The 144,179-nt window shown below is 42.3% G+C and overlaps 1 protein-coding gene across 4 annotated transcripts; it reads left to right on the top strand.

Moving 5' to 3' along the window:
• Positions 1 to 28,633: 28,633 nt before the first annotated feature.
• Positions 28,634 to 134,407, top strand: ACTN2 (actinin alpha 2). 4 transcript variants are annotated; one of them, XM_034949515.3, is made up of 21 exons: positions 28,634 to 29,020; positions 88,757 to 88,871; positions 89,793 to 89,912; positions 91,007 to 91,093; positions 96,848 to 96,935; positions 98,588 to 98,666; positions 102,143 to 102,224; positions 106,535 to 106,620; positions 108,022 to 108,114; positions 110,200 to 110,430; positions 113,798 to 113,945; positions 115,524 to 115,674; positions 118,544 to 118,652; positions 120,001 to 120,141; positions 122,331 to 122,513; positions 124,792 to 124,926; positions 125,863 to 126,042; positions 127,406 to 127,552; positions 129,625 to 129,690; positions 130,916 to 131,074; positions 132,326 to 134,407. In XM_034949515.3, exons 1-21 carry the CDS (start codon positions 28,895 to 28,897, stop codon positions 132,482 to 132,484), a joined length of 2,685 nt encoding a protein of 894 aa, XP_034805406.1. In that variant the 5' UTR covers positions 28,634 to 28,894; the 3' UTR covers positions 132,485 to 134,407. The 4 variants fall into 4 exon arrangements, with proteins under 4 accessions (XP_034805406.1, XP_034805403.1, XP_063452554.1 ...); XM_034949512.3 differs by lacking the exon at positions 106,535 to 106,620 and adding an exon at positions 105,333 to 105,418; XM_063596484.1 differs by lacking the exons at positions 28,634 to 29,020; positions 88,757 to 88,871; positions 89,793 to 89,912; ... (2 more) ...; positions 98,588 to 98,666; positions 106,535 to 106,620 and having other exon boundaries at positions 102,148 to 102,224.
• Positions 134,408 to 144,179: the final 9,772 nt, after the last annotated feature.

Here is a 144,179-nt window from a genome sequence, read left to right as displayed (position 1 = left end):
CTTACTCCACAGCCATACCAGGGTAAACAAGCAATCAGTATTAGTTCTTGACACTGATTTGTAGCTGCTACTCCCCAAGGAGGTGGTAGCCAATAGACAGATGTTCCTAACATCTCTCTCACCTTGGACCCCACAGGCAGGGTAAGTTGTGCTGGCATGACTCCAGGGAACACCATTCACTTCAGGGGCATCAGAAATGTATATGGAGGCTGGGCATGGTGGCTCATGCTTGTAATCCCAGCACTTTGGGAGGCCAAGGCAGGAGGATCTCTTGAACCCAGGAGCTTGAGACAAGCCATGGTGACATAGTGAGACTTCTCTATGAAAAAAAAAAAAAAAGCCAACAACAAAAAGAAATTTATGTGGAGATGATGACAATTTTCTGGCTTATGGCTTCAAAGTGTCCTGAGGAAGGGGATCTCATTTGTAATTTGCACAAAGTCTCCTTTTATGCAAACAGTGGGGCTGGGGGGATATGACCCTTGAGAGGAAAGAGGGCTGCATTTTTTGGTGTTTTTAGAGTGGTATTAGCTAACTAGTTCCCTTCATCTCCAGTCTGCTAACATCAGCATCATTCCACGCGATCCTTACTACGACTGGCATCCTAAACACTAGTGGAATCACGCCATCCTTAGTAAGTACGTCCTTGTGAGCCCTAGCTACCATTTCCAGACCAAGAGACTCTTTCTTGGTCAATGCGATAAAATCTTAATTTTGGCAATGGCTCTTTCAGTCTCCCATTCCTTATGTCCTCTTGGCAAAGCTTGTCTACCCCAGGGAAGCAAAATAAATGGATTTTAGCTTTGTAATTCCCTGTGCTGTTGACACTGACAACTACAGGACTATATAAAACCCAAGTGCTATTATCAGCTCTGACCAAAAGGAAAACAAGTCCAAGAGGTGTGCCAGGGTAGGAATTCCCATCCTAAAAAAAGATACGGATGTCTTCATTTCGCTGGTGAGCAGCCTTAGCCTTGACTATGTGCAGTCAGCTTGGCCGTGTAGTTGGAGTCTTGCTTGGGTGTGCTTTCAGGTTAGGCACCTAAAATATCTCTCCTTTTTTTTTTTTTTTTTTTTTTTGAGATGGAGCCTTGCTTGGTCTCCCAGGCTGGAGTGCAGTGGTGCGATCTTGGCACAATGCAACCTCCACCTTTCAGGTTCAAGCAATTCTCCTGCCTCAGCCTCCCAAGTAGCTGGGATTACAGGTGCCTGTCACCATGCCCAGATGATTTTTGTATTTTCAGTAGAGACAGGGTTTCACCATGTTGACCAGGCTGGTCTCCAACTCCCTACTTTCAGTGATCTGCCCATCTCGGTCTCCCAAAGTGTTGGGATTACAGATGTGAGCCACCGTGCCCAGCCTCTCCTCTTAAGGGTAAGATTATGTAGCAGCCCAGTCTGAGAGACAGGCCAGGCAGACAATTCTGTACACACTATAATTCAAAGGGTGAAGTCCTCCACCCTCAAAAAATCATGTATATTTATACAACAAGATTGCTTTCTCCCTGGAGGTATTCTTCTTTTGAAAGGCAGGTGTTCCTGTTAGCAATCCTGGAGAGGCTCATGCCTGTGTTCCCAGCACTTTGGGAAGCCAGGGTGGGAGGATTGCTTGAGGGCAGAAGTTCAAGACCAGGCTGGGCAACATAGCAAGATCCTGTCTCAACAAAAAATTAAAAAATTAGCCAGGCATGGTGGTGCACACTTACAGCCCTGCCTACTAGAGAGGCTGAGGTGGGAGGATCAGTTGAGCCTAGGAGTTCAAGGTTATAGTGAGCTCTGATTACACCACTCATACTTCAGCCTGGGTGACATCAGACACAAAATCAGCCGGCACCTTGATCTTGGACTGCCCAGTCTCCACAACTGTGAGAAATACGTTTCTGTTGTTTAAGCAATCCAGACTATGGTGATTTGTTAAAGCTGACTAAGACAGTATTTGCTATCAAGAAGGGGGGTGCTCCTATACCAATTCCTAGAAATGTAAAAGTGGCTTTGGAACTTTGAAAGAAGGCAAGAGATGGAGGAGAGGTTCTCAGAGAGGACAGATGAGACCAGATCTCACTCTGCCCTGTATCGGCCTAGGGTTTGGCCACATGGGCACACCAGCCTCTTCTGGGTAGATTAGCAGACGGGCAAGATGCAGGTAACCAAAAGAACAATTTCTACATAAATCTGTTTCTTTGGGTATAGAAGTAGCTTGAAGGTTTTTAGGAGTTTTTCAGGTGCCTTTCTAAAATGACCTTTGTGCATTTGAAAAACCAAAACCATGAATGGAATCCGCTACATAATTTAGGGGGTCCAGTGCAAAATGAAAATGTGGGGGTATCTTGTTCAAACATTAAGAATTTCAGGTTGTTGGTAACAGCCAAGCACTAAATCAAGCACAGGACCCTTGAGGGTGAGGTCTGAGACTGTAGGACTACGCAGGCTGTGCACCCATGAAACAGCCGTGAATAAGGTTTGTTCACTCTCTCTCTTTTGGCCAGAGTTTTCTTTTCTTTTCCTTTTCTTTTCTTTTTTTTTTTTTTTTTTTGAGGCAGGGTCTCAATATGTTGCCCAGGCTGGAGTGCAGTGGTATGATCTCAGCTCACTGCAACCTCCACCTCCTGGGCTCAAGCCATCCTCCCACCTCAGCCTTCCAAGTAGCTGGGACTACACCTGTGCACCACCACACCAGGCTATTTTTTTTCTATTTTTTGTGGAGACTGGGTTTCACCAGGTTGCCTAGGCTCTCTCGAACTCCTGAGCTCCGCCTTGGCCTCCCAAGTGTTGGGATTATAGGCGTGACCCAACACACCTGGCCATGGCAAGAGTTTTCTTACCTGCCATAAATTAGTGGTTCTTAGGCTGTGGTCCCCTGGAGAGGACCATCAGCAACGTCTGAGAACTTGTTAGAAATGCCAAACCTTGAGCCCCAATCTGTGTTTTAATGAGATCACCTCCAGGTGATTCTGTCTCATGGCCAAGTTTGAGAGCCGCTAACACAGGCAATGACTAGAATGATAGATTTTGGAATAGAAGCGATCTTTGGGATCATGTGGGCTACCCACATGAGGATTTCCTTATTATGAGGAAATTAGGGCAGGGTGAGGCAGAGTGAGGTCTACAATTTATGTTTAGCTCCCTATTCCTCCACTGAATATATAGCACCAAATGATCTATTTCACTAGTTAATTACTCATAGTCAGCTTACCGGTAAAGACAGCTCATATCCCAATTTTAAAGATGAGGAAATCAAAACGCCATAAGTGTTCAATGAGTCGACAAGTGGAGCTGAGGTTAAAACCCAGAGCTCCCAAATCCCCTGTCTGTGGCCCTCTCCCCAGCCTTCAGGTAATATAATACAGCCAGCAGGTGGGCTAAGCCACTTTCCACTCTGCAATAGCATCAGAACCCAAGAGGAACCAGCACAGCCCGATCATCCCAGGAAATGTGCAGTTCAAAGTGCCTCCACCATGTGGTACAATGACAAGGATTTCGGGGGTGTTCTGTTGCTTTTGGGAAGTTAGTATTCATGAGACACATTATATGGACACGTGGATCTCAGCACCCCCACAAACTGACGTCGTGGAGTTTACCATTCTAAGTCTAAGTGGGGCCACCATGAGGGTGGCATGTAGCCCAAACCCTCTGCACTCGCAGGTTCTTTGGGAGGCCTGTAATTCACTATTCTGTATTCTCAGGTCTGCCTCTTGCATTCCTGTCATTAAGTCACTTTGAAAGCCTTGGCCCCGGCTTATCATTTTTTCCATTCTTAGGCCAAGGCTATTTGTAGTTTCTCCACCTGTCACCCTATGTGTTAGGCTGCAAAGGCCAAGTGCAGTTTCATTAATAGCATAATACAAGCTCAAGCTTATTTAGAACACTGTGCTTTCTTTGAATGTTCCATTTTCGGGACCCTTTATGAGTCTTCACAGCTTTTTAGCTGTGAGATTTCACTTGGGTTGGGTAATACATATTGAGATAGATATTTAGTAAATGAGTTCCTTTTCAGGCCTGAGTTATTGCCATTAGTAAAGAAGGAATTTTTAATAACTTACTAATTTCATAATATGTTCATGATTAAAGAAGTTTCTGCATGTGTCCAAGCAATACAGATGCTATAAATGGATTGCTATAGAAGAAATACCCATGGAAAAGAAATAGGAAAACATAGTGGGATAGAAAACAAGGTGATTGGGTGGGCACGGTGGCTCATGCTCTAATCCCAGCACTTTGGGAGGCCGAGGCAGGTGGATCACCTGAGGTCAGGAGTTCAAGACCAGCCTGGCCAACATGGTGAAACCTCATCTTTACTAAAAATACAAAAAGTTAGCCAGGTGTGGTGGCACACACCTGTAATCCCAGCTACTTGGGAGACTGAGGTAGGAGAATCCCTTGAACCTGGGAGGCAGAGGTTGCAGTGAGCCGAGATTGCGCCACTGCACTCCAGCCTGGGCAACAAAGCGAGACTCCATCTCAAAAAATAAAATAAAAATAAAAAAAAAGAAAAGAAAAGAACATAAGAGGATAGCCTAATTTTCAGAGTGCAATTTATAGTGCAAAATAGAAAATATCACAATATTGTGATCTTTTAATTCGTTAGTTAAATTGGGGAATTATGGAGAGTATTGGCCACAAAAGAAAATGGAACGTACCACAGGCCTAATGTAAAACACAAAACTATATAACTCGTAGAAGATAACATGGGAAAAGAGCTAGGTGACCTTGGGATTGGTGTTCACTTCCTAAATACAACACCAAAAGTACAATCCATGAAAGAAAAAAATAATTTTGGACCTCATTACAATTTAAAACATTTGTTCTTCAAAAGACACTGTTAAGAGAATGAAAAGATGAACCCATAGACTCGAAGAGAATATTTGCAAAATGTGTATCTCATAAAGATTGGCATCCAAAATATACAAAGAATTCTTCAACAATGAGAAAACAAACAACTCAATTAAAAAATGAGCAAAAGAGCTGAACAGACACCTCAAGAAAGAAGATGATTGGTGGTAAATATGCATATGAAAAGAGGCTCATTAAATGTCATTAAAGATTGAACATTTAAACAATGAGATACCACTACCCAGTTACTAGAGTGGCTGAAATCCAAGACACTGACAGCACCAAATGCTGGTGAGGATGAGGAGCAACAGGAACTCTTGTTTATTGCTAGTGGGAGTACAAAATGGTCCAGCCACTTTGGAAGACAGTTTGGCGGTTTTTTAAAAACTACACATCATTTTCCACGATTCAGCAATAGTGCTCCTTAGTATTGACCCAAATGAGCTTAAAACTTACGTACTTAGGAAAACCGGTCCATGAATGTTTATAACAACTTTATTCATAGTTGCCAAAACTTGGGGTCAATTAAGATGTCGCTTACTGAAGTAAGTGAAAGGATAAACAAATTGTGGTACATCTGGAAAATGAAATACATTATTATTTAGCACAAAAAAGGAACGAGTTATCAAGCCATGAAAAGACATGGCAGAAACCTGAATGTATATTACTAAGCGAAAGAAGCCCATCTGCAAAGGCTACATACTATGTAATTCTGATTATACAAGTTCTAGAAAAGCTAAAACTATGGAGGCAGTAAAAAGATCCACTATTGCCAGGGGGTTGTGGGAAGGGAGAAATGATAGGGAGTGCACAGGGAATTTTAGAGCATTGAAACTATTCAGTATGATACTATAATGGTGAATACTTGTCATTATGCATTTTCCAAAACCAGCTGGGCACAGTGGCTCACGCTTGTAATCCTAGCACTTTGGGAGGCCAAGGCGGGTGGATCACTTGAGGTCAGGAGTTTGAGACCAGCCTGGCCAACATGGTGAAAGCCCGTCTCTACTAAAAATACAAAAATTAGCCGGACGTGGTAGTGTGCGCCTGTAGTCCCAGCTGCTCCGGACGCTGAGGCAGGAGAATTGCTTGAATCTGGGAGGTGAAGGTTGCAGTGAGCCGAGATTGTGCTGTTGCACTCCAGCCTGGGGGACAGAGTGAGACTCTGTCTCCAAAAAAAAAAAAAAGAAACCACACAACATGAAGAGTGAACCCTAATGTAAATTATGGACTTTAGTTAGCAATAATATGTCAAGAATGGCTCATCAATTGTAATAAATGTCCTGCTTGGGTAGGGGATGTTGATAATAGAGGAAACTGTTGGGGAGGATGTAGGTGAGATTGTGTATAGGAGCTCTCTGTACTTTCTGTTCAATTTTTCTATAAATCTAAAACTGCTCAAAAATAAGCATGAAATTTAAAAATTATGTAAAATTATACTCTTTTTTTTGACACAGAGTCTTGCTCTGTCACTCAGGCTGGAGTGCAGTGGCACAATCTCGGCTCACTGCAACCTCCACCTCCCAGTTTCAAGTGATTCTCTTTCCTCAGCCACCCGAGTAGCTGGAATTACAGGCACACGCCACCACACTCAGCTAATTTTTTTTTTTTTTTTTTTAGTGGAGTTGGAGTTTCACCATGTTGGCCAGGCTGGTCTCAAACTCCTGACCTCAGGTGATCCACCTGCCTCGGCTTCCCAAAATGCTGGAATTACAGGCGTGAGCCACCACCATGGCCTAAAATTGTACTTTCAAAATTTTTACATACAATATAGTTATGTGTGTGCATTCTTTAAGTTCTCCAAAAATAACTGTAGGATACTTTGAGGGGGCCCGAGACCCTGCTATTATGCACATGAGGCCTACTGAGCCAGTCAGTGTTCAGTTAAGAATGAAATCCTGTTTAATGGGTGCAGAGTTTCAGTTTGGGAAAATGAAAACTTCCAGAGAAGTATAATGATAATGGTTATACAACAATGTAAACGTACTTAATGCCACAGAACTGCGCACACCTAAAAATGGTTAAAATGATAAACTTTATGTTAGGTGTATTTTGCCACAATAATTTTTTTAAAAAGGGCCCGGCACAGTGGCTCATGCCTGCAATCCCAACACTTTGGGAGGCCAAGGCAGGAGAACTTGAGCCTAAAATTTCGAGATTAGTTTGGGCAACATGGTGAAACCCTGTCTCTACAAAAAAAACCAAACATTAGCTGGGCATGGTGGCGCACACCTGTAGTCCCAGGTACTTGGGAGGCTGAGGTGGGAGGATCGCTTGAGCCTGGGAGGTTGAGGCTGATCACGCCACTGTACTCCAGCCTGGGCAATAGAGCAAGACCCTGTCTCAAAGAACAAATAAGTAAAATGAATGAAATCCTGCAGAAATGCTAACTGCTAATCACCTAGTGCTACCACAGTGTTCATTTCAAATAAAAGCAATAAAGCAGGCGTCTGGAGAAGAAAAACTGGATTAATATTTCTGGGACTTTCCCATCTATAAAAATGATCTCCAAGCTCTAAGATATTAAGCTTCCATAATTCTGTGACTTGATTTCACAGGAATGTTTGCAAAATGGGGAAGTTGGATGGCTCATGAAGCAAAAATGAAAGGAAAGGTTTCAGTTTCCATTCTATCATTTCAAATCAGTCTCAGCTATATTTCTGCATGGTCCTACCATCTGGAAAGAGGCTTCTAGGAAACCAGGCACAATTGTAAAGGGGTGAGTTTGCCTCTCTTGCTATTTGTGGTATTTTCCACGCTTCCTGAGTAGGCAGAACTTCTCGGCATCTCATACCTCCCCACCCTCTTCCTCTGGTACCCTCAGCAGATGCCCTTTCCTCCCTGGTGGCTCTAAAAGCCATCGAACATGAGTGTCTCATCTCCCTGAGACCAAACTCCCAAGCATCCTTGCACACATCTCCATCCTCCCTCCTCCCTCAGTGAGCCCCTGTCTGTCCCCTTCTCGTGCTCTCTGATCCCATTCCTTTCTTCCTTTCATAGAGACCTTGATCCATATCTCCCATTTCTCCCTCAGATCATTACTTCCTCCTTCTTTTCTGGATTCTTTCCCTCAACATTCACATTTGCTCTAATATGCTCCAATTTTCTGTTTTCCTCACTTCTTTCTTGTCTTTTTATAGATAAAGGAAGTATTTTTTTCCTCAATCCAATTTTTCCCCACTTCTACTTTGAAAGCCATAAATTCTATTTCTATTTTTTTGGTAGTTAACATGGGAATTTTAACATGACATTTAAGATATCAACTTCTAAAGTCATAGACATCTTTATCCTCCTCCAGGACAATACGAGGACCTAAAGACCACTGCAACACTGAGCACCCGTTCCTGACTTATGCTATTATTGTCATGCATTTTCTGATTGTTCTTGATGGTACAATTTTTTTTTTAGAGAGACAAAGTCTTACTCTGCCACCCAGGCTGGAATGCAGTGGCATGATCATAGCCCATTGCAGCTTTGAACTTCTGGGTGCAAGTGATCCTCTTTACTTAGCCTCCTGCGTAGCTAGGACTACAGATACATGCCACCAAACCTGGCTGATTCTTAAAAAGTTTTTGTACAGATGGGGTCTCACTATGTTGCACAGGCTGGTCTTGAACTCCTGGCCTCAAGCAGTCCTCCCTTCTTGACCTCCCAGTTTTGGGATTGCAGGTGTGAGCCACCATACCTGGCCTAGATTTTTGTACATCAATCTTGCATCTTGAAACTTTATAAGAGTCATTTATTAGTTTTAGTTGCTTTTTTGTTGTTTCCATCAGATTCTCTACACAATCAAGTCATTTTTATATAAGGACACTTTTACTTCTTCCTTTCCAATGTGGATGACTTTTCACTTATTTTTCTTGCCTTTTTACACTGGATACTTCCTCCAGTACAATGTTGAATAGAACTGATAACCATGAAATCCTTGTTTTTTTCTGATCTTAGTTAACAGAAGGATTCAATATGTCACCAATGAGTATGATGTTTTCTGTTTTATTCTCTAGCAGGTTGAAGAAGTTCCTCTATATTCCTAGCTCACGAAGACTTTATTTTTATTTTTTATCAGGAATGGATTTTGGATTGTCTTTTCTACAACTATCAAGATAATTATACGGTTTTTCTTTTTTCTTTTTTTTTTTTTGTGATGGAGTCTCACTATTGTCACCCAGGCTGGAGTGGCATGTTCTCGGCTCACTACAACCTCTGCATCCTGGGTTCAAGCAATTCTCTTGCCTTAGCCTCCCAAGTAGCTGGGATTACAGGCACCCGCCGCCATGCTTGGCTAATTTTTGTATTTTTAGTAGAGATGAGTTTTCACCATGTTGGCCAGGCTGGTCTCAAACTTCCAACCTCAAGTGATCTGCCCGCCTCGGCCTCCCAAAGTGCTGGGATTACAGGCGTGAGCCACCACGCCCGGCCTATGGTTGTTCTTTATTAGCTTTTTGATATGGTGAATTACATGATTGTTTTAGAACATCAAGCCAGCCTTTTATACTTGAATAAACCCCACTTGGTCATGATGTATTCTTCTTTTTGCTCAACATCAAATTTTGAGCAATTTGATGTTGTTTTCTTCATGTTTCTTCTGCTTCATCTTCACAGAATGTATTCACTCTATGGGTCTTTATATTACTGTATTTGATTTACACAATTTATTTTAGAATATTTTGCATCTAAGTTCATAAAAGATATTTTCTTATAGTTTTTGTTCTTGTAATGACTTTGTCTGATTTTGGTATGAGTTATGCTGGCGCTACCGGATGAATTAAGAAGGATTCTTTCTTCTACAACTTCTGGAAGTTTATATAGAAATGATGTCAGCCGGGCATGGTGGCTCACGCCTGTAATCCCAACACTTTGGGAGGCTGAGGCGGGTGGATCACCTGAGGTTGGGAGTTCGAGACCAGCCTGATCAACATAGAGAAACCCCATCTCTACTAAAAATACAAAATTATCTGGGCGTGGTGGCACATGCCTGTAATCCCAGCTACTCGGGAGGCTGAGGCAGGAAAATTGCTTGAACCCGGGAGCTGGAGGTTGCAGTGAGCCGAGATCACGCCATTGCACTCCAATTTCGATGGGGCATCATTTTCCTTCAACTTGAAGGATGTTAACATTTCTTTCTAGTGATAAGTTCTTTCACTTTTGTATGTCTGAAAAAGTATTTACCTTTATTTTGAGAGACACTTTCACTGGGTATAGGATTCCTGGTTTACAATGTTCTTTCAGTACTTTTAAGATGTTATTTCACTGCCTTTTGGCTTGCATTGTTTCTGATGAGAACTCTGTTATAATTCTTATCTGTTCATAACCTGTCTTTCTTCTCTGTGTATAACACATCTTTTTTCCCCCGGCTACTTTTTTTTTCTTTTGGAGACAAAGTCTCACTTTGCCACCCAGGCTGGAGTGCAATGGTGCGGTCTCAGCTCACTGCAATCTCTGCCTCCTGGGTTCAAGCGATTCTCATGCCTCATCCTCCTGAGTAGCTGGGATTACAGGCACGAGCCACCCCGCCCAGCTAATTTTTGTGTTTTTAGTAGAGACGGGGTTTCACCATGTTGGCCAGGCTGGCCTTGAACTCCTGACCTCAAGTGATCCACCCACCTCGGCCTCCCAAAGTGCTGGGATTACAGGCGTGAGCCACCATGCCCAGCCTCCCCCAGCTATTCTTAAGATTTTTTTTCTTTGTCCCAAATTTTGAGCAATTTGATGTTGTTTTCTTCATGTTTCTTCTGCTTCATCTTCACAGAATATATTCACTCCATGGGTCTTCATTAAATTGGGGGAAATTTCAGTCACTATTTCTTCAAATGTTTTTCCTGTGCTCTCCTCTAACTCTTCTTTCTCCAGGATTCCAGTTACTTGGTCTATTAGGCTGCTTACTGTTCCACCCTCACTGATGTTCTGTTTCTGTTTTTTAATTCTCTTTTCTCTCTTTTTAAAATTTTTAATAATTTCTCTTGGCCGGGCGTGGTGGCTCAAGCCTGTAATCCCAGCACTTTGGGAGGTTGAGGCGGGCGGATCACAAGGTCAGGAGATCGAGGCCATCCTGGCTAATACGGTAAAACCCCGTCTCTACTAAAAATACAAAAAATTAGCCGGGCGTGGTGGCGGGCGCCTGTGGCCCCAGCTACTCGGGAGGCTGAGGCAGGAGAATGGCGGGAACCCGGGAGGCGGAGCTTGCAGTGAGCCGAGATCGCGCCACTGCACTCCAGCCTGGGCCACAGAGCAAGACTCCATCTTAAAAAAAAAAATTTTAATAACTTCTCTTGCTAAGTATTCAAATTCACTAATCTTTCTGATGACTATTTAAAGCTAAACTGTTCGCTTGAGATTTTTGGAAGTATGATTTTGGACTGTAAGGCCAAACAAACGTGAGGGCCAGCTTACTGTTATAAATTCTTAGAGGAGGAATTTTTTCCCTTTCGCTCAGTATCATGATTTAAGATGAAGCCTTCTTTCTCCCTTCCTTCCTTTCTTTCTTTCCTTCTTTCCTTCCTTCCTTCCTCCTTTCCTTTCCCTTTTTCTCTCTCTCTTTCTTTCTTTCCTTCTTTCTTTCTTTCTTTTCTGAGACGGAGCCTTGCTCTGTCACCCAGGCTGGAGTGCAGTGGTGCGATCTCAGCTCACTGCAATCTCTGCCTCCCAGGTTCAAGCAATTCTCCTGCCTCAGCCTCCTGAGTAGCTGGGATTACAGGCACACGCCACCAAGCCTGACGAATTTTTGTATTTTTAGTAGGATGGGGTTTCACCATATTGGCCAGGCTGGTCTCGAACTCCTGACCTCAGGTGATCCACCCACCTCGGCCTCCCAAAGTGCTGGGATTACAGGTGTGAGCCACCACACCTGGCCGAGTCTTTTTATTTATTTATTGTATTGAACTTTACGAAATCTCGGCTCCCACTAGAAAAGTTTTAACATTGCTCAGGTGACAGAATGAATGAGGGAGGATAGAAGAGAACTTCCCATTATTTCATAGACCTCAGTATGAAGGCAATTACCTCTCTCTATAAACAAAATCCATCCTATCAACTTCTCAAAGGCATTTTGTTCTATTATTGGTAGAGTCGGGACTATTCCCTTTCTTAAAAGTTGCTTCTCTATGGTATTAAAGATTTACAATGTTATTTTGCATTCATTATTTTATTTGTTCTTCGTAATACCCCTGGTGAAGTATGCAAGGCAAGAATTATTCACATTTTACAGCTGGGGAAGCTGAAGCTTGAAGAATAATTTGTCTAGCATCATGCTGGTAATAAGTGATAATGCCAGATCTTGAATATAAATTCTGAAGTCCTGCCTATGTGAGACGTGAGTTTGATCCTTATGGTTAATAGTTTGCTTATATATGCCTCCAATGTATATTTTTAAGCTTAAACACATTAACTGGTTAATTAAAGGTGTTATGATCGATACTACAACACAGACTGTTTAAACACGGTGCTTCTCAAACTTTAATGTACATACAAGCCAGTGATGATCTTGTTAAAATGCAGGTTCTGATTTGCGAGGTCTCGAGGCTCTGCTGTGTAAAGCTCCCAGGCGAGGCTGCACGTCTGCAGACAGAAGCATTTGAAATTGCAAGGATTTAGCAGATTTTTGCCAAATAAACAATGACTTATAATGTGAGGGGGAGTGAAGTGTGATTTAAAATGTCCTGGACTAGGGATCAGGTTATGTTGGCTCTAATCTTAAGAAAACACTTGCAGATGCTAGAACTTGGAGTGACGTTAGCGGTTTTCTAACCCAAGTTTTTCATTGTCTACATGTATAGAAATCAAGCTCGGTTGGACGTGGTGGCTCATGCCAGTAATCCCAGCACTTTGGGAGGCCAAGGGGGGTTGATTACCTGAGGTCAGGAGTTTGAGACCAGCCTGGCCAACATGGCAAAACCCCCATCTCCACTAAAAATACAAAATATTAGCTGGGTGTGGTGGCGGGCACCTGTAATTCCAGCTACTCAAGAGGCTGAGGCAGGAGAATCACTTGAACCTGGGGGGCAGAGGTTGTAGTGAGCCAGGATCATGCCATTGTACTCCAGCCTGGGCAACAAGAGTGAAATTCCGCCTCAAAAAAAAGGAAATCAAGCTCAGAGTGATAAGGAAAGCTGCCTGGAGTCACATAATTAGGGAACTGGAACCTGGGTCCACCTGGCTCTAATATCAGTTCTTTTTCACGAAGCACACTGCCTCTCTAGACAGTAGTGATAATTAGAGCTGGGGCAGACTCCTTAGTCTGTTAGCTTCAATATCCTTTCTTTAAAATGAGAGGCCTGGATATGAACACTAAGATTCCCCTATCACTAATACTCGCTAATAGTTAATCTCCCTTATTTCTCACATTGGAGAAGAGTAGAGGGAGAAAAAATGAGTCGTCTGCTGCTGTAGAACTTTAGACCAAAGACAATTAACCCAAGCACAAAGTAGTGTTTAAAATAAAATGTCAAGTGCAGATGTACCCTGTCCATAGTTAGAAGAGAGTCCTCTGGTTCTCGGACCCTATCAAGTGAGAAAATTGTATTGCCTTTTGCCTCATAACACTTGTATTATTTTCAGGTAAGGTGCCTTAAGGACTAAATTACCGGGGGAGACTTGGAACTTGGCTTACTTTCTGTGACTAAGAGACAACAAAACTCATCATCGAATCCCTTTATCATTGCCAAGTCTTGCAGAAGGAACCTTTAATAACCCTTCACTGGTGGGCTTCCTACACTTCCTCCACCACCTGACTTTTTTCTGTCTAGATCTTCAGGGTCCATTATGAAGCACTGGAAAAGAGACACTCAGTGTAATTGATCTTTGAAAGATGTGCTTGGAGATTTCTCTTGGATAAAGAAAATAAAAGTTTCTAACAATTTTATGATTTTTCAGATAGCAAGTGTATTTGTATGAATGTTCAGACAAAGATAATGAAAGCACATTACTCAATATAATGTACAAAATTAAGAAAAAGAAGATTAAAATAGAATGGCAAAATTTCAGGCTTTCTGCCAAAATGAAACAAACTAGCCTTTTGATGCATTCGGTAGATCCATACATCCTGATTACAATTTGAATAAACAATGGCTATTTCTTCTTTCTAGAAATGGGATCTTGCTAACTTGCCCAGGCTGGACTCAAACCTGGCCATAATAACCATTTTTAAATCTCCATTTAAATCTTGATGAAGGTTTGTCCTACCAATAGGCTTTGTCCCAAGCATAGAACCTTATCTATATAACATATCTTTATACCTATATAACCATATCTATATAACATACCTGAGTAGCAGATTCTCAAAAGGCAATTTCATCTATGCCAGGGCTGATGCCCTCCAAATCTCTCCTCCAACCAAATCACTCTCCTTGCCCTAGATCCACAAGTTGGGTCTGACCATTGAACGTGTCCCCAAACTGAATTCACCATCTTCCCTATGACTTCTGCATACTCCTATACCTGTTCCTTTCTCTCTATTGTCTCAAGGAGTGGTACATCCACCCACTGGCCAAGTCAGGAACCTAAGAGGAAACCTGGATTCCTTTCTCTATCTTCCTCTGCCTCCATCAAATCAATTAAAATATTATCTTTTGGCTGGGTGTAGTGGCTAACTTTTGTAATTCCAGCACTTTGGGAAGCCAAGGCAGGAGGATCGCTTGAGTCCAGGAGTTGGGGACCAGCCTGGGCAACATAATGAAACCCCGTCTTTACAAAAAAATAAAAAAATTAACCAAGTGTGGTGGTGCACACCTGTGGTCCCAGCTACTTGGGAGACTGAGGTGGGAAGACAGCTTGAGCCCGGGAGTTCGAGCCTGCAGTGAGCTATGATCATACCACTGCACTCCAGCCTGGCGACAGGGCAAGACTCCATCTCAAAAATAATAATAATAATAAAACAAAAAATACAATAAAACATCCCCTTCTTTCACCTTCCAGATGTCTTTCATGCCCATTTCCTTGACTCCATCCCCACTGCCATTGTTCCAGCTCCCTCTTATCCTCTGCCACTGGAATGATCTTTCTAACACGGTAATCCAACCGTGTGCACCTGAGCAAATTCTCCAGTAGCTCCTCCTGACATATAGAACCAATTTTTATGGTGCAGTGTGGCATATAAGGCCCCTCCTCATGGTTTGCACCAGCCCACATGCCCATGTGTCCAGTTTTATTTCCTGCCATGCCCCATTGTGCCACCTTTCAGGCTCAGGGCTGTAAAGGGGCTCCATGCCTTTGCATGTGTTGTTCTTTCTTTCTAAACACTAACCCCCGTTTACTAACCTGGGAAACTTCTGCTTGTCTTTCACATCTCAGCTAAAATCCCACTTCCTCTGCAAAGCCTGTCTTGCCCCATCGAGTCAGACCTCATTCCAATCTTCCTATACAACCTCACATTTGCACACACTCCCGTTAATGCTCTTAAATGATTGCACTAGAGCTCTTCGTGTGTGATTCTCTCCTCATTAGCTCATGAGCTTCTTGAAGGTGAGAACACTTTACTTTCTTCTTGGTATCACCAGCACCTACCATGGTGCTTAGCACTTAGAATAAGCATAAAAAATATTTGCTGAATAGAGACATGAATGAATGATATTGATATATATCACTCATCACTCCTTTTTGACCTGCCTTATCCAAATTGCTTGGCTGAGCCAGAACTGATTAGGAGAAAATTCTAAAAATTCCACTTTTGTTACATGGGAATATTCCTAAATTGGAGTGGCCCAGGGAGGTGGGTCATTCGAAAACGAAAGTTGAAACTACTTTCCCCCAAGCTCGTGTTTGGAAAATTCTTTTGCCTTGTGTTTCCTTATGGTCTCTGGAGAGAATCATTAGACTAAATACAAGAGTTGCATCAGAGGAGATTTGAATACCTTGGATCAGAATCAACCAGCTAAAATGAGATAGACTGAGAATACTGCTTTGAGAAACAGTGTTATAGTGACTCAGAAGTCTGATATCAGATAGATCTATGTTTGAATCCTGACTGCAACATTTACTAGTTGTAGGCTGATTTACTTATTGATGGCACAGTGATTTTTTTTTTAATGGCCTACTATGTTGCAGGCATAGTTCCAGATTCTGGGGACAGTGAGAGCTAACATTAGTGAAGCATTTAGCACACACTTGGCAAATATCGTGCTCTTAACGTGTGGTAGATATTATTATTAGTAAATCCATACTAGTCCAGACATCCAAAATTCAGACAGTGATGCTCCAAGAAACCATAAATATACCAGTGGCATTAAAGATGTTCTTAAGGAATTATTCGAGCCACCACCTGAGTTCCAGTCAAAATTAAAGTCTTTGCCCACCTCTCTCACTTCCTCATTGTCTTCTAGCACTGTGCCCTGGTCTTCATCGTCTAACATCCTACATCCTAAAAACATCCTACATCCTAAAAACATCCTACATCCTAAAAACATCCTACATCCTAAAAACAGTGCATATATCCTTCCATTTTTCAAAAGTCCGAATTACATCTCCCTACTCAGAACCCAAACTCAGATTCATCAAGTCTGTCTCAGACATTGCCTGAATCAAACAATTGGCCCAGATGGATATTCATGAATGGGTGAACTTAACCCCTATATGCCCTCCAACTTCCCAATCCCCACTGGAAAGTAAGAGTGTGCTCCTGGGGCTATCTTAGCTTGAGTGGATCCTGAAGGGCATGTCTGGCAGGGAGAGGGCTGCTGCCCTAGAGATTCAAGTTTATCAAAATGGAACGGAAGTAAAGTCAGGTGGGAGACATGGTTAGAAAATGAGAGAATAACTGAGGTTGACATTAGGAGATAGAGTAAAAAACCAAGGAATGCAGGAACCAGGGAAATGGGACTAGAACCTGGGTGGACTGAGCAAATGGGAGGAGACTTCTGGGAATGCCTGGGGTTCCCAGGCATTCAGGGTTGCTGCTGCCCAAGTGTTTACTGGGCTGTGATACACAGGTAACCTGTAGAATCATCTATACCCTAAATGAAGAACTTAGCCATCTAAACAGCTCTCCAGCTAGTGGAATGTTTGGAACACAATTTTTGAGCTAATAAACTTCTGATACTCCTTGCCATCTGAAATTTCAAAAGGACCTATCTCCTTCCCCCTCTCTTTCCCTCCTTGCTGTCCCTTCACCCCCATCTCTCCCAAATACATGCAAAGGTGGACGGTAAAAAAAAGTTCAGGCTGGGTGCGGTGGCTCATATCTGTAATCCCAGCATTTTGGGAGGCCGAGGTGGGTGGATCACTTGAGGTCAGGAGTTCAAGACCAGCCTGGCCAACAGGGTGAAACACCATCTCTACTAAAAATAGAAAAAATTAGCTGAGCGTGGTGGTGCGCACCTGTAATCCCAGCCACTTGGGAGGCTGAGGCACAAGAATCACTTGAACCTGGGAGGCGGACGTTGCAGTGAGCTAAGATTGTGCCACTGAACTCCAGCCTGGGCAACAGAGTGAGATTCTGTTGCAAAAAAAAAAAAAAAAAATTAATCAACCTTACTGAGACAACACTGCATTTAGGAATGAGGATCTCCATGCAGGGATATAGAAAGATATCCAAGATGCAGAGTTACATTAAAAAAGGAAGCTGTACCACAGTTTGTATAGTTTAATCCTGTTTAAGTTTTAAAAAAATAATAGTTATGAGTTAATATGCATAGAAAAATTCTGAAAGGATCACAAGACTCTGTTAACATTGGTGGTTTGTATGGTTAGGAAAAAGCATTACGTTTATAAAGGCACACTTATAAAAAACAAATGGTTAAGCACTATTGAACAGCCGCATTTGCATTAGATCAAGCACTATTGAACAGCCACATTTGCATACCACCCACCTGTACTTTTTTCACTTTTTAAAGGGGCTCTGCACTTCGTGGTAACTCAAGAGAACTGTAAACATCATCAATAGGAAAGAGAATGTGGGTTGATGCAGAATCAGTGCTGAAAATGCCAAGGATGTCTTGTTGTGTTGTCTGTTCTTAACAATAAGTAACAATTATTGGATTGAATTTTATCTTTTGTTATTTTACCTATACTGCCTTCTGACTCTGTGAAAAAGACCTAGGTGTCTTAACTTGACGGCAAGTTCAATAGAAGCTTCTGTAGGCGGACAAAAAAATCAAATGCAAAGTTAAATTGCACTACTAGATGTGATGTTCAGTTGTTGATAATGAGTGTTCTTTGAGCTGGCAAGAACGCAGCTAGTAATAAAGGCTACCATTTATTATAAATGTAACATGTACTCATTGTAAAAAGAAAAACAAATAGTACAAAATTGTATGAAATAAACACAGTTCAGTTCCCCCATCTTTCCACCCCTACCTATTCCCCACAGTTCTCTGATAGGAACAGTTTGGGATGTTTTCTTCCAGATGCAAATATTTCATCTTACAATTCGCTTTTCATTTCTAAATCACAAACATCAAAATTGAGAGATGTTTCATAATCATTAATCAGTCCCCTACACATGGACATTTGTCTGGATCTGTACGGTAGATTCAAAAAGCAGAATTTCTGAGTCAAATGGTACAATTACAATTTTTGATTAGTTACAAATCCTTTCCAAATAGGTTGCATCGAAATCACCTTTTAGAAACAGTATATATACATGCAGAAGTTTGTCCAGAAAAAAATTAAGAAGGCAATATGACATAGCTGTGGGATATGTAGCTTTTGTAATAATTAATAATTCTTAATAGATGCTATTATGGTGAAGAACCCTCCCACCTCGGCCCCTGAGTCAGTAGGACCACAGGTGCTTAGACATCTTCTCTGGAGCAACTAATAGGTAGAAGTCACATCACTTCTTCCAAAACTAAGATGAATTCGGGGAACCATAGATTGTTCAATTTGGTGAACTTTAAGAAAAAAGGATATGAAATTATGACTCCTAAATTACAAGCTGTTTGACCTTGGACATATTATATAACATCTCCCACCCTCAGTTCTCTAATTTGTTTGTTTGCTTGTTTTTGGAGACAGTCTCACGCTGTTACCCAGGCTGGAGTACAGTGGCATCATTGTGGCCTCGACTTTACGGGCTCAAGCAACCCTCCCACCTCAGCCCCTGAGTCAGGAGGACCACAGGTGCGTGCCACTATGCCCAGCTAATTTTTTTTAAAAAATTCTTTTTGTAGTGATGGGGGTCTCACTGTTTGCCAAAGCTGTTCTCGAACTCCTGGCCTCAAGTAATTCTCCCGCTTCAGCCTCTGAACACACTAGGATTACAGGTGTGGGCCATAGCATCAGGCCTCCTCATTTGTAAAATGGGAATCTTTGTTTCTTCCTCCTAGGCAGCTGTGCAGATTACTGAGATGATTTATGATGACCACAATGTTTCCCACACAGAGAGCTCTTAATAGATGCTACTATGGTGAAGAACCTGGAGAACAAGTATCGTGAGATAATACCAAAGAACTTGTGTGTACTGTTGATTGTCTTAAAATGTTTGAATCAGATTAGACATCTTCTCTGGAGCTCCAGAAGAAAGGTGGAGCTACTAATGGGTAGAAGTTACATCACTTCTTCCAAAACTAAGATGAATTCAGGGGACCATAGATTGTTCAATTTGGTGAACTTTAAGAACAAAGGATACGAAATTATGAATCCTAAACTTGATACTGAGTCATGAAGGGGCCATGCAAGTGAGGGTCTCTAAAGTTTAAGCTTCAGTAAATCCACCTTCAGATGAGTCACTGTGAGTGAGTGAACTTCCTAGGACTGAAAAATTACATTCTGGGTCACAGCAGCTATGCCAGAGGTCTAGAAATAATGCAAGTAAGCAAGTTATTTATTTTTTTAAATTTTTTTTTATTTTTTTTGGTCTTTAACAGTGTTCTTTAGTTGATTCCTGTACTGGGTGGGAATTCAGACTAGATAACATTTACTAGCTCTTAAATGTCTCTGTCTCCTGAATCTGAAAGTTGTTGGTATACATCAAAATACCCTAAATCTATGTATCCTGAAGGAGAAGAAAGAATGGGTAATTTACAACATGAGTTATTCTTCCTTAAATAATTAATAGTACCTAAAATTAAAGTTTCTTTTAGGAACAAGGACTGCACGATGATGTGGTACAGTGCAGAACTGGAAAGAAGACTGAGAGGGTCTCAGGCAAGAGGAGAGGGGGGCTTGAAGATTAATACCATGGAAGAAGGAAGGCAGCGGGGAGGCAGACAAGCAAGGTTTGAGTATCCCTGGCAGGGAGTGGGATTCTTATGCATGTCAAGGACATTTCAGAGATTCCGATTCTGATTCTTGGGTCCTGGAATTTTCCATTACCTTGAGGTGAAGAAATGGCTGGGTGAGAGTTTGGGCAGTTGACCTGAAACAAAGGCCTGAAGAGGAACCTGTGGAAATGGAATTGTGACCTCTAACTGTGGCTCTGTCACTAACTAGTAGATCTCAACTAAGTCCCATAATCCCTTAGCAGTGGTTAGCAACAGTCCTGGGGTCAAGTTCTAGGTTTTACCAACTATGAGTTGTATGAGCTTGGGCAAATTACTTAATCTCTGTAAACCACAGTTTCCTCATGTGTAATGGGGGATGGTTATACTTGCTTCAGACATAAACTTGCTGTGAGATTTAATTAGCTAGCATTCAAAGCATTCCCAGAGTGCCTTGCAGAAAGTGTCCAATAAATGTTAGCTATATTTGTTAGTTTTTTTTTAAAAAAAATGGACATCTATATGCACTTTAAAAAATTTTTTTTGGTACCAGGTGTAATGAAAATTCAAACTGTACAAAGTCAGGTCCTTGCTTTCCAGGAGTGTATAATCTATGGGAAATAATATATAATTATTTATGATTCAAGGCAGTATTTGTTAGTTACACATAACTGGTATTCGAAAGGTTTTTGAAATACAGAGGTGAGTCGCTTCTGGCTAAAATTATCAGGAGGTGTTTTAGAGAAGGCGTTTCTGATGGGCCTCCAAAGACAGGCAGAGTTTTAAAAATTAAAATTTGTGAGATATACTGAAAGAATCACGATCCAGTCCAAATTGTTAGGGCAACAGAGAAACACACAGTTCATTTTTAAACAGCTTTGTTGAGATATAGTTGGCATAAAATGAACTGTGCATATTTAAAATGTACAATATGATATGTACATATATCCCTGCAAAACCATCACTGCAATCAAGATAATGAACATATCACCCAAAAGTTTTCTTATGCCACTTTGAAATCCTTCCTTCCCACCCACACCCAGGCCTTCCCAATTTGCAGGCAACCACCAGTCTGTGCTCTGTCAGTGTAAATTTGCTTGCATTTTCTGGAATTTTATGTAAGTGTAATCATAAGGTATGAACTTTTTTATGTGTGCCTTATTACACTCCACATAATGATGTTGAGATAGTTCATTGCTTTTTATTGTTGAATAGTACTCTATTCATGAATTTACAGTTGTTCTTCCGTTGATGGAGATTCAGACTGTTTCCAGTTTTTGGTTATTGCAAATAAAGCTGCTATGAACATTGATGTCCAAATGTTGGTATGGACACACACTTTCTTTTCTCCTGGATAAATACCTCAAGTGGAATGGCTAAATCACATAGCATGTGTCTAACTGTTTAAGAAACTGTCAAACTGTTTTCCTAAGTAGTTCCACCATTTTGTATTCCCACCGACAATGTGTGGGAATTCCAGTTTCTCCATAACCTTCCCAACACTTGATATGTTCAGACTTTTAGAGTTTAGATATTTTTATTGGTGGGTAGTTGTAGCTCATTGTGGTTTTAATTTGCATTTTTCTAATGACTAATAATGTTGACCATCGTTTCATATGCTTATTTTCCATTAGTGTATGCTCTGATCTATCTTTCAAAGTCTTTTGCCAACCTTTTATTGGGATTGATTATTTTCTTACTGTTGAATTTAGAGAGTTCTTTATGTATTTTGGATATAAGTCCATTGTTGGATATGTGATTTGAAAATATTTTTATTCTTTTTACACATTACTGTGTTCAATTTGCTAATATTTTGTTGTGGGTTTTTGCATCTGTGTTAATGAGGAAAATTGGTATGTTTTCTTTCTTTCTTTCTTTCTTTTTTGCATTATCTTTGTCTGGTTTTGGTGCCAATGTAATGCTGGCCTCCTGAAATGAGCTGGGAAGTGTTCCTTCTATTTCTGTTTTCTGGAAGAGATTGTGCAGGGCTAGAGTTATTTCTTTCAATGTTTGGTAGATTTTGCCACTGAAGCCATCTGAACCTGGAGATTTCTTAGTACAATTGAATTTTGTACATCTATCTTATATTCAACCTACAGCTTTGATAAACCAACTTATTAGTTCTAGTAGCTTTTTTGAAGTTTCCATCATATTTTCTACATAGATGATTATGTCTATAAATAAACACATTTTTACTTCTTCTTTTTCAATCTGGCTATTTACTTGCCTTGCCTTTTTCTTTCCATTTCTTTTTCAATACCAGTACAATGTTGAATAGAAGTTGTGAGAGCAGACATATGGTTTTGCTCCTGATTGTAGGAGAAAAGCATTCAGATTTTCAACACTAAGAATGGTGTTGGTTGAAGGTTTTCTCACAGATACCCTTTAACAGGCTCCCTTCTATTCTAGTTTGCTGAGAATTTTATCTGTAATGGATGTTGGATTTTGTTAAATGCTTTTTTGTATCTATTGAGATGATCATATGGCATTACTCTTTTAGTCCACTAATATGATAAATGAATTGATTTTTGAATATTAAGCCAATCCTGCATTTCTGGAATAAACCCATTTGATCACCATGAAACCAATTTATTAAAATTTTGTTAAGAATTTTTGCAACTATTTTCATGAAGGATATTGATCTGTAGTTTGTGTTGTCAAAGGGAGCTGTCCATTTCATCTGAGTTGTTGAACTGATTGTCATACAGTATAGGTATGAAAGTATAGTATAGATATAAAAGAATAATATGTGAATATTAAAATATTCACATATTAAGTATATCCTTAATAGTAATATTCACAGATTATTATTTTAATGTCTATAGAAACTGCAGTAATGTCACCTCTTTCATTTCTGATATATATAATTGGTGTCTTCTTTCTTTTTTCAGTGTGGCTTGAAGCATATCAATTTTATTGGTTTCCTCAAAAAACCAGCTTTGAGCTTATTGATTTTCTCTCCTGGGTTGATGAATGTCAATGATTTCTACTTTGATCTTTATTATGCCTTTTCTTTTGCATACTTTACTTTGCCCCTTTTTTCTAGTTTCTTAAGGTGGAAGCTGAGGTCATTGATATAAAATCCTTCTTTTCTAATATAGGCATTTAGTGCTATAAATTTCCTCTTAAGTCCTGCTTTAGTGATATCCTGCAAATTCTTTAATTTTCATGTAGTTAAAAATCACTTTCTAAAATTCTTTAAAATTTTTTTCTTTGATCCATGGGTTAACTAAAAATGTGTTATTGAATTTCAGGTATCCAAGGAATTTTCAGAGATCTTTCTGTTACTGACTACTAACTTAATTCCATTGTTATCTGAGAACACTCACTTTATGATTGAATTTTTTAAATTTATTGAGAGTTGTTTTACAGCCCTGAAAATGACCTGTCTTGATTTTCATGTGGGTTCCCCATAACCTCCAAGTCCCATTGAGGTGACAGCGAAGGGCTCATAATGAAAGCCTGCACACACAGTGAGTCTCGTTATGGGAGAGGAACACTGAGCTTGTGCCGCAGGAACTTTTATAGCAACCAAAAGCAAGACATTTTTGCTTGGGAGTAGATCTTACTGCATTTGTCAAGGCTGCACATTGCAAACACAACCCTGAGGAATAGGCGGGGTAAAGAGCTGTCAGGGTCCTATCATTTCTGGCAGACCAGCAAGAATGTGCAGGCATATTCAGGACAGATGGTGAATTGTTCTTTCAGCAAACTCACTGAAGCTCTTTTCATTCTTTTGGATTATTTTTTCTTTCTGTGTTTCATTTTGGGTTGTTTCTATTGCTATGCTTTCAAAGTTCACTAATCTCTTCTCCACTGTCTAATCTTCCCTTAATGCCATTCAGTGTATTCTACTTCTCAGACATTTTAGTTTTCATCTCTGGAAGTTTTATTTGAGTCTTTTAAAACGTATCTTTCATATCTGTATTTAAGTTTTTGAACATACAGAATACAGTCATAGAAACTGTTTTAATGTCCTTATCTGCTAACGTTAACATCTGTCAGTCCTAAGTCAGCTTCAATTGATTTATATTCTCATTATTATGGGTGTGTTTTCCTGTCTCTTGGTATGCCTGGTAATCTTTTAACTTTAATTTTTTTATTTTTGGAGACAGAGTCTCACTGTATCACCCAGGCTGGAGTGCAGTGGCGTGATCTTAGCTCACTGTAGCCTCTGCCTCGTGGGTTCAAGTGATTCTCCTGCCTCATCCTCCCAAGTAGCTGGGATTACAGGCACTCACCAGCACACCCGGCTAATTTTTGTATTTTTGTAGAGATGGGGTTTCACCTTGTTGGTCAGGCTGGTCTCAAACTCCTGACCTCAGGTGATCCACCCGCCTCGGCCCCCCAGAATGCTGGGATTACAGGTGTGAGCTACCACGCCCCGCCATGCCTGGTAATCTTGTATTGAATGTCAGGTTTTGTGATGTTTTACCTTGTTGGGTGCTGGATATTTTTGTATGCCTATAAATATTCTTGAGCTTTGTTTTGTGATGCAGTTACTTGGAAATGGTTTTAATCTTTTTGGGTCTTGTTTTTATGATTTGGTTAACCAGCTTAGAGCAGTGCTCTATTTAGGACTAATCATTCTGCACTGCTGAGGCAAGACCTTCCTAAGTATTCTACTCAGTGCTCTGTGAATGATCAGTTTTTTCCAGTCCTGCGGGTGGAAGGCAGTGGTTGTTTCAGGAAGAATTATCCCAGTTCCCCATACTCCACCTTCGCCACAAGTGGAAGTCCCCTTACTAATTTCTTGACTTTGTCTGTTACTTCTTCAAGTACTTTTTTTTTTTTTTCCTGTTCTCCCACTTCAGAGACTCCAGTTACTTGGATACTAAGCTGCATGAAGGCTTCTCACAGCTCACAGATCCTCTGGTCATTTCTTATTTATTTATTTTTTTTGAGACGGAGTCTCACTTTGTTGCCCAGATTGCAGTGCAGTGGTGCGATCTCGGCTCACTGCAACCTCCACCTCCCGGTTCAAGCGATTCTCCTGCCTCAGCCTCCCGAGTAGCTGGGATTACAGGTGCCCACCACCGTGCCCGGCTATTTTTGTATTTTTAGTAGAGATGGGGTTTCACCCTGTTGGCCAGGCTGGTCTTGAACTCCTGCCTTCAGGTGATCCGCCCACCTTGGCCTCTCAAAGTGCTGGGATTACAGGCGTGAGCCACTGCGCCTGGCCGTGCTCATTTCTTAAACCTGTTTTCTCTCTGTGTGTTTCATACTGGATTTTTTTCTACTGCTATGCCTTCAAGTTCACTCATCTTTTCTAATGCAGCGTCTATAGGCAAACGCGTTTAGTGTATTTTAAAATTTCAGATGTAGTTTTCATCTCTAGATATTAAATTTTTCATATCTCCTCTGTCTCTACTTGTCAGGTTCAATCTTTCCTCTAGCTTCTTAAATATATGGAATATAGCAATAATCACTCTTTTAATGTTCCTTTCTACTAATTCTATCATCTGTGTCAATTCTAGGTCAGTTTTGATTGATGGATTGTTCTCATTATGGATCATATGTGCCTGCTTCTTTGCACACCTGTGAAAAATTTGGTAATATTTCACAGGTGGCAGAAATTGCAAATTTTACCTTTTGGTAAAATTTGAGTGTTGAATGTTTTCATATTCCTATAGATATGTTTGAGCTTTGATCTGGGACATGGTTAAGTTACTTGGAAATTACGATTTTCAGGTCATGCTTTTCAGGTTTTGCAGGCAGCACCTGCAAATTAGCTCATCAGGAGCTAATTTCCCTCCAGGTTGGAGTACTCTGATGCTTTGTGGATTATAAGGTTTTCCACCCTGGCTGATGGAAACAGGAACTGTTCCTGGCCCTTTATGAATTTAAGAATCATTCCTTCTATTCCTTTCGGGACCTTCTTTCCTTGGCCTCAGGCAGTTTCCTCTCATGTATTCACTGATCAGGTTCCAGGGAACAGCAAATCTCCAGGATTCTCTCTCTTTGCAGCTCCATTTTCTGCTGTAATTGGCCTTGCAAATTCTAATGTTTGGTCTCTCTGAACTCTCAGTTTATGGAGATCAGTAAGCTGTGCCTGGGTACCTCTTTATTGCATTGCATCTTGAAAATTTTCTCCAGACTGTAAGCTGGGGCAATTGCAGTACTCACATCATTTATTTTCTGCCTCTGAGGGTTCATTGTCCCTCTTTGCCTGATGACTAATGTCTTGAAAACCATTGTTTTATGTGTTTTTTTCCCCAGGCTTTAGTTGTTTCAGGCAGGATGGTAAATCTGGCGCTGTTTTTTCCATCTCATGAAGTCCCCACATTAATTTTTGAAAACTAAGTTGAACGATGTAGCACTTTTTGTAATTGTACATCCAATTTCTTTTCTTTTCTTTCTTTTATTTTTGAGACGGAATTTTGCTCTTGTCGCCCAGGCTGGAGTGCAGTGGCGCAATTTCTGCTCACTGCAACCTCCACCTCCTGGGTTCAAGCGATTCTCCTGCCTCAGCCTCCTGAGTAGCTGGGATTACAGGTGCATGCCACCACAGCCAGCTAATTTTTAAAAAAATTTTTTTTTAGTAGAGATGGGGTTTCATCATGTTGGCCAGGCTGGTCTTGAACTCCCAACCTCAGGTGATCTACCCACCTCGGCCTCCCAAAGTGTTGGGATTACAGGCGTGAGCCACTGTGCCCGGCCCAGTTTCTAATAGGTAAAATTTATTGATCCACTTGTTTCAAGAGTATGATTTTAATCCAAAATATAAACTCTAAATTTTAAATTTAAATCCAAGTAAATTAGCTCAGTCACTATTTCCAGGGATACTACTTCTCTCAACAAATGTTTGAGCACCACTGTGCGGTGGACATGCCTGTAGTTGCTGGGTTCTACAACTGTGGACGAGACAAAATCCCTGCGTTTGAGGAATTTACATCCTAGTGAGAATGTTTTTGAAAATGTTAATGTGGCGGGGCGTGGTGGCTCACACCTGTAATCCCCACTTTTGAAGGCTGAGGCAGGTGGATCACCTGAGGTTGGGAGTTCGAGACCAGCTTGACCAACATGGAGAAACCCCGTCTCTACTAAAAATACAAAATTAGCTGGGTGTGGTGGCACATGCCTGTAATCCCAGCTACTCGGGAGGCTGAGGCAGGAGAATCGCTTGAACTGGAGAGGCGGAGGTTGCGGTGAGCCGAGATCGCGCTCTTGCACTCCAGCTTGGGCAACAAGAGCAAATCTCCATCTCAAAACAAAACAAAACAAAACAAAACAAAACAAAACAAAGTTAATGCAATCTGTTTGCTAATTGTTAGTCTTTCTGCATAAAGCCCCAAACAGTAACGGTGAGTGATGTAAAAATTCTAAGGAACAATGATAAATCCAGACAAACTCAACTTGAAACATGTCCACAAATTAGTAGCCCTGAATCACAGAAAATTCTGTAGCATCTGTGGGCAACGTTTACTCAACTGAGATATAAACTGAATTGCAGGCAGGCATCCCATCAGCTCGTCTGGTGCCTAAGGCAACCTCTGGTTTACAGTAGTTGCTTAATACATATTTGATTTAAAAATTTCAGCCTACTTGTCCCAAGGGTCCTCATTTTGCTTCCTGCGGCAGCATAACTGATAGGGAACAGCTAGCCAGCACTAGGGGGATGAAAAGGCGTTAAGTGCAACCCACAGGGCGACATGGAAATATAACACGAAGCTGGCCGCTTGCCCTTCATTGTCAGCTCTCTTAAATTTATGCCCGGCAGGTGAGAGCTGATACTTCCTGCCTTTGGTTTGGTTCCTAACATTTTAATAGGATGGATCCAAATCCTGTGCCTTGATTTCCCCAGGTGAGGGTGGGGAGGAGAGAAAGAAGAGGGGGTTCTGTAGCTTTTAAACTTTACTCCTTAGCGGGCTGTATGTATGTATGTGTGTGTGTGTGAGAGGGAGGAAGAGAAACAGAGAGAGAGAAGAGAGAGACAGAGATGAGAGAGGTATGAGAGACACAGGAGAGAGAGACAGATGAGAGAGAAAGAGAGACACGACAGAGAGAGAGACGAGAGAGAGAGAGACACGGGAGAGAGAGACAGAGGAGAGGAGAGAAGAGGAGAGGAGAGAGACACGAGAGACAGATGAGAGACAGTGAGACACGAGAGAGACAGAGATGAGAGGAGAGAGAGACACGTGAGAGAGACACAGGAGAGACAGAGATGAGAGAGAGATATGAGAGAGATCTATGAGAGAGAGACACTGGAGAAAGAGGGACAGAGATGAGAGAGAGACAGACGAGAGAGAGACACAAGAGAGAGGGACAGATGAGCGGAGAGAAAGAGAGGCACGAGAGAGAGAGAGGAGAGAGAGGGGAGAGAGGTCTCCAATGAATATGTGGGAATATATGGAAAACGCGAATATCCAAATGATATTTGGAAAACTTGGCTGTGTTGGGGTGGTCAGGGACCCAGCCTCTTAGGTGTCCCTCCCCTGGCTCGCGATCACCCACCCGGGACACCGACGGACCCCGCGCCGCTAACCAGCCGCTCTCAGAGCGTGGGTGGCAGGCGTGGTTCTGCTGGGGGCCGGCCGCTCCCCTCACGTTCCCGGAGGCCTCGGCGGAAGGCGTGCAGGCGGCCTCTGGGCGGCGGCTGCAGGGGAGACCGTGGAGGGGCCCGGCGCCCTTGTCCGCCCGCACGTGCTCGGGGCGGGGCGGGCTGGGGCCCGACGGGCGGGGCCGGGGGCGGTGGCGGCGGGGGCGCGGCCGGGCGGCCACGTGACGGGCGGCGCGGCTATTAAGCCGCGCGGCAGCTGCTCGCAGCCGGAGCTGGTGCTTCGCCCGAGACCCAGCGCCCAGGCGTGTCGCCCCGAGAGGAGCCGCGCGAAGGTCACCCCGCGCCCGCCACCCGCCGCCTCCGTGGGTCCGTTTGCCAGTCAGCCCGTGCGTCCGAGCCCCTCGCGCCCCGCCGCAGCCCCGGCCAACCGAGCGCCATGAACCAGATAGAGCCCGGCGTGCAGTACAACTACGTGTACGACGAGGATGAGTACATGATCCAGGAGGAGGAGTGGGACCGCGACCTGCTCCTGGACCCAGCCTGGGAGAAGCAGCAGAGGAAGGTCAGCAGGGGCCCGCGGGCCGCCCGCGCGTGGTGGGGCCGGGTCCCCCGCGGGGCTCCCGTGCGCGTGGCCGCGTGGCCTGGCGACTGGCGAGAGGGCGCTTTGTGGAGGTGCTGTGCTGTCCTGTGCCCTCGCAGCCCCGGGGGCCCCTTAGGAAAGAGGACACGTCCGGGGACAGGCAGGACACTGGGCGTCGTGTGTGTGCGCGCGCGCGCGCGTTAGCAGCATCGGAGTTACAGATGTGGTTCTGTTCCTCACACCAACCCGCGTTAGACCAGGATCTGAAGGGGTCTCTGGTCTGCTCCTGACCCCTTGAGTCTGTGACCTTGGCCCCCGAGTTATACTCTCCTGGCCCGTTTGTGTCCATTTACCCCAGCCTCTCTCTTCCCCATTGAAAGAAGCAAAAGAACATCAGCTTCATTGCAATTTCCACCGGGCTGCCCCTAGAGTCATGGAAAGTCATTTATTCAATCTTTTGGGTTCCTTGGAGAGGGATGTTGTATGAACACTAGACATTTACCGATAGTGACAATTATTTCACACTCTATTTATAGTTCATTGAGGTAAGCACACAGGGACGAAGGAGTCAGCCAGCTTCTAAAAGCTCCCTCCCCATTTTGATTGGCGTTCTCTGGGGGCCCAGTGGAACATTCCACTATTTCAAGGTTTCCTCTTGATCCTCTTGGCTGGAATAAATAGGGAATGCTCACCAGGAGGCTTAATCCCGCCTCTTACTTGACTAGGCAGGGAGCCTGGTTGGGTCAGGCATGACAACAGAGACCTGCCAACCCAACCTTAAGATAACGGGGTTATGGCAAAAGCCAAACGCTCTGAACTTTTTTCCGCCTATTTTTCTGGGCGTGGGGCAAGATAGATTTCCCTTCTAAGGACCTGCTTTAAGTGGATAGCCTGTGGTGACCATAGTGTGTATGGGAATCTCTGTATAATTGGTACTGTAGCTGATTGTGCGATAGTATTTGGTGAATAGGGGTATGATGGTGGAGAACACACATCCCAAACTCCTCTCGCAGCAAACAGCGTTAGCTGGAAGGAGAGATGATTATCAAATAACCAAGCACTATTTTTATATCAGGATGTCTCTTGTCTACCCTCTCTCCTAAAATACCATTTACTATTATTATTTTAAAGCTCTAATTTAGCGACATTTCAGTCTCTCCCCGAGTTTCTTAAGGCTTTTACCATCCCTACCTTTCTTAGAAAATGGGAGTAATAAATAGAAAAAAACAAAACTTCAAGCCGTCTACTATTGTTTAAAGGACTGATTGTAAAGGAAGTACGAGGCATGAGGATTACTAATGTGTCATCTGGACCAGCTGATGCATCATCCATCAGCACGAAGTTAAAAAGTGACTTTAATTTTTAGCAGTGAGTGTTTTTTTAAAAGAATTTCCCCAAATTTTGATTACTGCACTTTTCATGGATTAAAAAAAAAGATAACTCCCGGGTCTTTGTTTTAAAAATTGCTTTCTTATGAGGAATTGTAAAATAGCTAAGGAATTGGACAGGTAGTCTGCCCATCATTTTTGAAAGTGATAGTCTAATCACAGTGCTTTCTGTTGCCTTTTTTTTTTTAAGTACAGTACAGTAGCAGGATAGAGGTAATGACAGTTTCCAGAGGCCACATTGACATCCCTTCTGCCATATTTAATCTTTTAACATATTTGCAGTATTTTTGGATATATGGCTTCGAATTCTTTTAGGTTTGGAATTCCTATGTTGACTGTATTATTATAATTGCATAGCACTTGAAGTAAAGTTGATTATTTAAAAATAACATACTTCCTGATCCCAGTCCAAAATAATGTTAGAAAGTTTAACGTGAGAATTTTTTTTTAAGATAGTTTGAATGTTGTACATGCTTGGGGGGCAAAAACTACATTAGGAGAGATCTAGAAGATTCTCTATTTCTACTTTTGGTATAGACCCTGCTCAAGTCAGTAAAATAATATTGAACTGTGAGCTCAGTGTGGCCAGAGCGGTGGCCTCTATTTATGTCCCATGAGACAAACTGCTGGAACCGGACAAGGGTAAAATGCCATTGTTTCTATTGTGGGCTGCCTTCTCCACACTTGCCATTTCAGTGATATGCTGGGTATGAGATCTGTCAACAGATGCTGGTAGCACATGATGACGTCCGTGGCGTTATAATGGATGTGATGCCTAATTATATCTACAGTTCAGAGAGTCTCATGGGCTATGGTAATCCTTGCTCTGTGGTGTGGAAGGAAAGCCTTGCTGTAGAAGGACTTTATAAAAGTGTAATGTGTTTTATAAGAGAAGGGACTGCAGAAGATAGTGGGTTTGGCATGAGTGCGAATAGGCGTTTCAACGTGTCTACCTTCTCTTTCAAGAGTGTGTTAGGAAGAGTGTGTTACACACAAGAGTGTGTTACACACAAGAGTGTGTTAATAGGGTTAGGAATATTTATATTTTCTATAAAGAAGTATTTTAATTCATGCAACTCAAGGGTAGAAGAAAAATGCCTGCAGTAGTACAGATGTGAGATATATATATATCTATACACACATACGTATATTTTGTATATATATATATATAATATGTAATGTTTAGAGACAGGATTTTGCTCTGTTGCCCAGGCTGGAGTACAGTGGCATGATAATAGCTCACTGCAGCCTTGACCTCCTGGGCTCAAGTGACCTCCATGACGTCGAGGCATGCACCACCACACATGGCTAATTTTTTTATTTTAAAAACTTTTTTTGTAGAGACAGGGTCTCACTGTGTTGCCCAGGCTGGTCTTGAACTCCTGGCCATTCTCCCACCTTGGCTTCCTAAAGTGCTGATACTAAGGATATGAGCCACGATGCTCAGCCCCAGATACAATATTTTAAAACACTAAAATGCTGAGGCACACTCTTGGAGTTGGAATGTTTTACCATATAGAACACAGTTTAGGGATATCAATTTCTAAGTAAATTGGGACCTCTTCAGTGGACTGTTGAAACTTTTAGAGTGTTGGTGTCTAGAAGTAAACATCTCCTGGAACCAAGGAACACATAGAGCTTGTACCTCAACTGAAGCCTAATTGGGAGGTGACTTGTCAGAGCAGCAATGCTGAATATGTTTGCTATCTTCACAAGCTCAGGACGCTGTCCTTAACTGTACTGGGAGGCTAGAGCAGACCTTTTAAGGAAACGAAATATGTGGCGATACGTAAAGGGTCCTTATGTCCATAATCAGTCCATGGCTTGATGATCGATAAACTTTTCTAAGTGTTCTGATTGTTTTTAATAGTCCCTAAAGAAATTCAGATTCTTCTGTACTCTTCACAGTTGAGATGGCTGGATTCACCTTGGAGCACCTCCTGTCAGTCTGGCATTTAGGCGAATGTGTTGCCATGTTGGGTCAGGCAGCCTGGCAGGATGCGTGTACACAGGCAGCCGCCCACAGGGTCCGGATTAAATAGAGAGCCTGGGAGCCTTCGAGTTGCCCCTGCCCTTGTTCTGTGGGCAGCAGCTGCTGATTTAGAGCACAAGGTGAAGGCTCTTCCTGCCTAATGACACATACTCTTGCATGAATTTTTCCTAGGAGAAAAGGCACTAATTGTTTGTACCAACGATTAACAGAAAGCTCGTGACATTTCTCAGATTCATGAGACCCAGATGAGTCGAAGCTCTGCCTGGTACCCGACTACAGTTGAATCACTAAATGTTTCAAGTCTCAATTTCTTCACCTAGAAAATGAAGATAAATACCTGTCTTTCTTAACTCACAGGGTTTTTTGTCTGGATCAAATGGTTAAACTGTTTTATGGTGAAGGGGCTTTATACATTGTAAAGTGATCTGTAAATGTTCAAATATTATTATCCTTGTGCGCCGAATATTTGTTAATCAGCACTGCGCTTAGACTTGTGAGGGACTTGTGAGCATGAGATTTGGCCCTTGGTGACCTTGATGTACTTTGAAAATTGTGGGGAAATACACATATCAGAAAATGTATCATTTTAATCATAAGTGTACAATTCAGTGGCGTTACGTCTATTCCCATTATTGTACAACCATCACCACTATGTGTCTCCAGAACTTTTCCATCATCTCACATTGAAACTCTGTACCCATTAAAAACTAACTTCCCATTCCCCCCTCCTCGGGTGTACTTTTTTTTTTTTTTTGAGATGGAGTCTTGCTGTGTCGCCCAGGCTGGAGTGCAGTGGTGTGATCTCAGCTCACTGCAATCTCCGTCTCCCGGGTTCAAGCAATTCTCCTGCCTCAGCCTTACAGTAGCTGGAATTACAGGTGCTGGGTAGCTAGGATTACAGCTGGCTAATTTTTGTATTTTTAGTAGAGACGGGATTTCACCGTGTTAGCCAGGATGGTCTCCCATCTCCTGACCTTGTGATCTGCCCACCTCGGCCTCCCAAAGTGCTGGGATTACAGGCATGAGCCACTGCACCCAGCCTGGCGTACTTTTAAAGATAGGATTTATACACTGGAACACTTGGAACATAAGAAATTGTTTAATAATAAGTGCATATTTAACAAGAAATTGTTTAATAATAAGTGCAAGAATAAAAGTTAGCCGGGTGCAGTGGCTCATGCCTGTAATCCCAGCACTTTGAGAGGCCAAGGTAGGAAGATTGCTTGAGCCCAGGAGTTTGAGACCGGCCTGGGCAACACAGCAAGACCCCGTCTTTGCAAAAAAAATTAAAAATTTAGCCAGGTGTGGTGGTGCACAGCTGTAATCCTACCTACTTGGGAGGGTGAGGCCAGAGGATCATTTGAGCCCAGGAGTTTGAGGTTGCCGTGAGCTGTGATCGTGCCGCTGCACTCCAGCCTGGGCAACAGAGCAAGACCCCATCTCAAAAAATAAAAAAAAAATAAGTGTAATATAATAAGTGTTTACCTTTGACACTATGAAAGCCCTCTTACATCCCTTCACTCACCCTTTCATCAAGAGATGGGAGAAGTTCAAAGGTAAGAGTATAGAAGGAGAAAGTAACCAAGGCGGCCAGACCAGGACTCAGGTCTCCCAAAGCCTAGCTCTGTATCGGATATGTCTGTGGCTCATGGTGTGTTTGTGTACGTGTGATAGGGAGATAATACCTGATGCTAAAGATGCATATTCAAACTTAGAAAGTTGGAGCCACGAAAAAGGGCCAGGTTATAGAGGGCCTGGGATGCTAAGGTGAGTGCAGACTTTATTCTCCAAGACACGCAGAGCTCCAGAGGTTTTTTGAGCTGGGAAGACCCATGCTTACAGAACTAGTATTGTTGGCGGGATAAATCTGAGTGGACAAGGGCTTGAGGCTGGGGGACCCAGGCAAAAGCCCATTATGGGACCATCCAGATAAAGTGGTGAGGATTAGAACAAGGGGGCTGTTAGAAGCAGTGGTGAGGAAGGCATCAATTTGAGAGTGATCAGGAGGGATTATACGAAGTATTAAATAACCACATGTTGTTCCACAGCAGGCTGTGGTATAAATCCAATTAAGTAGATATGATCCTCCCCATTAGAGCTCCTGGGCTTTAATGTCAAGACAGTGGTATTGACAAGCAACAACCAAACTAATGAGGAGAGTCTCTTTATCCACTGGGAGATTGTGTCTGGATAAGAAGTTAAGTATTTACAGGATGTGTCATTATTCCGTGCAGGGAAAGGAGCCACCGTGCTGAGGTGGCAAATCCGGTGTCCATATGGCCATTGCTGGGAGGGAGAGGTGGAATTGTAGATAGTCTCTGAGAGCCAGAGAAAGTTCTTAATGGGCAGAAGTGTCAAAGAAGAGGTTAAAGACAGAGTCTTGTGTGGGCACTAAGAAACCTCTGCACCCAGAGGGACTGTAATAAATATACATGTGGTTTGCTACGGAGAATCACAGGTGCAGGAGTTCTGAGGCACAAAAAACACTCTTTGCCTTTACAGCCTATTTGGGACACCGTGATGTGTCCCGGGGTTGCCCTAGGCCTTCAGCCACATTCACCAGGTAAGAAACTTAAGCCCATTATAAGATTTTCCAGGAGTGTGGGAGGAGGAATATAACTCTTAGCGGGGAAACTTAATTAACGCAGCCTCAGAAAACTGTCAGAAAGCACCGCAGTCGGTTGCTGCAGCTGGGAGACACCTACAGAAAAGGCGCAGTTCTGGAGTGGGTGAGGGTGCTACCATGATGAGCAGAGGAGTTCACACGGAATGCGTTGGAGGACAGTCAGAATCCTACCGCCGTTTCCCTGGGAACGGCACTAAGTCTTCCAGAAAGAACAGAAAGCAGAGATTGGGGGAGAAGCTTGCAAACTACTATGCTAGACAAATTTCAAAGGAAGGAAAACCTTAAGTGCAAGAATTTGGCCTTTCTGAAGAAGACTGAGGAAAATTTTTGGTACAAACATCTGCACACATGCACACACACACACACACAGTTTTCTAGATTGGAAACTAGAAGGTGTTTTTACCTGCAACCCTGGTGAGGAGCAAAATATAAATGGAACACAAGCATGATGGTTCATTCTTTCATTCATTTGGCAAACATTTTTGTAGTCCTAGGGACCAGCAGAGAGAGTTGATGACACCACCATGGCCCTTAAGGAGCTTACAGCCTAGTTCAAGAGACAGGAGTGGTCTGTGAGAAGCACAGAGGAGGGGCATCCGCTTCAGCCAGGCTGGTGTAAGGGAGGTGTTTTCAAAGCCAAAGGTGTTTCAAACCCTCCTGCTTGGTTCCCCTTCATGGTGAATGGAAATGTCTTTCTCCCAGGCGCCCAAGCCAGAAACCCGAGTGTTACCCTTGCCCCCTCCTCCTCTCCCACACCACGGCTGTTGGGTCACCACCTCCCGTGGAGTCCTCTGGACCCTGCCTCTTCCCCTCCCTGTGTGCTCCAAGGCCTTCAGGCTTTCCACCTTCCCTGCGGAGATGAGGGTGGTGGCCTCCCTTTTTGTCACCCTTCCGAGGGTCATGCTCGTCTGCTGGCTTTTCTCCAAGCTGCCACCAAAAATGATCTTAATAAGACACAAGCCTGGTCGTGATATTTTCCTGATTCAAGTGTCTCTGTGGTTCTTGGTTGCCTTCAGGAGAGAGAGTTCAAGCCTCTTACAGTGGTTGGTGAGGCCAGGCCTGAACTAGCCCCATCGTCTGTTCATTCACCACCCCAGTATCCCTGCTGCAGGTTTTTAAAGATCTCATGTCCCTGATTGCCTGTCACTGTGTCTGACTCGAGCCCTTGTCTCTTCCATAGACCCTCCCTCCTCCACCCATCTTAGTAGTACTTCCTTCTGCAGCTGCTTCACTGAGAGGCCTGCCTTCTAGAGCAGGGGTCACCTGATGCTCTGTCTCCCCAACAAGGGCTATGAGCAGTAGCTCTTCTCTGTAGGTCCCTGTGCCTCATTGGACTCACACAGAGTCTGCACTGACATTTTTTTTTTTCTTTTCTTTTCTTTTTTTTTTTTTTGAGACGGAGTTTCACTGTCGTTGCCCAGGCTGGAGTGCAATGGCACAATCTCGGCGGCTAACCACAACCTCCGCCTCCCGGGTTCAAGTGATTCTCTTGCCTCAGCCTCCTGAGTAGCTGGGATTACAGGCATTTGCCACCACGCCCGGCTAATTTTTTTATTTTTAGTAGAGACGGGGTTTCTCCATGTTGATCAGGCTGGTCTTGAACTCCAGACTTCAAGTGATCCACCCGCCTCGACCTCACAAAGTGCTGGGATTACAGGTGTGAGCCACCATGCCTGGCCTGCACTGACGTTTATTGAATGAAGAAATTATGAATCATTTCTAAGAAACGTTTAGTACAATTACTTTTTAAATTAAAAAAACTTTCATTTTAACAATTAAAATCTTTTTTGACAGTCTTTATGACTTTTTGAGCTCTGAATGTGTTAACTCCCAACTCGTACTCATTTAATGCTTTTTAAAAATGTTCTCTTGAAGTATTTTCTCAGGTCCCCAAAAAGAGTTCCCTGACTTGATTTTTATTGTAAGTCTGAGCTGTCAAGGCCGGGTGTGGTGGCTCATGCCCATATTCCCAGCCCTTTGGGAGGCTGAGGCAAGGCTGTCTCTTGAGGCTAGGAGTTAGAGAGTGGCCTGGGCAACATAGAGAGACCTTGTCTCTACAAAAAAAATTTAAAAATTAGCCGGTATGGCGGCGTGTGCTTGTAGTTTTAGCTACTTGGGAGGCTGAAGTGAGAGGATTGCTTGAGCTCAGAAGTTTGAGGCTGCAGTGAGCTATGATGGCACCACTGCACTCCCGCTCTGGGTGACAGAGTGAGAAATAAGCTTTTCGTTAAAAAATGTTCAGGCTGGGCACAGTGTCTCATGCCTGTAATCCCAGCCCTTTGGGAGGCTGAGGCAGGTGAATCACATGAGGCCAGGAGTTTGAGACCAGCCTGGCCAACACGGCGAAACCCAGTCTCTACTAAAAATACAAAAAAAAAAAAAAAAAAAAATTAGCTGGGTATGGTGATGCCTGCCCATAATCCCAGCCACTTGGGAGGCTGAGGCATGAAAATCACTTGAACTTGGGAGGCGGCGGCTGCAGTGAGCCAAGATCATGCCACTGCACCCCAGCCTGGGAGACAGAGTGAGACTGTCTCAAAAAAAAAAAAAAAAAAGTTAAGAGATGTGCTGTGTCTGAAAAAAAAAAAAAGAACATCAATAATTGGAATTTAGAGCTTTTAGAATTGAAAAAATAATTATACAGATTTATGTATATCATAATAAAATTTGTCACCATATTTATGAGAAGAAGTTCTGGTAACCTGAATTTGATTTGAAATGAGTTCCCCCCCCCCCAGATTGAAAACCTTCACCCACTTAATAAAGAAAATTCCAAGTTCATTTATGATTCAGAGACGGATAAATTTAAATTTGTTTTTGTATAGAAAACATGGGGAAATTTTTTTGAAGATGCAGTGTGCTTCACAGTGCTGGAATTGGAAAATGGAGACAAGATTGCAAGTGATTCTGTGGTCGTGGGAAAGAACTGGCATATGCAGTCTTCATACATGCCAAGCCCTACACCAAGAAGTTGGCATAACTTTGATTTGTCTTATTTGTTTTTGCTAGGGGGTAAATGTGTTGGTCATAGTCTTTAGAAATTATTATACACTGAAAACAGATTCTTATTAGTATCCATTACAACCTTTTCATAAAAAGCCATGCTATCTTAGAAAAGACATATATTTTATTAGTGAATGTGAGAACCAAATGTACAAATAGGTGAATATGAGATTGTTTTGGGGCCAGGCGCAGAGGCTTAAGCCTGTAATCCCAGCACTTTGGGAGGCCGAGGCAGGCGGATCACATCAGGTCAGGAGTTCGAGACCAGCCTGGCCAACATGGTGAAACCCCATCTCTATTAAAAATCCAAAAATTAGCCAGGTGTGGTGGTGTGTGCCTGTAATCCCAGCTACTCGGGAGGCTGAGGCAGGAGACTCATTGGAATTGGAGTGAGTGAGCTGCACTCACAGCTGGAGCGCAGTGAGATCATGTCACTGCACTCCAGCTTGGGTGACAGAAGAAGACTCTGTCTCAAAAAAAAAAAAAAAAAAGATTGTTTTGGGGGAATGGGAGCAGTATTTAATATGAAGCTATGATTGAGTTTTGCAAAGGTAGTTATAATTGAGATTGCAAAGACAAACCAAGAAATCCTGTCTTCTAAAGTCATGTGGAGTCTTCAAGTTATTTTGTTATAGTCAAACAAGATGTGAAGATGACAATTACTTTTAGAAGGTAGGTAATCTCATTGCTGTTTATGAGGATTTTAAGATAATTTATATGTAAGATAGGATGATATGAAATACTTGATGCTGACCATTTTGACCTCCAAAAATTACAGTCTCTTTATTTCAACCCAAACAACTTTACTGCTGTTGTCCCACTATTTTTTTTTTTTTTTTTTTTTTTTTGAGATGGAGTCTTGCTCTGTTGCCAGGCTGGAGTGCAGTGGCGCGATCTCGGCTCACTGAGACCTCCGCCTCCCGGGTTCAAGCGATTCTCCTACCTCAGCCTCCTGAGTAGCTGAGACTACAGGCGTGTGCCACCACGCCCAGCTAATTTTTGTATTTCTAGTAGAGATGGGGTTTCACCATGTTAGCCAGGATGGTCTCGATCTCGACCTCGTGATCCGTCCATCTTGGCCTCCCAAAGTGCTGGGATTACAGGCATGAGCCACCGTGCCCGGCCATTGTTGTCCCACTATATTTGATGCCCTTGACCAATACCACAAAATAGCCAGGCTGTAAAACTGAATTCTAATCATTTCTAGCCTTATCTCTAATGTCTTTGGTATTCATTTGTAAAAGTAAAGGGGCTCTTGAGTTTTGTAGAAGTTAAAAATGTGGGATTTGAAGCCAGGTACAGCAACCTGGTGAAACCCTATCTCTACAAAAATACATAAGTCAGCCAGGTGTGTTGGTGTGTGCCTGTATGCCCAGCTACTCAGGAGGCTGAGGCAGGAGGATGGCTTGAGCTGGGGAGGTTGAGGCTGCAGTGAGCCATGATTACATCATTGTATTCCAGCCTGGGCAACAGAGCAAGACCCTGTCTCAAAAAAAAATACGGGGAATTTGGATTGAGGGCTTGATATCCAATGAATAAAAGAGAAAAGTCAAGGCTGGAGATTTAGGTACGGAAGTTATCTACATATGCAATGGCTGCAACTCTGAGGGGGTAGGTGGAAGAGGATCTACCTAGAAGGCACTAAAGTGAGCTAAGAATAGAGGACTCCTAGAGGAAGCAGTGTTGGGAACTGAACGTGGAAGTCTTGCTTTTCTGGATGAAAACATCATGTATTAGACAACTTGGAACCACCTGAACTGTCAAGATGTCTTTGATTTTCTTTCTGGAGAAATCTCACCTTAGTATTCTATTGGAACTTTGCCAGTTGGCTTGAATCTGGCATTGAAGTTGGTTTAGTTACTGGAACAGAAACCAGAGCTTTGGTGCTGTGGAATGCAATATCTTTTAGCTCATGAAACAAGTTCTTTTTTTTTTTTTTTTTTTTTTGGAGACAGAGTCTTTTACTCTGTCACCCAGGCTAGAGTGCAATGGCACGATCTTGGCTCAGTGCAACTTTTGCCTCCCAGGTTCAAGCCTCCTGCCTCAGCCTCCTGAACAGCTGGGATTACAGGCACCTGCCATCATGCCTGGCTAATTTTTGTATTTTTTTTTTTTTTTTTTAGCAGAGACAAGGTTTTACCATGTTCATCAGGCTGGTCTTGAGTTCCTGACCTCAGGTAATCCACCTGCCGTGGCCTCCCAAAGTGCTGGGATTACAGGCGTGAGCCACCGCACCCGACCCAGACAAGTTATATTTTCAAAGGAAGCAAAAAACTATGAATTTACTTACGGTGGTGTGCTCAAGTCTGTGACATAAAATTCTTCTGCACTCAGAATGGTCAATGATAGGCTTTGCTAAAGAAGGCTTTATTGAACATTTGTAAGATGCCTAAAAAAAAAAAAAACATGATGTAGAATTAAACTCCAAGATAGGACTTCCTTTTTCAGTTGTATCATTTATAGAATTAAGGAAATGAATTATTGTTCTCATTTAGATGTTTTGTTTTAAGGTTTTAAAACATATTATAGATGTTTTGGGTGTCAGAAAGAACAGTCATGAAAATCGTAAAAGCCATATAGAAAACCGTAATCCACTTAGAGATTATGTGTAGAGGGCAATATTTTTCTGTTTTGAAACAAACACATTTTTGAGGGGAGGCAGGTATTCAGGTGATCAGATTAGAAAAATACAAACCGTGTGTTTTGTGTTTTATAGACTGTAATATTTCCATTCTGTTATTGTAATTTTATGAAATATGAGGTGGCTGATTATTTTATTGCATATCTGGTCTTTCATGTTAGAATTTGGAGCAGAGGATGTTGTAATTTTTTTCAGTCTAACACTAAAGCCAAAAAATATTCCAATCAGACAGTAAAAGTGATAATATGTGGATTTTTACCAGTGAATTAAAAAATGAGAGATTTTCACATATTATTCCTAGTATCCCAAATGATTTGCTGAAGAAGACAGAGAAACAACTATTATTGAGAAATTCCAGGCACTGTTTTAACCTTATGTATGATTTTACTGGATCTTCACAACCATCTTGAAAGGTGAATATTATCTTCATTATTTTAGCTAGGCTCAAGTTAAGTGAGTTGCCCAGCAGTGTTTGAGGGTGGGGAAGTGGTAGCCGGAAAATGCACACAGAATTTTGTCTAATGTATGTAGAAATAGTTCTCTCCTATCATTGAAATTTTATAAATATGGAGATACTAATTATTTTATTGCATATTTTTGGTCTGAAAGTGGTAGAGCTGGATTTCAGATCCAGGCTGCTTAACTGTAAGGGTCTTGATTTTTATCACTAAACTTTATCTGTTTTTGTTGCTTTCTGCTCGGATTTGTAACCAACCCAGAGCAGAAGCCTGGGATTCAGTATTTCTGATTTTCCACTTACAAACCTCCTACCTTTGTGGAAGGGCATATGTGTGTGTGTGAATTTTTTAATTTCTAAACTGGTACAACTGGGAATGTCTGATAACAGTGAGAAAACGGAATTTTGAGGCATGGTCCATATTGTCATTCCAAGATTTTCCCCCAGTCAAGCTTTAGGAGTTGCATTGTGCAACAGAAATACCAAAGTAGGAGGGAAGGGGCCACAGGAGAAATCAGCTAAACTTCTCGAGAGTTTTAGGGGCCGTCCCATGAAGGGCACATTATCAGAGTGAATGCTAGTATGTCTGACGCACTTCCAAAAGAAGCCAGGATGCCTGAGACACTGAGTCAACTCCCTTTTGGAACTAGAAAATGAGACTTTCAGAAGCAGGAGCATAGATTAGAGTTATCCTACGGGTGCCGTGTCTTTACAGGAATGCCCTCTCAGATCAGAGCTCCACAGGGACTGAGCCTAGCATCTTTTGAAATGGCAGTACTGAGAACTCACTTTGCAATTTAAAAAAATCCTGTTTATTTAAAGTTTTATTATGGGAAATTTTAAACATACCCCAAAGCAGAGAGAATATAATGAATCTCTCCGTATCCAGTAGGCCAAGGAAAAACCAAGCTTCATGAATAGGTGATGACTAAAAGGAAAATAAGTTTGAATGGTTAATAAAAACTTTGCTATGAAAGAAACTGGCATGAAGTAAAACTGTGAAGTAGGCTAATGAGTACTGCTTGTTGCTTTACCCTGTTTCAAAATCCTCTTTCCCAAGGCCCCCTACTTCCCACAGCTGCCTCTGGCCGCCTAGGCCTGCTTCACCTGTACACCACCCCCAGACCCCACATTCTCCTTATGATTTTTCATGCACTTACTGTCATCATTTTCTATGCCTAAAAATGAAAGATTCCCAAGACCTGCCTTTCTAGGGATCACTGATATTTTTATTTTATTATTTTATTTTATTTATCTTATTTTTGAGACAGAGTCTCTCTCTATAGCCCAGACTGGAGTGCAGTGGCACCATCTCGGCTCACTGCAACTTCTGCCTCCCGGGTTCAAGCCATTCTCCTGCCTCAGCCTCCCGAGTAGCTGGGATTACAGGCATGCACCACCACATCCAGCTAATTGTCACTGATATTTTTAGAGGTGACTTTTCTGAGACAATAACCCTGTTGTCTAATTCCAGTGAATTTCAGGCTCAGCGGAAGATGGGGAGGCCTGTATATGTGGGTGGCTTACCACAGTGCCCAGGTATGAAGTCAGTACTGGTAGTACATTTACTGTGTGTGAGGCACACCCCTCTCCTCATACTGCACCCTGATCTTATAAACTGACCCTCATCCCTATCAGGTTTATTGAGATGAGTCCTCTCTTAGCTCCACTGACCATTGCTGTTACTGCTTTGAGTGATAAGCCTGACTTTGAGACAGGAGGTGGGAACAATGTCTGAGGATGCTGAATTTGATACTTCTGCATCTGTATTTCCTCCGCCACCCCCGGAGTACAGCCAGAGGAAGGAGCAGAACAGACATTGAAAAGGTTCTTCGGGAAAGGTTATTTTTAGGGGCCGTCTTGCCAAGGCTGCTTCCGGGGAATGTATTTAGACACAGCAGGCCCCTGCCCTGTTAAAGATGTGAATTCCCACATATCTGGGAATGTTCTGGGTAGCCTCAGAAAAATGCTGGGGGGCCTTTCATTTTAACCCTGAAAGATGAGAGATGGTGTGAGGAGCAACACAGTAGCCGGTGACCTTGGGCAAGTCACTTCGTCTCTCAGGGCCTCTGTTCCTTATGAAATGAACTGACTCCAAGGTGGCTGGAGTAATTTCAGAGGTAGGGTGACCCTATCTCCAGGTTTGTCCGGGACAATCCCAGTTTGTGGCTTTTGTCCCAGAGGAATTATAAATAGCACCTCCTTTGACTCTCAGAAGTGGCCCAGTTTAGACTACAAACTTTGGTCTCCCTGTTCTGAGGACATACACAGGCAGCCTCATGGAAGGTTAAACTCATATTGACACCCAAGTGATTTTTTTTTTCCCCAAGTAATTTGTACATAGGGTAGTAATGCCTTTTCTGAAAGTGCTGGCCTATTTCTGGAACTTTAAAAATGTAAACATTGGTGAAGTGAGATTTTTAATACTTTGAGATATATGTATATATATCTCATATATAGTCTAGTAATTCTGAATCTTTTAATTCATAAATCTTTCAGAAGACCAAGCTTTGTAGAACACCGTGAGAGTGAGCCCTATGACTGGAGGGCTGTGGGGCCACCAGCCCGGCTGAGTCCTCCTGCGGGCCAGGTTGCCCTCTGAAACGGGGTTCACTGTTATACTTTTGGTTTTGTTTTATATGCTATGTATATGGTTTTATAAATGTCATATATACTTACACTTTAGACAGTTTGATGTTAATATGGGCCAGGCATTAGTGACACTTATTTTACACATCTGCAAAAGGAAGAGTTAAACCTTATTTAAAGATCTGGACCAGTTACCAAAGTCCTGTCTGTAGATTTGCTCTTTTGACAGTATGTCTTTTCTGAAAATTATAAGAATTTATTTCTATGTTCAGGCACTTGAAAATCTAGCAGTGAAATGGTGACAAATGTATTTACTGTGTGATAAATCATGTTGAATAGAACATGTTCCCTCATTTCTATAATGAGACACAGGTAGGGCTGTCACCATGGAGGCCTTTAAGAACTTGGTAGGGAAGCAGGAAAAATCATGTCAGAAATGCCTGATGTGTGACGGTGAGTTCTATTGCTGTAACTGGTATCTGCGTAACTGGATATTAAGGACTCTAAAGGATTTCTATTCTGCAGTCCTAGGATAGGGCAGTCTGTACCCTTTCCAGTAGGATTTTAAAATGTGATATCAAAACAGGGATTTGAATGTGAAGCTGTAAAAAAGTCTTGAAGTAGCGCTTCATTGAGCAAAATTAACTTCAGAACTCTAGGATTGCTGGATTGGATCCAAGTTAAGTCGTTTTTTTCCCCCTCCATTAGGAATATGGACGATTAATGAAGTAAAGCTAGCCGACATCATTACAGACAACTAGGGAAGGGCAAAGAAAATAACTTAGAAATCTAGGCTAATGAATGTTTATGCGCTCCTGAATTATTGTTTAAAGATATGTATTTAAATAATTGCGTAAGAAATACCTGTTTATTGTAGAATATTTAGGAAATATTACATTTTAAAATTAGAAGTTTTTAAATATTAAAAAAGTCACAACCTGGAGAAAACAAGTGTGTACATTTTGCCGAGTGCCTACTAGCTCACTTTATGCTATAGTCTAGAAGCGTCTATTTATGTATTTTATACTCTAATATGCTATGGTCTGAAATGGCTCCGGATGTAAAGACTTTATTACCCATTTTCCTGAATACCAGTCAGCAGGAGCCCTGGGGAAGAACTCTCGGTGGAGGAAATCCCAGCTTGATTCCCTCCGGTGTGGAGTTGGCAGGAACATTGGAAATGCCCAGCTTCTCTGTTTTTATTGCATATGTTAATCAGAGTTTTCCCCATATGTAGGGGAAAGCTATAGCTGTACCTGACTGTGGGCTGTTCCTTACTTAGAATTGTTCTCTGGTCTGGGACAGCAATGCAGAGAATATGGTGTATTACAGAGAGCTGTTTCATTCTAAATGAATGCTTGCATCTCTGTGTGTAGGCAGCCATTTATTTGGGTCCCTGAAAATAGTAGCAGTATGGTGAACTTAAATTAAAGAATATTTATTTTGCTGTCTGTGTAGTACAAGCTGCTTCCCCAGTTGCCGGATGGGTTGAGAGGAGAATCATCAGTGTGCTTTTCTTTTAGCTTGAATTCATCCCTAAGAAGAGAATGAGGAAAGTACAATAAATGCTGCTGCTGCTGCCTAAAACTGAGCAACAGTTGGGTCTGCCCTGTCACAGAGCCACATCTTGCACGTAATTACCCAGGCTCCAAGGGAACAAGTTATTTTGAGAAGCATAGCTCAGGATCAATCAGATGTAAGGCTGTTTGTTGGGAGCCTTAATATGGTTACTTACCAGAAAGTCCTCAAAGGAATTCTCCACGTAGTTTGTGCCAGCCTGGGGGAGGCAGGTGTGACCCCACACAACATTCAGCTAGTGGCTAAGTCAGGCTCCTGGCTTAGAAAATCTTGAAGCTCAGATGACCAGGCACCAATAGCTTTCGTGGGTTCCTTTGGGCCTACTACCTTTTTTTTTTTTTTTTTTTTTTTTTTTTTTGCCTTTTGGAGCAAACGTGTCTTAGACTTTGATTCTAAAGATAATTTGATTTGGTTAGTTTAACATATGCTTCTAGCCCTAAAATAGTTTGGGAAGAATCTTCATATTTCTAGTCTTAACTCTTGAATTTAACAGTTAAAAGGTGGGGGGAGGGTTTCATCAGGATCATTTGCTAACCCTCATTTAGGAGAGATAATGCTCTATCTTTTTTTTTTTTTAATAATTAAAATCTTCTTTCAAGAATTTTAAAACGCCCTTGGAATTAATGTAGAGCTAGATTGAATTGCAAACTAGCTTCAGGAATCCACAGCTCCGAATGTTTGGTGACCTTGTTATGTTGCTTCACTCTAATTTGAGGATTAAAGACAGGTAGAGATAAGTAATTGCAGCTGAAAAATCAGAATTAGGAGACTGAGTATTAAGGACTCCTGCAAATGGTAATAAAATGTTTGTAGGAAATTTTCTTAAGCAGGAAGGAAATTAACAGATGGAAATACTTTAGCTTCTTGATAAATGTAAGATCTTTATGAAATAGGAAAAATGCTAAATAATTCAACCCAAATTTAGTATTATTTATGGTGATCAGGATAAGAGGGAACATGAGGATGCATACGGAGTTTTAAATGTAGAATTTGACGTGGGAAAGGAACTGCCTCAAGCTTCAACTTAAGACAGTCGTTAATTTCACAGGACAAGGGAAGCGTACTGTAATTTGAGATCAACATATGATGGACTTCAGTTCTGTGTATCATTCTTGTGTATTAATCACTCTCTGTCTTCATGGAAGTTGAGTGTGGAAAAAACTCAAACTGTGTTTTCTCTTCTCACACCACAACAGTCAACCCAGAAGACTTCTGTGACCAAATGTGTGTGGTCTCCTCCCACTTTCCGCCACCCTGTACACCAAGCAGGCAATCTGTACACCAGCTGGGTGTACTCCAGTGTATTTGATTCTGACACTGTCCGTTTGGTGATAGCATCAGATCCCACAGGTTGAGGGCTCAGTCCCGCAAGACTGCCCCCCTTCAGACACCATCTCAAGTCCAGGCCTCCAGAACTAATGACCAACCAACTTAAAATTGGGGTTCTCATGCCTCTTTGGGTTTGATCAATTTGCTAGAGCAGCTCACAGAACTCAAGGAAACAGGTATGTATATTTACTGGCTTATGATATGAGAGATTTAAAAGGATACTGATGAGGAGATGCATAGGGTGAGGTATGGGGGAAAGGGGTGCATAGCTTCTATGCCCTCCCCAGCAGGTCACCCTCCAGGAACCTCCACGTGTTCAGTTACCTGGAAGCTCTCCAAACTCCATCCTCGTGGGCTTTTGAAGGAGACCTCACTGGATAGGCATAATTGAAGCTTGGAGAACCATGGGGAAATGTGATTGAACAAAAAGGCTGTGATCTAATACTACTAGGCTGAGTGGGAAAATCCCTGCAAGGCCTGTCTGTTCAGACTCTTCTTAGCCTCTCTGTGCAGCCTTCCTTTCTCCCAGGTTTGTGGCAGGACTCCTTCTGAAATGAGGGTCTTATGACCTACAGTCAGATAAGGTAGGTCAGATCATTGCTTTACGGCCAGCTCCAAGCCAGAAAGACAAGGGAAAATTAGAGTCCCTCCAGGGAAAGCCTGCTCCTGAGGCCTGAGCCACCCTAGCATGACAGCAAAAGACTGTAACAAGGGCTATGAGAGTTATGAGCCAAGAACAATGGATAAAACATATAAATATATACCTGTGTGTGTATAAATATATATATATATAATATGACAGAAACTACTAAAATTTATATCAGAAAATGAATATTTTAGCTTTTTGGAATGTTGGACTCTTCTTAGAAGAAAGACCCAGAAAGTATTAAAATACAATTCTCAAATAAAAGTAGAATCATGACTGTCGTACAAATACAAAGATGAATATTTAAACATGTTCTTCAACTCAGTTTCAATGAGAAAACTGGTAAGCCGTTACAACCAGTCCAAAAGAGCATCCAAAGAGTAAGACACATTTGTGGAGCGGGAATGAAATGAATGTGCACATGGAGGGGCCCTTTTTTCTGTGGGAGGTGGAGTGTCCCTCTGCTTTGATTTATTTGAATGTCTGTAGACAGAATTATTTTGCATTGCTATCAGTTGTCTGTGACCTGTAGATTTGTAGAAGAGCCTAGAAGGGCTGCTTATGGACAATGCACAAGTTTCCCGTTGGAGCATAGATTTTTCCCTGTATAAAGTTGCCTTATCAGGCATTTCACCTTTCCAAATTCCATAGTTTCCATCCTTTCTGGAAGTTATGGGGGTGATTCCATATATCGGAGAGGTCATTCCTCAAACCAGTATTAGTCGGGGCTAGATTTGGCTTTGTTGAAAACCCTGAAAAGAGTGTTTCCTGTTATACAGTCTCAGAGCTTAGTGCCTTTCTTTCTGTATTTTGAATAGCCCATGGACTAAATGGAAATCAGTCTTGTGAGCCTGGCAGTGGAAGCCTGAAATTTGTGATGCAGAATTTGATTAAAACCAGACCTGGATAAGACAATCTTTTCAAGTGCTGGGAGAACCATCTTTAACCTCTCCACTTAAAGTGTCATCCATTAGCCTGATTCTATTTTTAGATACCCTCAGCTGTGAGGTTGCCTGTTATTTTTGCAAGGTATTTTCTTTTTTTTTTTCTTGGCAAGATTATAGAATCTTTCTTAACATTTAAGGATTCTGTAGTTAAGTTTTACATGATAATAAGAAATTTTAAAAACCTGGAACTTGAGCAGATACACATTTTTAGCTTCTCAGGTTTCTTTTTATTTAAAAAAATGTTGACTTGTATCCTCTTTGATTGGTTCCAGAAAGTCTGACAAATGGATCTTATTCAGCAAATAGTTACTGAATGCCATTGTGTTCTGGGCACTGTCCAGAGCCCAAAACAAAGATCCCTGCTTCGCTGTGTGTCACTTTCACCAGCATTTCTTAGAATGTTCAAATGGTGGTGGTCATGGGGCCTCGGAAAATGCTTGAGTTGTTTGTGAGCTTTCCTACCCTTTAATATGAGATCATTAGATATACAATGGCATTGGGTAGAAAGAGACTCTGAATCCTGCATCCAGGCAGAGTTTGTTGGGGGAGAATCAACAGAACAGAAGGCTGCCTCTCTTTCTCTTACCTTGTCTTTGGGTATGTATCAGTGTATATTTCAGTGTCTATATCAATGTAACTGGAACTCAAGCTATTATTTTACTCACTACTTTTGATGGTAAAAACTGCAATTACTTTTGCACCAACCTAATAAAAGCAGCTTTTTGATACTGTTGAAGTTCCACTTTATTTATAACTGAGATCATCACAGTTTAAACTTGGAAGTATTGAAAACTTTAACAGGTACAAGCTCTGTGTGTGCGAATGCAGGTGCACCTGCTGGGCGCTGGGTTTTCTGAGTGATGGCAGAGGTGAATAAGGCAGGATTAGAGACTACCTTGTGTTGGGTTTTTTGATTAATAATATGTATGCATACAGACATGTAACAGCCTGGGAAAACAGTTGTGGGTCTTCCTTTTGCAATGGAAAGCAATGGGATTTGCCTTTTTACAAGAGTTAATTTTAAGGCTCTTTGGACCTGGTGTATTATGAACCAAGTCATGATTCAAATGTCACCCGTTATTTTAATTGTCCCTTAATAATAAGTTTATTTCAATTGCATGGGCAATATTTTTGCCCCCTATAGGTAAAAAAGGATGTTCTGAACACTTTCTAACCAGAGGAAATGAAGATATGTTAATGATGCTCTTTGCTCTCCAGCAGGGGTATGAATACTTGTGATGAATCTGGAAAAGATGAAGAATTGGCAGGGTTCTGGATTCTTAGATCACAGACCTTCTTGCACCCCTTTTCTTTCTGCAGCAATATTCCATGAATTGTGCTAAGCAACAGCATGTTTTTCCTTAGTTATTGGAGGCGGAATATCTCCTATGCTCAAGTAGGCTTAAATCGTGACTATAGGCTGTCTTTATTTTTCTGAGCAATCTCGCCCTACCTGAGTAAGATTTTAGAATGATTTAATTCTCTTTCAGTTTCAACCCCATGGCACTGCTCAAGTTTCTTGGAATTGCCGTCGCTGATTGCTCTTCTTTGTATTTCGATGGCACATAGAAATGTTTACTAGTCGCTTATAATCCATCATACCTCACAGCAAACTAATTGAGTTAGATTCATAGTGCTTTTCTTTTCTTTCTTTTCTTTTTTCTTTTCTTTCTTTTCTTTTCTTTTTTTTTTTCTTTTTTTTTTTTTTGAGATGGAGTCTCACTCTGTCGCCCAGGCTGGAGTGCAGTGGCACCATCTCGGCTCACTGCAACCTCCGCCTCCTGGGTTCAAGCGATTCTTCTGCCTCAGCCTCCCAAGTAGCTGGGACTACAGGCGCAAGGCACCATGCCTGGCTAATTTTTGTATTTTTAGTAGAGATGGGGTGTCACCATATTGGCAAGGCTGGTCTCGAAATCCTAGACCTCGTGATCCACCCGCCTCGGCCTCCCAACGTGCTGGGATTACAGGTGTGAGCCACCGCACTTGGCCATCATAATGCATTTCTTGGGGGAGGGAACAAACCACAGAGAGATGAGCTGACTTGTCCACACTAGACACTAAGCAGGTCACGAAGCCAGGGTTCAGATTTAAGGGCTGTGTTTTTTTAGGGATTGCTGAACTGAGCTGTTGCATACCATGTTATCTAACAGGACCTTGGAGACCAAGCAGAGATTTGTGGGCAGAGAATAAAAGGGCTGCTGCGTAGTTAGATGCCTAGTTATGTAAGTTATGAGAACATTAAGGCCTCAAATGGACTTCCAGGACATCCTGATAATTGATTGTAGCACAAGCAAAATCCTTGGGATTAACACACTCATTTACATAATCCTTACTTTGATTAAATTTTTAAAATTTTGTGTGGATAGTTGAAAGGTGTATCTGAGTACTTGGCAACATTGAAGATTTGGAGGGATATTTTCAAAGTCATGATTATTCAGTTTTCGTTGTGCTGAGTGGTTAGTCACCACTGTGAGTGGCTTCTGGATCTAGAGAACTTCCTTGATGTTAGTGTAGACTTTCTTGATTTTAATGTAGATGCCAACACTCTCTAAATGTTTTTCAAGACGGTTGAGTGTCTGAACATTTAAATGTAAGGTTGCTGCTGGTGATTCTGGGGCAGCTCACTGGTTGAGATGTTACTGCATCCAGCGCAGTTCTTGTGATGTATGTACCTTTTGGGCCTTGCTGGCTGGGGGGATTGAGACGCTCTGTAGTGAACCAGTATGTTCTGCTCCACGCAGATTGCAGGACTTTTTGCCCTCACAGACGGTTAGGCCACCTACTGTCTATGAGGGCAGAGCCTCCTTTCTTAAGGGTAAAACGGAAATTGCATTTACTTTGGAGAGACGGCTTTGACCTTCCTCTTCCACTTTAGTCAGTGATTTTTACGACATATGCAGCTTTCCAGAGCCTCCTTACTTTTCTAATATTTAGAAAGAACCAGGAAACCTATTAGAGGTAATCTTGGCAAATTGGGAATTTGTGAAGTGGAAAAGAACACTATTAAAGTGATGGCTGTAAATAGAAAAATAAATGGAGCATTTTTAGAACAGCAGTTTAACAGAGCTGTGGTTTCCAGTAGTTTCACACGAGAGGGTGTTCAGAACCATCGTGATACAGGTAGTGTTGGCCGGCCTCTTTCTTCTCCTCTCAATAATCTTTTGAACTATTTCATAAAGCTGATCATGACAAATGACTGTATATATATATATATATATGTGTGTGTGTGTATATATATGTGTATATATACATATATATACACATATATATATATATATGTATGTATATCTGGGAAAGGATCAGGATGTGAAGGACAAATAATTGCATGGTGTCAGAGTCAGAAATACAATTCGAGTTCTGAGCCATGACTGCAGGCTGGACCGAGCTCTGCCTGTCCTCCATGCCCCATCTCGGGGACCACTGCTGCTGTAGCTGGGGCTTGGTTGTCCCACCCCACAGGATGCAGGTCGTGATGAGTGTTGGGGAAGGCTTGGAATTGACCAAGCAGACCTCTTGATGTCTCAGCTCCCTGAGGAAAGTAAATGATATGCAACTTCAACAGAGAACGCTCAGCAGCACCCCAGACCATTTTTCACCTGACAGACAATGCTGTCTTATAATTGGTAGGTTTAAAAGCTACGTGTTCTTCAGGCCTGCTCACCCCTGAGTTTTCTGCTGTGCCTGGGTATCCCAGTCCTCAGCAGACTCTGGTTCATTTCACTCAGAAAGCCCTACGTCTGGGATGAGTTTCCATTTTAGGAAATGTGATCTGAAATGATTATTTTATGTAATTATTATTAAAGAAAAAGCTAGTTAAAGAAGTATAAAGGAAATGTATAGATATGTTGCCAAATTTTTTTTTTTGGAGAAAATGGAATGATGAAGGTTGAACAGATAGTTTTACAGAAGCCAGCCCAGGCTTAGAACCGTATTGCTAAAAGAATTAATAATTCACTGAGAAGTGAAATGGACTGATATTCAGGGAACCATGTCAGACTCATGATTGATTTTTCGGGTCCCCGTCTGTGTACCTAGGTAATAATCTCTTCTAGGTAAAATTGTGCACATGCGTAGTCAAAGAGGATGATGTAAATAATCACATTTTTCACTCATTTTGATTAAAAGACTTTTCCTACCCTTACCTTAGGGAATATAGGTTGATGTGACTGTAGGCTTCATTAACTTAAAAAGAAATCAAATACAAATGCATAGCAATTGAATAACACTGGTTTGTCTCAACAATTCAGTAAGGACATGCACATTTTCTTTTTGCCGCTAAGCACATTGTGCTGATTGTCCTGTTACATACTTTCACTTTGAGAAAAGCAATACTCTTGTAGTTCCCATCGATTAGGGACTTTGCTAGCAAGTCCTCCAAGCCATTGAATGAGACTGACAATTGTAGCCAGCAAATGCTTCTGGAAAACCCCTTCAACTGATATTTCCTCAACCACCATGTTTTGGAGGTTGAGGAACATCCTCTGGGTCTCCAGATCAGGGGCTCACAACGCCCGGACTGTGGACTGGTACTGGTCCGTGACCTGTTAGGAACCGGGCTGCACAGCAGGAGGTGAGCAGCGGATGACCAAGTGAGCAGAAGCTGCTCCCCATGGCCCGAATTACCACCTGAACTCCGCCTCCTGTCAGATCAGCGGCAGCGTCAGATTCTCATAGGAGTGCAAACCCTACTGTGAACTGTGTGTGCCAGAAATCTACATTGTGCACTCTTTATGAGAATCGAATGCCTGATGATCTGAGGTGGAACAGTTTCAATCTGAAACCATCCCCCTTCCCTACCCCCCACCCGTGGAAAAATTGTCTTCCACGAAACTGGTCCCTGGTGCCAAAAAAGGTTGGGGACCGCTGTTCTAGATCATGTTCAGGAATATAATGGAGGCAGAGACTGCTGATCATTTGAGTATCCTTCAGTCCTTACACATGAAAGCATCTGTATGACTCCAAGGCACGGGAACGTGGTGCCCAGGAGAGTTTCCATCTGCATCCAGGGAAGGCCTGTATAGCCAGTGGAGAGCATCTGCACCCACAGACTGCCCACCCTGGCCAGGGACTCATTGGTTGCAATTCTTTATGTTTAGGAAAGAGATCCTAATATTTGTTCCAGCTGTCTAAGGAATATACATAGTGAGACTGTCTTCCACCGCATTTCCATCTATAGAACACTGTTGAACACTGTTTTCCTTAGCTTTGTCTTAACTTCTGTGGTGGGTGGTAAGGACTAGAAACATGTCTTTTTATTTTTTATTTTTTATTTTTTTGCGACAGAGGCTCACTCTGTTGCCTAAGCTGGAGTGCAGTGGTACCATCTTGGCTCACTGCAACCTCCGCCTCCTGGGTTCAAGCGATTCTTGCCTCAGTCTCCTGAGTAGCTGAGATTACAGGCATGCGCCACCACGCCAGGCTAAGTTTTTATATTTTTAGTAGAGATGGGGTTTCACCATGTTGGTCAGGCTGGTCTTGAACTCCTGGCCTCAAGTGATCCACCCACCTCGGCCTCCCAAAATGCTGGGATTACAGGTGTGAGCCACCACGCTTGGCCAGGACTACAAACATCTGTCTTTTCTTTCTGGGGATAGATGGTTTTGTGGTTTCCCATCTCGGTCTTCTTTTTGTGGCTCTGAAACTTTTTATGTGCCTACTTTTGGGATGCTGAAAGTGTTTATATTTATGGCTAGGTGCAGAGAAACAGAGAATAAGCTGTTATTCAGGAGAGAGGTAGAGGAGGCTTTAACTTGAAAACAAGAGAGGACGTTGGAGGGTTCTGCATGTGTCAGGGCAGCTTCTGGATTGAGCTGTAAGTTGAGGAGACATTGGCCTCTTTCCTCTGTGGTCTGTATCTGATTCAGTAAAGCACCATTTCCCTTAAGAAAGGACATATGGCTTGGTAATCTGTTTTAAGCCAAAGAGCCTGCCTCCAGAATTGCGTGGACCCACTTTCATTTCCACTTTAGTTCTCTAAGGTTTAGTTTTCAAGAACCCTAAAGATGCATGTTGCGATACAAACAACAAGAAAGTTCACAAAGAAGGCTTCGGCTCAAATGTGTGGGGCTTTGTTGCTACTGTTGTTTTTATCTTATCCATGATTAACAGACTTTTCACAGAAACAGGGGTGATAGGGGATGCGTAGGAACAGTCTCCCTAGGCAATGGTAATTAAAACAGGAAATAGAATAAAAATTAAACATTCTAATAAAGCTTAAAATTCATTTTCAGCGGGCACTGGGCTCTTTATAAGCTATTACCACAGAACAGCTGGAGTCTTTTTTCTGCATTTAAGTTAGTCACCACCTTTGTTGACTCTTGTGAATATTCATTAAAGATAGGGAAACTTCATTAGGCTTAACTAAATAAATTGACCTTCTCTGGATTTGAACAAGTGGATAATTACCTATGGTAAATTACCTTCATTGTATATATATCTATAAAAAGGTAGTATCAACTCAGGAGGCTGAGGTGGGAGGATCGCTGAGCCCAGGAATTCAAAGCTGCAGTGAGCCGTGATAGCACCACTGCACTCCAGCCTGGGTGACAGAGCGAGACCTTCTTATCTCTTTACAGAAACAAACAAACAAACAAACAAAAAACAGTTACTTTCAAACAGACTTTCTGTGGTTTGGGGTCAGGAAGCTTGGGATTTCATGAGCAGCTTTTAGGGATATATCCAGAAGTGCTTCTGATGCCTGTATTATGAAGAGACTTAAATAACAGACAAAGTATGATGACTTTCACCAGCAATATTTGCCCACTTTTTAAGTAGAATTTAAATTTTAAAAACTTTATAAATGTTTATCTCATTATATGTTCTCTCCATCAGTTGCTTTTTTTTTTTTTTTAACAACCTACTATTCTTTTGTGCCTTTCCCAAAAACTCAGGTATGTGATTAGTCTTAATATTGTCAGTTTTAAAAATTCCTTTAAAGTAATTTTACTTGCTGAAGATGGGGCCTGGGGTGTATTTTACTGTAATAACTTAATTATCCGGAAACAACCCAAATATTCGTTCATAGGGAGCTAGTTACATAAAATACGGTTTATACACTACAGTGGAATACTATACAGCCATAAAAACAAAGAATATATACTGATATGGAATGATCTCTAGGTTATATATATTGTTCATTTTTTTTTTCTTTTGAGACGGAGTTTCACTCTTGTTTCCCAGGCTGTAGTGCAATGGCACGATCTTGGCTCACTGCAACCTCTGCCTCCCGGGTTCAAGCAATTCTCCTGCCTCAGCCTCCCGAGTAGCTGGGATTACAGGTGTGCGTCACCATGTACAACTAGTCTTGTATTTTTAGTAGAGACAGGGTTTCTCCATGTTGGTCAGGCTGGTCTTGCACTCCTGATCTCAAGTGATCCACAGACTTTGGCCTCCCAAAGTGCTGGGATTACAGGCATGAGCCACTGTGCCAAGCAAAGTATAGAACAATGTATATCCTATGATTTGGGTTAAAGTGACCAAAGGGAAAAAAAAGACGTGTGTCTGTGTGTTTATGTATACACAGATAACCACTGAAGGGATATGCAAGAGACTGATAGCTTCATTCCTCACTGTGTGTTTATGTATACACAGATAACCACTGAAGGGATATGCAAGAGACCGATAGCTTCATTCCTCACTGTGTGTTTATGTATACACAGATACCACTGAAGGGATATGCAAGAGACCGTTAGCTTCATTCCTCACTGTGTGTTTATGTATACACAGATAACCACTGAAGGGATATGCAAGAGACCGATAGCTTCATTCCTCACTGTGTGTTTATGTATACACAGATACCACTGAAGGGATATGCAAGAGACCGATAGCTTCATTCCTCACTGTGTGTTTATGTATACACAGATAACCACTGAAGGGATATGCAAGAGACCGATAGCTTCATTCCTCACTGTGTGTTTATGTATACACAGATACCACTGAAGGGATATGCAAGAGACCGATAGCTTCATTCCTCACTGTGTGTTTATGTATACACAGATAACCACTGAAGGGATATGCAAGAGACCGATAGCTTCATTCCTCACTGTGTGTTTATGTATACACAGATACCACTGAAGGGATATGCAAGAGACCGATAGCTTCATTCCTCACTGTGTGTTTATGTATACACAGATACCACTGAAGGGATATGCAAGAGACCGATAGCTTCATTCCTCACTGTGTGTTTATGTATACACAGATACCACTGAAGGGATATGCAAGAGACCGATAGCTTCATTCCTCACTGTGTGTTTATGTATACACAGATACCACTGAAGGGATATGCAAGAGACCGATAGCTTCATTCCTCACTGTGTGTTTATGTATACACAGATACCACTGAAGGGATATGCAAGAGACCGATAGCTTCATTCCTCACTGTGTGTTTATGTATACACAGATACCACTGAAGGGATATGCAAGAGACCGATAGCTTCATTCCTCACTGTGTGTTTATGTATACACAGATACCACTGAAGGGATATGCAAGAGACCGATAGCTTCATTCCTCACTGTGTGTTTATGTATACACAGATACCACTGAAGGGATATGCAAGAGACCGATAGCTTCATTCCTCACTGTGTGTTTATGTATACACAGATAACCACTGAAAGGATATGCAAGAGACCGATAGCTTCATTCCTCACTGTGTGTTTATGTATACACAGATAACCACTGAAGGGATATGCAAGAGACCGATAGCTTCATTCCTCACTGTGTGTTTATGTATACACAGATACCACTGAAGCGATATGCAAGAGACCGATAGCTTCATTCCTCACTGTGTGTTTATGTATACACAGATACCACTGAAGGGATATGCAAGAGACCGATAGCTTCATTCCTCACTGTGTTTTTATGTATACACAGATACCACTGAAGGGATATGCAAGAGACCGATAGCTTCATTCCTCACTGTGTGTTTATGTATACACAGATACCACTGAAGGGATATGCAAGAGACCGATAGCTTCATTCCTCACTGTGTGTTTATGTATACACAGATAACCACTGAAGGGATATGCAAGAGACCGATAGCTTCATTCCTCACTGTGTGTTTATGTATACACAGATAACCACTGAAGGGATATGCAAGAGACCGATAGCTTCATTCCTCACTGTGTGTTTATGTATACACAGACACCACTGAAGGGATATGCAAGAGACCGATAGCTTCATTCCTCACTGTGTGTTTATGTATACACAGATAACCACTGAAGGGATATGCAAGAGACCGATAGCTTCATTCCTCACTGTGTGTTTATGTATACACAGATAACCACTGAAGGGATATGCAAGAGACCGATAGCTTCATTCCTCACTGTGTGTTTATGTATACACAGATAACCACTGAAGGGATATGCAAGAGACCGATAGATTCATTCCTCACTGTGTGTTTATGTATACACAGATACCACTGAAGGGATATGCAAGAGACCGATAGCTTCATTCCTCACTGTGTGTTTATGTATACACAGATAACCACTGAAGGGATATGCAAGAGACCGATAGCTTCATTCCTCACTGTGTGTTTATGTATACACAGATACCACTGAAGGGATATGCAAGAGACCGATAGCTTCATTCCTAACTGTGTGTTTATGTATACACAGATAACCACTGAAGGGATATGCAAGAGACCGATAGCTTCATTCCTCACTGTGTGTTTATGTATACACAGATAACCACTGAAGGGATATGCAAGAGACCGATAGCTTCATTCCTCACTGTGTGTTTATGTATACACAGACACCACTAAAGGGATATGCAAGAGACCGATAGCTTCATTCCTCACTGTGTGTTTATGTATACACAGATAACCACTGAAGGGATATGCAAGAGACCGATAGCTTCATTCCTCACTGTGTGTTTATGTATACACAGATACCACTGAAGGGATATGCAAGAGACCGATAGCTTCATTCCTCACTGTGTGTTTATGTATACACAGATAACCACTGAAGGGATATGCAAGAGACCGATAGCTTCATTCCTCACTGTGTGTTTATGTATACACAGATAACCACTGAAGGGATATGCAAGAGACCGATAGCTTCATTCCTCACTGTGTGTTTATGTATACACAGATACCACTGAAGGGATATGCAAGAGACCGATAGCTTCATTCCTCACTGTGTGTTTATGTATACACAGATACCACTGAAGGGATATGCAAGAGACCGATAGCTTCATTCCTCACTGTGTGTTTATGTATACACAGATACCACTGAAGGGATATGCAAGAGACCGATAGCTTCATTCCTCACTGTGTGTTTATGTATACACAGATACCCCTGAAGGGATATGCAAGAGACCGATAGCTTCATTCCTCACTGTGTGTTTATGTATACACAGATAACCACTGAAGGGATATGCAAGAGACCGATAGCTTCATTCCTCACTGTGTGTTTATGTATACACAGATAACCACTGAAGGGATATGCAAGAGACCGATAGCTTCATTCCTCACTGTGTGTTTATGTATACACAGATACCACTGAAGGGATATGCAAGAGACCGATAGCTTCATTCCTCACTGTGTGTTTATGTATACACAGATAACCACTGAAGGGATATGCAAGAGACCGATAGCTTCATTCCTCACTGTGTGTTTATGTATACACAGATACCACTGAAGGGATATGCAAGAGACCGATAGCTTCATTCCTCACTGTGTGTTTATGTATACACAGATAACAACTGAAGGGATATGCAAGAGACCGATAGCTTCATTCCTCACTGTGTGTTTATGTATACACAGATACCACTGAAGGGATATGCAAGAGACCGATAGCTTCATTCCTCACTGTGTGTTTATGTATACACAGATACCACTGAAGGGATATGCAAGAGACCGATAGCTTCATTCCTCACTGTGTGTTTATGTATACACAGATACCACTGAAGGGATATGCAAGAGACCGATAGCTTCATTCCTCACTGTGTGTTTATGTATACACAGATACCACTGAAGGGATATGCAAGAGACCGATAGCTTCATTCCTCACTGTGTGTTTATGTATACACAGATAACCACTGAAGGGATATGCAAGAGACCGATAGCTTCATTCCTCACTGTGTGTTTATGTATACACAGATAACCACTGAAGGGATATGCAAGAGACCGATAGCTTCATTCCTCACTGTGTGTTTATGTATACACAGATAACCACTGAAGGGATATGCAAGAGACCGATAGCTTCATTCCTCACTGTGTGTTTATGTATACACAGATAACCACTGAAGGGATATGCAAGAGACCGATAGCTTCATTCCTCACTGTGTGTTTATGTATACACAGATACCACTGAAGGGATATGCAAGAGACCGATAGCTTCATTCCTCACTGTGTGTTTATGTATACACAGATACCACTGAAGGGATATGCAAGAGACCGATAGCTTCATTCCTCACTGTGTGTTTATGTATACACAGATAACCACTGAAGGGATATGCAAGAGACCGATAGCTTCATTCCTCACTGTGTGTTTATGTATACACAGATAACCACTGAAGGGATATGCAAGAGACCGATAGCTTCATTCCTCACTGTGTGTTTATGTATACACAGATAACCACTGAAGGGATATGCAAGAGACCGATAGCTTCATTCCTCACTGTGTGTTTATGTATACACAGATAACCACTGAAGGGATATGCAAGAGACCGATAGCTTCATTCCTCACTGTGTGTTTATGTATACACAGATACCACTAAAGGGATATGCAAGAGACCGATAGCTTCATTCCTCACTGTGTGTTTATGTATACACAGATAACCACTGAAGGGATATGCAAGAGACCGATAGCTTCATTCCTCACTGTGTGTTTATGTATACACAGATAACCACTGAAGGGATATGCAAGAGACCGATAGCTTCATTCCTCACTGTGTGTTTATGTATACACAGATAACCACTGAAGGGATATGCAAGAGACCGATAGCTTCATTCCTCACTGTGTGTTTATGTATACACAGACACCACTAAAGGGATATGCAAGAGACCGATAGCTTCATTCCTCACTGTGTGTTTATGTATACACAGATAACCACTGAAGGGATATGCAAGAGACCGATAGCTACATTCCTCACTGTGTGTTTATGTATACACAGATAACCACTGAAGGGATATGCAAGAGACCGATAGCTTCATTCCTCACTGTGTGTTTATGTATACACAGATACCACTGAAGGGATATGCAAGAGACCGATAGCTTCATTCCTCACTGTGTGTTTATGTATACACAGATAACCACTGAAGGGATATGCAAGAGACCGATAGCTTCATTCCTCACTGTGTGTTTATGTATACACAGATAACCACTGAAGGGATATGCAAGAGACCGATAGCTTCATTCCTCACTGTGTGTTTATGTATACACAGATAACCACTGAAGGGATATGCAAGAGACCGATAGCTTCATTCCTCACTGTGTGTTTATGTATACACAGATAACCACTGAAGGGATATGCAAGAGACCGATAGCTTCATTCCTCACTGTGTGTTTATGTATACACAGATAACCACTGAAGGGATATGCAAGAGACCGATAGCTTCATTCCTCACTGTGTGTTTATGTATACACAGATAACCACTGAAGGGATATGCAAGAGACCGATAGCTTCATTCCTCACTGTGTGTTTATGTATACACAGATAACCACTGAAGGGATATGCAAGAGACCGATAGCTTCATTCCTCACTGTGTGTTTATGTATACACAGATAACCACTGAAGGCATATGCAAGAGACCGATAGCTTCATTCCTCACTGTGTGTTTATGTATACACAGATAACCACTGAAGGGATATGCAAGAGACCGATAGCTTCATTCCTCACTGTGTGTTTATGTATACACAGATAACGACTGAAGGGATATGCAAGAGACCGATAGCTTCATTCCTCACTGTGTGTTTATGTATACACAGATAACCACTGAAGGGATATGCAAGAGACCGATAGCTTCATTCCTCACTGTGTGTTTATGTATACACAGATAACCACTGAAGGGATATGCAAGAGACCGATAGCTTCATTCCTCACTGTGTGTTTATGTATACACAGATAACCACTGAAGGGATATGCAAGAGACCGATAGCTTCATTCCTCACTGTGTGTTTATGTATACACAGATAACCACTGAAGGGATATGCAAGAGACCGATAGCTTCATTCCTCACTGTGTGTTTATGTATACACAGATAACCACTGAAGGGATATGCAAGAGACCGATAGCTTCATTCCTCACTGTGTGTTTATGTATACACAGATAACCACTGAAGGGATATGCAAGAGACCGATAGCTTCATTCCTCACTGTGTGTTTATGTATACACAGATAACCACTGAAGGGATATGCAAGAGACCGATAGCTTCATTCCTCACTGTGTGTTTATGTATACACATATAACCACTGAAGGGATATGCAAGAGACCGATAGCTTCATTCCTCACTCTGTGTTTATGTATACACAGATACCACTGAAGGGATATGCAAGAGACCGATGGCTTCATACCTCACTGTGTGTTTATGTATACACAGATAACCACTGAAGGGATATGCAAGAGACCGATAGCTTCCTTCTTCACTGTGTGTTTATGTATACACAGATAACCACTGAAGGGATATGCAAGAGACCGATAGCTTCATTCCTCACTGTGTGTTTATGTATACACAGATACCACTGAAGGGATATGCAAGAGACCGATAGCTTCATTCCTCACTGTGTGTTTATGTATACACAGATAACCACTGAAGGGATATGCGAGAGACCGATAGCTTCATTCCTCACTGTGTGTTTATGTATACACAGATAACCACTGAAGGGATATGCAAGAGACCGTTAGCTTCATTCCTCACTGTGTGTTTATGTATACACAGATAACCACTGAAGGGATATGCAAGAGACCGATAGCTTCATTCCTCACTGTGTGTTTATGTATACACAGATACCACTGAAGGGATATGCAAGAGACCGATAGGTTCATTCCTCACTGTGTGTTTATGTATACACAGATAACCACTGAAGGGATATGCAAGAGACCGATAGCTTCATTCCTCACTGTGTGTTTATGTATACACAGATACCACTGAAGGGATATGCAAGAGACCGATAGCTTCATTCCTCACTGTGTGTTTACGTATACACAGATACCACTGAAGGGATATGCAAGAGACCGATAGCTTCATTCCTCACTGTGTGTTTATGTATACACAGATAACCACTGAAGGGATACGCAAGAGACCGATAGCTTCATTCCTCATTGTGTGTTTATGTATACACAGATACCACTGAAGGCATATGCAAGAGACCGATAGCTTCATTCCTCACTGTGTGTTTATGTATACACAGATACCACTGAAGGGATATGCAAGAGACCGATAGCTTCATTCCTCACTGTGTGTTTTTGTATACACAGATAACCACTGAAGGGATATGCAAGAGACCGATAGCTTCATTCCTCACTGTGTGTTTATGTATACACAGATAACCACTGAAGGGATATGCAAGAGACCGATAGCTTCATTCCTCACTGTGTGTTTATGTATACACAGATAACCACTGAAGGGATATGCAAGAGACCGATAGCTTCATTCCTCACTGTGTGTTTATGTATACACAGACACCACTGAAGGGATATGCAAGAGACCGTTAGCTTCATTCCTCACTGTGTGTTTATGTATACACAGATACCACTGAAGGGATATGTAAGAGACCGATAGCTTCATTCCTCACTGTGTGTTTATGTATACACAGATAACCACTGAAGGGATATGCAAGAGACCGATAGCTTCATTCCTCACTGTGTGTTTATGTATACATAGATAACCACTGAAGGGATATGCAAGAGACCGATAGCTTCATTCCTCACTGTGTGTTTATGTATACACAGATACCACTGAAGGGATATGCAAGAGACCGATAGCTTCATTCCTCACTGTATGTTTATGTATACACAGATAACCACTGAAGGGATATGCAAGAGACCGATAGCTTCATTCCTCACTGTGTGTTTATGTATACACAGATACCACTGAAGGGATATGCAAGAGACCGATAGCTTCATTCCTCACTGTGTGTTTATGTATACACAGATACCACTGAAGGGATATGCAAGAGACCGATAGCTTCATTCCTCACTGTGTGTTTATGTATACACAGATAACCACTGAAGGGATATGCAAGAGACCGATAGCTTCATTCCTCACTGTGTGTTTATGTATACACAGATACCACTGAAGGGATATGCAAGAGACCGATAGCTTCATTCCTCACTGTGTGTTTATGTATACACAGATAACCACTGAAGGGATATGCAAGAGACCGATAGCTTCATTCCTCACTGTGTGTTTATGTATACACAGATAACCACTGAAGGGATATGCAAGAGACCGATAGCTTCATTCCTCACTGTGTGTTTATGTATACACAGATACCACTGAAGGGATATGCAAGAGACCGATAGCTTCATTCCTCACTGTGTTTTTATGTATACACAGATACCACTGAAGGGATATGCAAGAGACCGATAGCTTCATTCCTCACTGTGTGTTTATGTATACACAGATACCACTGAAGGGATATGCAAGAGACCGATAGCTTCATTCCTCACTGTGTGTTTATGTATACACAGATAACCACTGAAGGGATATGCAAGAGACCGATAGCTTCATTCCTCACTGTGTGTTTATGTATACACAGATAACCACTGAAGGGATATGCAAGAGACCGATAGCTTCATTCCTCACTGTGTGTTTATGTATACACAGACACCACTGAAGGGATATGCAAGAGACCGATAGCTTCATTCCTCACTGTGTGTTTATGTATACACAGATAACCACTGAAGGGATATGCAAGAGACCGATAGCTTCATTCCTCACTGTGTGTTTATGTATACACAGATAACCACTGAAGGGATATGCAAGAGACCGATAGCTTCATTCCTCACTGTGTGTTTATGTATACACAGATAACCACTGAAGGGATATGCAAGAGACCGATAGATTCATTCCTCACTGTGTGTTTATGTATACACAGATACCACTGAAGGGATATGCAAGAGACCGATAGCTTCATTCCTCACTGTGTGTTTATGTATACACAGATAACCACTGAAGGGATATGCAAGAGACCGATAGCTTCATTCCTCACTGTGTGTTTATGTATACACAGATACCACTGAAGGGATATGCAAGAGACCGATAGCTTCATTCCTAACTGTGTGTTTATGTATACACAGATAACCACTGAAGGGATATGCAAGAGACCGATAGCTTCATTCCTCACTGTGTGTTTATGTATACACAGATAACCACTGAAGGGATATGCAAGAGACCGATAGCTTCATTCCTCACTGTGTGTTTATGTATACACAGACACCACTAAAGGGATATGCAGGAGACCGATAGCTTCATTCCTCACTGTGTGTTTATGTATACACAGATAACCACTGAAGGGATATGCAAGAGACCGATAGCTTCATTCCTCACTGTGTGTTTATGTATACACAGATACCACTGAAGGGATATGCAAGAGACCGATAGCTTCATTCCTCACTGTGTGTTTATGTATACACAGATAACCACTGAAGGGATATGCAAGAGACCGATAGCTTCATTCCTCACTGTGTGTTTATGTATACACAGATAACCACTGAAGGGATATGCAAGAGACTGATAGCTTCATTCCTCACTGTGTGTTTATGTATACACAGATACCACTGAAGGGATATGCAAGAGACCGATAGCTTCATTCCTCACTGTGTGTTTATGTATACACAGATACCACTGAAGGGATATGCAAGAGACCGATAGCTTCATTCCTCACTGTGTGTTTATGTATACACAGATACCACTGAAGGGATATGCAAGAGACCGATAGCTTCATTCCTCACTGTGTGTTTATGTATACACAGATACCCCTGAAGGGATATGCAAGAGACCGATAGCTTCATTCCTCACTGTGTGTTTATGTATACACAGATAACCACTGAAGGGATATGCAAGAGACCGATAGCTTCATTCCTCACTGTGTGTTTATGTATACACAGATAACCACTGAAGGGATATGCAAGAGACCGATAGCTTCATTCCTCACTGTGTGTTTATGTATACACAGATACCACTGAAGGGATATGCAAGAGACCGATAGCTTCATTCCTCACTGTGTGTTTATGTATACACAGATAACCACTGAAGGGATATGCAAGAGACCGATAGCTTCATTCCTCACTGTGTGTTTATGTATACACAGATACCACTGAAGGGATATGCAAGAGACCGATAGCTTCATTCCTCACTGTGTGTTTATGTATACACAGATAACAACTGAAGGGATATGCAAGAGACCGATAGCTTCATTCCTCACTGTGTGTTTATGTATACACAGATACCACTGAAGGGATATGCAAGAGACCGATAGCTTCATTCCTCACTGTGTGTTTATGTATACACAGATACCACTGAAGGGATATGCAAGAGACCGATAGCTTCATTCCTCACTGTGTGTTTATGTATACACAGATACCACTGAAGGGATATGCAAGAGACCGATAGCTTCATTCCTCACTGTGTGTTTATGTATACACAGATACCACTGAAGGGATATGCAAGAGACCGATAGCTTCATTCCTCACTGTGTGTTTATGTATACACAGATAACCACTGAAGGGATATGCAAGAGACCGATAGCTTCATTCCTCACTGTGTGTTTATGTATACACAGATAACCACTGAAGGGATATGCAAGAGACCGATAGCTTCATTCCTCACTGTGTGTTTATGTATACACAGATAACCACTGAAGGGATATGCAAGAGACCGATAGCTTCATTCCTCACTGTGTGTTTATGTATACACAGATAACCACTGAAGGGATATGCAAGAGACCGATAGCTTCATTCCTCACTGTGTGTTTATGTATACACAGATACCACTGAAGGGATATGCAAGAGACCGATAGCTTCATTCCTCACTGTGTGTTTATGTATACACAGATACCACTGAAGGGATATGCAAGAGACCGATAGCTTCATTCCTCACTGTGTGTTTATGTATACACAGATAACCACTGAAGGGATATGCAAGAGACCGATAGCTTCATTCCTCACTGTGTGTTTATGTATACACAGATAACCACTGAAGGGATATGCAAGAGACCGATAGCTTCATTCCTCACTGTGTGTTTATGTATACACAGATAACCACTGAAGGGATATGCAAGAGACCGATAGCTTCATTCCTCACTGTGTGTTTATGTATACACAGATAACCACTGAAGGGATATGCAAGAGACCGATAGCTTCATTCCTCACTGTGTGTTTATGTATACACAGATACCACTAAAGGGATATGCAAGAGACCGATAGCTTCATTCCTCACTGTGTGTTTATGTATACACAGATAACCACTGAAGGGATATGCAAGAGACCGATAGCTTCATTCCTCACTGTGTGTTTATGTATACACAGATAACCACTGAAGGGATATGCAAGAGACCGATAGCTTCATTCCTCACTGTGTGTTTATGTATACACAGATAACCACTGAAGGGATATGCAAGAGACCGATAGCTTCATTCCTCACTGTGTGTTTATGTATACACAGACACCACTAAAGGGATATGCAAGAGACCGATAGCTTCATTCCTCACTGTGTGTTTATGTATACACAGATAACCACTGAAGGGATATGCAAGAGACCGATAGCTACATTCCTCACTGTGTGTTTATGTATACACAGATAACCACTGAAGGGATATGCAAGAGACCGATAGCTTCATTCCTCACTGTGTGTTTATGTATACACAGATACCACTGAAGGGATATGCAAGAGACCGATAGCTTCATTCCTCACTGTGTGTTTATGTATACACAGATAACCACTGAAGGGATATGCAAGAGACCGATAGCTTCATTCCTCACTGTGTGTTTATGTATACACAGATAACCACTGAAGGGATATGCAAGAGACCGATAGCTTCATTCCTCACTGTGTGTTTATGTATACACAGATAACCACTGAAGGGATATGCAAGAGACCGATAGCTTCATTCCTCACTGTGTGTTTATGTATACACAGATAACCACTGAAGGGATATGCAAGAGACCGATAGCTTCATTCCTCACTGTGTGTTTATGTATACACAGATAACCACTGAAGGGATATGCAAGAGACCGATAGCTTCATTCCTCACTGTGTGTTTATGTATACACAGATAACCACTGAAGGGATATGCAAGAGACCGATAGCTTCATTCCTCACTGTGTGTTTATGTATACACAGATAACCACTGAAGGGATATGCAAGAGACCGATAGCTTCATTCCTCACTGTGTGTTTATGTATACACAGATAACCACTGAAGGCATATGCAAGAGACCGATAGCTTCATTCCTCACTGTGTGTTTATGTATACACAGATAACCACTGAAGGGATATGCAAGAGACCGATAGCTTCATTCCTCACTGTGTGTTTATGTATACACAGATAACCACTGAAGGGATATGCAAGAGACCGATAGCTTCATTCCTCACTGTGTGTTTATGTATACACAGATAACCACTGAAGGGATATGCAAGAGACCGATAGCTTCATTCCTCACTGTGTGTTTATGTATACACAGATAACCACTGAAGGGATATGCAAGAGACCGATAGCTTCATTCCTCACTGTGTGTTTATGTATACACAGATAACCACTGAAGGGATATGCAAGAGACCGATAGCTTCATTCCTCACTGTGTGTTTATGTATACACAGATAACCACTGAAGGGATATGCAAGAGACCGATAGCTTCATTCCTCACTGTGTGTTTATGTATACACAGATAACCACTGAAGGGATATGCAAGAGACCGATAGCTTCATTCCTCACTGTGTGTTTATGTATACACAGATAACCACTGAAGGGATATGCAAGAGACCGATAGCTTCATTCCTCACTGTGTGTTTATGTATACACAGATAACCACTGAAGGGATATGCAAGAGACCGATAGCTTCATTCCTCACTGTGTGTTTATGTATACACATATAACCACTGAAGGGATATGCAAGAGACCGATAGCTTCATTCCTCACTCTGTGTTTATGTATACACAGATACCACTGAAGGGATATGCAAGAGACCGATGGCTTCATACCTCACTGTGTGTTTATGTATACACAGATAACCACTGAAGGGATATGCAAGAGACCGATAGCTTCCTTCTTCACTGTGTGTTTATGTATACACAGATAACCACTGAAGGGATATGCAAGAGACCGATAGCTTCATTCCTCACTGTGTGTTTATGTATACACAGATACCACTGAAGGGATATGCAAGAGACCGATAGCTTCATTCCTCACTGTGTGTTTATGTATACACAGATAACCACTGAAGGGATATGCGAGAGACCGATAGCTTCATTCCTCACTGTGTGTTTATGTATACACAGATAACCACTGAAGGGATATGCAAGAGACCGTTAGCTTCATTCCTCACTGTGTGTTTATGTATACACAGATAACCACTGAAGGGATATGCAAGAGACCGATAGCTTCATTCCTCACTGTGTGTTTATGTATACACAGATACCACTGAAGGGATATGCAAGAGACCGATAGGTTCATTCCTCACTGTGTGTTTATGTATACACAGATAACCACTGAAGGGATATGCAAGAGACCGATAGCTTCATTCCTCACTGTGTGTTTATGTATACACAGATACCACTGAAGGGATATGCAAGAGACCGATAGCTTCATTCCTCACTGTGTGTTTACGTATACACAGATACCACTGAAGGGATATGCAAGAGACCGATAGCTTCATTCCTCACTGTGTGTTTATGTATACACAGATAACCACTGAAGGGATATGCAAGAGACCGATAGCTTCATTCCTCACTGTGTGTTTATGTATACACAGACACCACTGAAGGGATATGCAAGAGACCGTTAGCTTCATTCCTCACTGTGTGTTTATGTATACACAGATACCACTGAAGGGATATGTAAGAGACCGATAGCTTCATTCCTCACTGTGTGTTTATGTATACCCAGATAACCACTGAAGGGATATGCAAGAGACCGATAGCTTCATTCCTCACTGTGTGTTTATGTATACATAGATAACCACTGAAGGGATATGCAAGAGACCGATAGCTTCATTCCTCACTGTGTGTTTATGTATACACAGATACCACTGAAGGGATATGCAAGAGACCGATAGCTTCATTCCTCACTGTATGTTTATGTATACACAGATAACCACTGAAGGGATATGCAAGAGACCGATAGCTTCATTCCTCACTGTGTGTTTATGTATACACAGATACCACTGAAGGGATATGCAAGAGACCGATAGCTTCATTCCTCACTGTGTGTTTATGTATACACAGATACCACTGAAGGGATATGCAAGAGACCGATAGCTTCATTCCTCACTGTGTGTTTATGTATACACAGATAACCACTGAAGGGATATGCAAGAGACCGATAGCTTCATTCCTCACTGTGTGTTTATGTATACACAGATACCACTGAAGGGATATGCAAGAGACCGATAGCTTCATTCCTCACTGTGTGTTTATGTATACACAGATAACCACTGAAGGGATATGCAAGAGACCGATAGCTTCATTCCTCACTGTGTGTTTATGTATACACAGATACCACTGAAGGGATATGCAAGAGACCGATAGCTTCATTCCTCACTGTGTGTTTATGTATACACAGATAACCACTGAAGGGATATGCAAGAGACCGATAGCTTCATTCCTCACTGTGTGTTTATGTATACACAGATAACCACTGAAGGGATATGCAAGAGACCGATAGCTTCATTCCTCACTGTGTGTTTATGTATACACAGATACCACTGAAGGGATATGCAAGAGACCGATAGCTTCATTCCTCACTGTGTGTTTAGGTATACACAGATAACCACTGAAGGGATATGCAAGAGACCGATAGCTTCATTCCTCACTGTGTGTTTATGTATACACAGATAACCACTGAAGGGATATGCAAGAGACCGATAGCTTCATTCCTCACTGTGTGTTTATGTATACACAGATAACCACTGAAGGGATATGCAAGAGACCGATAGCTTCATTCCTCACTGTGTGTTTATGTATACACAGATAACCACTGAAGGGATATGCAAGAGACCGATAGCTTCATTCCTCACTGTGTGTTTATGTATACACAGATAACCACTGAAGGGATATGCAAGAGACCGATAGCTTCATTCCTCACTGTGTGTTTATGTATACACAGATAGCCACTGAAGGGATATGCAAGAGACCGATAGCTTCATTCCTCACTGTGTGTTTATGTATACACAGATAACCACTGAAGGGATATGCAAGAGACCGATAGCTTCATACCTCAATGTGTGTTTATGTATACACAGATAACCACTGAAGGGATATGCAATAGACCGATAGCTTCATTCCTCACTGTGTGTTTATGTATACACAGATAACCACTGAAGGGATATGCCAGAGACCGATAGCTTCATTCCTCACTCTGTGTTTATGTATACACAGATACCACTGAAGGGATATGCAAGAGACCGATAGCTTCATTCCTCACTGTGTGTTTATGTATACACAGATAACCACTGAAGGGATATGCAAGAGACCGATAGCTTCATTCCTCACTGTGTGTTTATGTATACACAGATACCACTGAAGGGATATGCAAGAGACCGATAGCTTCATTCCTCACTGTGTGTTTACGTATACACAGATACCACTGAAGGGATATGCAAGAGACCGATAGCTTCATTCCTCACTGTGTGTTTATGTATACACAGATAACCACTGAAGGGATACGCAAGAGACCGATAGCTTCATTCCTCATTGTGTGTTTATGTATACACAGATACCACTGAAGGGATATGCAAGAGACCGATAGCTTCATTCCTCACTGTGTGTTTATGTATACACAGATACCACTGAAGGGATATGCAAGAGACCGATAGCTTCATTCCTCACTGTGTGTTTTTGTATACACAGATAACCACTGAAGGGATATGCAAGAGACCGATAGCTTCATTCCTCACTGTGTGTTTATGTATACACAGATAACCACTGAAGGGATATGCAAGAGACCGATAGCTTCATTCCTCACTGTGTGTTTATGTATACACAGATAACCACTGAAGGGATATGCAAGAGACCGATAGCTTCATTCCTCACTGTGTGTTTATGTATACACAGACACCACTGAAGGGATATGCAAGAGACCGTTAGCTTCATTCCTCACTGTGTGTTTATGTATACACAGATACCACTGAAGGGATATGTAAGAGACCGATAGCTTCATTCCTCACTGTGTGTTTATGTATACACAGATAACCACTGAAGGGATATGCAAGAGACCGATAGCTTCATTCCTCACTGTGTGTTTATGTATACATAGATAACCACTGAAGGGATATGCAAGAGACCGATAGCTTCATTCCTCACTGTGTGTTTATGTATACACAGATAACCACTGAAGGGATATGCAAGAGACCGATAGCTTCATTCCTCACTGTGTGTTTATGTATACACAGATAACCACTGAAGGGATATGCAAGAGACCGATAGCTTCATTCCTCACTGTGTGTTTATGTATACACATATAACCACTGAAGGGATATGCAAGAGACCGATAGCTTCATTCCTCACTCTGTGTTTATGTATACACAGATACCACTGAAGGGATATGCAAGAGACCGATGGCTTCATACCTCACTGTGTGTTTATGTATACACAGATAACCACTGAAGGGATATGCAAGAGACCGATAGCTTCCTTCTTCACTGTGTGTTTATGTATACACAGATAACCACTGAAGGGATATGCAAGAGACCGATAGCTTCATTCCTCACTGTGTGTTTATGTATACACAGATACCACTGAAGGGATATGCAAGAGACCGATAGCTTCATTCCTCACTGTGTGTTTATGTATACACAGATAACCACTGAAGGGATATGCGAGAGACCGATAGCTTCATTCCTCACTGTGTGTTTATGTATACACAGATAACCACTGAAGGGATATGCAAGAGACCGTTAGCTTCATTCCTCACTGTGTGTTTATGTATACACAGATAACCACTGAAGGGATATGCAAGAGACCGATAGCTTCATTCCTCACTGTGTGTTTATGTATACACAGATACCACTGAAGGGATATGCAAGAGACCGATAGGTTCATTCCTCACTGTGTGTTTATGTATACACAGATAACCACTGAAGGGATATGCAAGAGACCGATAGCTTCATTCCTCACTGTGTGTTTATGTATACACAGATACCACTGAAGGGATATGCAAGAGACCGATAGCTTCATTCCTCACTGTGTGTTTACGTATACACAGATACCACTGAAGGGATATGCAAGAGACCGATAGCTTCATTCCTCACTGTGTGTTTATGTATACACAGATAACCACTGAAGGGATACGCAAGAGACCGATAGCTTCATTCCTCATTGTGTGTTTATGTATACACAGATACCACTGAAGGCATATGCAAGAGACCGATAGCTTCATTCCTCACTGTGTGTTTATGTATACACAGATACCACTGAAGGGATATGCAAGAGACCGATAGCTTCATTCCTCACTGTGTGTTTTTGTATACACAGATAACCACTGAAGGGATATGCAAGAGACCGATAGCTTCATTCCTCACTGTGTGTTTATGTATACACAGATAACCACTGAAGGGATATGCAAGAGACCGATAGCTTCATTCCTCACTGTGTGTTTATGTATACACAGATAACCACTGAAGGGATATGCAAGAGACCGATAGCTTCATTCCTCACTGTGTGTTTATGTATACACAGACACCACTGAAGGGATATGCAAGAGACCGTTAGCTTCATTCCTCACTGTGTGTTTATGTATACACAGATACCACTGAAGGGATATGTAAGAGACCGATAGCTTCATTCCTCACTGTGTGTTTATGTATACACAGATAACCACTGAAGGGATATGCAAGAGACCGATAGCTTCATTCCTCACTGTGTGTTTATGTATACATAGATAACCACTGAAGGGATATGCAAGAGACCGATAGCTTCATTCCTCACTGTGTGTTTATGTATACACAGATACCACTGAAGGGATATGCAAGAGACCGATAGCTTCATTCCTCACTGTATGTTTATGTATACACAGATAACCACTGAAGGGATATGCAAGAGACCGATAGCTTCATTCCTCACTGTGTGTTTATGTATACACAGATACCACTGAAGGGATATGCAAGAGACCGATAGCTTCATTCCTCACTGTGTGTTTATGTATACACAGATACCACTGAAGGGATATGCAAGAGACCGATAGCTTCATTCCTCACTGTGTGTTTATGTATACACAGATAACCACTGAAGGGATATGCAAGAGACCGATAGCTTCATTCCTCACTGTGTGTTTATGTATACACAGATACCACTGAAGGGATATGCAAGAGACCGATAGCTTCATTCCTCACTGTGTGTTTATGTATACACAGATAACCACTGAAGGGATATGCAAGAGACCGATAGCTTCATTCCTCACTGTGTGTTTATGTATACACAGATACCACTGAAGGGATATGCAAGAGACCGATAGCTTCATTCCTCACTGTGTGTTTATGTATACACAGATAACCACTGAAGGGATATGCAAGAGACCGATAGCTTCATTCCTCACTGTGTGTTTATGTATACACAGATAACCACTGAAGGGATATGCAAGAGACCGATAGCTTCATTCCTCACTGTGTGTTTATGTATACACAGATACCACTGAAGGGATATGCAAGAGACCGATAGCTTCATTCCTCACTGTGTGTTTAGGTATACACAGATAACCACTGAAGGGATATGCAAGAGACCGATAGCTTCATTCCTCACTGTGTGTTTATGTATACACAGATAACCACTGAAGGGATATGCAAGAGACCGATAGCTTCATTCCTCACTGTGTGTTTATGTATACACAGATAACCACTGAAGGGATATGCAAGAGACCGATAGCTTCATTCCTCACTGTGTGTTTATGTATACACAGATAACCACTGAAGGGATATGCAAGAGACCGATAGCTTCATTCCTCACTGTGTGTTTATGTATACACAGATAACCACTGAAGGGATATGCAAGAGACCGATAGCTTCATTCCTCACTGTGTGTTTATGTATACACAGATAGCCACTGAAGGGATATGCAAGAGACCGATAGCTTCATTCCTCACTGTGTGTTTATGTATACACAGATAACCACTGAAGGGATATGCAAGAGACCGATAGCTTCATACCTCAATGTGTGTTTATGTATACACAGATAACCACTGAAGGGATATGCAATAGACCGATAGCTTCATTCCTCACTGTGTGTTTATGTATACACAGATAACCACTGAAGGGATATGCCAGAGACCGATAGCTTCATTCCTCACTCTGTGTTTATGTATACACAGATACCACTGAAGGGATATGCAAGAGACCGATAGCTTCATTCCTCACTGTGTGTTTATGTATACACAGATAACCACTGAAGGGATATGCAAGAGACCGATAGCTTCATTCCTCACTGTGTGTTTATGTATACACAGATACCACTGAAGGGATATGCAAGAGACCGATAGCTTCATTCCTCACTGTGTGTTTACGTATACACAGATACCACTGAAGGGATACGCAAGAGACCGATAGCTTCATTCCTCACTGTGTGTTTATGTATACACAGATAACCACTGAAGGGATACGCAAGAGACCGATAGCTTCATTCCTCATTGTGTGTTTATGTATACACAGATACCACTGAAGGGATATGCAAGAGACCGATAGCTTCATTCCTCACTGTGTGTTTATGTATACACAGATACCACTGAAGGGATATGCAAGAGACCGATAGCTTCATTCCTCACTGTGTGTTTTTGTATACACAGATAACCACTGAAGGGATATGCAAGAGACCGATAGCTTCATTCCTCACTGTGTGTTTATGTATACACAGATAACCACTGAAGGGATATGCAAGAGACCGATAGCTTCATTCCTCACTGTGTGTTTATGTATACACAGATAACCACTGAAGGGATATGCAAGAGACCGATAGCTTCATTCCTCACTGTGTGTTTATGTATACACAGACACCACTGAAGGGATATGCAAGAGACCGTTAGCTTCATTCCTCACTGTGTGTTTATGTATACACAGATACCACTGAAGGGATATGTAAGAGACCGATAGCTTCATTCCTCACTGTGTGTTTATGTATACACAGATAACCACTGAAGGGATATGCAAGAGACCGATAGCTTCATTCCTCACTGTGTGTTTATGTATACATAGATAACCACTGAAGGGATATGCAAGAGACCGATAGCTTCATTCCTCACTGTGTGTTTATGTATACACAGATACCACTGAAGGGATATGCAAGAGACCGATAGCTTCATTCCTCACTGTATGTTTATGTATACACAGATAACCACTGAAGGGATATGCAAGAGACCGATAGCTTCATTCCTCACTGTGTGTTTATGTATACACAGATACCACTGAAGGGATATGCAAGAGACCGATAGCTTCATTCCTCACTGTGTGTTTATGTATACACAGATACCACTGAAGGGATATGCAAGAGACCGATAGCTTCATTCCTCACTGTGTGTTTATGTATACACAGATAACCACTGAAGGGATATGCAAGAGACCGATAGCTTCATTCCTCACTGTGTGTTTATGTATACACAGATACCACTGAAGGGATATGCAAGAGACCGATAGCTTCATTCCTCACTGTGTGTTTATGTATACACAGATAACCACTGAAGGGATATGCAAGAGACCGATAGCTTCATTCCTCACTGTGTGTTTATGTATACACAGATACCACTGAAGGGATATGCAAGAGACCGATAGCTTCATTCCTCACTGTGTGTTTATGTATACACAGATAACCACTGAAGGGATATGCAAGAGACCGATAGCTTCATTCCTCACTGTGTGTTTATGTATACACAGATAACCACTGAAGGGATATGCAAGAGACCGATAGCTTCATTCCTCACTGTGTGTTTATGTATACACAGATACCACTGAAGGGATATGCAAGAGACCGATAGCTTCATTCCTCACTGTGTGTTTAGGTATACACAGATAACCACTGAAGGGATATGCAAGAGACCGATAGCTTCATTCCTCACTGTGTGTTTATGTATACACAGATAACCACTGAAGGGATATGCAAGAGACCGATAGCTTCATTCCTCACTGTGTGTTTATGTATACACAGATAACCACTGAAGGGATATGCAAGAGACCGATAGCTTCATTCCTCACTGTGTGTTTATGTATACACAGATAGCCACTGAAGGGATATGCAAGAGACCGATAGCTTCATTCCTCACTGTGTGTTTATGTATACACAGATAACCACTGAAGGGATATGCAAGAGACCGATAGCTTCATACCTCAATGTGTGTTTATGTATACACAGATAACCACTGAAGGGATATGCAATAGACCGATAGCTTCATTCCTCACTGTGTGTTTATGTATACACAGATAACCACTGAAGGGATATGCCAGAGACCGATAGCTTCATTCCTCACTCTGTGTTTATGTATACACAGATACCACTGAAGGGATATGCAAGAGACCGATAGCTTCATTCCTCACTGTGTGTTTATGTATACACAGATAACCACTGAAGGGATATGCAAGAGACCGATAGCTTCATTCCTCACTCTGTGTTTATGTATACACAGATAACCACTGAAGGGATATGCAAGAGACCGATAGCTTCATTCCTCACTGTGTGTTTATGTATACACAGATAACCACTGAAGGGATATGCAAGAGACCGATAGCTTCATTCCTCACTGTGTGTTTATGTATACACACATAACCACTGAAGGGATATGCAAGAGACCGATAGCTTCATTCCTCACTGTGTGTTTATGTATACACAGATAACCACTGAAGGGATATGCAAGAGACCGATAGCTTCATTCCTCACTGTGTGTTTATGTATACACAGATAACCACTGAAGGGATATGCAAGAGACCGATAGCTTCATTCCTCACTGTGTGTTTATGTATACACAGATAACCACTGAAGGGATATGCAAGAGACCGATAGCTTCATTCCTCACTGTGTGTTTATGTATACACAGATAACCACTGAAGGGATATGCAAGAGACCGATAGCTTCATTCCTCACTGTGTGTTTATGTATACACAGATAACCACTGAAGGGATATGCAAGAGACCGATAGCTTCATTCCTCACTGTGTGTTTATGTATACACAGATAACCACTGAAGGGATATGCGAGAGACCGATAGCTTCATTTCTCACTGTGTGTTTATGTATACACAGATACCACTGAAGGGATATGCGAGAGACCGATAGCTTCATTCCTCACTGTGTGTTTATGTATACACAGATAACCACTGAAGGGATATGCGAGAGACCGATAGCTTCATTCCTCACTGTGTGTTTATGTATACACAGATAAACACTGAAGGGATATGCGAGAGACCGATAGCTTCATTCCTCACTGTGTGTTTATGTATACACAGATAAACACTGAAGGGATATGCAAGAGACCGATAGCTTCATTCCTCACTGTGTGTTTATGTATACACAGATACCACTGAAGGGATATGCAAGAGACCGATAGCTTCATTCCTCACTGTGTGTTTATGTATACACAGATAACCACTGAAGGGATATGCAAGAGACCGATAGCTTCATTCCTCACTGTGTGTTTATGTATACACAGATAACCACTGAAGGGAAATGCAAGAGACCGATAGCTTCATTCCTCACTGTGTGTTTATGTATACACAGATACCACTGAAGGGATATGCAAGAGACCGATAGCTTCATTCCTCACTGTGTGTTTATGTATACACAGATAACCACTGAAGGGATATGCAAGAGACCGATAGCTTCATTCCTCACTGTGTGTTTATGTATACACAGATAACCACTGAAGGGATATGCAAGAGACCGATAGCTTCATTCCTCACTGTGTGTTTATGTATACACAGATAACCACTGAAGGGATATGCAAGAGACCGATAGCTTCATTCCTCACTGTGTGTTTATGTATACACAGATAACCACTGAAGGGATATGCAAGAGACCGATACCTTCATTCCTCACTGTGTGTTTATGTATACACATATAACCACTGAAGGGATATGCAAGGGACCGATTCCTCACTGTGTGTTTATGTATACACAGATAACCACTGAAGGGATATGCAAGAGACCGATAGCTTCATTCCTCACTGTGTGTTTATGTATACACAGATAACCACTGAAGGGATATGCAAGAGACCGATAGCTTCATTCCTCACTGTGTGTTTATGTATACCCAGATAACCACTGAAGGGATATGCAAGAGACCGATAGCTTCATTCCTCACTGTGTGTTTATGTATACACAGATAACCACTGAAGGGATATGCAAGAGACCGATAGCTTCATTCCTCACTGTGTGTTTATGTATACACAGATAACCACTGAAGGGATATGCAAGAGACCGATAGCTTCATTCCTCACTCTGTGTTTATGTATACACAGATACCACTGAAGGGATATGCAAGAGACCGATAGCTTCATACCTCACTGTGTGTTTATGTATACACAGATAACCACTGAAGGGATATGCAAGAGACCGATAGCTTCATTCTTCACTGTGTGTTTATGTATACACAGATAACCACTGAAGGGATATGCAAGAGACCGATAGCTTCATTCCTCACTGTGTGTTTATGTATACACAGATACCACTGAAGGGATATGCAAGAGACCGATAGCTTCATTCCTCACTGTGTGTTTATGTATACACAGATAACCACTGAAGGGATATGCAAGAGACCGATAGCTTCATTCCTCACTGTGTGTTTATGTATACACAGATAACCACTGAAGGGATATGCAAGAGACCGTTAGCTTCATTCCTCACTGTGTGTTTATGTATACACAGATAACCACTGAAGGGATATGCAAGAGACCGATAGCTTCATTCCTCACTGTGTGTTTATGTATACACAGATACCACTGAAGGGATATGCAGGAGACCGATAGCTTCATTCCTCACTGTGTGTTTATGTATACACAGATAACCACTGAAGGGATATGCAAGAGACCGATAGCTTCATTCCTCACTGTGTGTTTATGTATACACAGATACCACTGAAGGGATATGCAAGAGACCGATAGCTTCATTCCTCACTGTGTGTTTACGTATACACAGATACCACTGAAGGGATACGCAAGAGACCGATAGCTTCATTCCTCACTGTGTGTTTATGTATACACAGATAACCACTGAAGGGATACGCAAGAGACCGATAGCTTCATTCCTCATTGTGTGTTTATGTATACACAGATACCACTGAAGGGATATGCAAGAGACCGATAGCTTCATTCCTCACTGTCTGTTTATGTATACACAGATACCACTGAAGGGATATGCAAGAGACCGATAGCTTCATTCCTCACTGTGTGTTTTTGTATACACAGATAACCACTGAAGGGATATGCAAGAGATCGACAGCTTCATTCCTCACTGTGTGTTTATGTATACACAGATAACCACTGAAGGGATATGCAAGAGACTGATAGCTTCATTCCTCACTGTGTGTTTATGTATACACAGATAACCACTGCAGGGATATGCAAGAGACCGATAGCTTCATTCCTCACTGTGTGTTTATGTATACACAGACACCACTGAAGGGATATGCAAGAGACCGTTAGCTTCATTCCTCACTGTGTGTTTATGTATACACAGATACCACTGAAGGGATATGTAAGAGACCGATAGCTTCATTCCTCACTGTGTGTTTATGTATACACAGATAACCACTGAAGGGATATGCAAGAGACCGATAGCTTCATTCCTCACTGTGTGTTTATGTATACATAGATAACCACTGATGGGATATGCAAGAGACCGATAGCTTCATTCCTCACTGTGTGTTTATGTATACACAGATACCACTGAAGGGATATGCAAGAGACCGATAGCTTCATTCCTCAGTGTATGTTTATGTATACACAGATAACCACTGAAGGGATATGCAAGAGACGGATAGCTTCATTCCTCACTGTGTGTTTATGTATACACAGATACCACTGAAGGGATATGCAAGAGACCGATAGCTTCATTCCTCACTGTGTGTTTATGTATACACAGATACCACTGAAGGGATATGCAAGAGACCGATAGCTTCATTCCTCACTGTGTGTTTATGTATACACAGATAAACACTGAAGGGATATGCAAGAGACCGATAGCTTCATTCCTCACTGTGTGTTTATGTATACACAGATACCACTGAAGGGATATGCAAGAGACCGATAGCTTCATTCCTCACTGTGTGTTTATGTATACACAGATAACCACTGAAGGGATATGCAAGAGACCGATAGCTTCATTCCTCACTGTGTGTTTATGTATACACAGATACCACTGAAGGGATATGCAAGAGACCGATAGCTTCATTCCTCACTGTGTGTTTATGTATACACAGATAACCACTGAAGGGATATGCAAGAGACCAATAGCTTCATTCCTCACTGTGTGTTTATGTATACACAGATAACCACTGAAGGGATATGCAAGAGACCGATAGCTTCATTCCTCACTGTGTGTTTATGTATACACAGATACCACTGAAGGGATATGCAAGAGACCGATAGCTTCATTCCTCACTGTGTGTTTATGTATACACAGATAACCACTGAAGGGATATGCAAGAGACCGATAGCTTCATTCCTCACTGTGTGTTTATGTATACACAGATAACCACTGAAGGGATATGCAAGAGACCGATAGCTTCATTCCTCACTGTGTGCTTATGTATACACAGATAACCACTGAAGGGATATGCAAGAGACCGATAGCTTCATTCCTCACTGTGTGTTTATGTATACACAGATAACCACTGAAGGGATATGCAAGAGACCGATAGCTTCATTCCTCACTGTGTGTTTATGTATACACAGATAACCACTGAAGGGATATGCAAGAGACCGATAGCTTCATTCCTCACTGTGTGTTTATGTATACACAGATAACCACTGACGGGATATGCAAGAGACCGATAGCTTCATTCCTCACTGTGTGTTTATGTATACACAGATAACCACTGAAGGGATATGCAAGAGACCGATAGCTTCATACCTCAATGTGTGTTTATGTATACACAGATAACCACTGAAGGGATATGCAAGAGACCGATAGCTTCATTCCTCACTGTGTGTTTATGTATACACAGATAACCACTGAAGGGATATGCAAGAGACCGATAGCTTCATTCCTCACTCTGTGTTTATGTATACACAGATACCACTGAAGGGATATGCAAGAGACCGATATCTTCATTCCTCACTGTGTGTTTATGTATACACAGATAACCACTGAAGGGATATGCAAGAGACCGATAGCTTCATTCCTCACTGTGTGTTTATGTATACACAGATAACCACTGAAGGGATATGCAAGAGACCGATAGCTTCATTCCTCACTGTGTGTTTATGTATACACAGATAACCACTGAAGGGATATGCAAGAGACCGATAGCTTCATTCCTCACTGTTTGTTTATGTATACACAGATAACCACTGAAGGGATATGCAAGAGACCGATAGCTTCATTCCTCACTGTGTGTTTATGTATACACAGATAACCACTGAAGGGATATGCAAGAGACCGATAGCTTCATTCCTCACTGTGTGTTTATGTATACACAGATAACCACTGAAGGGATATGCAAGAGACCGATAGCTTCATTCCTCACTGTGTGTTTATGTATACACAGATAACCACTGAAGGGATATGCAAGAGACCGATAGCTTCATTCCTCACTGTGTGTTTATGTATACACAGATAACCACTGAAGGGATATGCAAGAGACCGATAGCTTCATTCCTCACTGTGTGTTTATGTATACACAGATAACCACTGAAGGGATATGCGAGAGACCGATAGCTTCATTCCTCACTGCGTGTTTATGTATACACAGATAACCACTGAAGGGATATGCGAGAGACCGATAGCTTCATTCCTCACTGCGTGTTTATGTATACACAGATAACCACTGAAGGGATATGCAAGAGACCGATAGCTTCATTCCTCACTGTGTGTTTATGTATACACAGATAACCACTGAAGTTATATGCAAGAGACCGATAGCTTCATTCCTCACTGTGTGTTTATGTATACACAGATACCACTGAAGGGATATGCGAGAGACCGATAGCTTCATTCCTCACTGTGTGTTTATGTATACACAGATAACCACTGAAGGGATATGCGAGAGACCGATAGCTTCATTCCTCACTGTGTGTTTATGTATACACAGATAAACACTGAAGGGATATGCGAGAGACCGATAGCTTCATTCCTCACTGTGTGTTTATGTATACACAGATAACCACTGAAGGGATATGCGAGAGACCGATAGCTTCATTCCTCACTGTGTGTTTATGTATACACAGATAAACACTGAAGGGATATGCGAGAGACCGATAGCTTCATTCCTCACTGTGTGTTTATGTATACACAGATAAACACTGAAGGGATATGCAAGAGACCGATAGCTTCATTCCTCACTGTGTGTTTATGTATACACAGATACCACTGAAGGGATATGCAAGAGACCGATAGCTTCATTCCTCACTGTGTGTTTATGTATACACAGATACCACTGAAGGGATATGCAAGAGACCGATAGCTTCATTCCTCACTGTGTGTTTATGTATACACAGATAACCACTGAAGGCATATGCAAGAGACCGATAGCTTCATTCCTCACTGTGTGTTTACGTATACACAGATAACCACTGAAGGGAAATGCAAGAGACCGATAGCTTCATTCCTCACTGTGTGTTTATGTATACACAGATAATCACTGAAGGGATATGCAAGAGACCGATAGCTTCATTCCTCACTGTGTGTTTATGTATACACAGATAACCACTGAGGGGATATGCAAGAGACCGATAGCTTCATTCCTCACTGTGTGTTTATGTATACACAGATAACCACTGAAGCGATATGCAAGAGACCGATAGCTTCATTCCTCACTGTGTGTTTATGTATACACAGATACCACTGAAGGGATATGCAAGAGACCGATAGCTTCATTCCTCACTGTGTGTTTATGTATACACAGATACCACTGAAGGGATATGCAAGAGACCGATAGCTTCATTCCTCACTGTGTGTTTATGTATACACAGATACCACTGAAGGGATATGCAAGAGACCGATAGCTTCATTCCTCACTGTGTGTTTATGTATACACGGATACCACTGAAGGGATATGCAAGAGACCGATAGCTTCATTCCTCACTGTGTGTTTATGTATACACAGATAACCACTGAAGGGATATGCAAGAGACCGATAGCTTCATTCCTCACTGTGTGTTTATGTATACACAGATACCACTGAAGGCATATGCAAGAGACCGATAGCTTCATTTTTCACTGTGTGTTTATGTATACACAGATACCACTGAAGGGATATGCAAGAGACCGATAGCTTCATTCCTCACTGTGTGTTTATGTATACACAGATAACCACTGAAGGGATATGCAAGAGACCGATAGCTTCATTCCTCACTGTGTGTTTATGTATACACAGATACCACTGAAGGGATATGCAAGAGTCCGATAGCTTCATTCCTCACTGTGTGTTTATGTATACACAGATAACCACTGAAGGGATATGCAAGAGACCGATAGCTTCATTCCTCACTGTGTGTTTACGTATACAGAGATACCACTGAAGGGATACGCAAGAGACCGATAGCTTCATTCCTCACTGTGTGTTTACGTATACACAGATAACCACTGAAGGGATACGCAAGAGACCGATAGCTTCATTACTCACTGTGTGTTTATGTATACACAGATACCACTGAAGGGATACGCAAGAGACCGATAGCTTCATTCCTCACTGTGTGTTTATGTATACACAGATACCACTGAAGGGATATGCAAGAGTCCGATAGCTTCATTCCTCACTGTGTGTTTATGTATACACAGATAACCACTGAAGGGATATGCAAGAGACCGATAGCTTCATTCCTCACTGTGTGTTTATGTATACACAGATAACCACTGAAGGGATATGCAAGAGACCGATAGCTTCATTCCTCACTGTGTGTTTATGTATACACAGATACCACTGAAGGGATATGCAAGAGACCGATAGCTTCATTCCTCACTGTGTGTTTATGTATACACAGATACCACTGAAGGGATATGCAAGAGACCGATAGCTTCATTCCTCACTGTGTGTTTATGTATACACAGATACCACTGAAGGGATATGCAAGAGACCGATAGCTTCATTCCTCACTGTGTGTTTATGTATACACAGATAACCACTGAAGGGATATGCAAGATACCGATAGCTTCATTCCTCACTGTGTGTTTATGTATACACAGATACCACTGAAGGTATATGCAAGAGACTCATAGCTTCATTCCTCACTGTGTGTTTATGTTTACACAGATAACCACTGAAGGGATATGCAAGAGACCGATAGCTTCATTCCTCACTGTGTGTTTATGTATACACAGATAACCACTGAAGGGATATGCAAGAGACCGATAGCTTCATTCCTCACTGTGTGTTTATGTATACACAGATAACCACTGAAGTTATATGCAAGAGACCGATAGCTTCATTCCTCACTGTGTGTTTATGTATACACAGATAGCCACTGAAGGGATATGCAAGAGACCGATAGCTTCATTCCTCACTGTGTGTTTATGTATACACAGATACCACTGAAGGGATATGCAAGAGACCTATAGCTTCATTCCTCACTGTGTGTTTATGTATACACAGATAACCACTGAAGGGATATGCAAGAGACCGATAGCTTCATTCCTCACTGTGTGTTTATGTATACACAGATAACCACTGAAGGGATATGCAAGAGACCGATAGCTTCATTCCTCACTGTGTGTTTATGTATACACAGATACCACTGAAGGGATATGCAAGAGACTGATAGCTTCATTCCTCACTGTGTGTTTATGTATACACAGATACCACTGAAGGGATATGCAAGAGACCGATAGCTTCATTCCTCACTGTGTGTTTATGTATACACAGATAACCACTGAAGGGATATGCAAGAGACCGATAGCTTCATTCCTCACTGTGTGTTTATGTATACACAGATAACCACTGAAGGGATATGCAAGAGAGTGATAGCTTCATTCCTCACTGTGTGTTTATGTATACACAGATAACCACTGAAGGGATATGCAAGAGACCGATAGCTTCATTCCTCACTGTGTGTTTATGTATACACAGATACCACTGAAGGGATATGCAAGAGACCGATAGCTTCATTCCTCACTGTGTGTTTATGTATACACAGATAACCACTGAAGGGATATGCAAGAGACCGATAGCTTCATTCCTCACTGTGTGTTTATGTATACACAGATACCACTGAAGGGATATGCAAGAGACCGATAGCTTCATTCCTCACTGTGTGTTTATGTATACACAGATACCACTGAAGGGATATGCAAGAGACCGATAGCTTCATTCCTCACTGTGTGTTTATGTATACACAGATAACCACTGAAGGGATATGCAAGAGACCGATAGCTTCATTCCTCACTGTGTGTTTATGTATACACAGATACCACTGAAGGGATATGCAAGAGACCGATAGCTTCATTCCTTATGTGGTAGGGCACTGGGTAGCCAAGGAACAGAGGTGAGAGGATGGATTTTTTTTTAAACCCTTTTGTACCACTTGAATTTCTTTTCCTTTTTTTTTTTTAATTATACTTTAAGGTTTAGGGTACATGTGCACAACGTGCAGGTTTGTTACATATGTATACATGTGCCATGTTGGTGTGCTGCACCTATTAACTCGTCATTTAACATTAGGTATCTCTCCTAATCCTATCCCTCCCCCTTCCCCCCACCCTGTTACCACTTGAAGTTTTGAACCAAAGAAACCTATTACTCATTCAAAAAATAAATACATAAAATTAATACGTTAAAAAATAAGTAATGAATTCTTATCATAATCTTACCTTCAAAAAAGAAAACTTAATTATCTATAGTGTTGTCCAATAGAATTTTCTGTGATGATAGGAATGTTGTATATTTGCACCATCCAATTTTACTAGCCATATGTGGCTTTTGATCACTTAAAACATGACTTGTGCAACTGAGGAGCTAATTTTTAAATTTTATTTTAATTAGTCTAAGTTTAAGTGGCTACTTCTGGCTAGGAGCTACCACACTGATTGGGTATAGATCTAAAGTATATGGCTTAAGACCGAGTGTGGTGGCTCATGCCTGTAATCCCAGCACTTTGAGAGGCCGAGGCAGATGGATCACCTGAAGTCAGGAGTTTAAGACCAGTCTGGCCAACATGGCAAAACCCCGTCTCTACTAAAAATACAAAAATCAGCTAGGTGTGGTGGCGGGCACCTGCATTCCTAGCTACTAGGGTGGTTGAGGCGGGAGAATCACTTGAACCCGGGAGGTGGAGATTGCGGTGAGCTGAGATCATGCCACTGCACTCCAGCCTGGGAGATAAGCAAGACTCCGTCTCAAAAAATAAAAATAAAAAATAAAAATAAATAAAGTGGATGGCTTAGAGTATCTTTTCTGTTTAGACCTGACTAAAGCTTAGAAATAATTGTTAGTTTAGGCTCTCAGGGTAAAATTTATTACTGTAAATCCAAAAAATCCCTTCTTCTTCTTTTTTTTTTTTTTTGGTCCTTGAGTTAAATGCTGTCACCTCCTTCTTGAAAGGAGGTACTATTAGTCAGAATTGAAAATCCTCTTTATTACCCAGGAAAATCATTTTTATGGACACTTTGTCTTTCTGTAGTCTGACTTAGAAGCAGCCTGTTTTTGATAGGTTGACGTTTTCATCTTGAACACAAACCCTGTTTGTGTGTCCCCTACTCCCCAGTTTGATGTGCCAGGCACTTTGTTCTCAAGCCCAGCAGCTGTTGTGGGATGAGGGGACATTTTGCATGCTTAGCCAGCAGCTGCCAGAAACATTTCTAATCTGGTTTTGGCAGGAAATAGGGCACAAGTGGAAGCCAAGTTAAAAGAAGCTGGAAAAATAAACAGAATAACTTTGGATGTCACTTAATATATGGTCCATTTTCAGCTGAAGATTTGCCTTAGTAATTTGTTAATATGACTGGACTGTGATCCCTTCCAAAGGCAGGGTTGAATATAGTCACCTTTGAGATCCAGGATCTAGTCCAGTGCTTGGAATATGCTTGTAGGAGGTTATTGTTATTATTTTTTCAATGATAGACTATACTGCAAATTTGTTTAATTGATTTAATTAGTAGCTTAAAACTGTTGTTCACCCGAGATAAACTAGTTCTGGGTTATCACTGGTTATGGGTCCCTTTCTCTCTTCTTTCTGCTACACAATATCACCCACCCTCTCCTCTAAAGCAACACATTTTGAACATTTTTTTTTTTTTTTTTTTTTTGAGACAGAGTCTCACTCTGTCACCCAGGCTGGAGTGCACTAGTATGATCTTGGCTTGCTGCAACCTCCGCCTCCTGGTTTCAATCTACTTCCCTGCCTCAGCCTCCTGAGTAGCTGGGACTACAGGCACACGCTACCACACCCAGCTAATTTTTGTATTTTTAGTAGAGACGGGGTTTTACCATGTTGGCCAGGCTGGTCTCGAACTCCTGACCTCAAGTGATCTGCCTGCCTCAGCCTCCCAAAGTGCTGGGATTACAGGTGTGAGTCATCACACCTGGCCTTTGAACATTCTTCAAACATTATTTAGACTGGGCACGGTGGCTCGTGCCTGTAATCCCAGCACTTTGGGAGGCTGAGGCAAGAGGATTGCTTGAGTCTAGGAGTTTGAGACCAGCCTGGGCAACATAGCAAGACCCCATCTCTAAAAAAAAATTAGCTAGGTGTGGTCGTGCATGCCTATAGTCCCAGCTACTTAGGGGGCTGAGGCAGGAGGATCAGTTGAGCCTGGGAGGTTGAGGCTGCAGTGAGCCATGATCACACCACTGTTTTCCAGCCTGGGTGACAGAGCTGGATGACCCTGTCTCCAAAACAAAACAAAACACTGTTATTTATTCATCTATTCTGCTGCAAGCAAGCATATTTTGCATACTTGTGAGCAAGAAATAAGCACATCTTAATTTAATCTATCTTTTCTACAAAGTAAAAGATTTTCAAAAGGTGAAGATACAGGTATAAATATGGTGTCTTTTTAAACGGAAGGCAAAAATTCTTCAGGTTGGAATATCCAGTAAGAGAGTCTTTATCTCTAAAGTGGAAAATTTACTAAAATCGTTCTTTTGGGTTTCCAGTTCTTCTTTCCATCAAATTCTGCATCCTCTAGAAGCCCAACCAGCCCCAGCCTTGTAGATTCCCAAGAACGTGTAAGGTGTCAAGTGTCGTCTGTGAGGAAGGGATCTGAAATCCTATGAGCCTGTGCTAAACCGTGTTTGGTTTTCTTTGCAGACCTTCACTGCCTGGTGTAACTCCCACCTAAGGAAAGCCGGCACCCAGATTGAGAACATCGAGGAAGACTTCAGGAATGGCCTTAAGCTCATGCTGCTTTTGGAAGTCATCTCAGGTTGGTGTTATATATCCCATCCTATGCTTTCATGTGTTATCAGTAGGTGAGCATCTATTTAAAGATGACTACATCAGAAGTTCGCTTTGAACTTGGCTGGGCAAGAACATGGTATTATTGCCAAAGAAAACCTTTCCAAAGAACAATCTGCCTGGAGTTATTTTTCCGTTCTAAAAAAAGGAGTGAATTCTCTTTAAAAATCACTTATTAAAATAATGTTTATACCACCAAGCTTGAAACAAAATAAGAGAAGAAAAAATGACTTCACACGACTCCCTCCATGCTGCCCTTTCTACTCTTCGTCCAGCTAGAGTGTATTCCGGAAATCATCTTGTATCCAAAAATCTACTGTACATGTTGGCAGAACTCTGAACATATAAGCTAAAATCCCAGTGGGGCTATGATTTGTCCTGAATTTCAGTTGGCTGATTTAGACTTTGGACTAGAGAATGGATCACCTTTGGAGAAGTGTGACTGGGAAGGATTATGGCAGATCTGCCCTGATCCATCTATCTTCATAATCAGGTGTCGAACGAGCCCTGGCAGCCACCTCTGTGATTTTAACTGGCCATCCTGACTTCCTCTAACCATTAGCCAGCAACTCTGAATACTCCAGGGACTCTAATCAGCTTCTCTTTTTACTCATTTGTAAGTTGGATCATGGGCCAAACCAGACTCTCCCTGCAGATCTGAAAAGCATGTGTCCTTCATAGTATGGCTCCCTGCTGGTCCATTTGATTCTGAAAGTTTTTGGGTTAGTGTTCCCTCATTGCTGTGATTTAGAGAGACCAGGCACACATCAGAAATAGTCATGTAACCATCTCTTTTTAAGGAAAAAATGGATGCTTAGTTTTGGCATCTTGATTCCGCATCAAGAGGTCACTGTCTCTATGTCTGCATGATTCTCTTTTCATCCAACAGGGGAAAGGCTGCCCAAACCTGACCGGGGAAAAATGCGGTTCCACAAAATTGCTAATGTCAACAAAGCTTTGGATTACATAGCCAGCAAAGGGGTGAAACTGGTGTCCATCGGCGCTGAAGGTGAGAGGTGTGGTGGGTGTTCCTGTCTGCTACGCTGACCTAATAGCGCAGGTGTGGGCTGCAACTTGAATTCTCCCCTTCTTCCCTCCCTTTCACCATTTACTGTACCTGCCTTGTATCAGGCTCTCTCTTAGGGCGCTCGGTGCACAAAGATAAGAACAAATGGTACCATGAGTGGGAGACCAAGCTCTAGGTTCTTTGTAAAGCATAGAATTAAATATAATGCTGTCATCTTCAGAAGACTTAAAGGACTGAGAAAGAACTTACACATCCCAATGACTCTTAATAAGAACTAACTAATAGGAAGGAAGTGGCCTCTTTGTTCTCTATGGGAGACTGGGAATTTGGTGAGGTCAGCGGGAGCTGAGATTTCCACCCATATCTCTGTATGCACAACTGAGTCCTGCTACTTGTCAGCTGCGGAATGCCGTAAGAAGGGTCAGGGTAAAGATGAGACTGTGTTCTCTTTATTTGATTATTTAAAACTTTAGCTCATGGCTGGGCACAGTAGCTCATGCTCATCCCAGCACTTTGAGAGGCTGAGGCGGGCAGATCACCTGAGATGAGGAGTTCAAGACCAGCCTGGCCAACGTGGTGAAACCCCATCTCTACTAAATTTACAAAAAAATTAGCTGGGTGTGGTGGCGCATGCCTGTAGTCCTTGTAGTCCCAGCTACTCAGGAGGCTGAGGCAGGAGAATTGCTTGATCCCAGGAGGCGGAGGTTGCAGTGAGCCACGATTGTGTCACTGCACTGCAGCCTGGGTGACAGAGTGAGACTCCATCTCAAAAAAAAAAAAAAAAACCTTAGCTATTACATCTTAAAACTTTGGAAACTCCCGGGTGGTTTTCACTGATAATACATATGCAAGATTTGTGCTTATTATTAACTTAGAATTTATTTAAACTAGAGACATTTGGTTATGAATACCGTATTTATAACCAGACATACTGCGATGCTTATAAAAACATAAACTGGTCTTTCCATCCATATGCACATTTTCCAATAGCTCTGAAGTCAACATTTATATATAGGAAAAAAGTTACGTACCGACTATGTTATCTTTACATTAATTTGTTGTTTTCTTACCTGCAGAAATTGTTGATGGCAACGTGAAAATGACCCTGGGTATGATCTGGACCATCATCCTTCGCTTTGCTATTCAGGATATTTCGGTTGAAGGTAAAAGACATGGTTAAAAGTCTAATTGTATAATCTGTAAATTAAGCTTGTGAATTAAAATTTGAGCAAGATATTTTAAAGTCCAACAGTCACTTACATGATTGAATGAGAGACATGTAAGTGGGTTCTTATAAATTTTGTATGTGTATAGGAAAAGACCTCGGCAGCACTGTTTCATTCATGGGGGTGGAATCGGTTTGCAAAAGATGAGCACATGTTCAGAACAGAAGTCGCTTTTTAAAATGAGCATTTATTGAGCTTCTTGATTGCTTATTATACTAGTAAATTTACAGCTATGGCAGAGTTCTTTAGTCTTACAACTGAAACACTTTCTTTCCCCCGGTATAAAAAAAGAATCTGTTGCAACCCATGTTTGTTATTTCCTTAACTTTCTTCCTCCCTATCTCTCTCCCTCTCTTTTTCTTTTTTCTTCTTTTTCTTTTTAAACAAGACCTCTATTGTCACTGTATCTTTTGGCCTAACTACTGTTTCGTCATTATCATAGAATCTTAATCCTTGACACTGCCACTGAAGATAAAAATCTTTAGTCTTTTACACCAACTACACTCCCAAATATTTTGATGAATTCAGCACTGTTGAAAAGTGTCAAATTGGCATTCTTAAAATTAGAACTTTGCCTGTTTTGCCCTCATATCACAAAGTGTATAACTGCAGAATGTGTTTCAGGGCTGCTGCATTGTCCAACTATTTGGCCCCTTCTGACTCTGTAATCCAGTAGGTAACCAGGTACCTGAGTGGTAAGGGGTGGAGACGTTATTTATAATTCTGCCCAGGCCACAGTAGCCTCTGACTCTGGTTTTTGTTTTTTTTTTTTTTTTTTTTTTTGAGACGGAGTCTCACTCTGGCACCCAGGCTGGAGTTCAGTGGCGCGATTTCGGCTCACTGCAAGCTCTGCCTCCTGGGTCCACGCCATTCTCCTGCCTCAGCCTCACAAGTAGCTGGGACTACAGGCGCCCACCACCATGCTGGCTAATTTTTCATATTTTTAGTAGAGACGGGGTTTCACCGTTTTAGCCAGGATGGTCTCGATCTCCTGACCTCGTGATCCGCCCGCCTCGGCCTCCCAAAGTGCTGGGATTACAGGCGTGAGACTCTGGTCTTTTTAAGTGATTTTAGGTACTCATCAACCAACAAACATTAAGAAACAACACTTTGCCTACTTGTACCAGCTGACATGAAGCCTGCAGTACTTGCCCTTACGGACCTTCAAATTCACTTCAATTATTCCCTTCTGGCACCAGAGACCCACTTATGTCATCTAAAAGTCAAACTAAAATCTAATGGCATTAAAACAATTCAAGCTCAGGAATGACAGCCAGCTTGAATTAATACATAGTCTGACTTTGAAAACTTTTGTACAATATAGTTCTATTACAGTACCTTCCTTTATGCTAATGAAAGAAACAAGAGGCTTCCTAAAATTCTTGCTTTATTTAAAAATTGTAAGTTGTAATAATTTTATCAGTTTTTATATACTTCTAAATTTAAATATTTAAACTGTTGAACCCACTTTAAATAAATACTACTTTTAGAAATCTTGTTCACACTGTTGCTGGTCTAGCAAATCCTTTTTCCACAAATATTACAGAGGTGAAGTTGACCTCAAGTTGTTTCTGATTGGTTACAAATTTTAAATTAGTGATAATATGAATTCAAACTTAATTATATTTCAAGTGTAGGTATGAATGGTATTATCCATTAGAGTTTTCCCCAAAATTGTTATTAACATGCCCAAAGCAAGATAGCTAAATCACAATATTTTGTAAAATTTTGCGATAAAAGGCTATATTAATCTGCTCTTCACAAGACTAAGAAATTAAACATTAAAAAATTATAATTTTATTAGCAAAGTACCTACTAAATCTCTTCAAGCAGATGGTTCTGCAGTGTCCAACACAGTAGATACTGTCAGTTTGCTAATTTATATTTTTATTTGCTTTAGTTTCATGGAGTAATTGTTTAACAACCTCATTTAACTTCTGTAAGTCTACAGAAAAATCATCTTTATTTGTTTTAATGATGTGTGGTATGTTGAAAAATTCATTGTTATTAGAAACAAAGAAACAATTCTTTGAGGAGTGAGTTTCCTTCAGCAAAATGATGGGCCTCTTCCAAGAAAGAAAATAAGAGATTAGGCCGGGCGCGGTGGCTCACGCCTGTAATCCCAGCACTTTGGGAGGCCAAGGTGAGTGGATCATGAGGTCAGCAGTTCGAGACCAGCCTGGCCAACATGGTGAAATCCTGTCTCTACTAAAAATACAAAAATTAGCCAGGTGTGGTGGCCTGCGCCTGTAATCCCAGCTACTCAGGCGGCTAAGGCAGGAAAATCACTTGAACCTGGGAGGTGGAGGTTGCAGTGAGCTGAGACCACACCACTGCACTCCAGCCTGGGTAACAGAGCAAGATTCCGTCTCAAAAAAAAAAAAGAAAAGAAAAGAAAAAAGAAAAAGAAAATGAGAGATTAATATATCTGTTGATGAAGGCAGTGCAGATGTAAGTAGATGATGGAGCTCCTTGGGGTGTCATTCAGTGCTTCGTGATGCAATGAGAAATGTTACTGCCAATCTGTAACATGCTTTTTATACCATGATCAGGGTTTTGTGTGTGGACCTATTTGTGCCAAATGGCCGCATTTCCACTTTCCCATACACCTTTCGGGAGTAGGTTTTCCAGTAATGTACGTAATTCACACAAGGTTGTTAACCTTTTGCTGAAAGCCTAAAACTGGATTTGGGGTTGGAGGAGGGTCAGCTTTGATTGTAGTAACCAATTGAAGAAGGAAAAGGCCTTGTTCGGCATTCATGGCCCAAGAGTGTTCACACGTATTCAGGCAGAAATTAAGTGAAACTCTGTGACTTGTAAATCTAAACTTCAGTAGCAATTTCAAGATGTTGTAGATATACTGTACCTTTGTTTGCTTTTCTAACCTGGTAAGTTTTATTTAAACTCTATTAAATACATCCCCTTATTTCTTCCTGATGTACTTTTTCTTATTAATTACATTGGTCAGGACTGCAAAGACAGGCAGAACAACTGGCTGTGGAGTTCCAGATTTCAATGTCCATATCAATTCACATTTTAATTAAGTCTTAACAGTTTCACTTTATTTTCCCTTAACTAGCACTTGCTAGTTAAGAGACATGCACAGGAGTTGTTCAAGTTATAGCACATGGAACTTTAGGGGTGTGTGTATTTTATCTGGGTTATGGGTCCAAGAAAGTATGAACTAAAATGGACAGTTTTTTGTTTTGTGTTGTTTTGTTTTGTTTTGTTTGAGACAAGAGTCTCACTCTGTCACCCAGGCTGGAGTGCAGTGGTGCAATCTCGGTTCACTGTAACCTCTGCCTCCCAGGCTCAAGCAATTCTCCTGCCTTAGCCTCCCAAGTAGCTGGGATTACAAGTGCCCGCCACCGTGCCCGGCTAATTTTTGTATTTTTAGTAGAGATGGGATTCACCATCTTGGCCAGGCTGGTCTTGAACTCCTGACCTCAGGTGATCCACCAGCCTCGGCCTCCCAAAGTGCTGGGATTACAGGTGTGAGCCACTGTGCCTGGCCTAAAAATGGACAATTTAGATAAACAATTACAAAATTATTTTGAATTGAAAAAATCAACTTCAACCCCTTCCTAAGATGGAAGGCCCCATGTTAGTTAGGAATCGACATGCTTTAGGGAATTTCTAAATTGTTAACATTTAAATATAGGCGGAATCCTAAGTTATATAAGTGGCTTTGAGGAGCTGTTTAGATGTGTGTCGGTTTGGGTCCTCCAGGAAGCAAGTGCCAAGACTTACCAGAAATTGTTGTAGTCTTTCCAGGCCTTTATAAAAACATACCATAGCATGGGTGGCTTAAACAGCAGACCTTTATTTTCTCACAGTTCTTGAGGCTGGAAGTCCAAAATCAGAGTGCCAGCATGGTCTGGTTCTGTGAGGATCCTCTTCCTGGCTTGCAGATGGCTGCTGCCTTGATGTGCCGCACGTGGTGGGTGGGGGTGGGGGAGAACCTGCCAATGAGCAGGCTCCCTGGTGTCTCTCTTATGAGGACACTAATCCGATCATGAGGGCCCCACCCTCGTGACCTCATCTCACCCTAAGCACCTCCTAAAGGCCCCATCTCCAAATACAGGCACATTAGGGTCTAGGGCTTCAACATATGAATTTGATGATGGGCGGGAAGACACCAACATTGAGGCCATACCAGAAATGCAGGAGATTTTTTGGGGAAAATGCCTATGCAGGATGAAGGGGAGGGAGCAGGAGATGCCTGAGGAGCCTTCAGACCAGAGCTCCTGGCTGACACCTGGGCCGAGAAGAGGAAGGGAGGAGGCTTGGGGAAGAAGGTCTCGGACTGCAGTGCAGTTCTGAGGTTAATTTCGCCAGGCTGATGGAGTCTTTAATCCTAGGCTGCCCTGAGAGGAGTCTCACATCGCATAGGGGTGTCTCAGCTCTGCTGCTTACCCCTCCAGTCTTTGGCTGGAGCAGCTCTGGGGAATGTGGCCTCAGTGGGAATGCAGGGGTGTGGTGCATTCAGGGGGCTGCAGCTGGCACGTCAGTTGCCTGCCCTGTGCTCGCAGCTGAAGCCGTGGGATGTCTGAGCGGCACATTTTTATGGTCATCACAGATGGTGCTGGGTTTTTCCTTTTTTTTTTTTTTTTTTTTGGTGAGAAGTCAATTGGCCAAACTTGAAATTTACCAATAAAACCCTTTAAGTGTTACAAAATCACTGGGCAAAGGAATACATTTGAGATGTGGTAGCATCTGTGAATTCCATTTACCTAAGAGTATGAATTACAAACCAGATGAATGACAGATTAGTTGTCATCAACTACACACAGTTTATTTTTTCATGTGAGTTGCACTGTAGACTATTTATGTTTGCATATTTTTCAGGATTGTGTACAGTAAACCTTAAGTGAATACAAAGGATCCAATTGTCCTGTAAGACTCACTTCAATTACAGATTGTGCTCAGTATTAAACTTTGCTAGTACTTTCAGGATGCAGTCAATCAAGAGGCAGGGAAAGGTCTGTCAGCATCCACAGCCTCCTTTTCAAATTGGACACTTAGTCTCTGGTCCGAATAATAGGTGCCCCCAGTGTCACCTCACACAATGGGGTATACACAGTTTTTAAAAATTTATTTTCAGCTGGGCACAGTAGCTCACACCTAAAATCCCAGCACTTTTGGGAGGCTGAGGCAGGTGGATCACCTGAGGTCAGGAGTTCAAGACCAGCCTGGCCAACGTGGCAAAATCCTGTCTCTACTAAAAATACAAAAATTAACTGGGCATGGTGGTGGCACCTGTAGTCCCAGCTACTCGGGAGGCTGAGGCAGGAGAATCTTTTGAACCCGGGAGGCAGAGGTTGCAGTGAGCCAAGATCCCACCACTGCACTCCAGCCTGGGTGACAGAGTGAGACTGTGCCTCAAAAAAAATAAAAAAAAAGTATTTTCATTTAAAAAGGGGCGAGTCACCAACCACCCTGAAGTCTAGTTTTAGTATCTTTTTATGTTGGAGCTTGTGACTGCTCCTGCATTGTCCTTTTGAAGTCCCTAAGTGTCATCAGAATTTACTCACCAAGATCAGGGTTCTGGCTCCTATGCACTTGCCGAGGCTGTAGGAAGAGACCCCCTGGGTGATCGACCCCCTGGGAGGTCTGTTTCGAAAGTGACTAGGAGCTAAGTGAACTAAGCGGCATTTCCCTGGGGCCACTTTTTCTTGGCTGTCATTACAGAAACATCTGCCAAAGAAGGTCTGCTGCTTTGGTGTCAGAGGAAAACTGCTCCTTATAGAAATGTGAACATTCAGAACTTCCATACTAGGTGAGCACCCAGGGCCCCTGGTCCTTGTATTCTCAGTGGAATCTGTGGGTAGCATGGGGAACAGTGTTTGTGTGCACCCGTGTTTTCCTCCTGTCTGAGAAGCCTTTTATGTATCGAGGAGAACTCAGGCTGTAGAATTCTTGATGCTTAAAGTCTCCCAGAGGAAAACATTGGATTAAGCCTTAGCATGCTGGTAAACAGCACTGTATTTGTAAGTGAATGGTATTGCAGTACCAGAAGGATGCTACTGAGTTTCGGGGTGTAAGCATGCATCTTACTTTAGCCTTCACCCTGGTATTGGGAAAAGGCAGCAGGAATGGCTGTTGTTTCTCAGGGATGAGGGAGACCCTGGCAGAGTCTGCGTACCCCCCACTAGCGACTCTTCAGCCCTCAGCCCTGTAGGAAATAGATCCTTCATCCATCAGCTTTGCTCTGCTGAAATTCAAAAGATGGAGAAAAATTATGTTTGAAAAATTGTAGGAAATGAGATGAATGAAATCTCGACATCAGGGGAGAGCATGATTCTGTCACTTGCTTCAGTCTTTCTCATGTAGGGTGGTCATTATGATGTTGAAGTAAAAGAGTTGGTTATATTTTCACCTTTGGTTGCTAGGTTACCCATGAATGCAAAAAGGCCACCGATAATCAGAAAAAGGAAAGATAAGGATGAACCACGGTGAAAAATTGGGGAGGTTCTTCTAGTTGAACAAATATTCTCAGAATGTCTACCAAGTGTCAGGCACTGAGCCAGGCCTTGGGAAGACAAAGGGAAGAGAATCCTTCTTTGTCCCTACACCATGCTGTTTGGCAGATGAGGGGAGCTATCAAGGGCTGGGACTTTCTGCAGGTGTCAAAGTCAGAGTGCCCAGATCTGCATCCACTCATCTTGCTTTTCTTTTTCTGGCTCCTAGTTGGCCCAAGTACTTCAGCATTGTAGCACTGATAACTCTCATGGAGGTCTCCTTCCCCAGACCCTTTGAGGAACAGAACTCCCACACTCTGCTGTCACTGAACCCACTGTCGCCAGCAAGCTCTGGCCTGCCCTTGTCTATGGGGCATTTAGAGCTGGTGGCTACGGGGGAACAGACCAGAAATAAACATCTGCCCTGCTAATTGCATGTCCTCCTTCACCTACATGCCTTTGCCTTAAAAAAAGAAAAAGAAATAAAAGAACTTAAAGACAGAGGAGTATCTGGGACCTAATGGAGGTTTTTGAAGCGTCCTAAAAACTTTTAGAGGAAGTGTGTTCTGGACATTTGCAGGGTAGACGTCCTTGTGTATATTTATTGGGCAGACTCAGGGGTAAGGGCCAGAATGGAGAGTTGGAGAAGAGAGAGGAACCCTGGGACTGGCCAAGCAGGGACAGCAGTAGAGACATCTCCCTTCCTGTCACTGCCTGTGCCAGCACGGACCAGATCAGGGCAGGAGACAGGGCAAGTCTCAGGCAAGGAAGTCGAAAGGAGAGGAGTACCGTGGACCCTGGGAAGAAGATGAGTGTTCAAGCTCACCGGGCGGGGTAAAGAGGAAGCTACATGGGGCCCTCCATGCATGAAGTCAGACAGAAGGAAGGCCAACATCTGACCGAGTGCAGATGCTGGCTGCTTCTTCCTGTCCACTAACACGTGTTCCTGTTCTTCTCGACGGCTGTGAAGCTGGAAAGATGGCCTTGGACTCTGTGCCCTCATCCACCGACACCGGCCTGACCTCATTGACTACTCAAAGCTTAACAAGGTTATTCTGGGTGGCCTGGCATGCAGTGTCCCCAGCCACGCGTCTCAGCATGTCCTGCAAATGAGCACATCAGCACTAGCCTAGCACAAACCCCAGGGCCACCTGCAGAAACGGCCACCAGGAAAAAGCACATTCTCCCAGCTAGCCTTTCCCATGATCCAAATATGAAGGGTGGCCAGGAAAACACTTACCTCTTAAAATCAGGGAAAACAAGACCCAAAGTTAAGTCATCCCTTTTTGCCCATATCAAGATATGTTTGATGATTTGGCTTGATTTACTATGAAGGCTTTCTATATGTTCCTTAGAGATTTTACATTCCTGGATTCTAAATATGAGAAGTGAAACCTCTATTTTTGCGGGGAAGAAAGATTCAGATAGCCCAAGCCTTTTTTTTTTTTTTTTTTTTTTTTTGAGACAGAGTCTCGCTCTGTTGCCCAAGCTGGAGTGCAGTGGTGTGATCTCGGCTCACAGCAAGCTCCGCCTCCCGGGTTCACGCCATTCTCCTGCCTCAGCCTCCCGAGTAACTGGCACTACAGGCATCCGCCACCACGCCTGGATAATTTTTTGTATTTTTAGTAGAGACGGGGTTTCACCGTGTTAGCCAGGATGGTCTCGATCTCCTGAGCTCGTGATCCGCCCGCCTCAGCCTCCCAAAGTGCTGGGATTACAGGCGTGAGTCCCTGTGCCCGGCCCATCCAAGCCTTTTTAAAGTCAAGTTCCCTTGACTTTTTCTGGAGGATTTAGTTGTAGACATATTTATTCAGAATTGATTAACTCGTCCGTCACACAAGGGCTACTTCATAACTGTCTTGTTATTGTTAGAAAATATCATTTGTAGCCTTGCAAAAGAAGTTTTTGGGGCAGGCGTTTTTTTTAGTTTTGCTTTTTTTCAGAAAATTTAACTTAGAAAACTGCAATTCTCCCTTTAAGGTATAGGTTTAGTGTGTTTAAGTCTCAGATTAGTATTCAAATTCTTTCTTTAAAAGTAGTTTTAAGGCCGGATGTGGTGGCTCACACCTGTAGTCCCAGCACTTTGGGAAGCCGAGGCAGGAGGTTCGCTTGAGCCCAGGAGTTTGAGGCTGCAGTGGACTGTGATCACACCACTGCCCTCCAGCCTGGGCCACAGGGTGACACACCAACTCCCAAACAAAAACGTAGTTACAATGTAACCTGTGATGGAAAAAGAAATCAATGTCCTTTCTGAATCTGGCTGCTCTGTGCTGCCTTAGAGATAATAGTGTGTAAGGCAGTACAGAGCATCCACAAGATTCACTAAGGCAGCACAGAGCATCCACAAGATTCAGAAGGGACCTTGATTTCTTTTTCCATCATGGGTGGTGAAACCCTGTCTGTTCTAAAAATACAAAAATTAGCTAGGCGTGGTGGCAGGTGAAACCCTGCCTCTTCTAAAAATGCAAAAATTAGCCGGGTGTGGTGGCAGACGCCTGTAATCCCAGCTACTCAGGAGGCAAGGCAGGAGAATGGCTTGAACCCAGGAGGCGGAAGTTGCAGTGAACCGAGATGGCACCACTGCCCTCCAGCCTGGGCGACAGAGCGAGACTCAGTTTCAAAAAAGAAAAGAAAAGAAAGAATGGTATGTAAAGACTTAAGGGTAAAAGCAAGGCCCACCCTCACTACACATTTCTGCAGTAGCCACTACACGTTTCCTGCTGGGTGCTGGTGTGCTGAGCTTGCCATTCACGTGCTGTTGCTGTGTTTGGGTGTGGACTCCAGCCCTTTTGCATGCTGACCTCACTCATGTGGCATGGATGGTCGTAAGAAGAGTGTCCTGGCTTCCACCACCTTTTTAGTTATCCCTTGCTTACCTCCTGCCCCCAGCCTGCCTCCATGGCATACAGGGTAGCATGTGAAGAGTTTACTGGTATCCTAAAGGTTAAGAATGAAATATTTTAAGGTAGCCCATGAAAACGGAACTTTTTCCCAGCTTTTCAATGGATGTATTTTCTTATCCCCTGAATTACTTTGAAATGTTCCAAGCATATAGACAGGGTACAGTTCTTTTCAATTAATCTTAATCTCATTTGCAAAATGAGGGGATTGTACTGCATAGACCCAGTTTCATTAGCAATTTATTATGGTCAGTTTGTATTACAAAACATCAGTAGATCTGTAGTAATTGGTCATCTTTAAGAAAGCAGAAAAATGATAATACAATAGCAAGTAATACTTATATAGCACCAGGGCAGGCACTGTTATAAACAAATAAACATACATGTATATTCACACATGCATATATGCATATGTATGAAATCCCACGTGCACATTTAATCTTCACAATGCACAGTAACCTTGTAAAGTAGGTACTATTATTATCCCAGTTTTACAGATGAAGAAAGTGGGAAGTTAGTAATCTACCAGAGGCCACATGGCCGATAGCTGAGGTAGGAAATCAATAGTTAATTGGCACATTTTATCATTTAAATTACACTCTAAATGAGATAGCTTTCACAAAGTCTCAGGTGATAAGCTTTGTTAAAAGAACGTTTAGTTAAACACTTTTTTTTTTTTACTGAAATCGCTGTATACTCTGTGAGGCCAGAAAGCTGACTTTGGTTTCTTCATTGAGCACTGTGAATATATTTGAAACCTGCACTTTTTCAGTATTTCACTGTATAAAAATGATTGTGCTCATTGGAAAACATTGCGGTTTCTAAAATATTGAAATGACTTTGTTATTAAAATTCGTTAAAGTCACATTTCATTTTGATTTTTCTATCTTACCTCCATTTCTTTTGAAATTCTTAATTTCTTTTGAATTTCTCTAGTGGATCAAAATAAGAAATGTTGCATCTTCTTTGTTTTCACTATTTTAGTTATATACCTCTGGTTAAGTTTATTTTGCTATGTTATGTATATTTAACTAGTTTTTACGGTGGAAGGTAAATGTAATTTTAAGAACAAAATTTTTTTCATGAATTCACTTAATGATTTTCAGGTTTTATCATTTCTTCTTGCTTTAACATGAGTTTTGCCCTTTGTAACACTAGTAACACTCTTTAGTCAGCTAAAAGTTTTAGCTAGCAACATTTTTCTTTCATCTCTGTACCCCTCAGCTTTCCAATATTTAAAATCAGGGCGCTGGTTCTCCAAGATCCCCTTCCAAGTCTGGAAAATGCATGTTTCATTATTTAGAATGATTTAAATGTTATTTCTAGGCCTGAAGATCAGTTCTGATGGATTCAGTGTGTCCTTTCTTGTCAATGCATTTGTTCTCTTAAACCCTTTGTTCACACTTTATGATTGGAGTGTGCATGGATTTTGTGGTTTTTGTCATTTTTGATGTTTCTCTAAATGTTTGAAGTGATTGGGAAAAGATGAAAAGGAAAGTTACACTATTATGATTGTGTGTGGGTGGGAAGGTGTCCGGCCTAAAGTGAGGTACATAAGAAACATTCTTCATAAGTCTTGTTTCAAAATATATTTTAAAAATCTGACTGTCTTGGTTTTCATACAGGATGACCCCATAGGAAATATTAACCTGGCCATGGAAATCGCTGAGAAGCACCTGGATATTCCTAAAATGTTGGATGCCGAAGGTGAGATGAAAATTGTGTTTGCTGAGTTACAGGAAATTTGAAGACTACAAATGTTATGGCTACACATTGGGACCTTGCAAAATTTTATAGCGAAGTTACATCCGAAGTACTTTGGATTCCTAACAAATTTCTGTCACTGGCCACATAAGTAGTAGAGATTTTCATGTGTAGCTTGTTCATAAAATTTGTTTTTAAAAATTGTACCCTCAAACAAGCCAGCAAAATTACAGGAAAAGGATTTGGTAAAAAGTTCAGCTTTGGCTAAGAAACAAAATGCTTTTCTTTATAATTTAAAAAAAAATTTCCTGTATTTATTTTTTCCAACAACATAATGTTTTCTCCCTAACCACTTAGAGACAAGTGTAGCAAATAAATCCCTTTGTGACATACTTAAGAGAAAAAAATTCCTTCCTTCCAGCCAGAAGTTAGAGAATTGAAATATAGAATATGGAGCATTCAACCATCAGTGTACCATCCAAACTTTCACATATTGTTTTTAATTCATCTAAATTTAATTTATTTAGAGCTGAAAGAACTTCCATATATTTTGCACTTCAGTATCACTCATTCTGGGGACTTGTTTCAAATACTTTTTTGTCCCTTTTATATGGTGAATTTGTGTGAGCTGTACCTACAGCAGACCACTGAAAGCACAAATGTGTGGACACCATTCGTTCATTTTATTTATTCATGATTTATGCCCTCAAGAAGCTTATATTCATATATTACTTTGTTCGTTATTGTAAATATTATTATTCCCTAGTGGTCCATTACTTCCACTAATTAGTGATGTTGGGGAAAACTAAGGAAATTGATTATAGTCAGTTGTCAATCTTCCATTCCTCTTTGCTTTTGGTAATTGTATTATGGCCTTTGTAACAAATTACTGCAAACTGGGCAGCCTCACACAGCAGAAATTTCATAGCTCTGGAGGCTGTGTCTGAAATCAAGGAGTAGGCAGCTCCCTAAGCCTCTAGGGGAGGATTCTTCCTCGCCTCTTCCAGCTTCTAGAAGCCCCAGACATTCTTTGGATTGTGGCAGCATCAGTCCAATCTCTCCCTCTGTCTTCACACAGCCTTTTCCCCTCTGTGAATATTTTCTTTTCTTCTTTTATTTTTTATTTTTTATTTTTTTTTGAGACAGAGTCTCACTCCGTCGCCCAGGCTGGAGTGCAGTGGTGGGATCTGGGCTCACTGCAACCTCTGTCTCCCGGGTTCAAGAGATTCTCCTGCCTCAGCCTCCTGAGTAGCTGGGATTACAGGCATGCACCACCATGCCCAGCTACTTTTTGTTTTTTTAGTAGAGACAGGGTTTCACCATGTTGGCCAGGCTGGTCTCAAACTCCTGACCTCAGGTGATCCACCTACTTTGGCCTCCCAAAGTGCACGGATTACAGACATGAGCCACTGCGCCTGGCCTGTGAATATTTTCTTACAAGGATACCAGTCGCATTGCATTGAGGGCCCATCCTACTCCCGCATGACCACATCCTCACTTGATTATATCTGCAAAGATCTAACTTCCAAATAAGGTTACATTCACAGGAGTGCTGGAAGTAAAGACTTCACTGTATCTTTTTGGGAAATGCAGTTCAACCCAAAACAGCAATCTTTCAATTAGAACTCTAATTTTGCTCATTAATTAATCATTTTAATCAAACATCTGTATTATTAGGTATTAACACTTGAATGCATTATTCAGAATTCTACTTATAGTTTTTCTAAAAGTCATTAGAGGGACAAAGTCTATAAAACACTGAAGTAGGAACATAGGAAATTTCCTTTCCTCTTTTTCCATCTGTCCTAAGCTAAGTTTATATTTGTATGTTCTTTCTTTTGACCTTTCATATGATAAATAACTATCTCGAGTTTTCCCACTTGGGTTAATAGCCAGGGTACTAAAGAGAGGAGAAAATAGGCAACAGTTAGTAAATTTTCCAGTTTATTCATGCCTCCCTAATATCCTAAACTGGGGATGAGTTTCCTATTCACTCACGTAGAATTATTGGCAGGATCATCATCAGTGTTACTCTGGCGCTGCTAATATTCTCTTCTCAGTTCTTTGGTTTTTCCTTAGTCTCTGAGTCCTGGCCTGGGCAGATGTCCGTTCTGCTCATCCTTCCAGGCAGATGGGGTGTGTTAGCACTGTGTTCATTTCCTCCTCCTCATCTTCCATACTTGTCTTCGTCTTTCCCTTTTAATGGTTCAGAAGAATGCTCACACGCTGTATTATTATCTTTACAGAATAATTGCTCAAAAGAATCTTCCGGCAAACAGTTCTGAACTTGGCCACCTAGCGTGTAGAGCGTGCGGTGGCATCACTGCCTAACAGATTTAGCCACGCATTCCCTGTATTCCTGTATTCCCATGCCTTCTATCAGCAGTTTAAAATTTCTGCTGCTCTTTGATGGTAATGTCAGGTCCAGGTCTCCTCAGATCGTGAGTGCCTTTTGGTAAATCCTTGCCTTCCCGTCTGCTGCCATGGACCTTAATTCCTGTCATTTGTGTTGGTCTCTGAACCCAAGTGGGGATTTTCAAGTGACTCATCGGCCCACTTACCCATGAACTGTTATTTGTAGCAAAAACTGGTGAAACTCTTCCTAAACTTATCTACTGTGCTTTTAAAAGGTCGTAAAAATTGTTTCTCTATTTCCCTCCACAAATCTTTGTTTGAGGTGCAGACTAGGTTTAGATCTGTGGGTACATTTGGTCCATGAAAACCTGCAGAAGTGATCTTGTGGACCCCTGGGCCCTCCATGTGTGTAGTAATAGAAAGTCCTGGTGAGTGTGCTGGTGTGTGCGCTCTGTTCAATTCCGAGGGCCTAATTCTGTCCGTGGAGGTGCCTTTCTTGCTAGGTTAGGGCTCTTCTGGGTTAGCCTTGGCGTTCTCTTTGGCAATTCCTTTGTTTCCTTTGACTATTCTCAAAAGTGCACGGAGAGTAATCCCTTTGCAGGTGTGACTTCTTTGATTTGAGCCAAAATGTTAGTAACATAAGTGTATGGGGGCGAGGGGGGAGGATTCCTGATTCCAACACCTCTGAGGAAGTGCTTAGCACAAGCCTGCTGGTATTAGAACATCCACGCAGTTAACCTTCTTTTCTCCACACAGATTTAGTATACACTGCCAGACCCGATGAAAGAGCCATAATGACTTATGTTTCCTGTTACTATCATGCTTTTGCTGGTGCACAGAAGGTGAGGATGTAAACCATGAGTCACTGCTCACCCTTCACCTTCTGTGTCTTAATTTTTTTTCAATTGTTTTCCTCTTTTTCCCCCCTCTCCTCCGAGTAAGGAGACTGTCTGGTTCCCAGGAGGCAGTTGTTTGTCTTTTTTAGTCTAGCTTTCTTTGAAACTTACTTTCTGTTCATGCAGTGGTATGCCGTTCATGTTTGTTTTCTGGAAGATTCCATAGTTACACAACCCCACATCCTTTCTGTTCATAGTCTCTGCAAACCCAATGACTAGGTTTCACCATAGGGAATTGTCAGGTATCTTTTTAACTTCACTCTGACCCATTGACTGACCCAAGTTTATGAACGAGGTTAAAAAGCAACTTACCAAAAAATGGTGTTGCCAAGATGGAGGAAGAAAGGATGTAGGTTTTCATGGTTCTGTTTTCTGTCTTCCTTTTGGCTGTTTCAGCAATTAGTAGAAATAGTAGCGAGTCATAATAAGCACAAGCCATGTAGACCCTTCTCTTTAGATGTTTTGTTATTCTTGGTGATTTCTATAAGCGGTATGGTAAGTATGTATTGAAGTTATTAAAAGAGCTGCCCTCTCCAGTGAATTTCATCCTCACGCAAGGCACTTTACAGAGTAGAAATCCCCAACAGTTGTTTGGGTGGGGAAGGGGAAGTGGGAAGACAGATAGCCCATTGCAGCCCTGTGAATATTCCCCGCATCTTGCAAAGTGACCTGCGTTCCCCAGAGCAGAGGGGCCGGGTGCCCTGATGCGGTTGGAGGACCGGAGTCACGAGGAGGAAGGGGTAACAAGCTCTGATCTGCAGCAGACCAGGTTTCCATGTGAAAGCATTGAATGCACCTTTAAAAGCCCATCAAGGGGTGGGGGAGAAAACAAGCCCTCAGTTTGATCCTTAAAAAACATGCTGGCTCAAACCATCCTGTTCACGAATCATTTCGATACAATATGGCCTTCCTGAGGTTCGGGACCACGGGCCCATGAAACACAGAAAACTGGTCAGTGTAAACCAATTTGTTCTTCCCTCTGTTCTCCCTGGTTTCTCTCCTTCGTCTGTATGTGTGTGGTGTGTGTGTGCGCGTGTCCTGTGTTATTTTCTCCCCCTTCAGACATCGTGAACACCCCTAAACCCGATGAAAGAGCCATCATGACGTACGTCTCTTGCTTCTACCACGCTTTTGCGGGCGCGGAGCAGGTACTCAACACTTGTCCGTCCGGGCTGTTGTGTTACTCTCTGTTGGTTTTAGTTGTGTGTGCATACTTGAGTGTGTGTTTGTGCGCTTCACATCTTACCTTGGAATCTTTCTGAGTGTTTTCTAATAACCTCATATGGCAAGTTCTAAACTGTGAAAACTTTTTTTTAACAGCTTTAACTTTAGACAGTTCCTGAAATGTTTTTATGTGTTTTACTTTTAATGCATTTCCTTTATTTCATTAGTAAGTTGTGGAAAGTATTTGTGCTTTAGGAAAAAAATGCCATGAAAATTGAGCCACATGCATTGAATGGTAAAGGGGGAATGTGGCAAGGAGAAATGAATGCCTTTCCAACCCGGCCTTGTTCTCTGCTTAGAAATTGCCTTCACAGTTGCGTGATTTGGTCTAACATCCTTCAAGACTAATCTTATTTTAAGTGAAATAGTGGAAGGGATAACAGAGTTGGAACCTCAAAAAAATTTCACATTTCTCGAGACAAATAGCCCAAGGGACCTTGAGGAAGAATGGCCCTCAGCTTTCTGCATATTCACCTGTTTCTGTTCCTCTCCTTGGAGGATCTTGATAGACTGCAGTGGGCGGAGTATGCATTATTTCAGTGACCGCTGTGAAGCCCATCACTGGGAAAGGATGCTAACAGGCTGATGAGGACTTTAAAGGAAAGGCCTGGGGACAGGCTGTGGGCCCAGAAGCCAGACAGGCAAGCTTCTCTTGTTCCATCAGACAGTTATGGTTCAAGGCGCTTTGCCACTCCTGCCCCAAGTTCCTTTCCACGAAAGATGACAGAGAATTGTGTATTACCTCAATGACTTCTCATCTAGGTTAGACAAAGTCTTAAAGCACACTCAGCTCTGTGGAAGGATCCCCTCCAGAAAGTTCTACATGTTCATATCAGGAGATGAGGAGGTCTTCAGTGAATTCAAGTGCAATGGTATATCTGGATTTTCCTGCCCCAGTTATTTTTGCCTTGATTTCCAAAGGCTAATGTTATTCAGGGAGTCTCCATCCCATCGTCATGAGATCAGTGGAGAGTTCAGGTGGACATTCAGGGACCCAAGATCTTGGTTTCCTGGACCCAAATATTTCTGTGACTAACTTGCTGGATGTTTACCGAGTTTGTGTTTTAGACTAATGCTCTCTCCCCATTATTCCCTACAGTCTAATCAGCCTGCCGTGTAAGTCTGTGTGAAAACTGTAACAAAGGTGTGAAATGATTCATAGTACGCAAAAGCCATGCCTTCAGTCTGACCGCACCCTAAGCTAGACTCTGCACCGTCTACAGCACGCCACCCTCCTCGTCCCCTCTCATCACCCACCTCGTTCCATGCTGTGTGTGCGCATTCCCGTCGACAGAGCCGTCCTGTTTACCTATTGTGTTTTACAGGCCGAGACAGCGGCTAACAGGATATGTAAGGTTCTTGCTGTGAATCAAGAGAATGAGAGGCTGATGGAAGAATATGAGAGGCTAGCGAGTGAGGTAAAGGAAACTGGTGACCTGCAGTTCTGTCCATCCTCACGCAGGGGCTGAGGCACAGAGGGTGAAAAAATACTCCGTGGGGGTATATATATATATATATATATTTTGCATTTTTCATCTCAGATAGGATGAAAGTAGGAAAATACACTTGATCTCTGAGGTTGTTCCTATTGTAGTAACCTAACTTTTGGCAAAAACATAATCCCCAGTGGTCTTTCCAACGATCCCAAAGCAGAAAGGTGTAGTTTGCATGTCTGAAGATAGGAGAATGCGATTCTCTGCTCAGCTCTGCACCTCCAGGGTTGGACACCCCTAGACGACCTTGGGTTACTTGTTTTTTTTTTTTCCTGTTCACTGGCTACCAACATCACATAGGATGCACTCCATATGCAAAAGCCTCACTCCACATAGGGACCCAGTGTCAAAGGAACTGGCCCAGCCTGGTGTGCGGAGCTGGCTCGGGCTCGTGTGTCTGTATAAATACCCAGAGGAAATCTGGGGAAGACAGAGCCCTCCCTGCAGAATATTTGAGCATGAGTTTCTGTGGTGCCTTTCCAGAGCTCTTCAGCTAGACTCTTGGTTAGGACAGCAGTTTCCAGGTTGTTTTTCTTTTCATTCTTGTTATAGCATACGTAGCGACTACGCAGTGTCCTCGCTGCATCTGCACTGTTTTCCCAAATACAAGCATGGGCTGCATGAGGCCCCCAGCCACCTCCTCTCTAAATTGGACTCAAGTACAGTGACACATACTTCAGACCAAATAATTTTTGCCCTGCCTTATTTTTTGCTTTGTTTTGTTTTGTTTTGTTTTCTATGACAGAGTCTTGCTCTCTGGCCCAGGCTGGAGTGCAGTGGGGCAGTCCTGGCGCACTGCAACCTCCGCCTCCCGGGTTCAAGCAATTGTCCTGCCTCAGCCTCCCAAGTAGCTGGGATTACAGGCGTGCACCACCACACCCAGCTAATTTTGTATTTTTAGTAGAGACGGAGTTTCACCGTGTTAGCCTGGCTGGTCTTGAACTCCTGACCTCAGGTGATCCACCCGCCTTGGCCTCCCAAAGTGCTGGGATTATTGGCATGAGCCACCGCACCTGGCCTTCTTTTTAATTTAGCTGATATTTGGTCTTTATTGGGAAAAGTATCAGGACATTTGGAATAAATGTTCCAATAAATAGTAGTGTAACTTTATGATACTGAGTTCATATCTTCATACTGCTGCTATAGAAAAATTAAGCTTGATGGCATTGTTGAATGGCAGTGACAGGGTTGCCAGACATGAAGCATGGCCAGTACTGAAGGCCAGAGGATCCTTAGGAATTCAATCCTTCCTTTTCTTACTGGGTCCTTCATTTATCCTCCTAAAACCCTTAGACTCTAGGTATATCACCATTTAAACTATTTTTCATTCGAATCTGCTGTTGTTTTCCAAGTGCTCAGTAGGCATAAGTGTAAATGATGGGGTTTTCAGCAAGTCATTTCTAAGACCTAGGTAGTAATTCAAGAGGTGCATGTGTGTTTTGTCCTTAGGGATTCACTACCACGTTCGCTTTTATCATGCAGATTTACTTAAAAGCTAGACGTCAAAATACACTTTGGCATTGAGTTAGGCCCAGGCTTACAATACAGTTGTGTAGTAAGTAACCTAATTAGATTTGAGCTTATTTTTTTAAAACACATTTTAAGTGAAATCCAGTTCTTTGCTGAATTTATTGCACTACAGTTCTGCCATGTCAAGTATTTTGGGGTTGTTTTGTTTTGTTTTTTGTTTTTTTAATTTGAAAGCTCCATCCAGCATTTGTCTGCTAATGTCTGGTCCCTGAGTTTCTTGTAAACGTCACATTTTTGTAAGACACGACTTTACGTGCTCACTTTAAGTTTTCGACCTGTGTTTGGTATCGTTGGGGTGATCACTAGTGGCCATGGGCGGACACTGAACATCTCGTTCATGCCTCTGTGCGTAGAGGTACCACATCTCAGTGATTTTAGGAACATTCATCCTTTACAAATTATTGGATGCCTCATTTTTTTTTTAACTGGGGGAGGGGGTTTGCTGGTGTCTTCAGCAGTATTTTTGTGTTTGGGGAGCAGCTTTTGGAATGGATTCGTCGCACGATCCCCTGGCTGGAGAACCGGACTCCCGAGAAGACCATGCAAGCCATGCAGAAGAAGCTGGAGGACTTCCGGGATTACCGCCGGAAGCACAAGCCACCCAAGGTGCAGGAGAAATGCCAGCTGGAGATCAACTTCAACACGCTGCAGACCAAGCTGCGGATCAGCAACCGGCCTGCCTTCATGCCCTCCGAGGGCAAGATGGTGTCGGTGAGTAGCGAGCGCCAAGCCCTCCTGGCGCCACGGGAAGCCCTCCTTCTAGCCTAAAGGCGTTTGACCTGGGTCAGGAGGAGGCATTGACTTCTTGAATCTTTTTAGTTGTGTGAATATCATTTTGGCCCTGTAACCACTTTGTTCTTAATACTTTTCTCCCAACCATCATGCACTTCTTGACTCCAGCTGCCACTGGGGTACAGTGTCCCACAAAGAGCAGACCTTTAGGAAACGCTCGATGAACAGCCTCTTTCTCTCGTCCCTCCTCATGGCCTTGGCCCCTCATGTCCACCAGCATCTAGATCATGTGTCTTCTGTTCCCTGCTGTTACAAGCTACCCACCTCACCTTCGCAAAGTCTGAGTCCTACATTTATCTCCCTCTCTTCCACATTGTCACTTTCTCCCTCTCCACCGAATCATGCACACCAGCATACAAAAGTGCTGTCAAATCTGCCAGTCACAAGCTAAAACCAAGGACTCCACATCTCCCACGAGCAACTTCTTGGCTCCCCTTCACAGCAAAACATCTAGAAGGAGTTCTTTGTGGTACCTATTTCCACTCCCTCCCCACTCACTCACTCACTTTTTTTTTTTTGGAGACGGAGTCTCACTCTGTCACCCAGGCTGCAGTGCAGTGGCGTGATCTCAGCTCACTGCAAGCTCCGCCTCCTGGGTTCAAGCAATTCTCCTGCCTCAGCCTCCTGAGTAGCTGGGATTACAGGTGCCCGCCACCACGCCCAGCTAATTTTTGTATTTTTAGTAGAGAAGGGGTTTCACCATGTTGGTCAGGCTGGTCTTGAACTCCTGACCTCAGGTGATCTGCCCGCCTTGGCCTCCCAAAGTGCTGGGATGACAGGCGTGAGCCACCATGCCCAGCCCCAACTCACTCACTTCTCTTACCCTTCAACTTGCAATAAACTGGCTTCTGTCCCTGCTTCCACCAAGAATGTTCTTGTCAAAGTCAATGGCATTCATGTTGTCAAAGCAAGTCATTTTTATTTTTATTTTTATTTTTGAGACAGAGTCTCACTTTGCTGCCCAGGCTGGAGTGCAGTGGCACGATCTCGGCTCACTGCAACCTCTGCCTCCCGAGTTCAAGCAATTCTCCTGCCTCAGCTTCCCAGGTAGCTGGGATTACTGGTGCCCACCACCACGGCCAGCTAATTTTTGTAATTTTAGTAGAGATGGGGTTTCACCATATTGGCCAGGCTGGTCTCGAACTCCTGACCTTGTGATCCACCCACCTCGGCCTCCCAAAGTGCTGGGATCATTTTTATTTTTATATTCTCAGTTTTTTTGACCCAGCTGCCCATTTCCCCATTCTTGAAGTTCTTTCTACTTTGGCCCTCCTGTTTCTTCCTCCTTCACCAGCGAGGCCTTCTCCATCTCTGTTCAAGGCCTTGCCTCCTCCCTCTACCTGTAGATGTTGGTGATTCTCAGGCTTGGTGCTGAGCCCTCTTCATCTTTATACCCTCCAGGTGATCTCATCCAGGCCCATGGCTTGTTCTTTCTTTTTCCTTTTTTTTAAAAACATGGTCATGCTCTGTCACCCAGATTGGAGTGCAGTGGCACAATCACAGCTCACTGCAGCCTTAATCTCCTGGGCTCAAGTGATCTTCCCACCTCAACATCCTGAGTAGCTGGGACTACACGCACATACCACCATGCCTGGCTAATTATTTCTTTGCAGAGATGGGGTCTTGCTGTGTTGCCAGGGGCGGCCCAAACTCCTGGGCTCAAGCGATCCTCCCACCTCAGCCTCCCAAAGTGCTGGGATTATAGGCGTGAGCGAGCATGCCTGGGCAGGCCCATGGTTTTAATTGCCACCTAAATGCCAATACCTCTCAAATTTTACATTTCCAGCTCTGACTTTTCCCCAAATTCCAGGCCAGTATATCCACCTGGATATATTATAGCATATTAAACTGAACATATCCAAGAGTTCCTCCCGGTTTCCTCGATCCTAGTAAATTCTATCACTGTCCTCTAAGTTGCCAACCCCCAAACCCAGGTTTCATCCTTGATTCTTCCCTTTCTGTCACTTTCTTACATCCAGTTCTTCAGCCAGTCCCACTGGCTCTTCTTCCAGAATACATCTTAAGTAAATGCTCTTAATCCCCTTCTCTTTACCTCCACGGCCACTGGCCTATCCTAAGCCACCATTCTCTCTCCTTGGACCCTGCAAGTAACTCCTGACCGGTTCTTCTTTTTCTTTTGCCCCTTAAAATTCATCCCGCCTACATCAGCCTCTGTCATCTTTTAAAAATGTGAATCAGATCTCATCTCCTTTCTTCTCAAAACCCTCCAGTGACTCCCCAAAGTATTTAGAGTAAAATCCATTTTCATTATCCTGGCCTATAAGGGCCTGCATGCTTGCCAAACGCATCTCTCCCTCTGCCCTGACGCACTCCACCGCTGCCACGCCCCCTGCCTGCCGCCCTTCCCGCACGCACAGCACATCCCCTCTTGGGCGTTCGAGTTTTTTCCCCTTGCCCAGGAGCCCTCGTTTCGTACTTCGTCACATCACTGGCTTTTTATGTCATTGAGGACTCAGCTCAAATGCCCCCTCCTTGGAGGGGTCTTCTGTAAGTAACCTGCCACAGGGACCACCCTGACGGGCAGGGCTGGCAGTATCCCTTGACTCTGCTTTTTTTTTTTCCCATACAGCATTTTGTTTATCGCTTTCCAAAATGAACTTGCTTAAGTACTTAATGATTGTTTCTCTCCCTCAGCCACCATGGAAGCTGCATGGGAACGGGGAACTTTAGAGGTGTTGTTTACCCTTACAGAGTTTCTCACTAGTGCCTGGTACATGCTAGATGCCCAGTAATTAGTTGTTGGTGGCTGGCGGGCTGAACAATTCACCCCAGTCACTGAATAAGAGTTGTTTTGGAAGCCAGGTGTGGTGGCACATGCCTGTAATCCCGGCTACAGGGGAGGCCGAGGTGGGAGGATTGCCAGAGCCCAAGAGTTAAAGAACAGCAACATAGCGAGACTCCATTTCTTTAAAAAAAAACAAAACAATAATCATAATAAAAGGGTTGTTTTGAACTGAGTCATCTTGAGGCTTTATCTTCTTGTAGCCAGAAATTGTCAGCCCTCTACATCTTTGTCCACATCTGGAGAAGTGTCAGGATCGCTGATAACAACTATGTTAGTCTTAAAAGGTCCCAGTGAATTATAATTAAGACATTTGGAAGCCAAATAATTGAATGGTTATTGAGGTGGGGGGTAAGGAAGGAAAAGAAAAGGAAAACACCATCAATCATGTAGTGGAGGGATTTATAGAAGAAGCCTGAGAGGCCAGAATGTAACGAAAGTGCTTGTTACACATTCGCTTCCCTTGGCTTCCAACCATCCCAGGATATTGCTGGTGCCTGGCAGAGGCTGGAGCAGGCTGAGAAGGGTTACGAGGAGTGGTTGCTCAATGAGATTCGGAGACTGGAGCGCTTGGAACACCTGGCTGAGAAGTTCAGGCAGAAGGCCTCAACGCACGAGACTTGGGCTTATGGTAAGTAGACAGGAGTCAGATTGGATTTTTGAAAAACCAGAGTTGAGCCATGCCCAGAGCCATGATGCATCCTTACTAACTCTGTGCCTAATGTCTGTGACACTAAACGTAGGTGTCGTCACCTTTCTCTGCTCTTGTCTCAGTGCCAAATTTATTTAGGAGGTAGGCATGAAAATTTAGTTTCTAATCAAGCAGGTAATCTATTTCTTCCCAAAATGGCAGCCAAAATGTGTTCTTTACATACCTACCTACACAAGGCCTGGCCTCCTTCCGTGTTTTCTGTTTGATTCCACAAGTATCCATTCATTCCCTAACGTAGTCAGATAGTCCTGGGCCAAGCACTAGCCTCTGCCAGTAGAATATATATTAAATGCCACAGAGCAGCATAATATCCTATGTAGAAAATCTGGGAGGGAGGATGCAAGATATCATGTAGAATCTAACTTTCTTATTTCACTTGCATTCATCTACTTTTTTCAGGCCTTACACACATGCCGGTTTCCATAGCCATAAGAATATGGCCCTTTTTTTTTTTTAACTGTCTCCTGGACTAAATAGTCCTTCTTGCCAAGGCAGAAGAATAAAGCATTTTCCCCATCACATAATAATCTGTTTTGAGATTTGGGAGATTTTTCCTCATTCTATGGTTTTTGCTTTTATTGTTGCTTGATTTTTAATATTTCATAGACAGGTAGTTACAAGCAAGGAAGCTGGAGCCAGGTGGGTTGGAGGCACAGTTCTGATGCATAGCAGCTGTGTGCTCCGGATGAATTCTTAATCTAGCAGGGCTTCAGTGTCCTCTTCGAAATGGGAATCACCGTAAGACCTCCCTCATAGGGTTTCTATGAAGATTTAATGAGTTCGCATTTAGAAAGCATTTAGAGTAGCGTCTAGTACACAGTAAGTGGTACATCGTCATCATTAAATACATGAACATTTGCTTTCCACTTCCAATTTCTTAGAATTCTTAAAGGTCATTAGCCAGGGGATAAATGTGGATCCACTCGTGACCACAGCAGTTACTGGATTTAAGAAATATTTATATGGGAAAATGTAAGTGGAGGGTCAGAGAGGAAAATTTCTAATATTTATTATCAGGAAAAACAAAGCACAGGCTCCATTTAAGCACACAGAGTATAGCTTTCAAAAAAAAAGGAACTAGGGTGGGGTAGGACTCATGGATAGACAAATGGAGCACCGGGGCTTTATCTAAGCATCCCTGGTAGCTCTTGGGAGTGAATAATTACTAACTTAACTGAGGATCATGCAGGAATCAGATACTTGTGACTTAGAATGATGAAGACTACAAATTTGTTTTTTTCTTAAAACGCACTCAGCATGCTCTCCTTTCCCCTTTATTTGGAGACACGAGCTTTCAAAACTGAGAAGGGGCTGGGGCATCCTCAGCAGGTAACAGCCTGAATTCCAACACAACCCTGGCCTGCGTCTTCAGTCCTGCCCCTCTCTGTCCCCTTCTCTTGGTTCTTTGGAATCTCAGCGCTCCCTGAGAACGTGGCTGGCATGGGGAAGCCGCTGTGCCCTCAGCATATTCATACTTTCTTGCTACCACCTTTGCAGGCAAAGAGCAGATCTTGCTGCAGAAGGATTACGAGTCGGCGTCGCTGACAGAGGTGCGGGCTCTGCTGCGGAAGCACGAGGCGTTCGAGAGCGACCTGGCAGCGCACCAGGACCGCGTGGAGCAGATCGCAGCCATCGCACAGGAGCTCAAGTACGTGCAGATGCCCTCCGTCCTCCCGGGAGCCCCTGGGATTCCACAGAGGGGAGAGGAAGGCCTGCCTTGCCTTTCCTGACTAAACGCAGAGGGAACCACGCTGGAGGCACTCTGTGCGGGGATTCTCCTTGTTTCTTTAAATGTAGAAACAGATTTTGGTTCTTAGATTGTGGTAGAATCCCTATGTCCTCCCATCCAGCAGCACCCCGGCCCTCAGCACAGACAGCTCCGCTTCCAGGAAGATGAGAAATAAGTCTGGAATATTGGGGCCCAGAAAGCTATGGGAAGGCGGCCTCACCCAGGCCAGGTGCAAGAAGCGGAATATAGCCTGTCCTGAAATCAACATAAAACCAAGCAAAACAGAGGGCACTGGCCGGGCATGTGGCTCACGCCTGTAATCCCAGCACTTTGGGAGGCTGAGGCGGGCGAATCATGAGGTCAGGAGATCGAGACCATCCTGGCTAACACGGTGAAACCCCGTCTCTACTAAAAATGCAAAAAATTAGCCGGGCCTGGTGGCGGGCGCCTGTAGTCCCAGCTACTCGGGAGGCTGAGGCAGGAGAATGGTGTGAACCCAGGAGACGGAGCTTGCAGTGAGCCGAGATCGCGCCACTGCACTCCAGCCTGGGCGACAGAGCGGGACTCCGTCTCAAAAAAACAAAAAACAAAACAAAACAAAACAAAAAAGTGGGCACTGCCTCACGTGTGCAGAAGAGACGTCAGGGCCCCACTTTGCTTTATCATCCCCTAAGTGCTGTTTCACTTTCATGCGTTTGGTTTTATGGGAAGAACTGACACGACATTTGAGCCTAGGCTGGATTTGGCACGGAGTGAATGTTCTCAGTTCCCGCTCTGTGTAGTGTGAGCCCTGGGGTGCGGCTGCCCTCGGGGAGAGGAGCCTCCATGCCGTGTTTCTGAGCTTTCTTCAGGTCCTTTTCCCTTGTAATAAAGACAACATTTTATTTCCTACTCCTTTCCCCACCATTATAATCACTGATACATCTGTAGAATGTTTAGAGCCTGTCACATAATGGTAACTTCAAAAATTAAATAATAAAAATTTATTTCAATATATTACGTTTTAAAACTGCCATGTTCTGGCTGGGCGCAGTGGCTCACGCCTGTAACCCCAGCACTTTGGGAGGCTGAGGTGGGCTGATCACGAGGTCAGGAGATCGAGACCATCCTGGCTAACACGGTGAAACCCCGTATCTACTAAAAATACAAAAAAAATTAGCCAGGCATGGTGGCGGGCACCTGTAGTCCCAACTACTCGGGAGGCTGAGGCAGGAGAATGGCGTGAACCCGGAAGGCGGAGCTTGCAGTGAGCCGAGATCAGGCCACTGCACTCCAGCCTGGGCGACAGAGCAAGACTCTATCTCAAAAGAAAAAAAAAAAAGAAAACGAACTTAAGCTTTAAGGAAATGGATTTGGTAGGGTAGGAGGGGACTTTTCAAAAGTTGTCTAATCCTGGGCTGTTTTTGAAGAAGCCTCCTGAAGATGTCTTTAAACTTCCATGGTTCTTGATTTATATCTGAATGAAAAAGGTGATTAAGTTTTGTACAGGATTCAAACTTGTTATCCCTGGAGATACTGGGTCAAGCTTCTAGTTAAGAATTTGCTTTAGGTTGGGTGCAGTGGCTCATACCTGTAATCCTTGTACTTTGGGAGGCTGAGGAGGTAGGACTGCTTGAGACCAGGAGTTCGAGACCAGCCTGGCAACACAGCAAGACTCCATCTCTAAAAAATTTTTGAAAAGAGCCGGGTGTAGTGGCACATGCCTGTAGTCCCAGCTACTTGGGAGCCTAAGACAGGAGGGTCACTTGAGCCTAAGAGTCTGAGGCTGTAATAACGTATGATCACCCCCACTGCACTCCAGCTTGGATGACAAAGCAAGACCCTGTCTCAAAAAAAAAAAAAAATTGCTTCAGTGGTGTGCACAGAAAGATCCCAGGTAGAATGCATAGATGGATCTGGCAAGGAAAAGTAAGGATTTAGTGAGAAATCATTTTGCTCTTGCTTGTCACTCTAGTGGCATTAGATGAGTCAGAACCTCTCTGTCTCTAAGTGGAAGGGCTCAGTTCGGCCCCATTTCAGAAATCCCGCTATGTTAGATAAAGTCATGGTGCCATTCTGGACCTGATACTCTACCCAGTGGTGAGGCCAAGTGCCCTTCTAGGGAAGCCAAGGACACAATGTGGCGCAGGCTGACTCTTCCCTCCCCAGTCACTGTGGCTGCATCCTGGCCCACAGGACTGTCCTCCAGGTCAGAGAGTGATGTCTTCCGACCTTCACTCATAGGGACATTGCCACTTAGAAATAATGCTCTCTGGTGGCCTCTCCAAGAAAAGGAAGGGAAAATAAATTGAGCCTGTGGCATTAAGAAGACAACGGTTCTCTCTGTTTAGAAATCTGTTGGCCAGCGAAAGTTTTATGAATTCTTCTTGTGATTTATCTGAGAGGAGTGATGTTTACAGTGATGACAATTAACAAAACCCTGAAATACCATCCCAGTTCTCTATCAGATTTTTATTTTTTATTTTTTTTATGTGTATAAATGTAGGTGGGGTGGGGCACAAGTGCAGTTTTGCTACATGTGGCCAAGTCAGGGTTTTTAGGGTAGACATCACCCAAATAACATACATTGTATGAAATCACACTAAGTAATTTTTCATCATCCACCTACCCTTCCACCCCCTCACCCTTCTGAGCCTCCACTGTCTATCAGCCCACTCTCTATGTCCATGTGAATACATTTCAGATGTTTTTGTTTTTAAACTTCCCGGTTATTTTTCTTTTTTAGCCCATGTTCATTTTCTCTCATCATCTGGGAAAGTTAATCTTTATTTATTTTCACTTTTAATAGTGAACTGGACTATCACGACGCTGTGAATGTCAATGATCGGTGCCAGAAAATTTGTGACCAGTGGGACCGACTGGGAACGCTTACTCAGAAGAGGAGAGAAGCCCTAGAGGTGAAGTATTGAAGCCACTTGTTGACATGAAATCTTTTAATAGAAGCTCTTTAATTAAATCACTGGTATTCATTGTGTGTTTCTCTGTGGCATGAAACAGGTTGTCTAGTGAAAGGAACCTCTAAAGAAAACGTGAAAAGTGGAAGAAAGAGGGAAATGGGAAGTTGGGAGCTTTGTGCTGTAATTTATCCAGACAGCAGCGAAGTATATTTTTCAATTTTAAAAAATCCAGGGGTGATGAGATTATGGCATAAATCTACTTTGTATCTGGTAGTAACAGTACGTTTCCAAAAGTCCTTCTACCTGAGTAAATTGAGCTGTGAGTGAGTCGGGAAATCAGAGATGTGTAAAGGGAAGATGGAACCAAGTGTTGAAGTGAGTACATTGATAGGAAACAGAATTGGGACGAATTTGGCCTTATTTAAGTGTAAGACTAAGTGTAACACACAGTGGGTAGCTGGTGTTTAACTGCCCCTAATTGTCTTTAACCATGGAAGACATTTCCCACGTGAGAGAAACCAGCAGTTTACCAGTTCCCTGAGTCTTCTCTGCTTGACTCTGATGATACTTTTGAGATAACCCAATATCAAGCTTCCCAAATGCCAAATGGCTGTGACATATCTGCTTAAAGAAAGAGATGTCAAGAGAAAGACCAGACATGTAACAGAGACAGCACAAAACATTTTAGAACAGGAGGGAAAAATGAACCTAATTATGGAAGGCTTAAAGCTATGGAGATGCCTTCCCCTTCTGCCCCCACTTGTCTGCCATGGGAAACAAGCGCAGGATCATCTTGTTGCTTGAAATCTTGTGCTTTCATATGCCCAGAAAGGCAAGAGGTGATCTGTGTTAAATCCTGAATGAGGATTTGAGAACATGAACCTGCAGTTCCTTCTCTCTCCATTAGGTAGGTGACTTTGGGAAAGGCACACAACTTCTCTGCACATGTTGACTCTAAAACGTGGAAGATGCCCTGCATTTTCTGTTAATCTGGCACAGTTAGGGAATCAGGTCCTCTTATAAAGTCCTGCTTTAGCTGAAAGCAAGTTACAGTATGCCGTATGTGGAGTCTCAGTTTTCAAAAAAGTAGCATGTAGTGAAGTACTTTAGACACTTTAAAAATGAGGCTGCTCTGGATGTTATTAAATCCTTCTTTGATTCAGAAGGCACCTCAGAGACCTGCAGGGCTCAGCCTAATTGTTTGAGCATCAGGTAATCTTTTGTAGACACATGCTAATATGATTAACAGAATATCAGAGAATAGTCTGTTGTTATGGAACGCCTACTTACACTTTCAGTGAATTTTTTAGTTAGTCTATGATAATGCTTGCTTCTCTTTATTCTTTAGAGAATGGAGAAATTGCTAGAAACCATTGATCAGCTTCACCTGGAGTTTGCCAAGAGGGCTGCTCCTTTCAACAATTGGATGGAGGGCGCTATGGAGGATCTGCAAGATATGTTCATTGTCCACAGCATTGAGGAGATCCAGGTAATGGAACTGCAACTCTGTATGCCCTATGCATTAGAAGTGAGTTGTCATTTAAACTTAAGAGTTCTGTTATTTGGTTTCTTGTTTTCTTTCTTTAAAAAAAAAATTAACAAATGTGGCTAGAAAGCCCAAATTACCCTTGAACCTTAGCTTAAAAATGTGTTTAGTACTCTGTGTTGCTAACCCGTTAAAATCAATCAAGTAATGGTGAATATGTCTCAGAAGCTCTGTTCTTTAAAAAAGAATGCTGAGGCTGGGCGCAGTGGTTCATGCTTGTAATTCCAGCACTTGGGGAGGCCGAGGCAGGTGGATTGCTTGACCTCAGGTGTTCGAGACCAGCCTGGCCAATGTGACAAAACCCCGTCTCTACAAAAAATACAAAAAAAATTAGCTGGGTGTGGTGGTGCACGCCTGGAGTCCCAGCTACTGGGAAGGCTGAGGTGGGAGGATCGCTTGAGCCTGGGAGGCAGAGGTTGCAGTGAGCCAAGATCACGCCATTGGACTCCATCCTGGGTAACAGAGTGAGACCCTGTCTCAACAACAACAACAACAACAACAACTACAACAACTGCTGCATCATTGAGCAAAATAAACATATGTGCTCTTGGAGTTATTCATGAAAAAGTTGTAAGTGTACTAGCTGCTGAGTTAACTGCTTTGCAAACATGTGCATATTACTGTTTATTTAGATCTACAGAGTTTTTTGCCAGATTGTAAACCATAAGAAGTCACAAATCAGCACCTACCTTTTGCCTACTGCCAATCTAAAATGTTCTGCTTATAGTTTTTTCTGGAACTTCAGAACTATAAACAAAGCTTCTAAGTGGTGATGTTAGGGAGGAACGTTAATCTCGGTTAGCCAGGACATAATTTATTTAGAGAATTTGTACAGTGAATTTGATGTATAATAGAATAAAAAGAGAAAATACTTTTTTACTCTTTTTTTTCTGTAAAATAGATATGTCATCAAAAAGAATCCAAGTAGAAAGGAAATCCTGAAGGTTGGGATTTGAAACCACACCTCCCTACCAGGAGCCGTCTAGAAGGGTTTGCACCTGCACGCCAGGGGAAAGAAAGTGCTTCCATGAACATTGGAGTTGCCTTTTGAAAGAGGCTCTGATGGTGTTTCCTGCATGCACTCTTAAGCACAGGCCAACAGTCTAAAATCGTTTATTTTTGGAATAAGTGAGACCTCTAAGCACGCCTTGGAAGTCACACTCTTTGTTTGTCAAAACTCTGTTGGCAGCTGACCTGTTGCTGCGCCTAAAGAGAACAGTAGCTTCACACTCAAAGGTGCTCCACGAGGCAGTGAGGTCTTGGAGCAGCTGAATTTGTGGGGCTGCTCATGTTCAGGTCAAAGAATAGGTTTGATAAATGGCTCTTTAGAGAGCCTTCTGGGAAGAGTTGGTTTCTGTGACCTTTTCTTTTTGAGGAATAGGGATGTACTTCCTGGTTTTCTTTAGATATAATGGTAGCAAATGTTACATGCTTTTGTAGGACTGCAAAGGTAACACTGGCCATTAGAAAGGGCATCCAAGGGCTGAGCGTGGTGGCTCACATCTGTAATCCCAGCACTTTGGGAGGCCCAGGCGGGGAGGATCACTTGAGGCCAGGAGTTTGAGACCAACCTGGGCAACATAATGAGACCCTGTCTCTACAAAAGATAAAAAAATTAGCCAGGCATCGTGATGTATGCCCTATAGTCCCAGCTACTCAGGAGACTGAGGCAGGAGGATTACTTGAGCCCAAGTGTTCAAGGCTGCAGTGAGCCATGATTGCACCACTGCACTCCAGCCTGAGTGACCTGGCGAGACCCTGTCTCAAAAAAAAAAAAAGGAAGTGCTGCTAAGTTAAGTTCTGCTCATCAGCAGAAAATAAGAAAGACCTAAACAATAGCTGGTGATCAAAAACAGTGAAAGGAAAACTGATTTAAAAAAATTATTTTTTAAAAGACTCTACATGAATAGCCATCAATAATATTAATAGTCATCATGATATCCTTTTTCCATTTTCCAGGAACTTGACTTCTGTGTACCTAAAGAGTTTTTTCTAAAGCATTCAGAATGTGTTTTTCTCCAGAGATTCTTGCAATCATCAAGGCATTTACTTGTGTGCAGAAAGGAATATCAAAGCCTTTGAAATTAACACTCAAGCCACATTGTTTTTCTCCACTTGTGTCTCGGGTGTAGAGTCTGATCACTGCGCATGAGCAGTTCAAGGCCACGCTGCCCGAGGCGGACGGAGAGCGGCAGTCCATCATGGCCATCCAGAATGAGGTGGAGAAGGTGATTCAGAGCTACAACATCAGAATCAGCTCAAGCAACCCGTACAGCACTGTCACCATGGATGAGCTCCGGACCAAGTGGGACAAGGTGGGTGGCTGAGGGCCTGGTGTGGGACCAGGGGACATTCTTGAAGCTGACGTCGAAGGAGGAAGTTAACGCCTTGGAGACTTAGGGTGACAGCCTCATTTTGCGTCATGATCAGGATTTTCCTTTATTCCAAATTTCACAGGCAAAACGTGATAAACTCTTAAGGACCCTTCAGCAGTGTCTGCAGTTTGTGGGGAAAGAAAGCAGAGATTATTTTACTTAAGGAAAATCTTATAAATGTTGACACAACCACTATAGGTTATGATCCTAATACCATAAAGGAAATGGTTTTTAAAGCCCCAACTGGAAATGTGGTTAAAAACTTGGTTACAAGTACTTATAGTACTTTTTAAAAGAATTTCTAGAATATGATATAGACATGTCCCAGATGTGTATGAATTTTAAATGCAGAAAAATTGCTTAGAAAACGACATCTTGGGAATGAAAGTATTCTTACTAACTTGCTGCCTTTTAAATTTGGGGCAACTATCGACAAATGTAATTATGGTCCAAATGGGATAATTTGAGCCCTTTTGTCTGATTTTTAAGATTGGGACATTTCATGGTTGAAATTATAGCGCAATTAGTCATCTCAGTATGCCAATCATAGTCTTTGAGGAATAAATCCACCACGTGGGTCTGAAGTGGCTTTTACTATAAAAACACACGTGCTGCAAGTTAGTTATAAACAGCGCAAAAGACAAAAACAGGTATGAGGAAGAGGAGAGTATTCATCTGAGAAACAGTAGTTAATTAGTGCATCTGAGCTTTAAATTTAGCTCTGGTCTTCCTAACAAACACCCAAAGAGAGACAGGAAACAAACTGATTTAAGTAGTTTTCTTCGGGGGGGAAGGAAATATATCATTTTTTATTTTTCGTTTTTATTATGTTTATTTTTTTGAGACAGAGTCTCACTCTGTTGCCCAGGCTAGAGTGCAGAGGCAAAATCTCGGCTCATTGCAACCTCTTCCTCCTGGGTTCAAGTGATTTTCCTGTCTCAGCCTCCCTAGTAGCTGGGATTACAGGCACCCGCCACCACGCCTGGCTAATTTTTTATATTTTTGATAGAGATGAGGTTTCACTATGTTGGCCAGGCTGGTCTCAAACTCCTGACCTCCGGTGATCCACCCACCTCAGCCTCCCAAAGTGCTGGGATTACAGATGTGAGCCATCACGCCTGGGCAGAAATATATCATTTTTAAAAGTGAGACAAACTTTTCTCCCATCAGTAAGTTATAAAGCAAATGGATTTTTGTTAAAAAAAACAAAAAGACAATAATAATGCTTTTAGTAGCAGTTTTGCAGATGACACAAAGAAAGATTTTTGAAGTACTTTTTTCTCTTCCATTGATTGAAAGAGAATGGAGGCATAGCATTAAAATGTAACTCACAAATGGAACAGAAAGCAGGTAGACAGGTGTATACTCTTCTGTGGGCCAACAAGGTATAAGAATCGAACTCATGAACCCAGCATGGGCTCTTCACATTTTCGTGTCATGAACCCGTCTGGCAGTCTGGGGAAGCCTGTGGATTCCTTCTGATAATAATGTTTGTAAATTTATAAAAATATTTAATATTACCAAGGAAACAAATTATATTGAAATGTAGTTATTCAAATATCTTTAAAGTTATTGTCATGTATGTGCTTCTTTACTAACACGTTTAAAACCAAGAACTAACAGCAGGTCCAATAATTTTGGAGTAGGGCTGAGTGTACGTGATATTTATTGCAAGAGGCAGGCATAACCGTAACGTTAGTATGGAATGTCTATGATTTATGCTGTGATAAGGTCACAGGGACTGCTGAATACTGCTGCAGATTTGCTGTCCACGTCATTCGTAAACAAAGGGAGTGCTAAATTTTAATCCGAGATGGTGAAAATAAACACGTCAGTGTTCCCTGCATCCAAGTTCACAAACCCTCTGTACTCTGGACCTGGCCCTGACTTAGTTGTGCAGCAGGCCTAGAGCCTCTGGCTGGAGGAGAATGGTCACTGCTCCTAATGCAGGCTCTTAAATACCCTCCAGCTCATCCTATCTTTCGGCAGGCACTTGGTGGCACTAGATGGCAGTCAAAGCTAAATCAAGCTCATCCTGTGGTCCCTAGACTAGGGACTCCTCCTCCCTATCCTCCCTCTTCCTTCCCCCCACACCCTCCTCCCTTCGTTTCTCCTTCTCCACTCCCACCCCCACCCCTTGGACTATTCCCGCATTGTGTGGTTGTTCCTGTGAGACCACAGCTGGCCTCTAACCCTTGTTGTCCTTGGGCCCCGACAGGTGAAGCAACTCGTTCCCATCCGCGATCAGTCCCTGCAGGAGGAGCTGGCTCGCCAGCATGCTAACGAGCGTCTGAGGCGCCAGTTTGCTGCACAAGCCAATGCCATTGGGCCCTGGATCCAGAACAAGATGGAGGTAAGCCAGCGCCCTCCCAGGCGCCGTTCACAAGCCTTGCGATAAGTCCCTTTAGCCACGCAGCAGTGACACCGCACATGCTGTGGTTTCCAGCCACCCACTCAGTCAGGTGGGAGCACTGTTCTGTTATCACCCCGGCTTTATCTTTCAGCCCCTGGCTGTTGGGGCAGTGTGCAAACCAGGGCACAATATGGAATGCAGGAAGGGGGCACTCAAGGAAGGGGAGGGGGGTCTTGCTGGGTTCTGTTTATTTTCTCACTAAAAATGGTGACAGGGCTTTTTCTCCGTTTTTGGCCTCTGCAGGGCCTGGATTTCAAACCATCTATCCCTACAAGGAGGAGACGTGAAGGCCCGCAAATACTTTGCATTTTCAGAACATTTCAGAGACAGTGGTCTTCAAGTAACACTGTTGTCCTTTGATCACCAAGAACAGCCAGGAGACATTTATTGACCCACTTATTTCTTGCCCCACCACCCTTTTGGTGTTAAAATATTGACTTTTTTCTTAAAGGGGAGACCATGTAAAAATATAAGAAATTCTCATGGAGGAAGCATCCCGTGGGTCTTCAATCTGTCTGGCAGCTCCACCCAGGCAGCCCACCCCCAGCCTCCTCCAGAGCAGGGCAGCTCTGCCCGAGGGCGTTTCCTTCCCACAGCAAGAAGCTGAAGGACTTATCTCTGACCCCTCTTGCCTCTCTGTTTTAGATCTTGGTTGACTTTTTCCTCATTTTCTAGACAGACTAGAACTAGACCTTGTTTTGTTCTGCGATGCTACCCAGTCCCCACTTCCTCTGAGAAAAGTGAACCGAGTGACACTGGCCGCTGCCTGACGCTGGCCTAGCATCCATGCAGGGTCTGGAACGGCGCCTCGTGCCGAGCTCCCTTAGAGGCACTTCACTCTGCTTCTCTCTCTGCTTGCTCACTCGCCCCCCTCAGGAGATTGCCCGGAGCTCCATCCAGATCACAGGAGCCCTGGAAGACCAGATGAATCAGCTGAAGCAGTATGAGCACAACATCATCAACTACAAGAACAACATCGACAAGCTGGAGGGAGACCATCAGCTCATCCAGGAGGCCCTTGTCTTTGACAACAAGCACACGAACTACACGATGGAGGTACGGCAGCCAGACAGGCGTGCGCCGCTCACTTCTCACGGGGACCATGCCACCTCCTCAGGGTGCTTTCTTCATGCACTTGTCTTTCTTTGTTCCTGTTAAGACCTACAAGTATGAAAGTTAGGGATCTTTAAGCCTTTCCAGTCACTGTTTGTGGAAATGCTTCGTGAGCTATATGGAGGACTATATGGTATTACCAACAGTGACATTATCATTATTATTATCACCACCATAAATTCACTACACTTCTTCAAGGTGAGTGCCAGAAACTGGACTGTTGCATTTCTGCCAGTTAGGCCCAAATTGATCTCCCTGGGAGCCAGCAGGTATAACTCAGGGCTCATCCTGCTACTTGGTAAACGGGAAAATATTTTTAGTGACAAACAAGAGTATATACTGCAGAGTGCCCACTGCCACCGTTAGAACCCTGGTTATAGAGTATATACTGCAGAGGGCCCACTGTCACTGTTAGAATCCTGATAATAGAGTATATACTGCAGAGTGCCCACTGCCACCGTTAGAACCCTGGTAATAGAGTATATACTGCAGAGTGCCCGCTGCCACTGTTAGAACCCTGGTAATAGAGTATATACTACAGAGTGCCTGCTGCCACTGTTAGAATCCTGATAATAGAGTATATACTGTAGAGTGCCCACTGCCACCGTTAGAACCCTGGTTATAGAGTATATACTGCAGAGGGCCCGCTGTCACTGTTAGAATCCTGATAATAGAGTATATACTGCAGAGTGCCCACTGCCACCGTTAGAACCCTGGTAATAGAGTATATACTGCAGAGTGCCCGCTGCCACTGTTAGAACCCTGGTAATAGAGTATATACTACAGAGTGCCCGCTGCCACCGTTAGAACCCTGGTAATACAGTATATACTGCAGAGGGCCCGCTGCCACCGTTAGAACCCTGGTAATACAGTATATACTACAGAGTGCCCGCTGCCACCGTTAGAACCCTGGTAATACAGTATATACTGCAGAGGGCCCGCTGCCACTGTTAGAACCCTGGTTATAGAGTATATACTGCAGAGTGCCCGCTGCCACTGTTAGAACCCTGGTTATAGAGTATATACTGCAGAGGGCCCGCTGCTACTGTTAGAACCCTGGTTATAGAGTATATACTGCAGAGGGCCCGCTGCCACTGTTAGAACCCTGGTGGGTGCTTGTGAGTACTTCTCACTACAGAATCTTGCAACAGATGACAAAGTAGAATTTTTTTTCAAGTGTGGGGAAGGCTATCATGAGCCCTGCTTAGTAAGCCCTTTGAGTCGGCTGTACTGTTATGAAAGTAAAGAGACAGAGTTGACATGCTGGAGAGACTTAGAACTGATCTTTCCCCTTTTCCCTCAATAGCACATTCGTGTTGGATGGGAGCTGCTGCTGACAACCATCGCCAGAACCATCAATGAGGTGGAGACTCAGATCCTGACGAGAGACGCGAAAGGCATCACCCAGGAGCAGATGAATGAGTTCAGAGCCTCCTTCAACCACTTTGACAGGGTACCACTCTCTACTTATTTAAAGGGCAATACTGGGGACATTAAACAATGTATCTGAAATAATATGCATGCTCTTGTTTTAAGTCTTAAGGCTCCACAACATTTACAGGGAAACAGGATAGTTAATGACAAAAGAAAATAGCCACCAAAACTAAGTGTCCTAAGCTTTGATGTTGCTCAAGGTGACACAAAGTCCAGGTTTGTGTGCTGTTTCATACAGATCACTTAATAGAATGCATTTGTAGTTGATATCAAAGCTGATTTGTTCTAAGTCAAAGTGTATTCTTCACAAAATGTGATTGTTGGCTTTAGGTCATTTCGTAAAGACTTAAATACAAAACTCTGATATGCTTTTCCTAAGCAACTGTTTAGGAAAAGCATCTGGTCATAATTTAACCCATTCTTTCAACATATAAAACTCAGTTTTCTGTTTTAATTAACAAAATTGATGCATGATCTCTTTTAAGGACATGCACCAATAAAATGGTGGTAATTTTTGTAGTAAAAGCATATAAAAAGTTAAGTGCTGCTTTAAAAATATCATCTAGTATTTTGATTTGAATAATATTGAGTAGAACCAATTCTTTATGAGACAATACTATTTACTAATCCTGTGGCTGAAAATGAGTGACTATTAAGGCACACTCCAATTCTTTTCTTTTTTTTTTTAATGAGACGGAGTCTCGCTCTGTCACCAGGCTGGAGTGCAGTGGCATGATCTCAGCTCACTGCAACCTCCGCCTCCCGGGTTCAAGCAATTCTCCTGCCTCAGCCTCCCTAGTATCTGGGACTATAGGCACCTGCCACCACGCCTGGCTAATTTTTTTTTTTTTTTTTCAGTAGAGACGGGGTTTCACCATGTTTGGCAGGATGGTCTCAATATCCTGATCTCATGATCCACCCACCTTGGCCTCCCAAAGTGCTAGGATTACAAGTGTGAGCCACCGCACCTGGCCTTTTTTCTTTTTTCTTGTTTTGTTTTTGAGATGGAGTTGTGCTTTTGGTGCCCAGGCTGGAGTGCAATGGTGTGATCTCAGCTCCCTGCAACCTCCACCTCCCAGGTTCAAGCGATTATCCTGCCTCAGCCTCCCAAGTAGCTGGGATTACAGGCATATGCCACCACGCCTGGCTAATTTTTTGTATTTTTACTAGAAACAGGGTTTTACTATGTTGGCCAGGCTGGTCTCGAACTCCTGACCTCAGGTGATCCATCTGCCTCAGCCTCCCAAAGTGCTGGGCTTACAGGCGTGAGCCACCATCACGACTAGCTACCTTCCAATTCTTAAAGATCACTAAAAGGGATGTACCATTACTTTGCATGGAGCCCTGTTATGATTTGCAAATGTCCATCAGTCGTTCCTAAAATGCCCCTGGGCTAGATAGACCAGTCAGATTTGGGCCTTTTGGAGGGTTCAGACAGTGGACTTCTGACCAGAGAGCTAGGCATAAGTAAAAAATCATCCACAGAGATGGATATTGACGTTCTTATAGTTTCAGCACACCTTTATTGTGCAGAAGCATGCTGTGATTTGACCTATCTGCATTCATTAAAGCCCAAGTCATTTTTCTTCCAAGGAGGGAAATGATGGATCGTCATCCCTGTACACAACCATCTCTTGTTGAAAGACACTCTTCACTCATTGGGGCTACTTTATAGGAAGAAAGCACATTGATTTGAATCCGAGATGATCACAATCTTTTGCAACAAAAGTCCAAGGAGTACAATGCAGAACTTACCATGTTTAGAAGTTTGTTCAAATTAAACATGAATGATTCTTTGTCAGTAGGTGGCAGTAATGAGCTCCTGACTAGTTCCTTCTGCTGTTTTCTTGAGTGTGTGGTCTCCTTTCGTTTTTGTCTGGTCTTTACCCTCCTGTCCCCTCTTTTTCATTTTTAAGAAACTAGTTTGTAACATCCTTGTGCTGGCTCCATCCTTCTCGCAAGTCAGTGGTGACATTTACGACCTTGGCAGAGTGCAAAGTGCTTCTCTTACAGATCTTTGTTCAGTTGGTCAAGTAGAGTTGCTCATCTTGCCCTGTGCTCACCTGCTCTGTCCTTTGTTTTTGCCAACAGAGGAAGAATGGCCTGATGGATCATGAGGATTTCAGAGCCTGCCTGATTTCCATGGGTTATGACCTGGTAAGACAGAAGTTGAAATCGTACTAAGATTTGATATTTTATTGAATTTGGATTTCTGTTATAAAAGATGACAAGCTCAAACCAAGGTAGTGCATTTGGGATTGGTTTGTTTTCATTATATAGGATAATATTTTTTGAAGGTCTCACTGTTATTATATAAAAATAAAGTCACGAGGCCTGGTGCAGTGGCTCACGCCTGTAATCCCAGCACTTTGGGAGGCCGAGGCGGATGGATCACCTGAGGTCAGGGGTTTGAGACCAGCCTAACCAATATGGTGAAACCTCTTCTCTACTAAAAATACAAAAATTAGCCAGCTGTGGTGGCGGGCACCTGTAGTCCCAGCTACTTGGGAGGTTGAGGCAGGAGAATGGCTTGAACCTGGGAGGCAGAGGTTGCAGTGAGCTGAGATTGCACCACTGCACTCCAGCCTAGATGACAAGAGTGAAACTCCATCAAAAAAAAAAAAAAGTCACAGAACCAAAGCATTTATTTTTATTCAATAATTGGTCAGATTATTTTTTCTAGTGAAGGAGATGAGAACATAGGCTTTTTGATTGTTTTAAACAGCTTTACTGAGATATAACTCACGTACTACGGTTTACCCATTTAAAGTGTATACTTCAGTGGCTTTTAGTAGGATCCTAATATTTTTCAAGTGCTTTTTCCTCTAATATGCTGAAAGGTAAAAAAGGTTTAGTCATAAATCAGCCAAGATAAACTTACATTTCCCTGTGGGCTGGGATAGTCCTAGTATATCAGACACTTCTCTGTTACCCATTAATGAGTATTTTTAACCTGGCCTCCCTTGATTCTCTTTGGGACTGTAAACTACAGTCGTGACAGCCATGTTCTGAGCTGCCTTCAGTTTGGCAGCATCGCTTTCCTAGTTGTAATCTGAGGAAAGGGCTCAGCTCTCGCTTTGACCTACTCTTCCATAATTACGTTACGTGACCCATCAAGGCCAGCAGTGGGTCCCAGAGAGGAAAGACTTCTGACATTTACAAGCTTCTGGTTTGAAGCTCCAGCAACTTTTAAAATTGTTTGATAGCAGTAAACCTTAGTCACCCTTAAGGGGAATCTTGTCCAAAGACTGAAGGGAAACGCAGGTAATAATTCAGTTTTCAGACATAAAGGAATTGGCATGTCACCAGGGAAAGAATGAAAATGGCTCTGTTGAGAGTTGTGTACCGTTCGTGTACATGTTTCTTTGCCACTTTGCCCCAGGGTGAAGCCGAATTTGCCCGCATTATGACCCTGGTAGATCCCAACGGGCAAGGCACCGTCACCTTCCAATCCTTCATCGACTTCATGACTAGAGAGACGGCTGACACCGACACTGCCGAGCAGGTCATCGCCTCCTTCCGGATCCTGGCTTCTGATAAGGTCTGCATTGACAGATTTCCTTCTGCATGCTTCTAACAAAAAAGGCAACAGTGTTGTAAATAAAAACCATTTTTATACCAGTGTATTTTATACAACATTGGCACTGATTTCAGAAGGCAGCAGATAGACACACAACAATGGCACGCTCAGCACAGAGGAAACAGACATGCCATTCTTGGCATTCGTGCTTGGCCTTGCATTGAGTTTTTATAGAAGGGACAAGAGTGTATTTGTACTTGTGTGTGTGTGTGTGTGTGTTACTGGTTCGACCCCCGTTTTACATTCTAGGTTGGTGGATGTGACTCAGAAAGAAGAAACTATGCAATTTAGATGTTATAAAACTGGTACCTTCTCCTAAGGATCAATGACCCTGACTTTGTGCCCAGCCATGGAGCAAAGTTAAATATAGCCGTTCAGTCAGTAAAAAATTGGCAAGCTTTTCATTACATGTAGCCTAGACCTTCAGGAGGAGTTTAATTGCCAGTTCAGAATTGTAATATTTTACCCCCCAAACAATAAAAACATCTTTATGTATAAATTCAATTTGGGACAGGATTATTTTACCCTGTTTTCTGGCTGAGAGGATAATGAACATTACCACAAGGAGGTTAGCATGCTAAAACACATTAACAGAGCCATATTTATTACCTTAAAAATCAGATAAGACCAACTATTTTTAAAATAATGTTTTCTTTAAAATGAATCATTTACCCATGGGGTGAGGGTGGATGGGAAATAGCCCAGCTGATTTAGAAGGTAAGAAACCATGGCTCCTCCAACCCCACTAAGAAACTTCTACTATAAATTATATAATATACAAACTATAATGATATAAATTATAATGTGATATTTGAGATTTACTTATTTTGACTTTTACCAACCAGACTATTTGGCTGGAATTGTCCTATTTCCCACTGAACATTTTTTTTAAAAGCTTCATCTTTTCTGGTATGAAATGCAGATCATAGTATGTATCCTCGCATTGTGGCTCAGTTTGAGAACTACTAGTAATGCTCCATTTGCCTTTATGAAGCATATCACCCTTCCTGCTGGCCAGGCCAGCTTCTAGATACGCTCCTACAAGTAAAACTTGGCTTTCTGTTGGTTGTCTGGTACTGCTATGCCAATAGACTCCCTATTCTTTAGTCCTTTTAAAAAATTAAACAGATGCAAGAAATATGTAAGTATTAAGACTGTTTATGTTGTGGTGTTTCTGCAACTGACTGCAAACACGTGTGTATTTTTTCCCAGCCATACATCCTGGCGGAGGAGCTGCGTCGGGAGCTGCCCCCGGATCAGGCCCAGTACTGCATCAAGAGGATGCCCGCCTACTCGGGCCCAGGCAGTGTGCCTGGCGCCCTGGATTACACTGCGTTCTCTTCCGCACTCTACGGGGAGAGCGATCTGTGATGCTGAGCTTCTGTATCACTCATCCCATCAGAATGCAATAAAAGCGGAAGTCACAGTTTGTTTCCTGGAAACTTTGACAAGCTTTATTAAGTTGAGAGAGAGAGAGGGGGAAAAAAAAAGTCTTTCATAGTTCAGTAATTGCCAGCAATATAACACGGCTAAAATGAAGTTTCTACAGTATATGACATAGTGCACTTCATAAATAGGTTTATTTCTGAGTTTTTAGCAAAATGTAATGAATATCAGGTTGATTTCTTTGATTAAACAGAACAAATTACTTGAGTAATAGGAAATTAGGAGGATCTAGGGACAGAAGGAAAGTGAAAAATGTGAAAATACAAAATACCCAAGATTTAAGACCGGGGGAAAAAAACCACAAATTGGTAAATAAAGGTTTGCTATTTGTAAAAAATTTCATTTATCTCTAATATGCTTATGTGATTGCCCCTAGGGGAGTATATTTGGGATTCTAATGTTTTATTTTCATGCTTATCCAAAGATCACTATTGTATCTTCAAATGAATTTAATATTGTGAGATGGAACTGCCAGGGATTAAAAAGACTACCCAAAAGATTTTTGGCACTTACAATTTTTAAAATAGAGTTTATGGTCATCTCTTCATTATTTAGGGCTGGATGGTCCACTCAGTCAGTGATTTTTTGATGCTTCTCTTATCCTCCAGAATAGAGACCTAAGGACACATGAAAGTCAGTTTAATTGCCAGAGAGAAGGATGCAATCACTAGGTAAAATGAGGTTTTTAGGATTATTTATTGATTCCAGGTTCCCATGCTTTTTGTTAGAGCTTATTAGCACAGGTTCTCAAGAGATGACCACATAAAAGTGCTCTGTTTATAAATAAGCAGGTTTCTGTAGTACTGACTGGTTCATCACAAGGCAAGTCAGAAACCAGTATCCTTCTAGCTCTCCAGGCAGGACTTCCTTATGCCTCTAGTTTTATGACCGGTTAAGGAGAAGCCAGAGTTAGAGTAGGAAAGGACTAATTCTCAGCAGCAGTGGAGGTGAGTTCTTTCTTTTGTGGAAGCTTTACATATGTTTTGTGTAGTAGGAATAACTAGATATTTTAGCTAGTGTGCGGTGTGTGTTCATCCCTGGGATTGGACAGTGTATCCTAACAAGTCCCATGTCTGGTTGTGTGTCTAAAGGCCTGCTCCATGACACAGGATGCTACATGCACTCCTGCTAGCACATCTTGATCTGTTGAATGTTCATTCTTTCTTTTTGCTCATACTGCTGTAGGCTATAATTCCCCCCTCTGTTTTTCCATCTTGTTGACAGCTTGTAGAGAATAAAGCAGGAATTCTTTTTATATCTGAGTCCTTAATGATCAGGAAATGGATTACAAACAAACAAAAACAGTTGCAAACAGCAATTAAAGCATTACTAGAGAAGCAGTAACACGCCTGTTACCTACAGTCTGTTTGCTCAGATTTTTATAGATTTCCACCAACAGCTGGAAATGTAATATTTCCATTCCAAGCTGTCTGACAGCTTGACTCTTCTTCCTACACTGGGCCATTTAGAACCTTCAACCTTTATGAATTTCACTTAATTTACTTCATTGTTAAGTAATTGGTAGTTTCCAGATTCCTGAAACATTTGAATCCTTGAGTTTAATGCCAAACACTTTTGGGGTGATTTAGATGAACTCTGACTCTATTTTATTTCAAGTAGGTGCTATATCCCGGCCATAAACCCCTATAGAAAAGCCAGAAAGTTGTGCTTCCTTTGAGGCTATTAGGGGGCTCTGTGGTGTTTTAGGATGGGTGTGGGTAACTCATCTACCTAAACTTTTAATTTCTTTACAACATTCAGCAAGAGAGGGGGTCAGTAGTCTCTATCTGCTAATAAATGAAGAAAGGAAGCAAACTCTGAAAAACAATAAACATGTTTATACTCTCATTTTAGGCATTATTTTTATTTCTGAAGCTGGATGCTCAAAAAATAAAACGTTTATAAGTTTCTAAATTAAACTTAATTTATAAAAGAAAAAAGAATCCCTATTTTTGTTATTTCAAAAAATAACCATTACTTTGGTTAACTACAAACAAAATTCCTCACTTAAAGGTTCCATGAGAATTAAAAACAGTCATTGGGTTAGTATTTGCCTCCCTTAAAGAATTAGAGACAGGCTTACTGGGTAGAGGGTGAACATAAGACGGAGAATTAACAATGAACCATTTAGAAGTGAATGATGGATGGCCCGGGGCATGGTGGCACACACTTGTAATCCCAGTACTTTGGGAGGCAAAGGTGGGTGGATCACTTGAGGTCAGGAGTTCAAGACCAGCCTGGCCAACATGGCAAAAACCCATGTCTACTAAAAATACAAAAATTAGCCGGGTTTGGTTGCATGCCTGTAATCCCAGCTACTCGGCAGCTAAGGCAGGAGAATCACTTGAACCCAAGAGGTGGAGATTGCAGTGAGCCGAGATGGAGCCATTGCACTACCAGCCTGGGCAACAAGAGTGAAACTCCATCTCAAAAAAAAAAAAAAAAAAAAAAATCAGTGATGAATAGATTAGGAAGGAATTTTTAACCAAGAGATCACTTCAGAATCCTCAGTAAATATTTTCTAAAATGTAGGCATACTCAGCCCTAATCCCAGAGTCTCAAGCTGTGAAGGTCTAGGTTAAGACTTGGACATCTGTAGTTTTTTAAAACTCCATGGAATTTCTAATAACCCCCCGTGAGAACCCGTGGATTAGAGGCAAAGGAAAGGTCATTAAGAATCAAGAAGTCTAAAATGGCCGAGCGTGGTGGCTCACGCCTGTAATCCCAGCATGTTGGGAGGCCGAGGCAGGCAGATCACGAGGTCAAGAGATCAAGACCATCCTGGCCAACATGGTGAAACCCCGTCTCTACTGAAAATTCAAAAATTAGCCGGATTTGGTGGTGTGCGTCTGTAGTCCCAGCTACTCGGGAGGCTGAGGCAGGAGAATCGTTTGAACCTGGGAGATGGAGTTTGTGGTGAGCCGAGATAGCGCCATTGCACTCCAGCCTGGGCAACAGAGCAAGACTCCATCTCAAAAAAAAAAAAAAAAATTCTAAAACGATTAGAGAAGACCTTACTGGCAAGGTTAATAGTTGAGCAATACAAATGGCCAGGCAAACCCTTGTGCCATCTGGTTGGTAATACAGAAATGCTTGACATAACTGAGTTTTAAATTAGAGCATTTGGCTTGGTATTCATTCCTGCCGTATACCAGATTCATCTATGTTCATGGAAATAAGCTGGAAATGAGCTCTTTACAGGCTTCATATGAAAGGAAACAAATCTAAGTGATACGGAGTCAGAAACATGTATTTTCAGAAGTTGCTAGTTGTTACCAGGCTGACAAAGATTCACCCACAGCTTCCCTGGATTATTTGACAAGAAGACACTGAGTGTTCCCACTGTGTCCTTGAGCTCTTTCGGGTTCCCTGGAGCCTACACAATAATTATACTGCTCTGAGACATTTTCATATTTCAGATGGAGTCAGCAGAGAAGACAGCGTTGTTTTTCCTTTTTAGATTCATTAATTAATAACTCAATCCTTAAGCAACTGACAGACCGTTATTCTTTTTAAGGTGCTAGGAGTTGCGATTTGTCAGTGACCCCTGGCCATGAATTCCCTCTGGGATTTAAGTCTTTTAGGAGTTACTTCCCCAGCAGTGCAGACCTCCTTGTTGTAAAATGGATGGAATGTCTGGGAGTACACCAAGGCATACTCGCAAATCCTTTTGCATGGCTGGGAACTTCCAAGAAACCACAGTGGCAGATATTAAAAAGCCAATATAAGATATAAGATATATAAGATATAAGAAAACCAATTGTCATGGTCTTGTTAAAAGAAAAACTTCAGACAAATTTAACAGAGTTGAGTTGAACAAAGAACAATTTGTGACTTCGGCAGCCCCTGAATCAGAACAGGTACAGAGCAGCTCTGGTGCTGCTGCATGAGAGGACTTGGGGACTGAGGGAGGAAAGTGAGGCGCAGAAACTGCTGGATTGGTTACAGCTTGGTGTTTGCCTTATGTAAACAATTTGAACAGTTGGCTGCCTTTCATTCGCCAAAACTTGGTGATCGGTACAAAAGTAGGTTACAATCTGTTTACACATCCAGTGAGGTTACAGTTCACTGTGTATGGAAAAACCTTTAGGCTGAACTTAAAATATGTCAGGAGGCAGATTTAGGCTAACCTTTATTTAACAGTCTTTGCAAGACAAGCTACCAGAGGAGAAAGATTCTGTAAATAGTTGTAGAGGGGAGAAAAAGGGGACTATATGCATACTTAGTATAAACAATGAAATGGTATTATGGTTCTGAAATCAGATATATGTATTATAAAGGATTGGGGTGGCTGTGATACCAGGTTTTGCTTACTTTACCTTTTCTATCCCTCAGTTATTGTCACAAGCATGAATTGCTCATGAGGGAGATTAGTAACAGAAAATCCCAGAGCATCAACAAGAGATATTAACCATCAAAATGGCTTTTTAAAAATGCATTTAAGCATAGGCAGTTCTTTTTAGCTATTCAATTAGATGATCACCATTGGACAACCAAACAGTATAGGCTAGTGTGCTTCTGAGACCACAATAGTGTTTAGGTTTTCATAGATAAAACCTGCAGTGGCCAGGTACGGTGGCTTACACCTGTAATCCCAGCACTTTGGGAGGCTGAGTGGGGTGGATTGCTTGGGTTCAGGAGTTCGAGACCAGCCTGGGCAACATGGTGAAGCTTCATCTGTACAAAAAATGCAAAAAGATTAGCTGGGCATGGTAGCATATGCCCGTAGTCCCAGCTACTCGGGAGGTGGGGGTGGGAGGATTGCTTGAGCCCAGGGAGGTCAAGGTGGCAGTGAACCGTGACCATGCCACTGCACTCCAGCCTGCCTGGGTGACGGAGTGAAAGCTTGTCTCAAAAAACAAAAAACCTGCGGGAATTTTTTACATGATTTATTTTAGATTTGGCATGTCTTATACAAGAAAGTTCTCAAAACATATTTATCAAAGCACATAAAATATTCCAATTACAATCTTGATTTTATTTCATCTCTTAAAGTGGTATCTTCTAATTCATATTAGCCAAAAATAAAACTTTTACCAGGCCAATTAATTTGTAGCAGTCTACACTCTTTCCTTAAAGACACTGGAAAGACTTTTTATTAGTATGTCCAACAAAACTAATGGTATAATGGAATTATTTCTGAATTTGATACAAGATTTGTACACATACGCATGCATGTTTTCCAAAAGAATACCATTCTTTTTAACATCCTCCTTTCTTCATGAATAACTTAAAATTGTAGCTACATATATTTCCTTTTTTTTTAAGTGGAGTCTCTCTCTGTTGCGCAGGTTGGAGTGCGGTGCAATCTCCTCTCAATGCAACCTCTGTCTCCTGGGTTCAAGCGATTCTCATGCCTCAGTCTCCCAAGGAGGTGGGATTACAGGCACGCACCACCCCACACGGCTAATTTTTCTATTCTCGGTAGAGATGGGGTTTCATCGTGTTGGCCAGCCTGGTCTTGAATTCCTGACCTCAAATGATCTGCCTGCCTCGGCCTCCCAAAGTGCTGGGATTAGCTACATATATTTCATAAATAAATGAGAAAGACAGGCTTACATAGTGAAAAGTTTAATTATATTAGCACAATCTCATTTTAATCCGGATTTAACTGCTTTTATAAAAGTTGTTGCATTATTTATTTTTCAGTGGTTTTAATACTATTCCTCAAAATGTGTTAGCAGCTTATTTTAATCATAAAATGAAGTCAGTTGTTTTTTTTTTTAAACCGGCTAATCTAGCTAATCATTTAGACAGACTGGTAATTAGGCTACATGGGGGATGGCTTCCATTTTTTCAGTTTTCTAAATCTGCAGCTCCAATGTTTTGATGAAAATATAATTAAGCCACATGATAATATAAAAGCATTTTATTATTTTTTTAAAGTATCAGCAAAGATGTATTGAAATGAACAATTTCCCCCAACTCTTTCTGATTATATTAGATTAAACAAGGAGTACTTCAGAGAAAAACGGCAGGTGTAATTAGTGGTCACTTGGTAGATCTGAGGAGATGACACCACTACAGCTCAGAAGAAACACAGTTCCTATTGGACTGCGAGGAATAGCTGGCCCCTGCTGGCTCACCCCAACACTGCCATGTGGAAAGAGAAACCAACTTGTATGTTCTTTAAGCCACTCTACTCAGGGTCTCTGTTACAGTAGCTCAGCTGTACCCTAAGTAATACAGAATTAACCTCAACAGCTTCCTGACCTGGTTGTGTACTTAGCATAGCTTGTCTAGCTACACTGATGATATTTTAGATTTTATTAACATTTTCACATTTTTTTCCCTCTCAATGGATATTTATGTGCATTTTCATCATGGAAGATAATGACATTTTGTACTAAATTCAACTCATTCATTCACTCATTTTTACATGCACTGCAGATCGTTTAAACACAATTTTAAGACACTCTTTGTTTTCTCTTCACATGCTTTATTCCTCTCTTCTAGACAGTTTTCCTTCAGTACCCATCTGACTCTTCCATCAAAGCAAAGTGAGCAGTTTTGCTGTTGAAGAGTATCTATGTCTCTGGGGTCAAGATTCTTTCTCTTTCCCCACCTACACCCTTTTGTTCTCTTTAATATAGTTTATGAACATTTTTTGTTTAATGAAAGAGACAACACGTGGTATGGGTCTTAAAGATCAAGTATGCCAAATGTCTTATCCCCCACTTGCACCTTCCATTGCAATGCTTTCTTTCTTTCTTTCTTTCTTTTTGAGGAGTCTTGCTCTGTCACCCAGGCTGGAGTGCAGTGGTGTGATCTCAGCTCACTGCAACCTCCGTCTCCCAGGTTCAAGCGATTCTCCTGCCTCAGCCTCCCGAGTAGCTGGATTACAGGTGCCCACCACCACACCTGGCTAATTTTTGTATTTTTAGTAGATACGGGGTTTCACCGTGTTGGCCAGGCTGGTCTCGAACTCCTGACCTCAGGCGACCCGCCTGCCTCGGCCTCCCAAAGTACTGGGATTACAGGCGTGAGCCTCTGTGCCCGTCCTGCAATGCTTTCTCATGAGATTTACAGATAACATCTATGGGGAGGGTCCTGGCCAGCACTGCCTCACATCTTGTCATTTTTCTTTTTTGATCCCCAGGAACCCAGTGTGTCTGAGATGCTGGTTATACTGGCATGTCATGACAAACGTACTTCAGCCTGGTACTCTTGCCTGCATGTTAGCCTAAGGAATTGTGATTGCAGAGCCCTGGTGAATCAAATTATCCTTATCCTCCATGGAAAATGCCCTTGGAGGCACCCTGCACCGTGGCTATGTGTGTGGACCTCAGGCTGGGAAAGTAAAAGTGTGTGGACAAAGGCTGAGACCTGTTTTCATAGCTTGGTGGAGATATAAGAACATGTGTCAATTCCTTTCTACTAAAGGGAGCATTAGAGAGAAAGCCACTTTAGAGTATGGAGTGTGTTAGGGGTTTCAGGGCTGTTCTAATGGGGATTTTCTCATGTTTCATTAACAAATTTTCCTAGGCTTAACAATAGTACCTTTTTTTTGTTTTCAATTACGCACACACAAAAATGGCTTCACATTTCACAGCTTCATTGTTTTCTTGCCTGTTCTGTCATTCTCAGATAACGCCCAGACTCTCTTCCCCCTGGGTCCCCTAGCTCAGTCAGCCCTCCTCTTGCTGGATGTCAGTATCTGGGCAGCCTCAAGGCTTGCTGCCCCAGGTTACTGAGCTACTTGGTTCTTCACAGTGTGAAAAAGCTGCCTTTGATTTTCCCTTTGACCTCTCACTTTCTGCTGCTTTCTGTGGTCACAGATTCATTTTCTCCTGCATTCTTCCTCCTTGGCTTTGTGTTCCATAGACTAGACTACTGCCCTGTTTGTTGTTTTTGCCTGTTTTCCCATCTCCAGAATTTGCCTGAAGATCCTTTCCTCTTCAATAGACTTGCCAAGTGATATTCAAGCCAATCAAACAATGTGTCAGTGTTTCCCAAACTCCAATCGTTCTGGTACACCACCACAATGTTTTACCCAGTATTCTTAATATTTTTATTTTAAGTTAACTTCGTATATCAAAACAGAAAATCTGGCTGGGTGCAGTGGCTCATGCCTATAATCCCAACACTTTGGGAGGTCAAGGCAGGTGGATCACTTGAGGCCAGGAGTTCGAGAACAGCCTGGCCAAGATGGTGCCACTGCATTCCAGCCTAGGCAACAGAGCAAGATTCTGTCTCAAGAAAAGAAGAAAAGAAAATGTATCATTATTGTAAGTGGGAAAGCAAAGTTACTTTTCCATAAATAGAAGGTAACTATAATAAAAATAAATACATAGGTATCTCCTACCTGTGTGGTGTCCTTTCCCCATTGTTTGCTGCGGTGCCTTCGCTGCTGCAGAATATTCCTGGTCTCAGACTGTGCAGCTTTAGCCTGCCAAGGAATAGCCCCTGAGCCTGAGAAACTGACCACAAGGGTTAAGGCTACTGTCTGTTCCTTCCTTGCACTGCGGTGGGTGTCACGGTGGGAGCAGGAGGTGTACACAGCAGTCCCAGAACACAGCTCTCTCCTCCCGTTAAGGGGTCTACTTTGGCATTCCCATGGAAGCTCATATGCTGAGTGAGTCTCGTGTCTGAATCCCAGTGGGGAGCTGTGTGGACTCCAAGTAGTTGCCATGCAATTCAACCTTTATTGCCTTTTCCTAAATCTGACAGCCCCCAAATGGTTATCATAAAATTGTTCATTGTCCTGCTTCTTTTGGGTAATTCTGCAAAGCTGTGGGACATGGTACACAGGCAGCCGGGGTTTGTGTGAGGCCAAGCAAATCCAACTCCAGTCCTTGCCACACACCCTGAGCACATGTCTGCCATAACTAATAATTAAATTATCTTCTACGTATCTAAAATCCTTCTGTGAACCGCATTTGGGGAAATACCTATCTAAAGGTATTATCAAGATTTCAGGAAATTATGTCCCAGAGATAGTCTCATCCAAATTCCTTCATTTGATAAACTGAGGCTCAGAAAGGACAAGAGACACACATTATCACAATTGCTCCTCACAGCAGTCCCCTTGAGCTAAATATTATTATCCTTATTCGTTAGAAAACTGAGACAATCATGGGTAAGTTCTGGTCATGCAGTTAGTTGGCAACAAAGTCAGGACAAGAAAGCACATCTCTGATGTCTAAGACTACTCTTTTTTTTTTTTTTTTAATTTTTTTTTTTGAGACAAGTTCTCGCTGTGTCACCCAGGCTGGAGCACAGTGCTGTGAACACTGCTCACTGCAGCCTTGACCTCCTGGGCTCAAGAGATCCTCCTACCTCAGAGTCTCAAAGTGCTAAGATTACATGTGTGAGCCACCACGCCCAGCTAAGACTGTTCTTATCCATTATCCCAAGATGAATTTTAAATGTAAGTGATTCTGACTCTTCTTCTAAAACCAAACACAGAACACATCCACTTCCTTCCCAAGTGTAGACTGTGGGAGCCATCCTCCAACATATCAAAAATCCACTTTTTTTTCCCATAGGGTCAGGTGTCTAAATCACCCAACTCTGTTTTATGCATGAAATGTTCCATACTTAATGGCATAGAAAAAAATAGGTAGAAAAAATGACCACTGCCGGAAAAAATATTAAATGGAAATACTATATAAATAAAATTTTCAAAACCAAATGAATTCCTAGACTGTTGGAATATTCATTTAAGCAATAAACACATAAAAAGCAGACTATTTGTTTATTTCAGATGTATGAAAGCCCTTCGGGTTCTCTGGATTTAAATTTAAACATTAAATTTGCATTCTATTTATGTCCTGACACATGTATACATTCAATACTATTATGAGAGTCATTATAAGAGTTAACAATAAAACAGGTTACTTAACTGCCTGGGCATCAGAGATGAACCAAGTCTTTCAGACAATGCAGCCCACCAACCCACTAGTTTTCCCTTAAAAGTCTAGTGTCCAACAAGATTACTAAATTGGAAGTTCTTTTTTTTGGGACAGAGTCTCATCTCACTCTGTCGCCTCGGCTGGAGTGCAGTGGTGCAATCTCTCCTCACTGCAACCTCCGCCTCCCCAGTTCAAGAGATTCTCCCACTTCAGCCTCCCAAGTAGTTGGGATTACAGGCACCCACCACCACACTGGGCTAATTTTTGTATTTTTAGTGGAGATGGGGTTTCACCATGTTGGCCAGGCTGGTCTCGAACTTCTGACCTCAAGTGATCCGCCCGCCTCGGCCTCCCAAAGTGCTGGGATTACAGGCGTGAGCCACGACACCTGGCCTGGAAGTTTTTTATCCCTGTGTTGGGCCTCAGAAACTGATACCCAGAATATGGAACCCTGGTAGGTATGCTGATTATTTTAAATGAAAGGCCCTTAGACACCAGCGGATGCTGAAAGAGGCTGTTTCCTGCAGTTCCCTTATCTGCCTGAGGTCTGGAACTGCCAAAGAAGAAAACAATGATATCTAGTTCCTTCCCTCAGTTTTCATCTACTTATATCACAGGAAGAAAGACTGAACTCTGTCAACACACCTGGACAGACTTTTGTCACAAATCATAGCCTTCTACTTTGGTCCCATTTCCAAGAGAATAATTTACCAGCCATTGTCTGCTCTGAGGGTCCAACAGACTTTGTCCCAGGCCATTCTATGTTTTCCTGGCCCATTAATTTCCCCCTAAAAATCACTTACTATCCCCCAAATCGCCACATTTCCCTTATCTCCCCTTCCCTCCCCTATGAAGAAGCATCTGGAGTGCCCACTGGATTACTGGGTAATAATTCTGTGATTCCCCTGTGCAATGCACATTAAAGTAAAATTTAAAAGGTCTTTTCTCCTATTAATCTTTTTGTCAGTTTTCAGCTAACATTCAGTGTGCAAAAGGGAAGGTTTCCTTTGGCCCATACCCCTGATAGATGGCAAGTTCTTTAAGGACAGGGATCATGCTTTACATATCCATGAATCCTCACTGCTTATCACAATGCTTACATCAGCAGGTACTCAATAAATCATTGTTGAATGAACGATAACATCTAAACTTACTCTACGTATGTTTTCTTTGGCAAAGGACACATGGCCTCAGTTGGTGCTTGCACCTGCCTCATGCCAATGCCCACGACTAGCCAAAGCTTGTTTGCCTTTATTTTGTTCCAAGGCTTAGGTCCCCAGTAACTTCCCAAAGACCACGGCTCCTGGGCATGAGTTGCCTCTACGTCAGCTCACTGGTGGAGCAGACGGATATATGCTTCTGAGCTCACTGCCAACTTCCTCAAAGTAGATTGTGGCCAGAAAGGAGGAGGGCTGACTGGCGAATAAAGGAGGTGCCTGATGAGAAGTGTTATAGGAGGGCTGGTTAGACAGTGAGCAGTGGGCAGATGAAGTGACCAGGAAAGAGGCAGTGAAACACCAACAGCACCCACCTTCCACCCCCATAGAGTGCTAAGGCTGTTTTAACACAGAATTCTTTCATGCATAGTGGTAACAATTATCCAAAGATCTGCTGACAACAAAGTGACATACTCAGCGAGGAGGCTGCTGAAATATTCCAAATTTGTGATAAGGGCCTGGCCTACGGTGAACAGAGAAGATACTTTGGCTTATTCTTCCAATCCTAATTGGAAATTTAGTGTCCCTGACTAGTCTTATCTTCTTTGA

Source organism: Pan paniscus, chromosome 1 (genome assembly GCF_029289425.2).
Source record: "Pan paniscus chromosome 1, NHGRI_mPanPan1-v2.0_pri, whole genome shotgun sequence".
Lineage (NCBI taxonomy): Eukaryota > Metazoa > Chordata > Mammalia > Primates > Hominidae > Pan > Pan paniscus.
The sequence above is the reverse complement of the archived record's forward strand: the minus strand, read 5'-3'. Positions and strand labels throughout refer to the sequence as shown.

Bases quoted from the DNA above. Each gene is read 5' to 3' on its own strand.
- ACTN2 (XM_034949515.3), top strand. From the start codon at position 28,895: ATGAACCAGATAGAGCCCGGCGTGCAGTACAACTACGTGTACGACGAG. The intron at 108,115-110,199 runs GTAAAGGAAACT...TTTGGGGAGCAG, and splicing joins ATGAGAGGCTAGCGAGTGAG to CTTTTGGAATGGATTCGTCG. The intron at 122,514-124,791 runs GTGGGTGGCTGA...GGGCCCCGACAG, and splicing joins TCCGGACCAAGTGGGACAAG to GTGAAGCAACTCGTTCCCAT.